The sequence below is a fragment of the Asterias rubens genome, chromosome 5, assembly GCF_902459465.1.
Source record: "Asterias rubens chromosome 5, eAstRub1.3, whole genome shotgun sequence".
Lineage (NCBI taxonomy): Eukaryota > Metazoa > Echinodermata > Asteroidea > Forcipulatida > Asteriidae > Asterias > Asterias rubens.
The window spans coordinates 5,977,401-6,117,220 of NC_047066.1; the positions used below are offsets into that span (position 1 = coordinate 5,977,401).

Genomic DNA, 139,820 nt, shown 5'->3' on the forward strand with positions numbered 1-139,820 from the left:
GGTTAGGGTTCAAACTGTACATCCTAAGGACCACCAATAACTTAAAGATGCTATGTCAGATTTTTGGCCCCAAACATTAAAAAATCAATTTTTTGGAGTGAATGGTATTTCAAAGAGTACCACCCGCTCTAACGAAAACAAGTTTAACTTTTAGTTTTAATGGTCAGGAACCATGACAAAAATTTAAAACGTTTCTTATAAAACACATAAGAATTGGTCCCGTGATTGTCGTGATCCCGACAAAAACTAATTTTGAGCACTTTATTTCACTGCTACTAATAATTGGCAGACTTTTTCGAGCAAGGGCTCAAATGAAAGCTTGTAACTTTCTCGACCCCAATCAAAATACCTATTGAATTTTAAATCAAAATGTTTGGGTCAAATCGGCCAAAAATCTGACATAGCATCTTTAATCTCAATTAGCATTATACTCTGACACACAACATATATGTATAAAGCTTTTCTCTCATTGGTTCTCTTGAATATCCTTCACTTCCATATAGGTTTCCACACACGCACAAAATCCATTGGGAAAAAAACATAGACTGGAAAACCAGTCTTCCCATGACTCACGATAGCCAACCCAGGAGTAATCTACAAGGGAGTAATGTGCGCAGTATGAAGCTTTTTATCCTGTACTTGATAAGATGAATTACTTTTGCATAATGTCTTAGAAGGCTTGACTTGTTTGGTTTTTCAACCCCCCGCTTCTTATTAAAGCTGTTTAAATCACCACCTGTTAAAGTTGAATTGGGGCCAAAACTTTAGTAATATTAAGTGTTTTTAAAAGGAAATGACCAAAACTTAATTAGGATCTTCATAAGTTCTATTTCTTGCTTAATAAATATTCTACACCCAACTCTCATGTAAATTATTTTATTGGTATTTTTCGAAAGAATTACATAAAAAGAGCCAAGGACTATATTTTTTTCCTTTTTTGCTAACGTTTTGTTTTTGTAATGTCACAAAAACTCAAATTTTAAGTTTAAAGACAGTAGAGGACACTTTTGGTAATTATCAAAGACTAGTCTTCACAGTGGGTGTATCTCAACATATGCATAAAATAACAAAGCTGTATAAATTTGAGCTCAATCGGTTGTCGAAGTTGCGAGATAATAATGAAAGAAAAAACACCCTTGTCACACGAAGTTGTGTGCTTTCTGATGCTTGATTTCGAGAACTCAAATTCTAAACTTGAGGTCTCAAAATCAAATTCGTGGAAAATTACTTCTTTCTCGAAAACTACGTCACTTCAGAGGGAGCTGTTTCTCACAATGTTTTATACCATCAACCTCTCCCCATTACTCGTAATCAAGAAAGGTTTTATGATGATAATTATTTTGAGTAATTACCAATAGTGTCCACTGCCACTGCCTTTAATTCATGCCAGCCTTAAAGTGACAGAGGCCTTCACATTATATCAGTTAAAAGTGAATGTTAAAGGGAAAGTTGTCTTGATAATAAAAACAGTTTACCTTATTATTGAATAGAAAGTTTGGTTGTAATAATTATTGGTTTACACTTTGTCTTCTTGTTTTAGTTTTAGCTAAGGATTGATGGTTTGGAAAATGGAGGTAAAACCAACCAGGTTTGTGGGGGAACTCAAATTTAAAAGGGAGCAAAAACAGCTTGAACAAAAATAATAAAGACAATACTAATTTTTAATTTAACTCTTTGCTCGTTTGCATATACCGACGAAGTGCTTGCACTGCAGAAAATTAAATGAAACAGAAAAAAAATCATGAATTAATCGTGGAGTTTAAATTGTGGGTAGAACCATTTGCATGGTTCCCACTGATTACTAATTTTGTTTTATGTATGCGGCATTCATTAACTTCGCTCTGAAGAGAGAGCGCGTTTGCAATTCACCTTTATAATTATGTGATGGCGCCCTCTCTTGTTAAGTTCAATTTTGCAAGCGGGAACGAACATTGTCCGGCTACCTTTGGCATTTATCAGCGGAATAAAGAGCGTTCTATCCATCAAATATCACATTCATCATGGCAGATACCAAGGTTTGTGGACATAAAGACTTTATAAACATTATAGTTTAACATCAGTGTGTTGTTATTTTAGATGATTACAGTCGAAATCTCTGTTAATTTTCATTTATTCTGAAGTTGCGAAACACTTGACATGACGACTCTCTGCTGATGAAGCTGTCATGTCATTATGTCATTGTTTCATGCATGTTGATCGGATATCGACGACGAATTTTTAAAAGGTTAATAATATATTTATTGGTTAACTCTACGCCTCTACGGAACTTAAGATATTGTGGACGGCTTCAATGCCGTAAAATAGATTGTCCCGTAGCCGTATCCTGCCACCACTTTTTCACTTATTTTTCACCGGCGGAACATCTCAATTCTCATTTTATTTTCAATTTGAGAAAATTTTTAAATACAATTTTTTTATTTATTTTTGTAACAAATGAAAAATGGTTGCAGGATAAAGAAACTTTTGAAAAATTTCCGTATGGCGCCACCACTTTTTCATTCTATATGAAATAATATAGTATCTAATTTACCTCAATGTAATGAGATATCCCGTTTTGTAAAAATGAGTGAAAAAGTGGTGGCGCCATACGGAAAGTTATCCGAAACTTTTCCGCTGGACTCGCTGCTTCTTGGCCCGAGGCCTTAGTTTTTCCAGTTGGTGAAATCATGTTTCAAAATAGAAAACCCATGTTTTTATTTCCCAAGTTGTCACTTATGACTTATCGTAGCTCATTTGTTGAAAGTGAAGCACATTACCTGAAAATGTAAATTTGATTTTATGAAAACTTTTGGAGCTGGCAATATCACATGAAAAACAGTCTCAGCGCCATTATATGTGCAAGCGCAACGAGCATGATGAGTAGTCTTTGGTGAAGGCAATATTCATTGCTCACAGTGCCACCACAGCTCAGCTGAACATGAAAAATACTAAAAAGTTAAATAAGTAACTGGCCGTTCCAGCGAATTGAATCGGCCCTTCTCATGGAATTAGGCATGGAGGCTATGGCCTCTGTAATCTGTTGCCCTGGCCTTGGCCTGCCCGGCCCCTTGGTGCCCCTCATGATGTTTCCCAAAGAATTTTTCAATGGAAATGCACTTTGCGAAAATGAAAATGGCCACGTTGCTCTCTCACTCAAAGTCAAAGATGAAATTACTCGCCTGCGTGCACATCGCCATCGATAAACATGATCATGGTGCCAATGATTGCAATTGCGCACTCAAATCTTTCATAAAATGACAACAAAAACGAGCATGCATGGTTTAGTGTGCTCTTCACAGATAAGCTTTGGTAAGTAACAACTTAGAGAAAAATATCAGCATGAAAAACCTGGTTTTTGCTTTCACTTCCTGAAGTAACAGTGGTATATGGCGTGGAGGGAGTCCAGCGTGTAGCACTATTTATGGGGCTAACGATCTTTGTGCTATGGTGCCAGTGTCTTAGCCAGGAATTTGGAAAGTGGGAGTGCAAACTGAAAAAGTGGGAGTGCAACCTAAAATCACTACAAAAAAATAGAAACGTGTGCGTAGCACACAACACGAGCGCGCAGCGCCAAGTCTGTCTCACCCCCCCCCCCCCCCCCCTCTTAAGGGCCCTGGAAGCTCTGGCTACTGTAGGTGCTCTCTGGTGGTTTCTGATGCATTTCTGGTACCTATTTCTGTTACAAGTAAACTATTTTGATTTTATTTTTGTTTTGTTTTCAACTCGAAAATGAGAGGCTTTAAAGCACAGATATTGTAAAGGTGATCGACGTCCACTATACATTATTAAACTCTATAAAATGTTTATGGGTCAATATTAGGCCAGTTCAAAGCAGTTACTTGGACCATGGAGCTGCGCTTGGACCCATTTAGCCTGAAATGATTCAAAAGCGATCAAATAATGCAGTACAAGTTTACTGTCAACAAAATATTTTTTGGGCATGTGTTACTCTTGATACAAAGTTTTGCTTAAAGACTTATAATTTACTAATGTAAATTTTCTATCCATTCTTGTCCATTTGATTTCAGAACTATAGGCCTAAGGTCAAGAAGCTGATATTTATAGTTGTTGTATTTATTTTAAACAAATCAATCAATCAATTAATTAATGTAAAATAATGATTCACACAAATATTTGCAACCAATCAAAATGCCAAGAGTGATTAACATGTACCATAATTGTTTGCTTAATTTAAACTGACTGATCATGGTAATTCATATTTTCCTTAGTATTTGTTAAGGTTTCATCACGTTTAAGTCTTATAGGTTGTTTAATTGTTGAAACTGGGTCAAAGGCAATTTGTAAACATTCTGCGGAGAATAAAAAACAAACAGTTACGAAAGACAGTGCCATTTAAGTAGTTCCACTGGGCAAAAAAAAGTACCATGCATTGAAAAATAAATTTGGGAGGTCTACAGCAAAACCGACTTGAGATTTGAAAAGAAACATGAACCAGTTTTTGAACCTTTCGAGAGGAAAATAAACATTGTTTTGTCAACTGCATTAACACCCAAGAGATGCAAACATTGAAATCCCAAAAAGTCTTGATGTTTCAAACAAACTCTACAACGAACAAACGATGTGCCCATGAATTTCTAGAAGGAAAAAAGATCGTCATGTTTGCTGCCGTCGAGTTGGGAAAAACTGCGGAACCAATCTACAAAGCAACTGCAGAATGTATGCTGTAAAAGGTGCACGCTGCGTGTCACTCAGTTACCGATACTGACGTCATAGTAGAAAAATCCGGAGCGCGATGGTTTGTAGGATCGTGGAGATGAGATTGGTACCTAAATCTGAACGAAAACGCGTGTGAATTCGCCTCTATCATACCACGCGTGCATGGAGTTCACGCTGCCTGCTGATGACGGTCGATGACGACGACTGACTGTTAAAACGAAGTCTGCGTGTCTCGCTTGCGTTGTGTAATTTGCACGTGCGTTGTGTATGTAATGTGTGGTTTGTGCGTTTTGTGTGGTCGCAATGTGGTCAACGTTTTCGAGGCAACTTCGAGTGATTGTTTTATGGTTGCGTCGTTGAAATTTTGATTCAAAAAGAAGAAGGAAATCTGGTAAAACCAAATCTAATTTTACTCACTGCTGTTTTTAAACTGTTCAACAACAACAAAATAATAAAAGAAGTTCAGTAATTTTCACTGAAATTGTTAGACAGCACGGCTTCACCAAAGCCGTGCATCAAATTTTTGCCCGTGTTTTCAGCACAACTGGCCGTGCTAACACGGCGTGCACGGCTCGCTAGCTAACACGTTGTATGGTGCGTTGTTTATTTGTTTACATAAATCTTAACTAGAGTCTGACGCACACTACTTAGCGTCAAGTTTGCAAGTGCGATAATCAAGTTGTTTGCAGAGTTCAAAATAAACAACCATGACAACGCACCATTTTAACATAATGGCACACAGTGCAGATTCAACATGGCACATTATCCTTTGAAAGGGTCTAAGTTCTAAATTTCAGTGTCAAAATCTCAAACATAAGCCATTTTGGGGCTGATTTGACACGGAATGACCCTTACAAATTTGTTTCTGCTTTCACATGTAATAAAATTACACACATGTATCATGTAATTAAGTTTCCAACTTTTTGTTTTCTACCTAATATACAGACAGAAGAGCCACCACACAGCCCAGACATCCACTTTGAGCCCATTGTCAGGTTGGAGCAAGTAGAGACAAAGACATTAGAAGAAGATGAAGAAGAAATATTCAGATTGTAAGAAAAAAATTATCTAAAATTCTGTCATTGCTCAGTTTTTTGCTAATGTAACCTGTTAATTTGCAGGTTTCATGATAAACTGGGCCGATAACATTGAAGAATAAAACTCAGATCAAGACTGTTCTTTGGGCTATTGTATACAGAATATTTTATTCAAACTATTACTGTATAGGCCTAACAAAGATAAGCAGTAGAGAAGGTAGAATAGAGAAGAACACTGGATTGGGCTCACAGTGCAAAACTTCGCACTGGGCTAACCAGGAGAGTCTTTCGAAGTGAGCAGACAGAGAAGAGAGTGACAATAGGAAAGTAAGGCCATATGATTATATAGGGGATTAGGTAAGCTCCGTCCCTGACCAGTTCATGGTGATGGTCAAGTGCGAGGTCCATTGGGGTTATTGGGTGTACATCCCACAGGGCTGACTTATGGACCTGAATGTACCAACAAGGATGTGGGATGGCAGCTTAATAATTAGGTATAATTGAGTTACCAGGGGTAAGGTTGGATGTAAGTTGGATGGAGGCTGTGTTTATGAGAACAATAAGTTAATACATAAATACTGGTAACAGCTGGATTCAGGGCTTACACTAACCCTCTTGAAGTATGTTTTTTCCTTCAGTATTCACTATCATGTATTCTACAGTGCATGTGTATCTACATGTAGTCCGCTGGCCAAATGCCAGTTAAAACACCAGGAGGACCAGTCAAACTTCACTCTGACTGGTCCGACTGACTACATGTACATGTATTTGCTCAGACTGGCTAGTTGAGTGCAGGCCTGATACTTCACGGAGGCAACAAAGACTATTGCCTCCATGCCCCCTGGTCCTTGCCTTGGTGCCCTTGAAATGCTCCAGTAAAAATTAACAATTTCCCTATAGACCAATCCGGGCGCGCAAGTGTTTAGCACCGCGCGCCTTTTGCTGCGGTGTCTTCAGTGCCTAGTTTATGCAAAAAAAGACACCGCAGTTGTTAATTTTTCAATTAAGGGCGCTATCAATTTCGTTTCGTCGGATTGGTCTAAGATTGGTCTCGGATTTGTCTGAGCAGACTAGAGAAGAGAGTGACAATAGGAAAGTAAGGCCATATGATTATATAGGGAATTGGGGAATGCCTTGGTGCCCTTGCCCTTTCAAAAACGAAGCATACAGGCCTGTGAGTGTTGATGATTTTAAAGACTTTTTGTCATTCTCATAATTTCAGGAGGAGTAAATTGTACAGATATGAAAGCAACAGTGAACCACCAGAGTGGAAAGAGAGAGGTGTAGGCGACGTCAAAATTCTTAAACATAAAAATAATCAAGGCAGAGCTAGAATCCTCATGCGGAGAGACAAGACTCTAAAAATATGTGCAAATCATTTCAGTAAGTTGTGGAGAAATTTGTAAGTTTTTTATAAATCTGATGAAATCTGATAGTGCTTTTGAAAAGATGATAAAAACACTGATCCCTTATTTCTTGGAAATGTTTTGAAGTGATTGTTCATCCAGGCATTGTATTCACACTACTGACTGTCTCTTTTCCACTTTTTGTGCCCATGGAAAAATCTGAATTTTTTCATTAAAAGGCCAGAAAAGTGTATTAGTTTGAGCCTTCACCATGGGTACATATAGGGGTGCATTTTGGCGTTCGTAACAAATAACTGTTTCAGTCGTTGGCAGTTGGATTAACCAATGGCCAATTCAACCGAAACAGTTATGTATGGGTAAGGACTGCCAAAACGCACCACAGGTCAATCTTTGTACTTGATAAAAGGTTCCTATATTTTTCAAGGAACAACTATCATGCTTGTCGTTGAAAAAAGTAGACTGATCTTTTAGTATGAAGGGGTATTAAATACGTTGGTGGTATATCATTTTAAAAGGACCACGTAAGAAAGTCGACCATTACTTTCCCACCATTTGTTAAGAAATCCTGTTCTATGATCTACTTGTCTAACGCTGAAGACCCTGTTCCTAATAGTTCTGCAAAGATGGAAACGCCATCATTTCATCATACCTCTACAATTTGGTTTCAGACTTTTTGTCAGCAATAACTCACCTTTGCCTTGTGTAAACACAGTTTGTGCATAATTTGTAGTGCATTGCTGTTGAAATCTAATAGATGTTAAAATCATTTTTCATCTGTAGTTACATCGTTCATGAAACTTCAACCCAACTGCGGCAGTGAGAAGGCGTGGGTGTGGTCAACTCCTGCTGATTTTGCTGATGAAGAACCCAAACCAGAAACATTAGCAATTCGATTTGCCAGTGCTGAAAGTAAGTCAATAATTCCTTTTAAGGGGTTTGGGTACTTTTTATAGATCAAGTTATCGGCCATGACATGAATCCTTAGTCGCTTTGGATGAAGATGTATGTGATATAATTTACCTGTTGACAACAATAATACCGCACAGTATAGATGTTTTAATGCTGTCGTGAAGTGGTTAATATTTGGGTGATGTGTCTTTTTATTTGTAACTGCTGTGTTTTGTTTCTTCAATAACAACCTCCTTTTAATTTCAGATGCTCAAAAGTTCAAGGACAAATTTGAAGAATGCCAGAAACTTTTGTCAGAGCAAGGTAGATACTTTTTCTTTTCTTTCTGTCCTTGTTCAAAGAAATATAATGCAAAAGAAATCTTCAAGTACATAAATTTCTGTTTTGATAAATTCTCACTAGGTAATGAATGGTGTAGTATCAATAATGGTTTGAGGTAAACAGTTAATATGAGCTCCCCCAATGTAACAGAAAGTCACAAACTAGATCCTCAGACATATCAAGTCGACTTTCTGTCAACTTTCAATTCTGAGGGGAGCTAATGTAGACAGGCCACCCGAAATAAACCACAGGTTTATGTTATCACATTGTTACATTCTCCCCATTCATGAAAAAACCCTGATATGATTGGAATTCAACCCCAACCCCAATTCCACGGAAGTTCAAGAACTAATCCGACAGAGATACTTTAAACTTAATTCCCTCCTTATTGAAGCGACCAAAAAATTCATAGATTTTATCTCTTCTCAATTTTTTCAGAGAAAAAAGACGCTGAGAAACCCGAGTCCTCGGACACACCAGCAGAAACTACAGACAAAGCGACAAACTCCTCTGAGAAATCAGCAAACGAAATCGCTGAGAAGCTTGGAGAGATGACGGTCAAGGAAGACGGAACTCCCAAGGAGGCCGGAGGAGACGGTGAAACCAAGGAAGAGGATAATAATACAGAAAAGACAACGACAAGCCAAGACACAAAAGAGGACAGTAAAGAGAAACCTACGACGGATGACACTAAGACGGAATGATGTTGATTCCTGCCACCCTGTAGAAACCACAAGATGTTGACCAAAACACCAATCAGCTGGTCTTCTTGGTTTGATACTAACTGATTATCAGTTTCACAACATTCAAGAAATCTAGCCCTGCCAAATGATATCTTCCCACCGGTCTTATATCTATCTATACAAAATGACAATTTGCGAAACTAATGGGTTACTGTTACAGGTTACATAGTCCATATAAACATTAGAATTTGGTTCACACTTCCTGCAAATGCTTCGTGCGAAGTGAATTTGGCGCCACAGCTCTGTTTTTGCTACAAATGTTTCAGAACAGATGTGCGCAGCTGAACTCTTTAAAATGGTTTGTTGCAAATTTTTGACGCAAAAATTCGCATCGCATTCATGTTTGCAGGAAGTATGAACCGGGCTTGAGTCACAAAAGACAGCCAGCAAGTATAAATTAACTCTTTAAGTAATGGACTCCTGTTCATGACTGTCTCGACAATGTCATGTAAGGGGCTCAGCAATATTCCTCTGTTAAGGAGCACTCTAACAGGAAAATTTAAATTTGTACTGGAACTTTGCAAAGGGCACCACAGCAAAAGCACAGGGCACCACGGTAATTGCTGTGGGTGGCGTGGGTCATTTTGAGGCCTGGTACAATTCCATCCCATTCAAATATTCAAACATTCAAATGAAATAAATTTTTCAGTTGATCAATCAAAATAACAGGAGAGATTTCCTATTTCTGATACTTAATAAATGTATCCAGTTTTCAAAAGAAACAACATGTTATCACTTAGTGCATGCTTTCTCCGTACCGTGCTGTATTTGAATGTTGATGACTAAGTGTTGCACAACAGTCGACTGTTTTTACCGGCTTTTCAAACATCGGATATTTGATTGGATTATAGCTGATTATTTATTCACCTAATTATTGAGGAACATGGTTTATGCCAAGCAGTCTCATACTCTAATAAGATAAGAAAGGCTACCACCAACCTTACTTGGGTGTAACTTAGAAAGTCAGTTTGTTAGGAAAAAAAAGCTTTGATTCCAGTATGTTCAATGAGTTGCATTTTATACGCACATCTGTATTTTAGAAAATACAGGGACAGTGTCGCATTTGCCCTATCCAAATGATTTGCGACTGAACAGTAAGCTTGTGAAGTTAAAAGTTGAAAACAAGTAAATCTATTTGTCCTAATAAAAGAGAAAGACAAGCTCAGTGCTTGCCTCTTTTGTTAAGTAACCCTGATTGTAAGGCCTCAATTCAGTCAAATGAGTCAGACTGTTTTTTTTTTTTGGGGGGGGGGGGGGTGTTGTTGCCCAGTCCAAAGTTCCCTGTAATAACGAATATGTTGGTATTTTTGAAACGGTATACTGTGGATCTCAAAGCAAAAAGAATGCCCAAACGTACTTTTCATAAGAAGTTTAAAGGGAAGGTGCACGTTTGTTAATTGTCAAAGACCAGTCTTCTCACTTTGTGTATCCCATCATAAATAACAAGCCTGTGAAAATTTGCGCTCAATTGGTCATCGAAGTTGCGAGAAAATGACGAAAGAAAAACTGTCCAGTGTCATACACCCTTGTTGGACGAAATTGTGTGCTTTCAGATAAGAATAAAAGACTTCTAGCTAGAAGTCTTTAATTATTTTAGTGAGAAATTACCTCTTTCTCAAAAACTCTGTTACTTCAGAGGGAGTCGTTGTGCACGATGTTTTATACTATCAACAGCTCTCCAATGCTTGTTACCAAGTCAGTTTTTAAAGTAATATTCGTTTTGAGTAATTACCAAACGTGTACTTTCCCTTTAAGGGGCATGATTTTCTTATATCTACCCTGTTGTCTTCATCCTAAGGAGATATGTGCTAATATTCCTTTTGAAATGAACTGCATTTTTTGAAATGTAGACAACAGCCCAGTAAGATTGCTTTTGCTCTAGTAAAAGATGTGTCTGGTAAATTTGGCTGTTGATGTTGCAGGAAGATTGGCATTTAAATCAGTGGCTGGTTTTTGAAGTGACAAGCTTTTTTTCTTTATCAGGGCAAGGAGTTACTATAAACAATAATTAGCTATGAGAACCAAACACCCACTTGAACAACATGCAGTCTTTAAAGAGATAATTGCTGCAGACATGAACATGCTTTTATCTATGTGCAGGTCTTAAACTTTGCTCTCAAAGGGGTACAGCTGTACTTCCATTAGAAAATATAAATTTGTATTGTAACTTTGCCAAAGGGCACCACTGCAAAAGCAAAGGGCACCACGGCAATTGCTGTGGGTCCCCGGGGTTATTTCAAGGCCTGGATCCCTCAAAGATTTTCATTCAAATCCATGATGTCTACCTTTGATGCTTCCGCTGTATTATTTGTTTTTTACAACTAGAAAGGCATGTGTATCCTACAACTAACCCCAACTTATTTATGATTTTCGTGTATACAAAGAATGCAATGACTCTGTATGGTAGTTTTTAATAACGATAAAAGGCTGATTATTGTATTTTTGATTCCATTCGCTTGATCCGCACTTCATATATGTATGCATGTCAAGATGTTGCAAAAACTCAATATGGCTTTAAAATGACCAGTAGGCTGTCTGAGAAGTGATTTAGCAACTTTAGTTTTTTGTTGCTTTTGACCATATCACGCCATATCTCTTGCTCCCCATGTGAATGATAAGCAATACTGAACACCGATTCTCATACAATGAAAAGGATCCAGACTATTTCCCCCTTCCAGCCTCGGTTTGGTTTACATTGATTTGAGTGGTAGGAAAAACTAGATGGCGGCTCCATGATAAAGGTGTACACTGAAGGAAGGGTCAGAAGAAATATAGCCGCTGTTTGGAATGCAGCCCTAATTGTTCCAAAAGTAAAAACTTTATCCTTCTGTGGTTTTAGGGCCCAATTTCACGGCTCTGCTTACCGTGAGCAAAGAATCGGCACTTCACAAGCTAATGGCAAGCGTATTTCAAGGGTTAGCAGGGAATTTCTGCTTGTGCACGTGCGTACTCCGCGTTACTAGGCATTTGCTTACACAACTAGCACAGAAGTTCTGCACTTGCCCTGTAAGCGGAGAATGGTGAGCGTAAGCGCAGAATTTGGCGGTAAGCAGAGCTATGAAATTTGGCCCAGTTGGTTTGGCAGTTTGTGTGAATAGAAAACAGGTGCTCGTTATTTGGGACGTTAATTGTAAATTAATTTTTTTTATAAATGAAAGGTTAAGCCACTGTGTGTGTACACAATTGTAAGTGTTGCTTCTGGAAAGCGAGTTATTTGTACAGCTAATTGATGGTGTTATTTTGGTCACCAGAGTAAATTCCAGGGTAGACCATGTTGGGCCAAAAAATAGCATTTTAACAGTAAGGTCAGATGTTCAAATTAAATATGTGTGTGTCAGGTCTTGCAAGCACAAGGTTGTGGGTTCCAATCCCCAAGTTAACTGCTAATTTCACAATGACTAGAATAAGCACTGTCGTCTAGTTACTGGATCACAATTTCTTGATTTGTGCAACTCATAATCATAGATTTTAAACCAATGTTTGTATGAGAGAGATTGGACATTGCCAGCTTGGTGTTTATATCCCCGTGTGGTAGTTTGCCGAGTTCCCTTGATGGGAAGATCATCTAAACAAACAGACTATCCTTATGATTTGAGGAACAGTTTAGTCTTTATCACACTTGGTGTATTTCCTTTGCACTTTTACTGGTGTCACTGAATAAAAGGGTTGCTATTGGGGTATTGCACAAGACTATGGTTAACATTGCCAAAGCAAAAAACACTGTTTTTTCCCCAAAGGAAAAGTTTACATCACATAATTAAGGTGACTAAGCGAACCAATTCCACTAGTGCAGCAATTTTAATCCGCATAAACAAAATATCATGTGATGTTTGTAGATGTACTTTTGTATACAGTCTGCTCTCGTTACTAAAAAAAAAATCACTGTTAAGAAGATATTCTGCTTATAAAGAGTATACTCTTTAAGTCCAGAATCTCATTTCTTCTTAGTGCTTCTTTGCATTGCTGTTCTCTTCAAACAATGTTCCTTTTATAATGAGGTAATTTGGCCAGACCCAGCAACGAGAGTCGACTATATATGCAAAGACTGTGTGTGAATGGTTTCGTACTGGTGCTTGCTTTATAGAGCATTGTTTTTAAAGCAAATATTGTTCTTCTTGGTAGTTCTATGATGTATCCCCTCTGGTCTACCAGTTGTTGTCACCCAGGTAAAACGTCATGGATTGGTGATGTTTATTGCTGTACAGAAAGTATGTCCGAGACAGTGCATGTATCATTCAATGAATAAAATTTTGACAACTATACTTTGCATGTATTATATTTGTAAATCAGTCACATTTCTTGTTGCATTAAAAAGTTTGTTGAATAGACCCATCCAAGGAAATATGTAAATTGCATATAGCGCTTGCGCACTAACATTTTGGTTGGCAAAATGAAGGAACATCGCGCTGTTTAGTATGTGGCTAATGGTAGCGTGAGTGCACATCTCTATGGCCTTTGCCAACCAATAGGGTCTGTGCGCTTGCATGAATGTAGTTAGCATATTTCATGGGAAGGGTCAATCAATTTATTTAAAGACTTCGGACACTATAGTATTGGTAATTGTCTAAGACCATCTTCTCACTTGGTGTATCTCAACATATGCATACAATAACAAACCTGTGAAAATTTGAGCTCGATTGGCCGTCGGGGTTGCAAGATAACTATGAAAGAAAAAACACCCTTGTCACACAAAGTTGTGTGCTTTCAGTTGGTTGATTTCGAGACCTCAAATTCTAAACTTGAGGCCTTGAAATCAAATTCGTGGAAAATGACTTCTTTCTCGAAAACTACATCACTTCAGAGGGAGCTGTTTCTCACAATGTTTTATACATCAACCTCTCCCCATTACTTGTTACCAAGTAAGGTTTTTATGCTGAGAATTATTTTGAGTAATTACCAATAGTGCACAGTGCCACTGCCTTTAATGTCCTTTTCTGTTCCTACAGTAAGGTTTCTCAGATTGTGTATTCAAATCGCAGATTATTCTTCTTAACCTCTCCAGATTTTTGGCAATAATACCAGAGTCTTGTAAGGTTAGGAATAGGACAATACAATAGGTGTGTCGGAACATAGGGGTGTGATCAATAGAACATAGGGCTGTCAAAACGTAGGTGTGTGACAGAGCAGCCACCATGTTAATCTCTCCTGTACCTTGCCCTATGGTCTTGCATCTGTTCAAACAAATTAGGGAACTTATTTCCAATTAGTTGCTATAACAATTGAGGGCAACAAAACAACATCCGTTTTTTTAGTTTGTTTTAATTGTTACCTGTAAAGAGCCATGCTCGACATGATTTTATTATGAAATTGTAGTTATTAAGCATTCACAGTAGACCATTACAGGCATAACAGCGCCCAGTTCATAAAGCAGAAAATACTGCTTTGCAAATTTCCCAGCTACAGCTACATTTTGTTTGTATGGTCGTGTGTAGAATGCTGTTCGAAGTCTTGAAGAGGGATTTCAACTAAATTGTTGACAAGTTTGTAGAACATGGTTAGTTTTCTTCCTAATTGTTCATGGCGTATTCTACTGCAGCTAGTGTAGCCTTATAAGCCTCCTCTCCAGATGCCATGATCTGATCTTCGGGAAGGAGGAAGCCATAGTTCCCCTTGTCCCTTAGCTCCACAACGTAGGAGTACTTGGCCCCGAGAACTGCATAACCCCAATCACAGCTTGCACCAGAAGCTTCATCTGGTAAAGAAAAAGAAGAAGATAAATCACAGTTTTAATCCTTATGAAAAATATGATGCTTTGCGTTAAGGGAAAAGTGAACTATGACCTTCCCTTGGGTCCTAGCAACTCATCTCAAGGCCCGGACATACATGGGCGTTGGACCATTTATTTTGTTTGCAACCACAGTGGCTTCATTTTAAGTTGCAAATTTAAAACCCCGTACAGAAAAGATGCATCTTCCAAACTACAAACGGATCCTAAGGCAATGCTGTGGTTCAGAAAAAAGCTTAAGATAGATCCCAGGTACTTAAAGACTTGATTTGAAAAAAGCCTGTGGTGAAAAGAACAGTAAATTCTGTCCCGAACCCACGTGGCCCACCTGGCCAGTGTTTATATACAGTTTCCTTGGCGCTAAACGACTGAGAATATTTCCCTTCCCGCTGGACAGGATGCCAGTCCATTGCAGAGATTTTCCAGCTCTTGCCATTACCCATTTGTACTCCTGGGCGGAGAGAAGTAGTTATGATAATGTGCCTTGCTCAAGGACACAAGTGTTGTGACTGATGACCAGGCCAGGATTCAAACCCACATTCTGTACATTACAGAATTTGAGTCCATGACCAAAGACCGCTTGGCCAGGACACTCAAGCCTGTGGTTAAACAAGTGAGAATTTCAATGTTTCCAATCTAATGTTTTACTCACACAACAGCTTGGCTGACATCCCTGACACAAATGTTGTTCCATGAACCTCCTCGAGTGCTTGAACTGCTGCCTGGCCAAGGTTGCTCTGCATGGACAGTAAAGAAAGAAAAAAACACCATTCTGAATCTCAAACATACAATTTCTAGGCCAACATTTTCCTGTATTGGATCTCATGTATTGGTTGGATTACAGGTAATGTGAGGCCGTGTTCGAAAACAGCAATTTCCCCTCCAGCTACGAATAGATCGAGCGTCTGCCTATTCATCAACACCGGCAGACCTAGCCGTAGCTGTGGCCGAAGTCACCGTTTCTGACAAGGTAATAATCTGAAAGGAATTATCTACTGAAAGGTGAACTGTGCTCATGACCCTAGTAGACTTGTGAACAAGTTTTAATGTTGTGAAGGAGTACTCAGTAGCTGGCTCTCCGCAGTTGATGAAAATGCTAGACTTATTTATTAACCCTTGTTCAATATTTAATCAAAATTTGATGAAAATGCTGGACTTACCCCTTGTTACGTATTTTATCAAAATTTGATGAAAATGCTGGACTTGCCCCTTGTACAATAATTTACAAAATTTGATAAAAATGCCGGCCCAAATTGGATGAAAATGCTGTACTTGCCCCTTGTTCAATATTTTATCAAAATTTAATGAAAATGCTGGACTTTCCACTTGTGCAATAATTTACAAAAATTTGATTATAATGCTGGACTTACCCCTTGTTCAATTTACCCAAATTTGATGAAAATGCTGGACTTACCCCTTGTGCTTTTATTTAACCCAAATTTGATGAAAATGCTGGATTTACCCCTTGTGCAATATTTTACCCAAATTTGATGAAAATGCTGGATTTACCCCTTGTGCAATATTTTACTCAAATTTGTTGAAAATGCTGGACTTACCCCTTTTTCAATATTTGACCCCAATTTGTTGAAAATGCTGGACTTACCCCTTGTTAAGTATTTTAGCAAAATTTGTTGAAAATGCTGAACTTACCCCTTGTTCAATGTTTTACTCAAATTTGTTGAAAATGCTGGACTTACCCCTTTTTCAATATTTGACCCAAATTTGTTGAAAATGCTGGACTTACCCCTTGTTAAGTATTTTAGCAAAATTTGTTGAAAATGCTGAACTTACCCCTTGTTCATTGTGTTACTTAAATTTGATGAAAATGACGGACTTACCCCTTGTTAAATATTTGACCCAGATTTGATAAAAATGCTGGACTTACCCCTTGTTCAATATTTTACCAAAATTTGATGAAAATGCTGGACTTTCCACTTGTGCAATAATTTACCAAAATTTGATGAAAATGCTGGACTTACCCCTTGTTACCTATTTTATCAAAATTTGATAAAAATGCTGGACTTGCCCCTTGTACAATAATTTACCAAAATTTGATAAAAATGCTGGCCCAAATTTGATGAAAATGCTGAACCTGCCCCTTGTTCACAATTTTATCAAAATTTAATGAAAATGCTGGACTTTCCACCTGTGCAATAATTTACAAAAATTTGATTAAAATGCTGGACTTACCCCTTGTTCAATTTACCCAAATTTGATGAAAATGCTGGACTTACCCCTTGTGCTTTTATTTAACCCAAATTTGATTAAAATGCTGGACTTACCCCTTGTTCAATTTACCCAAATTTGATGAAAATGCTGGACTTACCCCTTGTGCTTTTCTTTAACCCAAATTTGATGAAAATGCTGGATTTACCCCGTCAATATTTGACCCAGATTTGATGAAAATGCTGGATTTACCCCTTGTGCTTTTATTTAACCCAAATTTGATTAAAATGCTGGACTTACCCCTTGTTCAATTTACCCAAATTTGATGAAAATGCTGGACTTACCCCTTGTGCTTCTCTTTAACCCAAATTTGATGAAAATGCTGGATTTACCCCTTGTTCAATATTTGACCCAGATTTGATGAAAATGCTGGATTTACCCCTTGTGCAATATTTTACTCAAATTTGATGAAAATGCTGGACTTACCCCTTGTTAAATATTTGACCCAGATTTGATAAAAATGCTGGACTTACCCCTTGTTCAATATTTTACCCAAATTTGATGAAAATGCTGGACTTTCCACTCGTGCAATAATTTACCAAAATTTGATGAAAATGCTGGACTTACCCCTTGTTACGTATTTTATCAAAATTTGATAAAAATGCTGGACTTGCCCCTTGTACAATAATTTACCAAAATTTGATAAAAATGCTGGCCCAAATTTGATGAAAATGCTGAACCTGCCCCTTGTTCACAATTTTATCAAAATTTAATGAAAATGCTGGACTTTCCACCTGTGCAATAATTTACAAAAATTTGATTAAAATGCTGGACTTACCCCTTGTTCAATTTACCCAAATTTGATGAAAATGCTGGACTTACCCCTTGTGCTTTTATTTAACCCAAATTTGATTAAAATGCTGGACTTACCCCTTGTTCAATTTACCCAAATTTGATGAAAATGCTGGACTTACCCCTTGTGCTTCTCTTTAACCCAAATTTGATGAAAATGCTGGATTTACCCCTTGTTCAATATTTGACCCAGATTTGATGAAAATGCTGGATTTACCCCTTGTGCAATATTTTACTCAAATTTGATGAAAATGCTGGACTTACCCCTTGTTAAATATTTGACCCAGATTTGATAAAAATGCTGGACTTACCCCTTGTTCAATATTTTACCCAAATTTGATGAAAATGCTGGACTTTCCACTCGTGCAATAATTTACCAAAATTTGATGAAAATGCTGGACTTACCCCTTGTTACGTATTTTATCAAAATTTGATAAAAATGCTGGACTTGCCCCTTGTACAATAATTTACCAAAATTTGATAAAAATGCTGGCCCAAATTTGATGAAAATGCTGAACTTGCCCCTTGTTCACAATTTTATCAAAATTTAATGAAAATGCTGGACTTTCCACCTGTGCAATAATTTACAAAAATTTGATTAAAATGCTGGATTTACCCCTTGTACCATTTTTTACCCAAATTTGATGAAAATGCTGTTCAATATTTGACCCAGATTTGATGAAAATGCTGGATTTACCCCTTGTGCAATATTTTACCCAAATTTGATGAAAATGCTGGATTTACCCCTTGTGCAATATTTTACCCAAATTTGATGAAAGTGCTGGACTTGCCCCTTGTTCAATGTTTTACTCAAATTTGATGAAAATGACGGACTTACCCCTTGTGCTTTTATTTAACCCAAATTTGATGAAAATGCTGGACTTACCCCTTGTGCAATAGTTTATTCAAATTTGATGAAAATGCTGGACTTACCCCTTGTTCAGTATTGTAGCCAAATTTAATAAAAATGCTTGATTTACCCCTTGTCCAATATTTCACAAAAATCTGGCTGAAATGCTGGGCTTACCCCTTGTTCAGTATTTGTTTAATATTTTACCAAAATTTGATAAAAATGCTGTTCAGTGGAAAGTGCTATATAATTGGGGGGGGGGGGGGAATGAGGGAAGGACGTACCTGGTCTAACCAGTCAACAGGATTTTGCTCCGAAGAAGAGAAGGACCATGGTGCCATCCAGAGCTGTGAGTAACTGTGCCAGTCGATGAACATTCGGATCTCATTCCCAACGGACAGGTTGGTCAGAAAGTCCACCACTCCTTTGACCTCAACTTCACTGAGCGCCTTTCCACCGTGGTATGTTATGCTGCATGGCCATGGACTTGTACCGCTGCCTATAGTATCGGATAAAATAAATCTAAAATGGTTATGGATGGATTGAACGTGACGTCAATAGGGAGGTTTCGCATGCAAACGTATAGTTAGTGTGACTGATATGTCATCATTATGACGTCATATGCTACTCGCTATCCGCCATACGTGCAGATGACATTGATATCCTGCTTGCTAAGTAGGTTATGGAAAGCTAAACGTATCCGTTCACGTGCGAAACCTCCCTATTGATCACCATCTTTGATGACACACAATTTTCGTGCAGTAAGCACCGCTATGTAAGTAGTGCTATTAAATGGAAAATTCAAAGTAGCAAAAAAATTGGCCTTTAGGCAGCTCTTTGAAATTGGACCTAGGTCATTTTGGTAACCAGTTCGCAACACCTTTTTCATTCAAATACTTTACACATCAAATAAAATTCCAGATGGTATTCTGATACATTCACTTTCAAACAATAAAATGTAACCAATCAGCCTCTTGCCACACGGATGTTGGTAAACATTTTCTGTATGGGCTTGATTGTAAGTCCAGTCTGTGGGTGTGAAGCTGCCCTCCAAACAGCTGCCCACACCACCAGTGACTGCACTTATCACAGTTGCCATGGCGAGCAGTCCCTAAAGGAGGAGCTAGACAGCCTGGCCACACAATGGCTACTTGTCCCAAAAATGTTATCATAAAATCATAGTTTAAAGGCAGTGGACGCTATTGGAAATTACTCAGAATAATTATTAGCATAAAACCTTACTTGGTAACGAGTATTAAGGGGAGTTGTTGATAGTATAAAACATTGTGAGAAACGGCTCCCTCTAAAAAAACGTAGTTTGAGAAAGAAGTAATTTTCCACAAATTTGATTTCGAGACCTCAGAAATAGATTTTGAGGTCTCAAAATCGAGCATCTAAAAGCACAGAACTTTGTGTGACCATGTGTGACAAGGGTGTTTTTTTTCTTTCGTTATTATCTCGCAACTTCGACGACCAATTGAGCTCAAATTTTTACAGGTTTGTAATTTTTAATATGCATTTGTTGAGATACAACATGTGAGAAGACTGGTCTTTGAAAATTACCAATAGTGTCCAGTGTCTTTAATCTGAAACCTACTATGTATGTATATAGGCCTCTTTATAAACAAACAGTCACAACATGTAGTAACTCACCACCCCACATGTAGGGCCAGTTTCTATTGGGATCTGTGCCAATACAACCATAGCCAGGGTTAGGTCTGCGAGTCTTTCGCCACAAACGATCCTACAACGGGGGAGAAAAGAATCAGTTAAAGGGAAGGTACACAATTGGTAATTACTCAAAACAAATATTACCTTAAAAACTGACTTGGTAATGGGCATTGGAGAGCTGTTGATAAAATAAAGCATTGTGAGAAACGGCTCCCTCTGAAGTAGCAAAGATTTTGAGAAAGAGGTAATTTCTCACTAAAATAATAAAAGACTTCTAGCCAGAAGTCTTTTATTCCTATCTGAAAGCACACAAATTCGCCAACAAGGGTTTTTTTTTTTTTCAACTTCGATGACCAATTTTATGCTTATGTCGGGATACACGAGGTGAAAATACTGGTCTTTGACAATTACCAATAGTGTACCTTCCCTTTAATCAAGGATTGTTTCTCTTGAAAGGTAGAAGTACCGTAGTTCAGTTTGAAGATTATATGAAAGTGGTTGGTTTTTAGAAGTAAAATTTTGAGTGGTAAAATTAGGGACAACCCAAAAAGTTTGCTCAAACAGCAACAAAATGTTGTTTATTAACATGAATAATGACAATACAGTACTTACATCTGACCAGGTAAATGCATACCCATCCACATTGAGAGAAGGAACGATGTAGAAATCAAAATAGTTCACGAGCTTCACCACTTGAGGGTCACCGTTTTTCAAATCCTCCACAAGCTAAAAGAAATCAAGAAATCAAGTTGAAATATCCACTTTAAAGATGCTATGTCAGATTTTTTGGCCGACTTGACCCAAAAATGTTGATTTAAAATTCAATAGGTATTTTGATGGGGGTCGAGAAAGTTACAAGCTTTCATTTGAGCCATTGCTCGAAAAAGTCCGCCAATTATTAGTAGCAGTGAAATAAAGTGCTCAAAATTAGTTTTTGTCGGGATCCCAACAATATATCACGTGACCAATTCTTATGTGTTTTATAAAAAAAAAAATTAAATTTTTGTCATGGTTCCTGACCATTAAAAGTAAAAGTTGAACTTTGTTTCGTTAGAGCGGCTGATACTCTTTGAAATACCATTCACTCAAAAAAATCTATTTTTTGAATGCTTTGGGCAAAAAATCTGACATAGCATCTTTGCGTTTGTCATTCAAGGGCTCACCCTTAAAGGCAAAGAATAACTTTGTTTTTAGAACCTTTCGATTTTGTTGATCCTATATAAATGTAGCTATGCATATACAATAAAAAATAACATGTTAAATTTCTTTTGCAACTAGCAAATTTCGCCCAGCACTCTTGTGCAAAATACGCTGCGCTGCCCAGCACAAATTTCACCCCGGACGGCACTTCAACAATGATGGCCACTATATCTAAACATGAATAGTTTTGTTGAACTGCTCAACCTAACTTTGATTTAGAGCCCACACCACTACAATTGGTCAAGCTACATACAACACTGATGAGGTATATTTCCAACAATATTGTGGCAGTACTTACAAATTTCGAAATAAGCATGACCGTCGCTGGCGAGATCCATTCCCTCGCATGTATACCGCCCTCAAACCAAATGACGGGTTTATTGTTTCCACCAGATGAAATCTAAACCAGAAAAAGGAAAACAAAGCAGATTGTTGCAGTGTCTGAACAGAGTCTGGAACGGGGTAAATTTTTATAAAATTATTATGGGGACTTTAAAATTATTAATTTTCTTAATTATTCAAAAACATCTCTTATAGACTTTAAAATTGGTGCAAATAAAAGACAAGCTTAAAAAAAGTAGCCTTGCTCAAGGCAGTCGAATTATTCACTCAGAAAAAAAAACCTGCGCTGTCCAAAACCAACCTGCATACACTGTGCGTAGTGTGTGAAACCTTGGAGGTAGAAGCTCCATGGTGTAAACTACATTGCACAACACAACGCCCCCATACACATCCGCATGCGTCGGCCTCCCCATGCGGCTAGTGGTACAAGTGCGGATGACTTGTGCACAGTAGTCGTACGAGGAGTGTTCAGCAATGTGACAGTGTATAAGGGTGGGTCGTGCAGTGTGATTACAAACACTACGCACAGTGTATACAGGTGGGTTTATCATGGCGTCTTTTTCTGAGTAAATAATGCGACTGCCTTGAGCAAGGCTAACAAAAAAGTAAACATATTTACCGTACTTCCTCCCTAACAAGGGCCATAAGTAAACATATCTTGATTTGTGTAATTCACAATCATAAACCAATGTTTGTATGAGAGAAATTGGCTGTTGCCAGCTGGGTGTTTTTATTCCCTTGTAAGAGTTTGCCAAGATCCCTTGACGGGAAAATCATCTAAAAAAACAAACAAACAAACAAACAAACAAACAAACAAACAAACAAACAAACAAACAGACAAACAAACAAACCAACTAGATTTAAACACCATTGAAGTGAGACAGTTACCTTGATACCATCAATGAGGCGTTTTTCATAGGACTGAGTCACTGTAAATTTGGTGACGACATCGCTGTGTTCTGCTGCCATGTCACTCACCCACTGATTGATCTATAAAAAGTAAGAATAAAATGACAAAAACTTGTTACAAATTAAACTGAGTGTCATGAAGTCTACATGTCTACATGTACATTCAAGGTATACATGATTTAAGTTGCTAAGTTGAAACACTCACTAAAGATCCATGTCTACATCTGTCAGGAAAAAGACGGGCATGCAAGGTCTATATAAAGTTGCGAGATATTAATGAAAGAAAAAAACCCTTGACGCACCATGTTCACACAAAGTTGTGTGTTTTGATGCTTGATTTCGAGACCTCAAATTCCAAATCTGAGGTCTGGAAATCCAATCGTGGAAAATTACTTCTTTCTAGAAAACTATGTCACTTTGGAGGGAGCTATTTCTCACAATGTTTTATACTATAAACCTCTCCCCATTGCTCGTTACCAAGTAAGGTTTTATGCTAATAATTATTTTGAGTAATTACCAATAGTGTCCACTGCCTTTAAGCCCGGTTCATACTTCCTGCAAATGCGAATGTGAAGCGAATTTTGGTGGCGCAACAATCGGTAGGCACTTCATTTCCCTTTGTGACGCAAAGAAATTCGCTTCGCACGAAGCATTCGCAGGTAGTATGAACCGGACTTTAGTCATCAGATTGTGGGTTTGAATCTAGGTCATGACACTTGTGCAATAGACCGATCCAATAGGCTCCGCCCACGGCGCATGTTTGAGCAAGAACATGTGAGCTGTCCAAATGCCTTTCTGCACAACTCTGCCGCGCGCGTCAAGCATACGCGCACGCAAGTCGGACTTAATTTGTTGGACATTTGGTTCCGTAATGGGTTGTGATTGGTCAATACCTAATGGGGCTGGGCTTAATGGATGGGTCTATTGAGCAAGACACTTAACTGTACATGCTTCTCTCCACACAGAGGTAAGGGGCTACCTATGAGGGCAGAGAATGGTTCTTGTGATTGATTTAGCTTTAGTGCGTTACAAACGCTGTTATTCATAAACCTCAAAGTGATGGCATCAATGATCAGGCTGTGCACTCACAAGCTTTAAGATAATGAGCTGTGGTTAAAAACAAAACTAATCAGCCATCATCTGTTAAAATCCCAACTAAGCAAGATTATATTTCTTTATCAATTGTTATCACCTAAAAAAACAGTAGTTATAGTTTATATTGAAGCTAAAAAAACATATCTACATTCCTTAAAGGAACATTACAGAATTGGTTTTGCTAACAAAACATCGAAGCACGTTATGTAATCCACCATGTACATAAACTGACAAACCTGTAGAAGTTTTAGATCGATCGGCCATCTAAGTCTCAAGAGAATAGTGAAAAACCGATGACAAATTTTGCATTGCATCAATGCCAAAATAAAAATGAATAAAACACTCCCTGAGGGATAAACTCCAAACGAGAAGTTACATTATTTATTTCTCATCAAATATGACATTTCAGACAGATATTTCAAGGGATGTTTTCAACTATCATCATCATTAGACCGTGTAAGTTTTATGCAAGTCTGTGATCTTCACGATTTTGTTTTCATACCAATTCTGTTTTGTTCCTTTTAACATTGAAATGACTGAAGCAAACTGAAGGACGTGTAAAATTTTTGGTGAACAAACCTGGTCGTAGGTGTTGTATTGATCGTATTTAAAGTCCGCAAGGCCTTGGGTCGTTGTCCTGGACCTCATGGTGCTCCTCTGCCCATCAATCACGGCCTGAACATCACCAATCATCAAAGAGAAGTCCAGCTTCTTCGATCTGAGGAACAAGACGATTTCATCTTCTAGTGCTGGTGGTACCATGATGTCAACAGGACGACCGGGAACATTGCTCCAAAACTCCACCTTATTCGAAATGAAAAGACAACGAAGAATGACAAGTAATTTTAGCACCTGCAAATAAAATACAGCCTGATTGTGTCACAACTGTGGCTGGTTTTGTCACGATGGGTGCTACCCCAATCCTGTCCAGTTGGTCTTTGCACATTTCCAAGTCGTTTTTTTTTTTTTTGCAAATCGGCAGTGCACCCTTTTTCAACCAATCACTGGTGCAGTTAAATATGTAAAAGAATAGCGTTTGCATGCTGCATTCGAGCGGGAACCTCACTTAAAGAGACACACGTTGCCTTACGTCCATTGAGTTGGTCTTTGAAAAGCGTCTGTAACCATTTGTTACAAAATGCATATGGGTAGAAAGATGTTGTAAAAGTAGAATACAATGATCCATACAAACATGCCTCAAAATTGCATGGTTTTCCATTTACTTTGCGAACTAACACAGTCGGCCATTTATAAGAGTCTTGACTCCCATAAATGGCCGACCGTGTTAGTACACAAAGTAAAAGGAAACCCGTGCAATTTTGAGGCAAATTTGTGTTGATCATTGTATTCTACTTTTAAAACATCTTTCTAACCATATGCATTTCATAGCAAACCGTTACAAATGCTTTTTATAGACCAACTCGTCCAATCCAAGGCAACGTGTTCATTTAAGTTCAGCCGATATTGCAGGGATCAAGGCAGCGTTCTCCCTCCACAGTAGTCCGCTGGCCAAATGCTAGTGTTAAAACACACGGAGGACCAGTCAAAATTCACTCAAGTGGTTCACTGGTGGTTCAATATTAAAAAGCATCCAATCTTGTTTCAAATAATGACAAGGGAAAAGGTTGGTGGACTAGTGAAATACCTGGTCACAGTTGGTCAGACTTTTCAGGCTATATTCATTCAAAATAATTATGATTTTTCCACTGGCTCCAAAAAACAGACTAAAGTACGAAAAATATCATGCCTGCTCTTACAAAAAATAATGTGCACAGCCTTTCAAACCAATAACTATTTTCGTTTTTGCGAAATTTTTATTTTCAAAAGTAAGTATTACCTTTGATTCAATGTCACTCAGCCATGTTGAATCCAGAATCTCCAATGGTTCAATACGAAGAACCTTGAATCTACACAGAGGGAGAGAATAACAACCAAGTTTGGTTTCACAAATGGTTAATAGATGGATTGTTATTGGCTGCCATCGTTGATGAAGTGTGAGCATGCAAATGGATATCGTTGGCTGAGAGTCGTGAGTCTCGCATACACGTGTGCACTTTTCCCATTGTTTAATCATCAAATATGGCAGTCAATGTCACTATGTGCATAGGTGAATAGGGGATGAATCATTTGGCTAAAATACTATTGTGGAGAAATTGAGAAATAATGAACAGGCGAACAGGGGTGAAATAAAACAAAATAGAAAAACTGTCAATTTAAATGCTCAAATATATCTCCTGTTTTATATTGGCAAATTCCTTCCTGATAGAATATTATTTGAGCTGAAAATTAGCATTGAAAGAAAATGTGCCGATTTATGTTCAATATACAACTCAAGCTTGACAAATTTTTTTTGTCAGTTTCATTCTCTCATTTCTCTTGGTGTTTCTACATGTTTTTTTAAAACAGTATTCAAGCTCTGTTCACGTACATCAAAATAAGAAAAATATTGAATCTAACCCGTCATATCTTGTTTCTGCAGCCACAAAAACCGCTAAAGCCAGCACTAATATCCCTCTCATCTCTCAGCCGAACACCGCCAATGCCAACTACCAAGTACGGAAGCTCCTCAATCATCAAATCCCAAACTTACAATGTCCAAAATTACAGCGTTGTTGGGAGTTTAACTCCCTATCATTGCTGATTAACTGTTATAATTGAGAAATGCCTGGGAAGTTTAACAGGTGTCCAACCCCTTATCATTATTGTACATCGGTGGGGCATATTTGTAAATTCCCCTAAGAAGATTTTTGATAAATGATGACCAAAATGAAACCTGACCAAAAAATTATTTTTCTCCAGAACACATATTTATTTTATAAAAGGCATGCAGCATGTTCGTAATTTGGTGGTTGTTTATGAACATTACACAAATATTATTCAGTAAAAGTGATTCAACAGAAACAAATTAAACATGAGGAAATTAGGAAAACAGTTTCATTATCACGGACATCCTCTTGATATAACATCCTGGGTTATTGACTCTTACACTTGACTATTTTTCATGGTTTCCGTGATAAACTCACGACGTGCTTAACCTGCGTTTTTTTTCAAAACCAGGCCTGGAATTATATGCAGGTCACAGAAGTCATGGCCTCCGTTGCCCCCAGTCTTGGTCTTGGTGCCCATTGACATTAAGATTTTCCAATGGAAGTGCCATTTGCAAAATGAAAATGACCTTGCCAAAGATGAAATTCCAGGCCTGCAAATCACACTACAAACTTTGCAATCAAGGATTACTCAAATATAAATAGAATTTAGTAATTAACTCTGCATCTATAACAGCATCAACTTACATTCATTGACATAAGCCTTTTTGAGGTATGGCGGACGCGATACGCGCGCGTCACACGCCGCAACTGATGCCACGCTCACCATGTTTGTGGTCATTAGGTTTACGTTTAACTGCCGCGTCGCCTAAAATGCGCACTTCACTGAATAACATACATTCTATTTCTATGGTCAATACGTACACATTTAGCACAACTTTACAGTGTTGTAGCATTGTGTCCGCCATACCTCAAAAATGTATTGCTGCTCTAAGGCAAGCTTATAAAGAAAGATACAATAAAAGTCACATGTGAAAGTTTCAGCTGAATGTCTCCTTTCTGAGAAAACTGTCAGGGTGTTTTTTCACAAGAACCTTGAGTCCATCCACATTTAGTGAGGTGACAGTGGATACCAACCGTGTCTATGGCTTCCAACCATGCCAACCCTCTGATATCTGAGAAACAATTCATGCATGATTTGTTTCTCAACATTCAAATGATTTGGGGGTTAAAAAGCTATTCAAACTCATTACTAACTAACATCTGACTAAGAGAGGTTTGCGGTAACACCATGTGAATATCTCTTGTGAGTAGATTTGGTGGTTTTAAACCGGGTGGTTAACAAAGCGTATTTACTTTTAAGAGAATCCTTTCTCCTAGTTTCCACTATCAGTCAACAGCTGCAGTGCTTCTCATCATATTTAGAGTAGTTACCCATCTATGACCCTTCCAGATCAGTTAGGTTTCAGAGTTAAATTTATAACTATGCTGTGGCTATTACAGATAGGTAAAACAAGAAAGAGCCAATTTCAAAAAGCTGCTTAACGGTCATTTTTTTTTGTGCTTACTGTACGAGATTCCATCTCGAAGCGCTGCTAACCATCGGCCTAAGCACACAAAAAGGCATACTAACCAGTGCTTATTGGATGAAAATTAATGATGTTATAATGTTAATTCAAGCAGAACACACAAGCTGGTGGCCTAATTTTCTTGCAAACCTGTGAAATCTGCTTACTCTTTTAAAGCAAAATTTTCTGCTATAGTTAGCAAAAGAAATTGCTGATCGTTAAGCAGCGCTATGAAATTGGCTGACGAATTGTGATCGCACAAGAATGGTTAATCCTGAAAATTTGAAAATGTTTGCCGTTGAATGAGACTTATACTGACTTTCCAGAGTGTTACATTTATAGAATTTCCCACATCACAAAATAATATTGCAGGCTGGCATAGTTTATCTACTACTCATATCCACAGTGGACGATATTGAATGGTCAGACAGTAAGAGGGTTAACTGTGTACTGTCTAGATGCATTCAGCACAAAATATCATATTGCAGGTTGGCCTTGTTTATCAACCATTCACAGCCAAAGTGGATGATATCGAGTGGTCAGACCGGGAAGACTAACTCAAAAATTAAAATCCCATCACGTCAAGCAACCAAATTTCATATCCTATGAAACTATTATCCATAAACAATTGATGAGTACTTATCTGGGCCGGCAAACACGAGCAAGCCCAATATGTTTGAACCTTTCCATCATCAGTCCTCTCTCATATCCACCCAGCAGGATGACTCAATACAGCGTTCTAAGCTTTCACAACTCCTCCAAGGGTTTTGACTCAAGACTCTGATGTATATAAAGGGGGCGACCTCTGGACCAGTTTCCGATCTCAAGTCCAGTTAAGCTCCACCTTGCAGCTAGATTTGGAGAACCTCCTTGGTAATAGCTGCTCATGAAGTCCTTTCAACGGTTACCCTTGTTGAATTCAGAGGGTTGACTCAGGCAGCTAAATAAAAAAAATTTAAAAAGGCAATATTCTGTAAGTAAATTTCGTGTTGAAGAAAAAAAAATTATAAAATGAGATTTGAACCCACAACCTTTAGATTAACATACCACAGGCATGTGTCTTTCGTAATTAAAAGGACACAGGCACCAAGGAATTTTCTCCTTGGTAAAGGGCACCTGATGAGGAAATTGTAAATTTCTACTGGAGTATTTCAAGGGCACCAAGGCATTGAAGGTGCTTAAACGCACTGGACTCGTTTGGTAAATGTCAAAGACCAGTTCTCACTTGGTGAATCCCAACCCTATGCATACAATAAAGAATCTGTGCAAATTTTGACTCAACTTGTCATCGAATTTGCAAGAGATTAATGAAAGTTACCCTTGTTGCACAAATTTGTGTGCTTTCATCAGATGCCTAAAATATTTGTTGGAGAAATGACGTCTTTCTCAAAAACTGTGTTACTTCAGAGGGAGCCGTTTCTTACAATGTTTGATACTATCAGCCTCTCTACATTTCTCACAACTGGGTAATTTGTTTAAAGGCAGTGGACACTATTGGTAATTGTCAAAGACTAGCCTTTACAGTTAGTGTATCTCAACATATGCATAAGATAACTAACCTGTGAAAATTTGAGCTCAATTGGTCATCGAACTTGCGAGATAACAATAAAAGAAAAAACACCCTTGTCACACGAAGATGTGTGTCTCAAGTGAGGTCTCAAAATCAAATTCATGGAAAATTACTTCTTTCTCGAAAATTATGGCACTTCAGAGGGAGCATTTTCTCACAATGTTTTATACCATCAACCTCTCCCCATTACTTGTCACCAAGAAAGGTTTTACACTAATAATTATTTTGAGTAATTACCAATAGTGTCCACTACCTTTAATGCTAGCAGTTAATTTTGAGTAATTACCAATGGTGTCCAGTGCCTTTAATGCTAGCAGTTAATTTTGAGTAATTACCAATGGTGTCCAGTGCCTTTAATGCTAGCATAGGGCATATTTGGCTGATTCCCATCATCATTTTGTAGATAGATGGGAATATTTATTGTGACCCACACAAAGTCCACCACATGGTCACTCACACCCAAAACCTTTGGACTCCTTTGATTACAGTGGGTATGCCTAACCACATGGTAATGGTGATCAGATAAACATGGATCTTGATTAAACAGAAACACCTGGTCATTTTTTAGTGGGGGGGGTGATTAGGGTCAACCACTTCACATCAGTATTAACAAATATTTCCTGTTTTTGTTTTTGTTTTTTTACTGCTTCAGCAAAAGCCCCTGCTTAAAGTATTTGGTACTTTTTGTAACACAAAACACCGTGTGAAGATAATGATAGTAGTAAGTAAGCATTCCTTAAAATATAAGTTTTTACAGGCTAAAATAATTTTCGTCTCATGATCACTGAGACAAATATTATTTTCATGACATTGTTTAACTCAATCCTCAAAAACTACAGCACCTCAGCAAGTAATATTTTCAGGGAAGCTTTCTACTATCATTATCTTCAAACTGTGTAAGATTAATGTAAATCTGTGGACATTGTGTTTTTTGTCCTACAAAAAGTACCCAGACCCTTTTTAGAACAATTTTCTGCTTACCAGAGATGAGCAGGATACCAGTCAAAAATTGTAAATGTGACATGGTATCTTGGCTAGTATACCCCGTTCTGGCAAGCATAATTTTGCTGTGCTAAGGTACTTTTTATGTTTCAGCAGCTCCATGAAATTGGACCCTGCACATTTCTAGAGCATCCAATGCAAACACGTATTTATACATATTGATTAGGTTTGATTCACTAAAAAGTGCTTGAATGATAAATGAAAAAAAGAAAGAAACAAATTCTTAATTTTAGATTACCATTTTTCCACTTAGGCTTTACTGTTATGTTGTTCCGTCCTTCCTCGACTTTTCCGCACTGTCCGGGGCAACAACTGCAAGGCACTGATCGGCAAACTCAACAAATAATGGTTCATGCATGAGGCCCTCTATCATCCCAGCCTTGTCCTTTGCTTTGTCAACCTCAAGAAGTAATCGCTGTAGATGCTTGTTACATAACATCGCTTTCAGATCACTTGAATCGGCTGAATGCCCAAAGATAAAAGAGAAGCAAAATAGATGGTGAAACAGTTGTGGGGGTTTACCGCTCAGGGGTCGATTTCATTAAGATGGATCTTAACTGCAAATCAACTGAAGTTGCTAAGTAAAGTGTGATGTCATAATACAAATTACTATGGTGATACTGCAGACAATTTGTCTTTCAATGAACTTTTTTGCTTTGTGAAATCGGCACCACTGGAGTCCAGAGCCTACATGCATACTTGAAAAAACCTGATGATGGGTATAAGAGTTTTCTCTTGAGGGGTTTGGAATGTGAATTTCTTCCCATTCAGTAGTTTCAAATACTGATGAACCACCCAACCTACAAAAATAGAAGAATTTTAAAATAAAATCTTCAAGTGCTAGGTTATTTGATTGTCTTTGAAATTATTACAGACTGAAATGTTTTTTTTCTGAAAGATTAGTTCCGATACGAACTACATGAAGTGAAGAGTGTAGCCAGGTGGAAGAGACAACTTGGTATAAAACTCGTCTTTGTTGAGTGTGATTTGAACATTATGACCAACTAGTCCAACCCACACCTACGTGTACAGTGCCCTCTATGTAGACAAAGAAAGGGTATAAAAGGCAGTTGAGCATCGTACATTATTGTCAGCTTGATGAAGCTCCTAACTTTAGAGTAAAACGTAACTTAAAGGATTCGGGTACTTTTTCAAAAAGTCCACAGATTTACATTAAACTTACAGGATTTGAATATAATGATAGTGGAAAGCTTCCCTTCAAATATTACTAACTAAGGTTGTGTAGTTTTTGAAAAAATTAGTAAAACAAGTCACAAACTAATTTTGGTCTCATATGAGACCCAAATTATTTTAGCATGTAAAATCCCCTTTAACCAGTGATGATATTATACCAAAACCATAGCATAACTGGTTAATACGTTTTTACATGCTAAAACTGAGACAAAAATTATCAACTTTACTCATTTCTCAAAAATACAGCACCTCAGTGAGTAAAATTTCAAGGAAAGCTTTCTACTATCATAATCTTCAAACTGTGTAAGTTTAATGTAAATCTGTGGACATTGTGTTTTTTGTTGGGAAAAAATTACATACCCTTTAAATAACAGTGAAAACTTCAACTTTTATTTGGATTAAAAAAACCTCATAATTCATGATTTAATTATCAGTAGTTCAGATGAACTAGTTCAAGGTTAATTTTGTCTTTGTTTGTATAGATCATTTCCCAGGTAAAAGTCTGCAACAAATTTAGTATAGTGTGTAAACAAGCTACACTGTATTATAGCTTTAAGAAATTCTGAATCAGAAATCAGCATTTTTCTCACCAAGTTTCTCCAATTCTGCAGATGGAATTCTGTCCACCTCCATGTTCTCAATATTCCCAATCAACCGAGAGTTCATTTTGATGACGTTCTGAAACATAACAACATGTCGTATACAGAATTTGGTAAATTTTCAGTTTGAAAAAAGTTAGCAATCTGAACTTTTAGTATAATAAAACAAGGCAGTGACAAAGTGAGTACTATTATTGCCAGTGTCCTAAGAAATCTGTCCCCCGGAGCTTCCTGTCCCCCATTATTGAAAATTAACCTGCTCTGAAAGGAGGATGATCCAAAAGAGTGTGCTGTGTTTTCAAGTTTCAAAAATAGTTGGGACACAGTTGTAAGGGGGACAAAATCTCTGGGTTACAGTATACAATTGTTGCACGCTGTGACGGTCGCACTAAATACCGACAACTCACGACAACTCACGACCCCTCACGACAACTCATGACAACAATTTTTAAATGCACTTTAACAGAACATTTGAACATAAATCAACCGGACCGGAGTCATATGCACCCAAATCACTTTCAAACTGTTGAAAAATTATATTTTTAAGTGTACAAAAAGTGTTTTTAACCCCGAATTTAGTAACAAACGGAAATATCCGCCATGTTGTCTTTCGTTGTACTTGGACGATTCCATTACACCGCAGGGGTGATACAATATGCAAGATGGTTATTTACCATTTTATGTGCCTCGCATAGTCCCCAGAGAGTGTAAAAAAATATTATATTTAAATATTCCCTTTTATTAAATTCCAGAGTGTCGGCTTAGTTGCTAACAAGAAAGAAAACAAAAAACAGCATCTAAAACCAAAAAGAAAAAAATACAACTCAGCCCTCAGAAATTACCCATGCCCCCTGCGGTGTAATAGAATCGTCCAAGTAGGTTGAAAGACAACATGGCGAATATTTCCGTTTGCTAATAAATTTGGGGTAAAAACACCTTTTTTACAGTTAAATTAGAACAAAATTTTCAACAGTTTAAAAGTGAGTTAGATGTGTCTTTTAGATGCGACTCTTGTGCATATATTTAACGGTTGACTTATGTTCAAATGTTTTGTTAAAGTGCATTTAAAAATTGTTGTCGTGAGTTGTCGGTATTACCATGGAGGAAGCTATTTCAGCTTCCTCCATGGTTGGTATTGGCCCCACAACTTGTGGTCTTGTGTTGTGGATTTTTCCCCCAAAAATTGAGCCCTGCAACTGTCACTCACAAATATTATATTAACATAACGTATAGCTCATATTTGATAGATTGTACACCCTACAAACCTTATAATTCTAAAATTCTTGTCAGTTTGTTGTTTTCTTGCGAAGACGCACGTTTTTGCAGACGACCACGCATTGAACTCTACCTCCATGACTTAATGTAGTCTGGTACCACAAATGACAGTACGCAAATACGTATTGATTACACAAGGTGTACGTTCAGTGTACGTTATAACAACTGCGCCCTCTCGTGGGGCGTAAAAGTGGGTTGTGGAAATGATTCAGGTGTGTCAAAAAGTGCCGCTAAAATTCAATCAAACACTTTTGAGTTGACCATTTGTCAATAGGAGACTTTCCAACGCTAGGCGGCAGCAGACATACCGGGTAAATTTCCATTGTTTACGTAGTTCTGAACATGCGCATAATTCTGAGAACAATGGATTTACCCGGTAAGTCTGTTGCCCTCTATCGTCCCAGAAAGTCTCCCATTGTCCTCACTCTATGGTCTATTCAACAAAGATCGATTCACAATCGATAAATCATCAGGAACATAGAATTTCCATAATTGTCAGTTTAATGCACTTGCTCGTAAATGATTAAACAAATCAAATAGAAACATGCATCGGCCGGTGTCAGATACAATTGTGTCCGCCATGCAATACTGTCCGCTCCGGACACTTTTGCATATGCAATCGTGTCCGGGGCTACGCAAAAACCGTCCGGTGGACATGTACATGACCGTACATGTGCGCGCCACTGAACCTACGTATATGCAGCATGAATATTCACGTATTTTTATGATTGCAGCGAATGCCCAACGGCCGAACTTTTCCCATGTCATTCATGACATGCACTTTTTTAGCTTGCAAAAAAATGGCAAGCTTGTTCCGTCAACCAAGGGCGTTTAATTTACTGCAAGGACGGTTTTGCACGGGGGCGGACACAACTGCATATGCAAATGTATCCTGGCGGACACAATTGCACTATGCAACAGCGTCCGGGCGAACACGATTGCATATGCAAAACCGTCCGGCGGACATTATTGCATATGCAATACTGTCCTCCAGATAGTATTGCATAGAGCACATAATTACATGCGACACCGGTGTGCAGTAGGAGATTCTGTCCCCGGAGAAACTGTATGCAAACTTCTTCTGATTGCGCCCTCTTTTGACTCATCCTGCTCAGCCCATAAATTATGTTAATTTCCCATTGGGGACAGAATCTCCGGCAGACAGAATTCCCGGCTGGGACACCGCCTGGTTTTTGAACCCATTCTGCGTAAATATTGAAAAACAACCACACAATCATATTGGGACACAGAGAAAAGGTATCATTTTTGTTGTTTCAAGGTTTTTTAATTTATTTATTTGGGGTAGGAAAACGCAAACAAGAGTGCTGGTGCATGGTTGATTCCATGTTGGGGCCTCTTACAAGTCTTACTTACAGTGTTGAAGGTTGTACAAAATGCAGTCTTTTATTTTATTGTTCACACGCGTGCAATGTGCATATATGGAGTGGAATGATGTTTTATTAGTAAACAAAACAAGGTTCTTGCCGGCACTAGATAAATCCAGCCCGTCTGAAACATTCGAGGTGACAACCTGCAATGCAAGTCAATGGAGTGGTATATTAGAAAACTTTTTTAGATAAAGATAAACAAAACTGTGGTTGATTTTGTAGCAAAATTTCAGTCCGGCTTTAAACACACTCGAGATGTACATTCACTTCCAATGTGCCTCATTACGGAGTGAATTTAGAAACATTTTTTTCTTTTGAACTGAACGTAATGAACCTGGGCGTAAAAGGTAAACTTTTAAAATGCGCATTATTCATTCCAGAAACTACCGGTCAAGATGGGTGTATACGACAAAAAAGCCGCAAAAGAGTCACCAGAAAGCGATTGGAAAGTACTTCTAATTTTAAGTGTTCTTCCTAAACAGAGTCCTGGTTAAAAGCGACATCATGAAACGACAGTGCTTTTTTAATGGGGAAAACGCAACTTGACCACGACTGATTAGTTGCCCATCCAACATCACAAAAATAAAGACATATACATGGCGCGAAAACGCCAAAAGTTGTAGCTTCCTCTCGCTACTCGCAGGCAGACTGGAGTGCTCCATTTCCTTCCACACAATGAATTAAGACTTCTAGTATAACCGTTTCATCATGATAGGGGCCTACTCTCTGTTGGAGATGGATTGGTTCATAGCGTGTCATCAGTCTGATTTGGGTCACCTAGTTCTTGATGTTTTCTGCCAGACTGTGGAGGAATAAATATAACCAACGTTGAATATTAACAGGACTCTGAAATTGTTCTTGAATAAGGTAGGGCCGTAGGGCATTCATTAAAAAAAAATGAATGCTCTGAAACATTAGTGTTTACATTTATCTCCATCCAAAAGATGGAGTCCCCAAGAAATAGAAGATGAACAATGCATGAGTCCCCTATCTCACGTTAATAAAGCACTAGTTTCCTGAAAGGCACTGGACACCTTTGATAATATTATCAAAGACCAGTTTTTTCACTTAGTGTATCTCAACATAATACACAAAATAACAACTGTACAAATTTGAACTAAACGGTTGTCGAAATTGTGAGAGAATAATGGAAGAAGAGAAAACCCTTGTCGCACAAGTTGTGTGCTATTTTTTAGTGAGAAATTACTTCTGTCTCAAAAACTACGTTACTTTAGAAGGAGCCGTTTCTCACATTGTTTTATAGTGCCAACAGCTCTCCATTGCTCATCACTAAGTAAGTTTTTATGCTAACAATTATGTTAACTACCAATAGTGTCCATTGCCGACAGTGCTTTGATTCTCTATATTATGTAAACTGAACACAGTTTTTCAATTAGATTTGTGCATGCAAATACATGTACTAATGAGCAGTTAAAGCTATAATTATAGTGATATTTATTCTTCTAAATAATACTCACCGATAATTTCCTATTTACCATTTTGAGCTGCAGTATTTCCTGACGCAATAGCTGCAGTTCATCTTTCTGTGTATCAACCAAGTTTCTTATTTGACGGTCTTGGGTCAGTGTGTTTGTTGAGATCATCGTGTTGTTGCGATTATGAGCTGGTATAATGCTATTCCTCATTTTTATCTGCAGATGAATAACATTGAGTTAATAATTGTCACAAAGCAAGCGTTCAAACATTGTGACAGCTCCTCAGACAAAACAGAACAAAAGCTTACATCACTGATGTATTTATTCGCAGAGGAGCGTTCAAATCAGTGAATAAAATTACTGGCTCCGTTCTGTTATATGGTCTTAGTTTCGAATAACATTATCCTTTTAGAGCACAGCTTTGAATTGGGTGGCTCTACGTCCCCCACGGTGGATACAGAGCATGATGTAATAATATGCGCTCATGGCTTCGGACGAGAGAACGGAGCCCGAGGAAACCGAATCCAAAGCCGAAGCCGTGATTCGAAAAGGACGTGTGTGTATGCTCTGAGCACAGGGACGGGCCTTAAAGGGAAGGTACATGTTTGGTAATTACTCAAAACATATAATAACTTAACAACTGACTTGGTAACAAGCATTGGAGAGCTGTTGATAGTATTAAACACTGTGAAAAACGGCTCCCTCTGTGAAGTAGCATAGATTTTGAAACAGAGGTAATTTCCTACTAAAATAATAAAATACTTATAGCTAGAAGTCTTTTATTCCTATCTGGAGCACACAAATTCGTCCAACAAGGGTGTTTTTTCTATCATCATTTCTCCCAACTTCGAGCTCAAATTTTCACAGGTTTGTTATTTTATGCATAATGTTGAGATACACCAAGTGAGAACACTGGTCTTTGACAATTACCAATAGTGTACCTTCCCTTTAAGATAGCCTTACTTAATGACGTCATGCGTGTAATATCCTTTTTTTAGTCAAGGGAGCCTGGGGTCGTTAGGACTAGTTCTAGGAGATATAAAAACCGCATGGCTGTCCTAAGTTGGGACGAGTACTCGTCCTAACTCGAGATAAGACTAGTCCTTACTCTTTGTGAAATCCACCCACAGGTCACATGGAGACAACATCAAAATGATTTGCGACTGTAATTGGTTCGAAACACACCCTATGGTAATAATATGCCTGTGTTTTGTTCACATAGCTCGGGAAAACACTGAGTATACAGTGCTTATACACACATCGGTGTTAGGATAAAACCAAGTAACAAAATGTACCTTAGGAATAAATATCACACATAGTGTGAGAGTGGTTGCTAGCCAGATCAAACCAGCCACCAAGGCGTAGAGGGCGTTTCTATCCTCCAGGACGAATGATATCGGTGCCCCGATGACGGAGAATATCAATATATTGTAGATGCAAACACCTGTGGATTAAAGGCAGTGGACAATTAGTATAAAAATATGAACAGTCAAAAATGTGAATGCCTTTTCTTCTTGAAGATTGACTGGACTGGTTGCCTGTAAATTGCCTCTAGTGACATGACACATAATATATACAACCTTAACGCATAAATCAAACAATAATTTGTGCACGCAACGCACAACTTTCAGACAAATACAGACGAAGCTTCCTTTGACGAGAACCTATGACGTAATATACAATGCATCTATAGTTATACAAACTTGCGGAATAGAAATGCACCACAGAAAATGTTTTTGTTTAATAGATCAAGAGCATGGTGGCAAACCTCGAATCTCTGATGAAACCTATGGTTTGCTTTCAGCATACAACTAAATTTATGAAGAGAGTGTGCGGCCCGTGTGTCTGCAAAACCGGCAGACACAAAACTACTTACCAATAAACTTAGAGTCATTCAGAGCTTGGATTGATACAGTTCGAGTCTCCCAAGCCAAAAAGGCGCCAAAAACCAGCAACAGTCCGTCTATGACGTAGAAGGAACCGATCCAATATATCTGGTGCGCAGACTCGCACATAATACGTACTGGCGTGTAGATGATGTCATCGTTTTCGTCATCCACCTCATCAATATGGAAAGCATAAAGAAACTTTCATTATATAACCCTAAAAGATAATTATGTTGTTCATTGCGTTATAACGTAAACAATTAAAACTATTTTTTTTATATTACAATATCCTCCTTTTGGGATGGAAAATTTACGGTGGAACCTGGTGCTTTGCATCACGTGTGTAATGTAGCAGAATAAAAAAGTTCAGGTGTCATGCAGGAGAACCAAAAGATTCTGAATTATTTTGATTGAGAGCACTAATTATTCTCATAATTATGTAAATGAGTTTTCAGAGAGTGGGGTGAATTGGTCTTCTCTGGATCTCTTGCATTGACCGCCGTCTTTGATGAAACATGCACACGTGAAAGGCTATCGTTGGCTGGGAGGTAAAACCCAATTCATACTTCCTGCGAATGCGAATGCGATACGAATGTTGACGTCACAAATTTGCAACTAAATTCGCACTGAGTTGAACTGTGGGCAACTCACTTGCGAATATCGCTGCGAAAGGAGGGTTGTGACGTCACGTTTACGTCAAGATTCGCTTAGCATTCGCATTCGTAGGAAGTATGAACCGGGCTTTAGGCGCAGCACGTACACGCGTGCACTTTTCCATTGGTTTAAATCAAAGATGTAGGTCAATGACGTAATGAGCAACCCATCTGTATTTATACAGGGAAATTGTGGTATTCGTACCTTCATCTGAAAACTAATATTTTCTTACTTGTTCCAATCCATGTTTCTCCTTGGCCTGCAGAGGATCGAACGTCTCCCACAGAACAACGAGCAAAACATCAACAAGAATCAGACTGGCAACGAAACTAAATAACCTGAAGTCTTTCACAGCCTGAGAAAAATCAATCAGAAACATTAAAGGAAAAGGTGTACGTTTGGTAATCACTTTTAAAATTCAATGCAATAAAAACCTTTGCTTTTATAGAAGACAGCAGCTTTTATAATTTGGTTTTTGGTAAAACCATGCGTGTATCTACTTGCCGGGTAGAGTTTGTTATTAGAGAACTGTCTTGCTATAATTATATTCTACTACCGCAGAGTGGACTGTCAGATGTTTGGGAGACTTCTAAGTTCTTAACTGTTCTACCGCGGAGTCAGTTTTTGAATTGGTCTCAACGTTTCGACTAGCTCGCTCTTGTCATCGTCAGAGACTTTTGATAGTACACAGCATTTTGAGAAACATTTTAATAACTGTAAATTCTTACCGTTTTCCTTGCTGTTTTGTTGGTGAAGATTTTATGCACTCGCCATGTTTTACTGAACATGGACCCGAAGGCCATGGAAAACCCAACGGAAAGGCACCATGTCCTCGCCTTAAAGAAGACCAAAAAAATGAATGTAGGTTGAAACGAAAAGTTTGCACAAAGTGAACCAATCGCAAGATGCATTCCAAAATTAGACATTTGGAAATGCATTGATTTGTTTTAATTATTTTAGGGCGGTTTAGCTGCACGTTGCGTGAGCAAAAATGCTTGAAAGTGAACGTCAGAAAATTGTGTTGTTTTAACAAATCTCACGTTTTTAGCATACAGGTACGTACATGACGTCATACGCAACCCAAATCAACAGCCACAAGGGGCACGTTGCCACCTACTGCCGGGCCTGAAACAAGGATACCCCATTCACAGTCCGTAATGATGAGGGCATGAGTATCATCCACTAGGAGCCTGCATGTACTGCCTTCCTTACGGTTTACGAAGCAATTATGGTTAAGTGCCTCGCTTCAGGTCACATGTTATAGTGTCATGGCCGGGTACTCTGCTGCTGACAACCCCAGAGCTTGGGTCAGGTGAACTAGCGCTCGGGAAGGAAGGGTATGAACAACTATAATTATTAAAAAAAGAACACCAAGTTGTTCAGGTTTTCAACTCCCAAAAATGATTTCTTATTAATTTGGCGATGTTGGTTTTTGTAGTCACTGGTAGAGGGCGCAACATCGACTGTTTTGGAAGCTGACTCAGAAGGACTGGTGTAAGTCTATACATCTGGATCAAAACAGGTTTTTTTTCGTGATACGATGTCGACGACTATCGTTAACAATATGGACGCCGATCCATACTTTCACACGAGTAAAGGAGTGTTTTTTAGAATGATTGTCATACCTTGCACATCCATAGAAACGTTTCCGTCGACACCATTGCCGTATCGATCCCAAGAAAGATGATTGAAAGATACGCTAATATTCCACCTATGAGCATCAAGTTGTTGATGTTCGGGCTTGACATTTTGATCACTCTGGTCAAGAAACAAAGAAAGAAAGAAAGCAAGAAAAGCATGATACTTTATTTCTTATCTCACAAGTTCTTGCAAATAAGCTTGGCAGATAATGATGTCGACATTCGAATTCAGTTGTACATTTTTTAGAGGGACATGAAGTGTTTAAAGGAACACGTTGCCTTGGATCGGTCGAGTTGGTCTTTGAAAAGTGTTTTGTGACCGTTTGTTATAAAATGCATATGGTTAGAAAGATAATGTAAAAGTAGAATACAATGATCTACACAATTATGCCTCAAAATTGCGTGGTTTTCTTGTTACCTCGTCCAATAACACGGTCGGCCATTTATGGGAGTCAAAATTTTGACTCCCATAAATGGCCGACCGTGATAGTTCGCGACGTAAAAAGAAAACCGTGCAACTTTGAGTGATACTTGTGTGGATCATTATATTCTACTTTTAAAACATCTTTCTAACCATATACATTTCATAACAAACGGTTTCAAACGCTTTTTTTTTTATACCAACTCGTCCGATCCAAGGCAACGTGTTCCTTTAATTATTGTGCGTATTTTAAAGAAAACTTTCACAAAATCCCTTTTACGGAGGTTAAGCTTAAAAGAGGTTTGGTCAGTCTGTGCGCCGAGTGTTCACACATCTATACCTTTCCATTGTTTCATGACCGGTTATCTCTTTAAGATTACGGCTTGATGACGTCAATGCACAAGGTCTATTAGGGAGTCATTAACCAAATACGTCACCAAATTGACTAAGATACTAATTGAGTTTCACTTTGACGTAAACAAGCGACCCTTTCCAGTGCTCTTTTTACACTCCGAACTTGTTTCAAGTTCGTTCAGCTATGAATAGCGGATTTACTGAAGCGTCTGTGAGTTTTGTAGAAAACTTTCACAAAAATCCCAATTATTTTTCCTTCGTGGACATTATTCATTCCAAAATTTAAGAAGATAAACATTTTTTCACAGGTTTGTTATTTTATATATAAGTTGTGATACACGAAGTGTGGGACTTGGACAATACTGTTTACCGAAAGTGTGTAATGGCTTTAATGTCATCGACCAGAAACAAAAAATATTATGGGATGACAATTTGAATTCATTTGGGAGTTGACGCAAAGGACTCGTTTAGAACGACATAATGGGAAGTCAATAAATCATTTTTATGTAAAAAAAAATTTTTAGAGGTAAGAAAAATAAGTATACGTCGGGGGAATAATTAGGTACGTTGCATGCAGGTACACTTCCCAAGAGTGTAAAGAGAACAACGTTGAAATGATGTTAACAGTCTCGACTATAGGCAATATAAGACAGTAACCACCCACGGAAAGAATCGACATTTCGAGTGACTCTCTTTTTAAGGCGTAGCATTTAAAAAAATTAAATAAAAATGAATTGCTCAGCGGTGCTACATCAACAGACTTTTTGTTTTTACTCAAATAACAAAAGACTTCAGCTGAAGCCCTTCACTATGCGTATGAAAGCACACACGGTAACAAGGGTGTTTTCTTGCACAATTCTCTTGCAAATTTGATGACCAATTGAGCCCAAACTTTCACAGGTGTGTTACTTAATGCATATGTTGCGATACACCAAATGAGAATACTAGTTTTTTGACAAATCAAACGTGAGAAGGGTATCTTCAGGCAGCCAGCGTCACATTCTCCTGTATTAGATGTCGGGGGTGATGGACCACTCGCTTAAATAATAAAATACTTCAGCTGAAGCCTTTTAGTATGCATCTAGAGGCACACAAACAAGGGTATTTTTTCTTTCTATATTCTCTTGCAAATCATCGATGACCAATTGTGTACAATTTTGTACATGTTGGTTATTTTATGTATATGTTGAGATGTACACCAAGTAAGAATACAGGTCTTTGACAATTATCAAACGTGTGCAGTGTCTTTAATCTTACCGTAGCTTCCTGAAGCGAATGTTGAAGGCTAAGAGGGCACATGCCAGGGAGATACCGGCCACAGCAAACACTACTCCGGTGGTGAATAACGACGGCTGTACCGTCTGGCGGATTTCTCTTTCAATTCTAAAGTCAATAGGGGGCGACCCACCTGTAAAGATTGTGAGGTTATGGAAACACACACAGTAAATTTTTGACGTTATATTAAAACCCTGACATTTGACAACTGGCAATACTAATCTCAGACTAGTTTTTTTTTATGCAAGTCGCCTAACACACAAGTCATATACAGAGGGATAACATGATTAAATAAGAATCCCACATAGTCTTCCAGATGGTCTTACTGTGCTTCACAATTCCAGGGGTTGACCCATGAATATTTACACTGGTGGGTCTCAGGTGTGTCAATAAATACAGAACAGACTAAGGCTCGTTTGTGAACGAGTAGAGGAATTTCCTTGAGGCAGTACACGAAGTGGACAAGTCGTTAAATGTCTGTTGCGGTATTTAGCGTTCCGACTCTCCCCGCAATTCCCGCGGTATTTTCGCGAGACTGCTGGCCCCGCGAGACTACTGTTCTAACGACTACGATCCCATTTAATGGGGAGTAGAAGTCGGGGTGGGACCATTAACGACTTGTCCACAAGTCTATTGAAGCAGCGGACCAGTCAATGTTGTAACAATCCCAGCGGGTAAACGAGCTTGCAATGGCCGCTCAAATTTCTTAGAAGTTAGGGAAAACTGGATTTTATATAAATTCAAATGCAGAGTTATTTATTAAAAACAAAACTTATTTATAGCCGGTTGCTACCTGGCAGATAACGCAAAGAGGGTTTATGCAGGCGGGCGACCAGCTTATCACACAGTCAATGAGTCAAATTAACAACGAATTTCAGGACATCTGATTAAAGTATCCTTAATTGGTGCGTAAAATCAAGAAGGTACTTATCGATTGTCAGCAAAACAAGATTATACAAACATTCCTGCAATTTGTTTATTTATTTGAATGTTTGATTTATTTGCACAACAACTAACTTGTAACACCAGTTAACAGTTATAATATTATGGTTAATGAAAAAATATTAACTATAAGCCGAAAAGGAAGTCACATCAACAAGACGTATAACCACTGATCCCTACTAATCATTATAATAGTATAGATCGGTGGATATAAACCTCCTGTATGGTGGTAGACTGCGATTGGCTCATAACTTTTACTAATTGCATGTAATATACGAACCTTGCCACTGTACTGATTGGTATCCATCCCAGACTATGTCATATCCCGACCCGTTGGTTGGGTCCATCATTCCCGTAGACACGATCTCGCCATCTGTTCATTTTGTGGGAAAAGGGTATTTAAATTTCCAGTGCTGATTTTTTAGATGATGTGAAGTGAATTAGTTTGGAAAGATTTCCGTATCCTGCCACTCTCAGTTTTACAAGAGGTTACCAACAGGAATATATCATATTTGATTAAATTGGTTACTGTTTTCCCCCCATAACAAATGAACAAAAATGGTGGCAGGATACGGACTGTTATCTGAAGGGGGCCTACGTTTTTATTCTTTCCAAACTGGTATGAAGAGCTATCATGAAGAGCTGTAAAGAGAACGGTATAATGGGTGCGTTCGTTTAGCTTCCCTGGGTCGACCCCGGTGTGTGGCGGTTTTTACTTCCAGGACGAACGTGGGTAATTATCTGCACACGTTTGTCCTGGAAAAAAAACCTGCCACACACCGGGGTCGACCCAGGGAAGCTAAACGAACGCACCCAATATGTCCCACAGTGAGGCAAATTGCACAAATTGTCCAAACTTCGGTTGGGCAATAATTGTTAAGGCCTCAATCTTCGGCCGTGTCCGAATCTGGAATATGTAGCTACGGCTACGGTTGAATCGCTGCGTCGTCATAAGTATATATGACGTCATTCAGCAATACCCTCAGATACAATCGTAGCTGTAGCTGGTAGCATACGGTAACTAAACTTTCTCCAAATAAACAAGCATTTTTAACAGTACTAAATATTGTAAAGTATGAGAAAATCTAAAAGTTTTACGAAAAACCAAATTAGCTGAACTCGCCTTGTAGTTGTCGTAGTACGTACAAACCCAACCTGTCTCCAGATGATGTGAATTTCACCGGTCCCTGAGTGACCAAACAGAATAAGAAAATTTACACAAATTAATGTGAATGGATAAAACACAAAGGAATGGTCCATTGGGTCCATAGTATGCAATTTGAAACACTTTTCACTTCGATATATGTTATTATTATTATATCTACGGTTTTGGACAAAAATAAAATTTGTTATTCTAAATATCTCAAAAACGCTATCTGAAATTTCATTTTCACGGGTTATTTTTGGGGGTATAGAATTGAAACGCACAGTGGGTTCCAATTACCAAAGGTACACAATCCCTTTAAATGCATTTGACACGTTTGTTATTGTCAAAGACCAGGGTCCTCACTTGTTGGTGTACCCTAACGTATGCATAAAACAACAAATCTGTGGAAATTTTGGCTCAATTGGTCATCGAAGTTGCAAGAAAAAAAACCCAACGTTACTTATGAGGGAGCTGTGTCTCACAATGTTTTATTCTATATCAACAGCTCTCCGTTGTATACCAGGTAAGTTTTTATGCTGATACATTTGAGTTATTACCAATATTAGTGTCCAGTGCCTTTAAAGGGAAGGTACACGTTTGGTCATTACTCAAAACAAATTTTAACTTAAAAACTGACTTGGTAACGAGCATTGGAGAGCTGTTGATAGTATAAAACATTGTGGGAAACGACTCCCTGTGAAGTAACATAGTTTTTGAGAAAGAGGTAATTTCTCACAAATAATAAAAGACTTCTAGCTAGAAGTCTTTTATTCCTATCTGAAAGCACACAAATTCGTCCAACAAGGGTGTTTTTTCTTCCATCATTTTCTCACAACTTTGATAACCAATTGGGCCCAAAATTGCACAGGCTTGTTATTTTATGGTTATGCTGGAATACACCAAGTAAGAAGACTGGTCTTTGACAATTACCAAACGTGTACCCTCTCTTTAAGGCAGATTATGTTCAGACTTACCGAGACGCCTTCAAATGTCATCCTGCTTATGATGTTGAATAATATATCTGCAGTGACGTTGTCGTACATAAAATCCGATAAGGTCCTTGGAGGTTCTTCAATGAAAAAAAAATATATATATGTATAAAAACATATTTCATATCAACTATTTTGTTCAGTACTGGGGGTGTCACACTTTGTCACAGTTTATCAATTTACACCGCTTATAGTCGTAACGTTTTTATTGGCAAAAAGGCGGCCTTATTGCGTTTTGTTTTCCCGAATTATTTGGGCACTGGTGGTTGCCGGTGGCTAAATTGACTTTTCCTCGTCGATAAGAAAATCGAATCTTCTGAAACAATTCCCTCAAGCATAAAGGTTTGATGGAAATAGCGCCAAGGACATCCACAGCTATTATTGGTTTATAAAACGTAGTTTGCAGATGGCGTCTTTGAATAGAAAAACAACCCCATGCTCTCGCCCTTCCCTTGTAAGTTCATTCCTAGTTATTTATTAAAGGCAGTGGACACTATTGGTAATTACTCAAAATAATTATTGGCATAAAACCTTACTTGGTAACGAGTAATGGGGAGAGGTTGATAGTATAAAACATTGTGAGAAACGGCTCCCTCTGAAGTGATGTAGTTTTGGAGAAAGAAGTAATTTTCAACGAATTTGATTTCGAGACCTCAAGCTTAGAACTTGAGGTCTCGAAATCAAGCATCTGAAAGCACACAACTTCGTGTGACAAGTGTGTTTTTTTCTTTCATAGTTATCTCGCAACTCCGACGACCGATCGAGCTCAAACTTTCACAGGTTTGTTATTTTATGCATATGTTGAGATACACCAAGTGAGAAGACTGGTCTTTGACAATTGCCAATAGTGTACACTGTCTTTAATTAATTAATTGCTTTAACAATAAATTTATATTGTATACTTATAGCGTAATATTATAATAATAATAATAATAATAATAATAATTTGGGGGGCTAATCGTCCTTACTCGCAGCTAAGAGCTGAATTGCGAAGGACGCGGCTACAACGTGTTCAAGAAGCAGGCATGCAAGGGCGCATTCAGCTGCCAGCCACATCAACCCATTATGACCACGGAGCACAGCCAAGATCGAAAGTGTTTGATTTTTTCTTGAGGGAGGAAAACCGGATAGTCTGGAAAACCCTCGTGGCACAGCAGAGAACCAACGCACAACTCAACTCACATATGGCCCCGACCGGGAATCGAACCGGGGTCACCTTGGTGAGAGGCGAGCGCTTTACGCACAAGCCAACCGTGCCACCCTTAGATTATGATATCGTTACCTTAAATTTCTAAATGTACTGATAAATTCTCTTATTGAACTACTTCCCAAAAAGTATGGAATAAACGTCGTATTGAATTGAATTGAAGTTAATGTAGGTCAGGAAAGGAAGAGAGAAAAAAGAATTGGTCACATGAATTCGTACTGCTGGAATCACATCACCCATTTATGTTGTTAAAGCATAAACTAGTTTTGTATGATGACTACAATAATCTTCTTCACGACGGAATCAGTTTTATTTTGCAACCAAAGTTGTGGCCTATTTTTTGAAGAGCAAAATACTAGAGACACTCTCCATCGGTGTTCAGTCAATTTATTCACTGAAAGAAATTGTTTTATTTTCTAATTGGATTAGATATTCCAATGCCACGCAAGTACTACGAGTTCAGCCTTTTAACTTTACGATGAAGTTGAGCTGAACTGGATACTGATATATAGTATACAAATATCAAATGAAAATCGTCTTCTATACCACTATTCACTCGATACACTTCTGTAGAGTTATAATACAATTCATTCAGAATAAGAGCTAACTTTGGCACATCTTGATTAGCTCTTACTCTTAATTTATTTTATGTATATCTTTTATATGATATCAAATTTGTAGAGGTTTTATACTCGAATCCAGGTCAACCAAACACAGAAACGGGTCATGTCCCTGAGACAAGGAATCCGGGTTAATTCTGACACGGGAGAGTGTATGTGGCGAATAATTTCATTATACAATTTGTTTTCAATTCTGAAATAAAACGAAAACAACCCATAAACATTATTTAAATCTTAGCTATCTGTAGAGGGAAATGTAAACTAAATTCATAATTTTTAGCAAGAAATTGTCCGTTTCCGCTGTATGATTATTTTGTAATGAATCATAATACAATGAATTCATCAGGTCTTAAATGGGCCATCGTCTTGTGCGGACATTGTGGGAACGTGTACTTACCCAACTCAAGGAGTTGTTTCTGTGCTTCTTGAAGCGCAAGTGCCGCTGTCCAGACAGTGTCATAACTGAGGGATGTTTCAAGGTACCCGACCAAGGACTCCGGGTCGCTGGATTCATAAATGGCTCCAAAGTTCTTTAAGAACTCGCTGGTTGTCTAAAATCATAGAGTGGTGGAATCGAGGTATAGTGAACTTTTGGATTGATGTCCCCACGCGGTCATCTACAACTTAGTTGTGCAGGTAGCTTTGTGGCAACCAACTGCAGTGCATGATACAAGACATGCATGCACCAAGACAACTTTGGTAGGATTGAGTAATTCTTCAAGCGACCACCCATTATTGAGAATAATATTCAAATGTGTTCTCTTAAAGGAGATTGCCTGGAACTAGTTTCCTGTGAATTGTCTCCTGTGACATGAAGAAACGTTGGTAAACGTTCGTCTATGTACAAGGTAAGGGTCACAGGATGAACGTCTTTTTTTGATGAAAAATCAAAGTTGTCAGGTAGAGTTAGTTCTTTAGAGAACTGTCTTGCTATATTCTTCTATACCGCGGAGGAGATTTTCCAGATTGTTTGTGAGACTTCTTTGTTCTGAAAGAACTGCGCTGCCTTTTTAACTGCTACCTGGGCGGAAGGTAGAATGCTGCTGTGACTACTACTTCAGATTACAGGATTGTTATTAACTGTACAACCGCGGAGTCAGTTCTTAAATTTGGTCTCAACGTTTCGACTAGCTTGCTCTAGTCATCGTCAGGAGACTGTATAATAGCAAGACAGTTCTCTAAAGAACAAATCCCGCCTGGCAAGTAGATACACACATGGTGTTCGAAGCCCAACCGAGTAATATGCATGTGATATTTTTGAACAGGACTTGGGAAACTGGGTAAACAGTGCTAACACACATCGGTGTACTGGGTAAAAACCTAAAACATATTACACTGATGCAAATCCCACATCAGAATCCAAAAAGGCTCACTCGATCGATCTGGATTATAATAAATGTAAAGCTTTGAACGTAGTTTGTTTCCTCACCAGGCCAGCTAGTGACGGTCTCCGATTGTTGTCAGTAGGCAACGTATCAATATCTATACCGAAGTAGTTGGCAGTTGCCTCGTCCATCTGCTCCACCGTGCAGTCTATTGAGTCGTCTGGTTCCCGCCACCAGTTCTTCTCCAACCAACCTGAATGGTTTAAGAATTGGTTATAGTTATTGAACAAATTATATTTACATGTGAAGCTCAACACTCTAAATTCTAAAGTTCGTATTACCAGCGCACCCCCCCCCCCACAAAAAAACCCTATATTTTCACTGATGATCTGTCAACATGTCCAGATCAAAATTGGCTGTGGGTTGGCCAAAACAAAATCGAAAAAACACATTGTAAACCTTGATTTTTCTCAACGGCTCCCAAGGTTTGGTTTGGATCATGGCCCAAGTTTCAAAGAGTTTCTGAATGATTTCACTTTCCATTAAACGTTTAATATATAGCCTGTATACCCTGCTCAGTCGTGATAACATGTCCCCCACTTTGTTCAAGAATGACGTGTTAATTTAAGCTCTCATAATTTACAAACCATTTCAGTTTTCTAGAAACGATTTCAGAAACCATTAGTCTAATGGGTCTATAATTCTATCTTACATTGCCTTTCTAGTAGGCGTATTGTGTTCAGAAATTGAATTAAAGTCCTAGAAAATCTTGAACAGGGTTATAGATTGTGCACCGAACATAAATTTGTTCAAAAAGCACTTATAAAAATATGAAAGAAACGCTTTACGGGTATATAGCTGGATTATTGTGTCGACGAAGAGGAATTAAATAATGGGGCAAAATGGCGTGACTTTCTTTGAGATAAAATCCTCCTTTGAAGGCCGTTTTTGAATAAGTGGCTACAGCTACGGCTACGGCTACATCTAGTTTTCCAAGTCAACTACCATTAAGGTGTGTAGTCCATGGCAACACCCTTAGCTACAGTCGAAGCCGCAGCTGTAGCCACCAATTCGGACACGGCCTTAAAGGCTTGTCACTCATTTAATTTTGCTGCACGGAAGAAAAACAATCCGTATTCCTGCAGCAAAATTACCGGGAAGTTGTTTCATTCCATAAAATATAAAGTCCTTTAAAGCCATTGGACACTTTCGGTAAACAGTGTTGTCCAAGTCCCACACTTCGTGTATCACAATATATAAAATAACAAACCTGTGAAAATTTAGGCTCAATCGGTCATCGGAGTCGGGAGAAAATAACGGGAAAACCCAACCTTGTTTCCCCACGTTTCGCCGTGTCATGACATGTGTTTGTAATTAATCCGTAATTCTCGCTATCGAGAATTGATATTGTTTTAATGTTTTCTCAAAAGTAAAGCATTTCATGGAATAATATTTCAAGATAAGTCTTTCACCATTACCTTCTGGAACCCTGTAAATTATTTGTAAATCTGTGAACTTTGTTTTTTTCTGTACCGAAAGTGTACAATGGCTTTAATGTGGGTTTGTACGCGTATACACGGTTGTGGCTGAAACAAGAATGTGTACTTATGTGTAGGTATTTTGGCAAATGTGGTTGATTGTCATTACGCTAATTAGCATAATTAATATTTGGATTTACGGAAAGTCCGTGAAATAACGGCGAAATTTCATTTTACGGAGTCCGTAAGAAAAAAAACACTCTTTGAAGAGCCACATTAGGGACAACTATTTTTCGAGTGGTTTCCACTCTTTTAGATAAAGGAATACAAAAGTACTATCAGTGTTCCAAAAACCCATTGGGTTACTCAGCAAGACTCCAAATGCACCAAAGTGCCCTCGCTAAATGTAAAAGAGTGAAAAAGCACTCTTAGAAAAGCCATATGAGGGACAACTCTTTTTCGAGTGGTCTTCCACTCTTTTAGATTGAAGTTTGCATACTTTTTTGAGTGATTTATCACTTTGTTCTGGAGTGAAACCCCTCTATACGAGTGAACTAACCACCACTCTTTTTAAAGAGCCATATGAGGGGCAACTCGAAATTTATATAAAGAGTGCTGTTTTTCCTTCTTTACATTTAGAGAGTAAACTTACGGACATTTTTAAACAGTGTTCATGCGTTTGAAACAGACCTGGTAAGATCCAGACGTACTTTGGACCGTACAGTTGATGATGATAGGCAGCACAGAAAACTCTCCTCGCCATGTTGCTGTAGAAACCGCCTATTATTACACGGGCTCCTAATTGCTGGAAAATGTAACCAGAAAACAAACAAGTTTGTATAAAATTCCGTCAAAATGGCGATTACTTTTAAATGCACATTGTCCATTTTGAAGGAAATTTCAATCACAGAAAATCATCATCTTAAAGACACTGGACACTATTGGTAATTGCCAAAGACCATGCTTCTCACTTGCTGTATCTCAACATATGCATAAACTAACAAACCTGTGAAAATTACGAGATAACTATGGAAGAACAAAACACCCTTGTCACACGAAGTTGTGTGCTTTCAGATGCTTGATTTCGAGACCTCAAATTCTAAACTTGAGGTCTCGAAATCAAATTCGTGAAAAATTACTTCTCTCTCGAAAACTGCTCCACTTCAGAGGGAGCCGTTTCTCACAATGTTTTATACTACCAACCTCTCCCCATTACTCGTTACCAAGTAAGGTTTTATGCTAATAATTATTTTGACTTTTTACCAATAGTCTTTAGCCTTTAAAGGAACACGTTGCCTTGGATCGGACTAACACGGTCGGCAATTTTATGGAGTCAAAATGTTGACTCCACAAAAATGGCAGACCGTATTTCTTCGCGACGTAAAAGGAAAACCGTGCAATTTCGAGTGAATACTTATATTCTACTTTTAAATTATCTATCTAACCATTTGCATTTTATAACGAACGGTTTCAAACGCTTTTCAACGACCGACTCGACCGATCCAAGGCAACGTGTTCCTTTAATATATTTAAGCTGTTTGTGCCTGTGATTTTGTTTCCGAATTCGGGAAAGTAATGAGTTAACAGTGCTAACATAAACATCGGTGTAATAGGGTAAAACCAACCTTAATATTATGTATACCATGTAACTTTATGTCTATTAAACCGTTGCGGGACATATAAGATAATCTCAGTTGAGTGTTATATTCATTATTTCAACTTGAAAATTTCCGTCTTTCCAAACTGAAAGATAGCATGAAGTGCAACAAAACATTGGCTAGCTGAATGATAATGTTATCTTTCAATTTACAAAAACATTTTCCAGTTTAAAAAAATTGTGTTTCGACACAATTTATTGTTAGCTGGATGAGCAATCTGACGTTGTACCCGATAATGTTGCAAGCACTAAATAATGCCGTTATATTTTGTAAAATAATTATAAAATGCGACCAACCGTCGTTTATTAACTTATACGAAACTGGATAGACTAACTAGTGTTAATTGTTACAATTGAGGAACCCAATTCATTGAAAATGGGGGAAATAGTTTAACAATGTATAACCAGGAATTTCTCAAGCTTTGCGAAAAAAAATAACCATAGACCCCCGAGATTGCCCGGGAGCTAGAGGCAGTTCGAATTCTATATTTTTGTAGCGGGTACCGCAACAATTTAATAGATAGAAAGTTACATGGTATAAATAATATTAATGTTCCGATGTTTGTGTTAGCACTGTAAACTCAGTTACGTTCCCGAACACTAGAAACAAAATCACAGGCACGAACAGCTTAAATCAATGTTAAAAAACACGTTGCCTGGGATCGGTCGAGTTGGTCGTTAAAAAGCGTTTTAAACCGTTCGTTTATATGAAATGCAAATGGTTAGATGGATAATTTAAAGTCATCTGGAAGTGGTAATTTGTAATAAAAAAATATATATAAAAAAAAGCTTAGAGTGACGTCACTGAAATAGTTTCGAATCTACACTTTCTCGTCCATTCACCGTGGGGCCGAGGCATGGATTTTTGAGGTGTTTGAACCTCGGACAAACGAAGCCGCCTTGTTGTACGAGGTTGAAACCTCGAAAAACTATGCTTCGACACCACGGTATCAAGTACTGTTGTGTTCCGTGCAGTAATTCATAAATTCAGAGCGGGTCTGTGCTTGTGTAAAGAGCCTTGGAGCAAGGCTACCAGTTAATCATGTTTGTTTGTGCTGCTGAGTTATATAACGATATTGAATTTGCTAGAAATTTAATACATCGGTATGGTAACTCATGAGCTGAACTGATTGACTCTGACCATGAAGCGTACAATCAGTTTCAAAAAAGAAGAAGGATATTTGGCAATTCAATCAAGGAAGATATAGGTAAGAAATTGTTTCTTCAATAATTTATTCCTACAAGGAAACTGAAGCACGATTTTTACCTTGATATTTCCGACTTGGGTAATGGGGTTGTCCACAAAGCTCTCTGCTCCCAGGATCTCAATCCCTTCTTTTGAAGCATCCATGTGAAAATCGGCCATTGACTGAGAGAAAAGGAAAACATTAAAGTCACCTGGAAATAGATTTTGTTTTCTTTCAAACATAAGAGTATATGCTTACGAACAATAAAACAATTTTTTTAGTAATTTTTTGTCACGATTTATATGTTTAAAAAATATATATAAAGTTGTTTGGGGGGCTGACTCCGCCTACCCCTTTTGTGACGTCAATCGAGGCAGACTTTGCCTGCAATGCGTATAGTAAACACACGTGCAAAGTACATGTACGAAAGTTGGGTAGGCCTACATGAGTGACTTCATTGTAATAAACACATATGTAACAGATGCATGTAATAAAGCCTAATGTTTTTTATTTAACACGCGAAATTAAACCCCCCTGTACAAAATGGTATATACACAATGCCATTTACCCCTCTGCGAAACATCGAGTCACTCTGGAATGTTAATGGGAGTCTGAGGTTGCCACCAAAGATTATAGAGCGCCGCAAGGCGCAAGATGCGGAACTGAAATCTTTATCTATTGTTGGAACGTGAAATACGCATGGGCGCCATTTCAGCAAGTGAATGTTTTGTTTCCCATTGATAGGAATGGTCATTGTCTGCACTGATCTATACTGATCTACTGTTGTATCAAAAGAGTTACTTGCCGAAATGGCGTCCAGTGGGATTTCACATTTCAGCCCGAGTTCCGCATCTTGCGCCTTGCGGCGCTCTATAATCTTTGGTTGCCATCCACTTCAAACCTAAAGAGGTGACTCTGTGTGCAGCCTACAGCTTCCCCCTTAGACCAACAGGTGGCCCATATCAAAACCAGAAAACCACAGAGGTGACTCTGTGTGCAGCCTACTGCTTCCCCCTTCGACCAACAGGTGGCCCATATCAAAACCAGACAACCACACATGTAAGGAGATATCGCTCGTGACGTGCTCTTCATTTTACAATGATTGCGCCTTAACTATTACAGATATCTGAAACATTGTGAATATGTACCGGTTTTACTTTGTCTGTTTGTCTGAAGGGCTTTACGAACACTAACAAAGTTGTTTGATGCACCCATGTCCTGGGAAAATATCAATCAGAACTGTCTTCGTGGCTACACTGTCTTCCCTATTCACACAATTTCTCTGCAGGCTACATGTATGATTTCACTCTTCTTTTCCAAACAAACTGACTTTGGACAAAACATTACGGCGAAACACTACCCCAGTCTTTAGATCCTCCCCCACGGAGACCTTGTTTTTCTCCTTTTCTGTTTTGTTCCCAGTCTCCAGAACTTAGTGAACATCGAATCACATGCATGGAGCGTTCGGCCTCACGTGTGATTTAATAAGCAGCACGAGTCGATAAGATAGTTCGGTTAGTGGTTAATTTAGGTTCTCGAACCGGGGTCCAGAATGACAGGTAATTTATATGTACTCAGTTACGACGCATTCCTGGTAGAAAGTTGGCGAATCCAAGGCAACTGCACAAAGAGCAGCCCGAAGCATATGTCATTGTTAGAAAAGCACCGCAACAAGATAACAAAAAAGGGAATTTAGACCTAAATCACACTGCCACCAATCTCGTCATGTTCAATGTCCATGACCACGCTCCATTTCCGGATGTTCCCCATTGGTGTAAATAATTAATTGTTTGTATAACAGTTTCATATGTTTTAGGGGCTTGAAATTTAAAAAACGCAAACAGAATTTTACTCTGATTTCACCTGCTATTGGGTATTTACCAGAGACATATAATTTAAAAATTGGGCTCATTCCGATCAAACGTAAATAAGAATCATGAAACATTCTTGCATATAGCGCATATATCACAATCACAGAGAAGTCTATATGTGCTTTCAGATAAAAACATGGAGAATTGAAGTAAACTTTAATAGAGTCTTAAATAAGTTCACTGTTTGCGCTGGTTTTATGTTTTACTTTTAATATTCCTTTCCAGAGAACAACGTAATCTGCTGTTTTATTAGGTTTTTACGTCACCTTCTTCACATGTATACCACAGACTTGCGCAATGACTATCTACTCTACCCGAATGCACATGACTAATTAGTTTTTAAAAACTCATTGAAGTTTTCATCAACAATTTCCTTTTTATTAAAGTCTATCCTCATGTCAACGCTAAAAAGGAAGGAATGAAGGATATATATGAAGGCTTCCTCCTAATGCATTCGATTACAAATGTATGGAGGAAAATATTATTATAGATAAAATATTAGGCCTAATAGCTTACCCGATAGCACACCACAAATTAGTTTAAAGGCAGTGGACACTATTGGTAATTACTCAACATAATTATTAGCATTAAACCTTACTTGGTGATGAGTAATGGGGAGAGGTTGATAGTATAAAACATTGTGAGAAACGGCTCCCTCTGAAGTGACATGGTTTTCGAGAAAACCGTAATTTTCCCCGAATTTGATTTCGAGACCTCAGATTTAGAATTTGAGGTCTCGAAATCAACCATCTAACAGCACACAACTTAGGGTGACAAGGTTTTTTTTTTTTGCATTACTATCTCGCAACTTCGACGACCAATCGAGCTCAAACTTTCACAGGTTTGTTATTTCATGCATATGTTGAGATACACAGACTGAGAAGACTGGTCTTTGGCAATTACCAATAGTGTCCACCGTCTTTAAATACACTTATTAAAGTTTTCATCAAATATTTTATTTTTTTAAGTCATAGCCTATCCTCATGTCAAAGCCAAAAAAAAATGAATGGAGGATAAATAAAGGATTCTTTCCAATGCCTTAGATTACAAATGATTGCATGTAGTTGAATACTAAAATAATATTAAAAGCAGCCTTCCAAAGATGGAATGAAACAAGATTTTACAAATAAAAACAAGTAATAACACGAAAAAAACCAAGGAAAAACACAACGATTGATATCTACACTGTAGACCTAAAGAGAAAACATCTCAAAGAAGGTCAAAAACATGTTTTGTTTGACTTCATGTTGTAAACAGTGCCTTGTCCTTGCTGTCAGCTTCATACTTTGATGCATGATGGTGAAATTTGATTGTAATATTGTACGGTATACTCGCATGGGTTCGTAGATCCAAATAAAGCCATTGTATCAGACACAAAACAAATTGCAATAAATCCTCGACTTGGGAATCTAATTTATTTTGTTTTACAATGAGGCGGAGAAACCACCGTATGACTAGCTCGAGATAATTAAACAGTAATCCCCAGCCTTGCATCATTTCCGTCCCGATTGCATTAACCAGTGTATTCTTCGTAATTCGCTCAAATTCGAAATAGAGAAAGTTACCCTTGGGAAATCTAGTCAAGCTAAAAGGCACTGGACACTATTGGTAGTTGTCAAAACCAGTATTCTCACTTGGTGTATCCCAACATAATATGCATAACAAAACAACCACGCACAAAATTTCGCTTAATTGGTCGTCGAAGTTGCAAGAGAACAATGAAAGAAAAAGTTTTATAATATCAACAGCTCTCCATTGTTCGTTACTAAGTAAGTTTTTATGCTAACAATTGTTTTGTGTTTTATCTAATAGTGTCCAGTGCCTTTAAAGGCACTGTACACGTTTAGTAATCAAAATATAGCATACAAACTTACTTGGTATAGCGAGCAACGGAGATAAGGGCCCAATTTCATGGCTCTGCTTACCGTAAGCACAGAATCGGCGCTTACGGAAGCAGGGAATTCTGTGCTTACGGCAAGCGTATTTCACGGGAAGCGGCGAATTTTGGCTTCTGCGCGTGCGTACTTCAAGTTACTAGGCATTCTACGCTTACAAGGCTAGCGCAGAAATTCAGCGCTTGCATGTAAGCGGGGATTCGCGATCGTAAGCGCAGAATTCGGCGGTAAGCAGAGCCATGAAATTGGGCCCTGTTGATAGTATAAAACATTGTGAGAAAACGACTCCCTCTGAAGTAACGTAGGCTAGTTTTTGAGAAAGAGGTAATTTTCACTAATATAATAAAATAAAGCCTTTTATTCCTGTCTGAAAGCACACTATTTTGTACTACAAGGGTGTTTTTTTCTTTCATCATTTTCTTGCAACTTCAATGACCAATTGAGCAAACATTTCCACTCCACAGGTCTATTATGAGAAGACTGGTCTTTGACAATTACCAATAGTGTCTAGTGTCTTCTTCGTTGCAGTGTTGTGACCGTTGATTGATACAGGCAATGTACAGTCACGTATAACTCGCCTCAACATGACCGATATGTAAATAGAAGGCGTGGGGGTTTATTTCATTGAAGGTACTAGACACAATTGTTAATTACTCAAAATATTTTGAGCATAAAATATTACTAGGTAACGAGTAATGGAGAGATATTGATATTATAAAACATTGTGAGAAATGGCTCCCTCTGAGGTAACGTAGTTTTTGAGAAAGAAGTAATTTCTGACTAAAATATTTTAATTGAATTCGAGACATCAGCTGAGGTTTTATGCTAATAACTATTTTGAGTAATTACCAAAAGTGTCCACTGACTTTAAGACAGGATTCAATCATGAATCGTTTCCAAGATTTCTGAGAGTTCAATGACAAAATCAAGATTTTCGTGGCGTCCTTTCGTGAATACTCCGATTGAAAACTGTTTTATGAGTTCAACTTTTTTTCCAGTGTCATTTAGATTTAAATATGATTTGTCTATAAGGGAAATTTACCTGCCCTCCTTTTCTGTCTGTCTCATTTATTGAATCAACAAGAATCTTGTCGTTTCAAGCAACCCTTTTCAAATAATTTATAAATTACATATGCCGCGGTCGGGGTAAAAGGGAAAATAAATGAAAAATTTCAGAACTTGGCGCAATTAGTTTCTTTTGCTCTCAAGCGGTCTCAAAATTTACGGGGATGCAAAAAACGATTAATTTAACAGCATTATAGCATGGTTAATGGCACTGGACACGTTTGGTACATGTAAAAGACCAGTGTTTCACCTGGTGTATCCCAACACATGCATAACACAACAATGTACGCTGTGAAAATTTTGGCTCATTGGTCATCGAAGTTGTCAGCGAATGAATGGGAAAACAAAATAATTATGTTTCACAACTTTGTGTGCTTGCAGATGCATAATAAAAGGCTTCAGTTGAAGTCTTTAACTGTTTGAGTGATTATCTCTATCTTAAAACCTGTTACTTCAGAGGGAGCCGTGCCTATCAATGTTTTGTACTATCAATTCTCCATTGTTCGTTACCACCAAGTAAGGTTGTATGCTTTAACAGTTTTATTGTGAGTAATTACCAACAGTGTCCTGAACATTTAAGACTTAAAAGTGCTCTATTACAAAGGGGGGTTCAGTTTTTAATTCAAACTCAAATCGCAAACGCAATTAGAATCGCAATAATCAAACTTGAATGCTTCAATTTCGGTTCTTCCTTAGACATTTCGACTGAAGGATGTTAGCGATCGCACTAACTGAGACAGCTACGAAAAGATTGCTCCCGGTGCACATAATTTATACGCACAATGCTTGAAAATTAGTCACAATTTTATGCGCTTAACCTGTATTTATAATCGTGGAATTACTGGAAAAGCGCATAATACGTAAATGCTATAATGCAATGTCGTGATTTTGTGAGCCTGCAGCCGATTTCACGATTGGATTAATCCTACCTCGAGTTAGGAAGAGTAACCCGTCCGAAATAGGATGGGTTCATTTCGTCCTAACGTCTTTAATTTTGGAACTGAACTCGTCCTAAGATTAATCCCAAGTTAGGAAGAGTTTGGTGAAATCGACGGTTGGTCGCCTTCGAATAAATGTGGTTAATGATCTCGGGAGTTTTATGCTTCCAGTTAATAAGATTCAATACTTCGAGGTTACAAATGAAGGGGGTATGACTACTTTAAAGGCAGTGGACACTATTGGTAATTACTCCAAATATTTTTTAGCATAAAATCTTACTTGGTAACGAGTAATGGGGAGAGGTTGATAGTATTAAATATTCTGAGAAACATCCTCCCTCTGAAGTAACGTAGTTTTCGAGAAAGAAGTATTTTTCTACGAAGTAATTTTCCATTTCGAGACCTCAGATTTAGAATTTGAAATGTCTCGAAATCAAGCATCTGAAAGCACACAATTTCCGGTGACAAGGGTGTTGTTTCTTTCATTATTATCTCGCAACTTTGACGACCAATGAGCTCAAATTTTCACAGGTTTGATATTTGATGCATATGTTGAGATACATTGGTCTTTGACAATTCCCAATAGTGTCCAGTGTCTTTAAGTTCTCCCCAGGTAACCAACTGTAATCACACCATGCCAGAGGATGCAAACAAATTATAATATTCGCATACTTAAGGGACAGGTACAAGATAAAAATTGAAAAAGGTAAAAATAAAAAAGGTAAAAATAATATTTCGTTCGAAGGAAATAATTTCAGTACTTTTTTATACATTTTTGTTACCACATCGCATATCCGATGTTTCCTCAGGGCAACTATCAAGTTATATCTTACATTTTAAAAGCAATGGACACTAATGGTTTGATCAAAAGAGCATAAGGACTTACTTGGTAACGAGCAATGGGGAGCTATTGATTACAACATTGTGAGAAACGGCTTATCTGAAATAACGTAGTTTTTGAGAAAGAGGTAATTTCTCACTTAAATATTTAAAGACTTCAGGCTCGAAGCCTTTTATTAGGCTTTTGAAAGCGTACACATTAATTTGTGCGAGAAGTGTGTTTGTTTGTCTTTCATTATTATCTTGCAACTTTGATGACCAACTGATGACCGCAGATTTGTTTTTTGTTTTTTTTTAATAGATATATACACCAAGTGAGAATACTGTTATTTGACAATTACAAAAGGTGTCAAGTGCCTTTAATTATCTTAGATTTTAATTTACAAAGGCCTTAGATTTTACTTACACATGCATTGAGTGCTGGTTGATGAGTACTGGTACACATTGCATATTTTAAATATAAATAATGCTTATATATATTTTTATCTTTTTGTATACATGGCCTGACGTGCAGTGTATGGATTTTGTATTCTTTAATCTTTGTGTGTTGCTTCTTGTGATTTAGATTTAAGATTTTAGATATTGCCTTAGATTTTAACTTACGCAGGCCTTAAATTTTAACTAACACAGGCCTTAATTTTTAAGTAACACAGGCCTTAAATTTTAAGTGACACAGGCCTCAAATTTTAACTTACGCAGGCCTTAGCTTTTAACTAAAGCAGGCCTTAGATTTTAACTAACACAGGCCTTAGATTTTAACTAACACAGGCCTTAAATTTTAACTTACGGAGGCCTTAAATTTTAATTAACACATGCCTTAGAATTTAACTTACGCAGGCCTCAGATTTTCACTTACGCAGGCTTTACAGATTTTATTAACACATGCCTTAGATTTTTAATAACAGAGGCCTTGGATTCTAACTAACACAGGCCTTAAATCATTGTGAACTTACCAGAGTGAACAAGCTGACGGACTCGTGCAGCGTGGCCACTTTCCGCCAGTTGAACTCTCGGAAGAGGGCAATCTTGAAGATGTTGTGCATCGACAGTGTCGAGATGAGACGGAAGAATCGGGGATAAGTTTCACGCTGTGAGAGTTTGGGAGACGTTGACGTGAAAGAGATCTTGTTTGTTGTGGAGAAAGTACAAAAAGCAGAGAGATTTTGTTAAGACACTTGGGGTGGGTTTCGCAAAGAGTTAAGACTCGCGGTTTTATCTCGAGTTAGGACGAGTTTGGACAAGCCTTAAGTTTTTAAGTAACTTATAGGACAAGTCCGAAGTAAGAACAAACTCTGTGAAATTTACCCCTGTGCAAAATTTCAAAAAGCTGTTGAGGAGAAAATACTTATCGGCAAGGTTTCTTTGCTAAGCAAAAAAGTAGTGGGGTACCAGTCACAACAGTGACTTAATTAATGTTGGCTGGTAACCTGTTTTTGATAAAAGTAATACTTTTCTGTGCTTAGCAAGTTTGTGTGCTTACAGGTTTTATGACGTGTGGTCCAGAGAGAATTTGACATTTTACGGTGAAATTGGTGAAAAATTATTGTGTCGGTGTTGACAGAATTTGTGTTAATGTTACTGCAATGATTTCTCACTGTATCCCGCCGATACACATACAAATGCAAGCCACTATTGAAACACAGATAACTATAGGCGAAATATAATCACTTCTTAGCAATTTGATCCAATGAACTCATTGGGCCCGTAAGACCAGTGCCTGGGTATTTAGGGGACCAGTCTATTTCTCGACAAACCTGTATGAGATTCCAATGATGTGAAGCTTGTGCTGTGGGTTCAGTCGCCGTGGAACAGCCACCGCCTAAGATCATCATCTTTGTAGTTGATCTGTTGTACAACTCTCTGTACATTGCGTCCGTTGCTTTCCCGCCATCGCACTGTAATTTAAATGTATTTGCAAGATTAGAAGGTTGAAAAACATCATGATGGAAGCCGCGTTTGACTTACCGAGTGTAGGTATTTTGCTGGAAATATTTTGTAGCAATTTTTGGCAAAAATCAGTTTTCTCACTTGGTGTGTATCACAACATAATTATGCATGAAACACAAAATCTGTGAAAATTTTGACTCAGTTGGTCATTGAAGTTGCGAAGGGAATATTGAATGAAAATATACACCCTTGTTGCACAATTCGTGTGCTTTTAGAATGCTTAAAAAGGGTTAAGGTCTGAACACCAAAATGGCAACATGAGGCCTAGCCTCATTGTTTACACGCTTTTACAAAACTGGTTGTTGAAAGCTATAGTGTGTAGCCGACAGTGTCCGTATTTTTATGGTGTCAAGTCAAGTTATTGACAATATTAATGTGGGATAATTAGAAAACTATTTGAGTCAAAATGGTCTATGTCTAAAGGCCGGTTTATAGTCGGTCGCGCGATGGTCGCGCGACGGAAATCTTGCGCGCAATCCTAAAGGCCGAGTTATAGTCGGTCGCGCGATGGTCGGGCGTCGGAAATCTTGATGCGCGATCATAAAAAGACACGGGTTTTAGGCCTCAGTCTTAGGATTGCGCGCAAAGATTCCGTCGCGCGACCATCGCGCGACCGACTATAAACCGGCCTTAAGACTGAGGCCTAAAAACCGTGTCTTTTTATGATCGCGCGTCAAGATTTCCGACGCCCGACCATCGCGCGACCGACTTTAAACCGGCCTTGTGCTTTTGGCGATTAAAAAAAGACTGCATTCTCCACCAAAATGTATTACACGCTAAACTGACACACAAGACACCCGATACTCCACATTTAAAGGTGTGGATTTTATTTTTATGACGTCACGCAGGTTCGTTTTAGTCTGAAAGCTTACTGCTTATATTCTTGTTAGATATAGGTTTTCTCGATCAAATTCGGCAAATGAGCAGTCAATTTCATTTTCATGCGTTCGGATTAAAACTGTTTTGATATCCAGTTGTTACTGCGTTTCAAATTCAGAATTCGGCCATTCAATTTCGTGAGTCGAGGCAAACTCCTTTATCACTCTGTTCAATTTAGCGTATCGTCATTCGTTTTCGTGACACACACGCCCCAAGAAGCGTCCGCGAATATGTATGCTGCCTTGTTGAATGGTTAAATTTAATAATAATATTATTTGTTAAATCGAATGACGCAACATTACATTTGACTAATCATAAAATTGAGTCAAGTGGTCTTTTTCAGAAGCATTCGATTTCACGCAAATTAAAATAGCTTGGTGGGTCAATTGGCTGCTCATTTGCAGAAATTGATCGAGAAAACCTATACTATATCTGGAATGATCATAAACTAATAACGTTCTTTTTAGTTTGTTTGCTTTGTCTGTCTATAGAACAAAAGCAACATTGCGGTTTGCTTCACGATTTCCTTCATATAAATTATGACTCCACATGTAAATCAAATAGTGTGATATGTATTGAAATAAATGTTTACTGTCTGTGACGGAAAGATATCACAAAAAGATGTAATACATTTCAAAAAAATATAACCCAACCTACGCTTGTACATCGCTGTACGCAGGCATTGCTCATTCAGCTCTTTCACTGTTTTCTATCACACAACTTTCCAATTAACCTTGTTTTTTAGAATGTAATGTGGTTAAATGGTTTTTGCATGCCCCCCCCCCCCCACATCCAACCATCAACCTCAAAAATAACCGAGATCGCTCGAGAGTAAAATGAGCTAACTGCGTCAAGTTCTAAAATCTCTTGTATCTTTTCCTTTTTTCCCACCAACGTGGCATACCTAATTTAAATAGGTTAATCAAAATGGGGAGTGCTTGAAAGGGCAAGATTCTTGTTGGTTTGGAAGACGGAAAAGAAGGGCAGAGGAGATTTCCCTAAACAAATTATTTGAAAGAGTTTTTTAACTAATGGAATCCGTTGCCTTGGATCGGTCGAGTTGGTCTTTAAAAATAGTCACCTGGAAGTGGTATTTTTTCAAAATAAAGCTTTTGTCACTGTTTTGATGAGTGGAATGGAATAAACAGTTAACTAAGGTTTTAAAAAATCAGTTCTTATGTTATTTACAAATTTAAGAGTAGACTCTGACCCGAGAGGGCGCTGTTCGTGACGTCAATCGAGGCAAACTTTTTTTTCCGGCAATGCCGACCAGGTGTATTGCTGCTGAATGCAGAAAAACACTTTTTGAAATGTACCGACTTGTACCAATGTACCAACTCACGACTTGGACGTACATGTACTTTGCACGCGTGTTTACTATACGCATTGCAGGCAAAGTCTGCCTCGATTGACGTCACAAAAGGGGTAGGCGGAGTCAGCCCCCCAAACAACTTTATATATTTTTTAAACATATAAATCGTGCAAACAATTACTAAAACAATTGTTTTATTGTTCGTAAGCATATACTCTTATGTTTGAAAGAAAAAAATTCTATTTCCAGGTGACTTTAAAAGTCCCTATATATAGGGCGTTATAACGCCGTATAGGGCGTACGCCCTAATTAGGGCGTTATAAGGCCGTGTCCGAAACGGCGACTTCGGCTACAGCTACGTCTAGATCAGCGCGTCTACCAGTGTTGAAGAATAGGCAGACGCGCGCGATCTAGCCGTAGCTGTAGCCGAAGTCGCCGTTTCGGACACGGCCTTACGCCGTAATTTAGGGCGTTATCCCCCTAAATTACGGCGTTATAACGCCCTAATTTTGGGCGTTATAACGCCGTATAGGGCGTTATAACGCCCTACTGAAAAGGCGTTTATTTGTTGGCGGAGATCAGCCACCGTACAAATGTGCTTTGAAATTGCGTTTTTCCTGTTACTTCACACACTAACACGGTCGGCCATTTTATGGTAGTCAAAAATTTGACTCCCATAAATGGCCGACCGTGTTAGTCGACGAGGTAAAAAGAAAACCACGCAATTCGAGTGATACTTGTGTGGATCATTGTATTCTACTTTTCAAATATCTTTCTAACCATATGCATTTTATAACAAACGGTTACAAACGCTTTATTAAAGACCAATTCATCCGATCCAAGGCAACGTGTTCCTTTAACTTGAAAGATCGAATTAATACGACAATGATTTGGACTTGTATTAAAATTTAATAATAAATACAGACATGTGCAAGGCGCCTAAAGCAGAAGCCTCATAAGCGCATACAGATAACAAAAGAAATATACAATGAGTGAAAGTAGATAGCAATTTAACTTCACCTTATTATCCCCGATGGGAAATTCATTTTGGCCTCTACATCAAACTTACAAAATTTGCACACAATTAAGTTTTACCATTATAACAAAAAACTACAAGCCACAGTACTCTATATAAACATATAAAGGCTGTAAGCAGATTACAAATAAGCAGCTTTGAACAAATGAGCTTATATATATAACAGGGACTGAAAGACACTGGACACTATTGGTAATGGTCAAAGACCAGTCTTTTCACTTGCTGTACCTCAACATATGCATAGAATAACAAACCTGTGAAAATTTGAGCTCAATCGGTCGTCGAAGTTTCGAGATAATAATGAAAGAAAAAAACACCCTTGTCACACGAAGTTGTGTGCTTTCAGATGCTTGATTTCGAGACCTCAAATTCTAAATCTGAGGTCTCGAAATCAAACTCATGGTCTATTACTTCTTTCTCGAAATCTACGTTCCTTCAGAGTGAGGCCGTTTCTCACAATGTTTTATACTATCAACCTCTCCCCATTCTCGTCACCAAGTAGGGTTTTATGCGAATAATAATTTTGAGTAAAATTACGAATAGTGTCCACTGCCTTTAAGGAGATTGGACGAGAAAGTGAAGATTCGTGGATAGAATGTACGGGCCGAAGGCGAGTACCCTGTAGTCACGAATCTACACTTTAGAGTCTATTTTCCGACTTAAACTATTTCCCACAATCTTTGTACTTTGTCAAACGACGTTTGGTCAAATATTTTGCCAAATTTATGAATTATTATATAGTGCTTGCAACAGTAACATTTTTGTTGAAATAATTGTGTTTACTAAAGTAAATTGTTTAACTGGAATTTTGTTTGGATATTTCAATATAACATGTTTTCAGCTGAGTTTTTCACATCATGTTATTTTTGGGAAAAACAGTCATTTTGAAGTTGAACTATCACTTTAGTTTGTACACTCCATTGTAGATTCGTTACGAGTCTACAGTTGAGTGTTTAATTGTTACGAATCAAAAGTAAAGTGTAGATTCGTAAAAATGATCTACACTTTCATCAATAGAGGTACGTCTCATACAGCAATATCCATAAATACCTTAAACAGTTTCGCTATTCCTATTTGTGGAGAGCGCGTCACGTAGGGGTGTTTAAACCTTTGATAATGGCCAGTAAAAATTGTTGAAACATGGGCGTGACACGCGGGCTTGCACCTGTGCTTATAAGACAGTTTCTTCATTCCTATTGGTCGAGATACGCGCGACGCACATTATTATAAGGAGTTGTTTACCCGGTTACCATTTCATAGCTGGAGGGGTGTTGTGTTGAAAGAAACCAATGAAGAATTTTAACTTTTGCATTTATTCTACTTTTTGACCAAAAAGTGTTCATGTTTTTTGACCGAAAAGGTATTTATGAATGGGAATCAAAGTGTGTTGAATCGGTTTCCAGCTAGTGGTTTAAACCCGCCGAGGCCTGGTTCTTGATAATATACCTCAACTTCGTCTCGGTAAAATTATCAAGAATCAGGCACCGTTGGAATTAAACCACTAGTTGAAAACCTCTTCACCACACATTGATTCCCTTAGTTAAAACTGGTCTATTGTACAGAGAAGCCTTACTCTCACATGTTGTCTTGTTTGTGTTTTTAGAAGGTTCAAGGACAGGATTAAGTTCGCAAGACTAGTCAAGCAAGCAAGGAAATTAGTTGGCCTTCAGCAAGAGTATCCAGACGCACTATATAAATCTCCAAAGTACTATAAAAAAAATCTAAAGAACCTCATTTCTACAGAAAAACAAAACATACTTCATGCAAACGGCTCTGGACATAGGGCCTTGTGCTATTTTGGAAAAAAGATAATCTGGTTTTCATGTTTTGATCTGTAGTTCGAAATTCGTTTTCGGAACAAAATATCTCCAATGTACAAATGAAATTTAAAGAACTTCATTTCTAAACACAGACGCCTTTACTTTGATGTACACTAGAAATAGGGCCTTGTGCTACTTGGAAAAACATCCTCTTTTTTTCATGTTTTTATTTAAATTGGAACATAATCCCTTCTGTTGATGCACACATGTAAAAACCCACCATTTTTACATCGTGCCCTTCTAGCCTAGTGGTCATCAGTCGCGACTACACATCTGAGAATTGCGAGTTCGAATCTCCGTCCGAAATCAATATTTTTTTATCCCCCAAAACTAAAAATATATTTCTTTTTGTAATATTTAAGTTTGATTATTATCTTTATATCGATAGTGTTGCCTTTTCTTTTTCTCAAATGTTAGCCCAACATAACCTGTGTGCATGCATGACACGATGATGTTTAAAAACACAGTAAGCGAAAAATGGTGATCATAAGCGCAGAGTTTGGTGGTTAAGAGTTCTGTGAAATCAACTTGTACTCGATCAAACATCAAACCACCGACCCAAATTTTTTTTTTAAATCGTTATTTATTAACCACGTGACCCATATTTGCATATTTAATTGTACAAGGGGACAAAGTTGTTGGAACTTCCTGTTGATGCTGACATCATGAGAACATCAGCATAAGTATTGGAATTGCACTACCTATTGAACCACTTGGAGTGTTCAAGGAGTCCAACACGTCAGTCTAGAGTCCAACTCTGATCGTAAAAATCAATTCAGGCATCATCTTCAATTTAATTTTATGCAACAAGCAAACTTATAAATTTTTTGATTTTATTTCAAAGGGTAACATAAATGGCTGTTAGCGAACGGTTTCCAACAAAAACTACATGGTGTACGTGCACAATACTCTTACTGGCCTCAAGCATTTACCTCTAGATAATAAATCAAGCATTCAGTTCAAAATGATAAAAGTTTGTTATTGTCACATTATTCAGCGAACCATTAATCATACACAGCTACTATTCACAAGAAAATCTATGTGTGGAGGGTAACAGACAGCACACAATGGAACCGGAGTTTAACAATGACAATACCAAAAGTGCAACCGTCAGCCGTTGAAGTTTATTATACATGGGGCTGATGGTGATCAAAAGGATAAAAGTTTGTTATCGCCACATTTCCAGCGAACCATGAATCATACACAGCTACTATTCACATGAAAATCTATGCGTGGAGGGTAACATACAGCACACAATGGAACCGGAGTTTAACATTGACAATACCAAAAGTGCAATCTTCAGCCGTTGAAGTTTATTATACATGGGGCTGATGGTGATCAAAAGGATAAAAGTTTGTTATCGCCACATTATTCAGCGAACCATGAATCATACACAGCTACTATTCACAAGTAAATCTATGTATGGAGGGTAACAGACAGCACATCACACAATGGAACCGGAGTTTAACAATGACAATACCAAAAGTGCAATCGTCAGCCCTTGAAGTTTATTATACATGGGGCTGATGGTGATCAAAAAGATAAAAGTCTGTTGTCGATACAACCGCCCACTTAAATTCAACGGACCATGAATCACGGACCATATGCACAAAATATATATTCAAAAGAATATCCATATAATAGATTTGTCTGGTGTATAAACTGATGTCCCAGCCATTGGATTTTCGTGTGTTTTTGCTAGATTCCTCGCTCCCCAACCAAAGTGACTACAAAACGTCTCTAATGGATAACAATGGTATATTTCGACATGGTTTTTTCCCCAGCAAGAGTTGTGGGGCCCAATTTATCTAGTATTTATTTTTGGTATTTTGTTTATCTGTTTCATTTAAATATATGGTTAAGTTTTATTTTACGCTAACTGTTTTTGTGTTTGTTCTTCCTGTAAATTTGAATTGTTTTGCCGCTACATAAGATTACACCCACTAAATAGAATTGCTTTTAATACATTGCTTTCTTCGTTAGAAAAAAGGGGGGGGGGGTCCGTACTCGTTAAGGTTTGCTTTTTATGGGCCCCTCCATCCCCTACATGTGTTTTGCATTGATTTTTAGTTTTTGTTTTCTATTATTGTACGATTGCATTTGCTTGTAATAAATGATTTATTACCTTCTGTGTAGACTAAGCAAGTCTCGCGCGTATTTGAACTTGCGGGACCATTATGTTCCAAACCTTATGGAGTTTTACGTGAGACATTTTGTTTCGTCCATTATTTTAGTTTAACGTAGTTTATGACCATGAATATTATAAATATTGTTGGAAATGTAATACTAGTTAACAAAACGTATACAAGTAAAATCCTTTCGACAAAAGAAATCCTACTTTCGGGATGTCAACTTCCCGAGATAAATTATCACAGGAAGACGACATAGGATGTCGACTTCCCGAGATAAATTATCACAGCAAGACGACATCCTACTTTTGGGATATCGACATTCCGAGATAAATTATCACAGGAAAACGACATTCTTCTTTTAGAATGTCGACTTCCCGAGATAAATTATCACAGGAAGATGACAACTGACGTTTAGGATGTCGACATACCGAGATAAATTATCACAGCAAGACGACATCCTACTTTTAGGATGTCGACATCCCGAGATAAATTATCACAGGAAGACGACATCCTACTTTTAGGATGTCGACATTCCGAGATAAATTATCACAGGAAGACGACATTCTTCTTTAAGAATGTCGACTGTTTGTAGTTATAAGACTCCTTGGGGATAGGAGAAAAATTTGGAAAAACCGTGACCTCAATTTGATCTCTACTTCCGGGTCAACCGGAAGTGGGACCATATCTCAAGAACTACTCAACCGATTTTCAATTTGTTTTCACTTACAGACTCCTTGACATTAATATTGACTGTGAAAACTCGTGACCCCATGTTGGCCTCTACGTCCGGGTGAACCGGAAGTGGGACCATACGCCAAGTGCTATACAACCGATTTTCAATCCTGTTTGTTCAGTTTTATCCTCCTAAGGCATTAAAAATAAACTTTGAAAATCCATGACCCCAAGTTGACCTCTACTTCCGGGTCAACCAGAAGTGGCACCATATCTCAAGAACTACACAACCGATTTTCTAACTTTTTTTCAGTTACAGACTCCTTGGGCGTTAGAGATTAGCCTTAGGTTACCGTGACCCCATGAAGTGGCACCGTAACTCAAGACACTGTACAGTATTTTTCAAACATTCAGTTATAGACTCCTTGGTATTGTTAACACATAATCAAAGCAAAAGAACACGGAACAGCTTTGTGTTTGTTCACAAACACCTAATGTCTAGTTTCATTTTATTTTATTAAAAAAGAAAGAAAAAAGGGACAAAAAAGAGCTTGGGAGTTCACAGAGCTCGTGATGTGCCAACACACATCGGTGTATATGGGCAAAACCTAAATTAATATACTTTATCCCCGATGCAAATTCCCATCTATTAAGAATATCTATCCATTAATGAAAAGTGTGAGACATGTTGGTCTTTTTATAGGGAGTTATCAGAAGTTTTCAGAGTAGAGTCAGTCACTGCTCTGATTGGTTATACGGAGTAGCCTACTGTGGTTGGAGGGCTCAGACCTCGTCATTGACGTCACGCACATTTTATAGATACCAAGTAAAAAGTAGCAATCAGGGGGAAATCAGCGCAAAGTTGAACGCCGTTCAGAAATCAAACTTTCCTACACAAATGACAGGGTATTTGCAACTAATTTGAAATTAATATGTACAGTGCTTTTTACAGCTTTTCGTCCTAAATCAATAAGCAAAATGAAAAGAAAGGTTTATGTTAGTTCGTGACCCTCGAAAACTAACGCAAACAAAAACATTTTACGTTTTCAAGAACTGACCCGCCTTTCAGCGATCGAAGCGCCTCAATGAACATTGTGAAATCATGTAAAAAAAAACTCCAACTTGAAAAAAAAGTGTTTTTGTACAGTATATTTTTGTTCACGTGGCAATGGTGGCAAGTTATTGTGTGGGCTGCTCATTGTGTGAGGGCCCTTGTGTAGTCGGGCGTGTCAGCAGACTGTTGGATATAAACCGAGACTACGCTACAATGCCCGGCATTCGATGAATATATATGATATTTCTATCAAGAGGTCACTTGCAAAAAAAAAATTAAAAATAGACGACCGTAACTTTATTCGGTGACGCCGGTGCACCAAAAGGTGAGTTTTTTTCTCTATTACGTTTGACTATAGACGATCTGGTCAAAAATTACGACAGTGTAGACAGAAATTATATTTCATGGGCACTCATTTCATTACCATTATTACAGTCAATGTGCGAGTATTTTGAACTGTTAAATTAATTACGAAAAGTCTACCGAGTGGGGCAGTTTTTGGTAACGTGTAGGTTGTACACGGAATACTGACAACTAAGTATTACGATACGCTACACTTATAGGCCTATACTAGAATTTAAAACTGTAATACATTGTTTTTTCATCGAACACTCTTGTATGACTTTGTATTCAAGCCCAAACCTGATGTCATCGTCGTCAAGTGTCGCCATGTTTTGCAAGATCTTTGTAATCAGAAAGAAAGTGCATGGTCAAACTAAAACTGTTCATTGAATATTGGAACTCACCAGACAATATTTATCAAGATGACACAAATTTGATTGCGTCATGATGACTTCACGTATCAACAAAAAAAACTACAAAGACATGCTATCAAACTTTCACTTTACTTTTTACAAGCTGTGCTAATTACACCGAATGCCTATAGGTTTTTTTTATTGTAGAAAAAAACTAAGTCTCTTTTCTCTGCTTTTATAGACAATGGAAGATTTACCTGTCGCACCCAAGACGAAATGTCCCATCATATTTACGTGAAAGAGTAGACTACATGCAATCATGTCACCGAAGAAAAAAGCAAAATGGTCAGTTGCAACTGCAAGTAACCAGTGCATGAAATATACCACTGTTTTATTAGGGATAATCAGTATCTGCTTCGTGTTTGTACTGTATCATCAAGGTATGGCTTAATTTATTATATCATTATTTGTAGCAGTGGCTTGTAGGTGTTGGGGTTGGTGGGTTGGTAGGCTTGATTGAAGACCCGTTCTCGCGTGAGATATCCCTGCCCTATAATCATATCACGCCAACGAAAGCAAAACAGGCCAGTGCGCCATGTTTAACGTTTACACAGTCAACATGTTTAAAAATGTTTTCGAGAATGGCGCGGCACAGGTTGTGGGATGCCCTGCGGGCTAAGTTTTTGACATTAGGCGATTGGACAGAAATAAAAGGACTTTCATGTAATTGGGTCTTGAGCCAACCCAAGTCTATTGGGTTGGTAGTCTTTGATTGGTACTATACTATGCTGAACTGCAATTACAGCTTGCTTTTTAAGATCAAAATCTTTTATTTATGGGGATTATCCAGCTCCATGTTTGAAGGCACAGTGGACTGTACAAATAGTTAAGACTGGTTAGGACTAGCCTTAAAGGCACCGGAACCCTTTGGTAGTTGTCAAAGACCAGTCTTCTCACTTGGTGTATATCTCACTAGTGGTTTGAACCCGCCGAGGCCTGGTTCCTGACAATTTACTTCGACTTCGTCTCGGTAAAAATTATCAAGAACCAGGCCTCGTTGGGATTAAACCACTAGTTGAAAACCTCGTCACCACACTTGATTCCCTTATTATAGAGTAGTCCTAATGACTAGTAACTCTTTGTGAAATCGACCCGTGGGACACGTTTGCCAATTGTCATAGACCAGACTTCTTAACCTGGTGTATCCCAATAATATGCATAAAAAAACAAACCTGTGAAAATTTGGGCTCAATCTTGGATATCGAAGTTGCAAAAGGATAGAAAAAACACTGTTGTTGCATTACTTTGTGTGCTTCAGCTGAAGCCTTTTATTATTTGAGTGAGAAATCAACCTCTTTCTGGAAAAAATATACATTACTTCAGAGGGAGCCGTTTCTCACAATGTTTTATACTATCAACAGCTCTTTAACAAGTAAGTTTTTATGCTAACAATTTGTTGAGTATAACATCCTCTATGAGTATAATAACCAATAGAGTCCGTGGCCTCTAACTAACACCATGTGTGGTAAAGGCCCTCGGCCACGACCCGACCGGTTTTAAACGGCCGTTTAAGACCTCGTCGCTACCCTTTTATTCACTTGTTAAATTCTGTAATACTCCTTTAAACTTCAGGTACCACCCACAAGAAACACTCCACCATCATGGTCGCCGTCATGAGGGGTCAAAGTTCAAAAACTAGGGCTACCCAGGATATCCGACCAGCTCCATCGGACAATCTTACAACTGCTCAAACCGTTGCGAACAACTCAACTGCTCGAATTGTTGCAAACAGTGCAACTGCTCGAATTGTTGCAAACAGGGCAACTGCTCGAATTGTAGCAAAGAACAACTCCATTTCCTTGGTGACGACAAGGAAGTATCCACAGATTGATTTGGAAAAGGAAATTCCACCACTTGATGAGATTTTCAAGAGGACAGTAATTGTGACGGCCATCTCTTCAAACCATTACAAGGAGGGAAAGGTGATGATCAGCACCGCACAGAACGTCATGCCAAACACGAGGATTGTTGTCTGCGATTTGGGGCTGATTCCCAGCGAAATTCGAGAAGTAAGCAGCGCTATATACATATACATATAAGCCATGTTTGAGATATGGTGGACACAGCATTATGACACTATTAGGGTTGGGTTTAATTTGTCTGTAGACACTCAAACCAAACAGTGCAAAAGTCACCCATACCTCAAAGAGACTAATAATGAACATGTGTTTTTCCCCCAATTTTAAATGTAAAGCCCGGTTCATACTACCCTTTTTCAACGCCTTCGTGGCTTGAAGAGCCGCGACCACAAGGGACTGGAAACGCGTACGCGGTCTAGTCTCCCATTCCATTCGCTTTGGATTGCGGCTCTCCAAGCCACAAAGGCCTTGACAAAAGGCTAGGCTCATACTTCCTGTGAATGCAAACTTTGACGTCACATTATGGCTGCCCTTGCAGCGAATGTTTCGCAGGAGTGAACACGGTTCAAAACTGTTGCGAATTGTTCATCGCGAATTTGTGACGTCAAAATTCGTTTCGCATGAGCCCCCCCCCCCCCTGTGTAAGTTTTTGATTTTAACAGTGGTTGCCGAGGACACTATTGGTATTCACTCAAAATAATTATTACTTACTTGGTAACGAGTAATGGGGAGCTGTTGATATTATAAAACATTGTGAGAAACGGCTCCCTCTGAAGTGACGTAGTTTTCGAGAAAGAAGTAATTTTTCACAAATTTGATTTCGAGGTCTCGAAATCAAACATCCTGAAGGCACACAACTTCGTGTGACAAGGGTGTTTTTTTCGTTCATTATTATCTCGCAAGTTCGATGACCGATTGAGCTCAAACTTTCACAGGTTTGTTATTTTATGCATATGTTGAGATTCACCAACTGTGAAGGCTAGTCTTTGACAGTTACCAATAGTGTCCACTGCCTTTAAAGAATCATCCAATAATAAAATGATAACTTATATCCATTTGTTCCCCTTTTGTTTTAGCTGTCGACTTTCTGCAATGTAGAAGTGCGAAGTTTTAAATTCTCCAAGTATCCTCCTCACGTAAAAGATCTTCTTAACTACGCTTGGAAACCAGCCCTCATAAAGGTATCCGATCCACATCGCTTACAAATTACATGTTAGTCTACAACACCCCTTACATATATTCCCCCGGGGATCACCCCAGGGAGTCGTAGTTTTAACCATAGCACTCGAAGCAGTCAACATTTGCATATTAGTCTTTATTGATTGGCGACGGTATTTTTGTTAACGTAGTTGCCGATAATGTGAATATACGATACGAACACGATAATACGAATAGACCCTTCTATCGCAACGTCACATCCCGAGATTTTGCCAACCGAGGTTAAACAACTATGGAGAGCCATATAGTATATCAAAAACAGTGGCGAAACGTAACAAAAAAATATTAAAAAATAAGAAGAATTTGTTGGAAACTTCACAATTCTGTTTATTCATGGTTGACTTTTTTGCTAACATTCGGCCGGCCATGCTGACCGGCGCACAATGGCTTTGCCGTCTCATAAAGACAGGAATTGGCAGTGTAACAGTACGAAACCCCTCGCTGCGGTGCAACAAAATAATGCTACCGGGACCAACGGCTTTACGTCCCATCCGAAGGACATATAGCTTTGTATATACCTGCTTAGCATTAAACTGTGGATTTCATTCTCTATCATTGTTGTCTCTTTTGGTAGGAACTACTGTACGAATTCGGCGCCGTCTTTTGGGCGGACTCTTCGGTGCGTTTCAGGAGGAGCATCTTGCTCCTAACGGACCATCTTAAGACATTCCACGGCTTCATACCACAAGTGGCAAATTACGACAGCAGCGGGACATTTTCAGTGGTTGATTTGACCCACCCGGCCATGTTTGACTATTTAAAGGTTGACATAGATACATTCAGGAAGGATACTGGGTTCACTCCAAAACCCCGCGGCGGCATTCTGTACTTTGTTAACAGCTCCTACATCAATGAGAAACTACTGCAACCGTGGGTAGACTGTTCGATGGTGATAGAGTGCATAGCACCACATGGGAGTCAGAACCCACACAAAAAGAAAATGAAGGGATATTACGTGCATCGCTACGACCAATCAGCTCTCGCAATTTTGATGTACAAAAATTTGAGAGGTTTATACCATATTGGCCATGATGCGACCAAAACCTTCAAGTCTGTTATGAGAGTTGAAAACAGTGGGCATTCTTATATAACAAATAAAGTCAAGATTTGTAAAAAAAAGATTTTAACTTAAAAACCCCCAATTCTTAACATAAATAATTATGTTACTTTTATAGATTATTGTTGAAAGAACCTCTGGTATTATTCTTCCTGATCTTTTTCAAACTCTTTTCTGTAAGTGTTTTAAGTTGTATGTTCTGTGCTGACGTTCACCCAGGCCCACAGTGTTTTATAGGGTGCGTTCGTTTAGCTTCCCTGGGTCGACCCCGGTCTGTGGCGTTTTTTTTTTCAGAACGAACGTGAGCGGATAATTACCCACGTTCGTCCTGGAAATAAAAAAGCGCCACACACCGGGGTCGACCATGGGAAGCTAAATGAACGCACCCAAAGCTTGACCCTCACTGGTCATGGTGACTGTGTGAACCTGGCTGTTGCATGGTGTCTCCATGCTGGAAGTTATGTAATAACTTAGTATTTAAGGCACATTCAACGTTGACCCGTGATCTGTCCCATTCAGGTGCGCCACGAGTCCAAGTTGCATTGTTGTTTATGCGTCAATATTCTCATTTGAGTTGTGTTCAATTAAAGACATTGGACACTATTGGTAATTGTCAAAATCCAGTCTTCTCACTTGGTGTATCTCAACATGTGCATAAAATAACAAACCTGTGAAAATTTGAGCTCAATCGGTCGTCGAAGTTGCGAGATAATAATGAAAGAAAAAAACACCCTTGCCACACGAAGTTGTGTGCTTTCAGATGCTTGATTTCGAGACCTCAAATTCTAAATCTGAGGTCTCATTCGAGGAAAACTACTTCTTTCTCGAAAACTACGTTACGTCAGAGGGAGCCGTTTCTCACAATGTGTTATACTATCTACAGCTTTAATCTCGCCCAAGTTCGAATCCCACCCGAGATCGGAAAGAGTGCGTACACACATCGTTACCAACTATAAGGTTTTATACTAATAATTTTGTTGAGTAATTAGCAATAGTGTCCACTGTCTTTAAAACACCCTGTGGTGTGTATATTCTCATACTCTTCAGTCTCCTGACGACGACCAGAGCAGGCTAGAAACATTGAGACAAATTGGGGTGTTAATTGTTGGAATGGAAATAACTGTCTTGCAAATGTTTTAATGTTGTAGAGTTGGATCGGCGTGAGTAAATCTAAATTTGTAATGGGTATAAGCTTCTTATTATAGCGCGCATATCCGCCACTCAGTGACGCCATAGATATAATTAAATATAGTTTATGGAACCAATAAAATGGCATAAATGTATTTGACTTTTACAAATGGTTGACTTGAAGGGAGGATAGGTGTTTAAAATAAATCAGTTATTCTCGATATCGAGAATTGATAATTGTTGTTTTAATGTGTTCTCTAAAAGTAAAGCATTTCATGGAATAATATTTCAAGGGAAGTCTGTCACCATTACCTTCTGTAAACCCTCGAAGTTATTTGTAAATCTGTGAACTTTTAATTTTGTTCTGTTCAGAAAGTGTCCAATGGCTTTAAAGCCATTATACACTTTCGGTAAACAGTATTGTCCAAGTCCCACACTTAGTGTATCACAACTTCTATATAAAATAACAAACCTGTGAAAATTTAGGCTCAATCGGTCATCGGAGTCGGGAGAAAATAACGGGAAACCCACTCTTGTTTCTGCGCGTTTCGCCGTGTCATGAGTCATGACATGTGTTTAAAATAAGGCCGTAATTCTCGCTGACGAGAATTAATATTGTTTTTATGTTTTCCCAAAAAGTAAAGCATTTCATGGAATTATATTTCAAGGGAAGTCTTTCATCGTTACCTTCTGTAAACCCTCTAAGTAATTTGTAAATCTGTGAACTTCATTTTTGTTCTGTTCAGAATGTGTCCAAAGGCTTTTAAACTAGTTGTTTCATGAAGTGATTTTGTGTTTCAATCCAAATGGGTTTAAAAAAAATCCCTGCATGATATAGTATACAAATATTGACTGCTTCGAGTGCTATGGTTAAAACTATGACTCCCGAGGTGATCTTCGGAGCGTTCTATTTACCCAAGGCGAAGCCGAGGGAAAATAGAACGCTACGGGGATCACCGAGGGAGTCATATTTTTTAACCATTGCACGAGTAAAAGCAGTCAATATTTGTTTTATAACACCCCAAACATTTCTAAATACTGTACTATTATTATTAAGTTACAGACCTGAATGCTACAATCCACGGACGACGCGAATACAGATTGCAAACACTTTTACTTACTGTGCTGCATGTAGTGTCGTGCAATCCGAAATGGTTACAGACTATTAATTTATCATCCTCGTACACGCAACGGACGTCTGGGTACTGCACGCCGTGTGCTAGTCTTCGGACTAGCGCATGGCAAACCGACGCACTATCACACGGCCGTCGTCTAGCAAAACTAAGACATGTCATGTGACGCGCTCTAAACCAATGAGCAGGCAGAATACTTGCAAGGGGTGTTATAATATCGGATAATACACACGCCGGTTACAAAAACGCACTTTTGTAAAAGTATGTTTTATCAGGGTCCAATTTCAAAAAGCCTGTAAGCATAACAAAATCTTGCTTTACAGAAACTGGTTACCAGCCAAAATTCCATGTGAGTTTACATTGTTGCAACTGGTGCCCACTCATTTTTCGCTTAGCAAAGAAATTTTACTACGCAGTATTTTCTGCTTAACAGCTTTATGAAAAAGGGCTCAATTTCATGGAGCTGCTAACGACCGAAGCTGTGGTTATTGCGCGAGTTCCATTTCATAGCCATGCATATAACCACAAGCACACGAAAGGGCGTGCTAACCATCCGGTCCTTACTGCACGAAAATAAATGATGTCACAATACATAGTGAACGCTCATGCTGGCCACTTGGACCCATTTTCATAGAGCTGCTTAAAATGTAGCTAAGCACAAACAATTATACTTACCAGATTAGGGTCACCAGCCAAAATACCATGTGACACGTTCAATTTGTGACTGGTATTTTACTTATTACTGTTAAGCAAGGAAATGCATAGCAATATTTTTCTGCTTAAGCAGCTCTATGAAAATGGGCAACGATTTCCCTGCTAAGCTGTGGAATAACCTGCTAAGCAGCAGTATTAAATTAGGCACAGGTGGTTTTTATAATAGCGTAAGATATTTTGAGGTGAACCTAATCCCTTTCATATGCGATAAAGCTATCTCAACCAAGGAAAGAAATTACTGACAAAACGTAATGACGACACATTCAAAGGGTTGGCCATTGGGGTTTGGTTTGTTGGACAAAATATTTTTAAAAAAAAAGAGTAAAGGCTCTGGACACCTTTGGCAATTGTTAAGACCAGTATTCTCACCTGGTTTATCAATGCATAAAATAACAATTATGTGAATTTGTTTTCTCAATTTTGCCTCAATTGGTCATCGTTACAAGAGAATAATGAAAGAAAATGCCTTAAAAAGGGTTAAGGCCTGAAGTCTTTTCATATTTGAGTGATAAATTACCTCTATCGCAAAAAAAATTAATTTACTTCAGAGAGAGCCGTTTCCCACAAATTTTCATACCAATAGCTCTCCATTGCTCGTTACCAAGTAAGGTAATGCTAAACAGTATTTCGACAAAAATTACCAATAGGGTCCCGGGGTCGATTTCACGCAAAATAAAATCAACTAGTCCTATAGGAGTTATTAAAAACTTCAGGCTTGTCCTAACTCGAGTAACACATTCTATCTCGGAAAAGTTTCCGTATGGCGCCACCACTTTTTCATTCGATATAAAATAATATAGGAACTTATTTACCTGATTCATATATCCCTTTTTGTAAAAATGAGTGAAAAAGTGGTGGCGCCATACGGAAAGTTATCCGAATTGACTTATCTCCTAAAACATTTCTAGAATTTGTAACAGTATTTGAGTATACAGTGCTATTTAACACACATAGGTGTATATGTAATGGGTAAAACCAGAATGACTATTCTTTATACCCGATGCAAAATTCCACATCTATTTCCCGCTGCTAAAACATATATGATTTAAACTGGTCTAGTTGCTATGACACTGCTCTAGAGTTGCAAAGGTCGTGGGTTCGAATCCGACACGGGTAATATGCCCGTGGGTCCCCCCCCCCCTTTACACATAATTCGGGAAAGTACCGAGTATACAGTGCTAACACGCATCGGTGTATTTATGGGTAGAAACCAAAAGGGAAAACAGTGGGTTTGGTCTTACCGCTGTGTCTTTGGGTAGCAAGACGAGCTCGAATCCCGGTAGCACATGACGATTGGCATTTATATCTCTCACGGCCAGCTGACTAGCAAGCAAGAGGGCCTCACCTCCAGCCCAAGCCCCGGTCATTGGAAACAGACCAAGAAGGTACAGCTTGGTGTTGTTGTTTGATGATGCACTTTCACACAACGAGCAGACGACACCCACCATCACCACACACGCAACCAGTTTAAACATTGGGGCTTTTGAGCGCCCACGCTGCCAACGTTTCTCTTTTGGTGAATCAATGAATGCCGAACGAAGAATGTGGTTTTACAAGAGCAGGAACAATACGTAAGAAGAATTTATAAATAAATAGTAAACTTGTGGGTATAGTACAACCAAGTGTAAATCTATTTTGTGGTAGTGTTGCCTCTGAACTGAAAAGAGCCGAGTGTGTGGTCTCGACGTTTCGAACGCGAAACTCTGCTCGTTTATTCTGTTCGTCTTCAGGCATACAATACTTGTGGAACAATACGATTGCTTATAGACTGCGCAACGCTCTTCTCACCTCCAAGGCTCCCATTCAATGGGATTGTTAGTCTAGGTTCCTAGACCATTGGTGTTGCGTGGTCACACACACAACCAACGTTCCGATTATGCACGGCAAAAACTGTACACGCTTGTAATGAACGAACGCTAGCGGGCGCTCTGTCCGCTAGCGTTCGTTCATAGACCTTTTCGCAAATACTGGGGCGCGCGCGTAAAGCTTGGAATTAGGTGCATTGTGGTCTAGCTGGTTTCCAAATTTGATCCATATCTATCCCACAATGCACCTCATTCAACAGTCTGCGCTTGCGCATTGGTATTTGCGATAAGGTATATTACAAGCGTGTACAGTTTTTGCCGTGCATAATAATCGGCACGTTGGTTGTGTGTGACCACGCAACACCAATGGTCTAGGAACCTAGACTATATGACACCTAGACTTGGGCCCTGCCATTCTCAAGGAGAAGGATAAAGAATACTCAGATCCAGTGATTCTATTTAATAAGAAAGCGCATTGAGTACCTTGTTTGGTAGATACGTGCGCTATATAAGACTTTGATATAATACGATGATATCATTGGATAAACGACACAGTGACACTTATGAGCTTACCATAGATGCGCAACATTTACACTCCTCAAGTCCGCGATGGAATGTGACTGCGTAAGTCTACTGGGTGCGTTCGTTTAGCTTCCCTGGGTCGACCCCTGTGTGTGGTGGGTTTTTTTCCAGGACGAACGTGTGCAGATAATTACCCACGTTCGTCCTGGAAAAAGAAACCGCCACACAACGGGGTCGACCCAGGGAAGCTAAACGAACGCACCCTCTATGTGAACTGAAAGTATAGGTCAAAGGTGGATGTACACGCCGGCTGCAGGCCGGTCTCTCTCTAAGTGTTATTTGCATTTTTTTTTTAAGTTCTCGTTTGTACATCGTGACATCATTAATTTTTAATAAAGTTAATAATGACTGTGTTTCAACCGCCGAAAACACACAAAATTTATTTTCGTGACAAGAAAATCGTTTGCTTCTGTCCGCCATCGTAAAACCACTGTCCATCACCTTCCTAGGTTCGCAAAGTACGCCTCTTATTACGTTATTTAATATTAATGAAGTGTGACGCCCAGTGGGCGTGCGTACCACGAGGTTGAGGCCAAAGGCTTGTTTTTATGTAACCGTCATTTCGCCCTGAGATAAAGCCATATTGTTCATGCCTGCGTTTCTAGTGTGACATTGCGAACGCTACTTAAACGTTACCATGCCAACAAACGCTGTTATCGATCCGTCGGTAAAGAAAAGAAACACAGTTTCTTGCAATCCGACGACTCTTTTGTGTGTAGGGGCCTAATGGATTCCACTACGCGTCATCAACTGCCATGTTTGATGTATTTTACACACGTGTACCCGCTGCGCGCATCCTCGCTACCATGGACAGCGCGCCGTATCGATACCTCTCGTCACGAGCGAGCAAGGAATGCTGGGAAAAAATGGCGCGGTGAGATCGATCACCCCTAGGAACGAGGTTGCGCTGCGAGTGACTCTTGTGCACCTTTCACGTGTAAAATACATCAAACATGACCGCCACAATGACGCGGAGTGCAATCCATCTATAGCAGGTTTAAATGGATTGCATATAGCATCAACGACCACCCTGTTCGATGATAAACATTGGAAAGGTGCATGCTGCTTACTATATGGGTGCGTTCGATTGGCCTCCCTGGGTCGACCCCAGGAGTGCGTTTTGGCGACCCCAACCAAACGTCATAACCAATACGGTAACCGAGCTCACAACTCGGTTATCGTTCAGTCTGAACAGCAGAACCAACGACCAACAACCGAAACAGTTTTTGGTTGGGGTCGCCAAAACGCACTCCAGGGGCTTTTCTCAAACCTCGGCTTAGGCTCCGGCTCAGGCTCCGCGTGCCGGTACAATCAGCAATACGCACTGAAAATGCAGGTTAGAGGCCGAGCTGCGTACACACAGCACGCGGAGCCTAAGCCTGAGCCGGAGCCCAAGCCGTGGTTTGAGAAAGGCCCCAGTCACTCGCGTGAGCCCCTGACAACAATCGAACGATCACACTCGCCCTCTCGTGGTTAGGTCATGCACCTGGGACCAGCCCCAAGTGACCCGTTCCACAGAGCAGGGGACTTGGGGCTGACCCGGGTGAGCCCCTATTTGAACGTAGCAGGGGCAGACCGGGGTTGACCCGGAAAGCTAATAGAACGCACCCATTACTTGAACATCAGTGGTTATTTTATATTAATAATAATTATGAACCAGTTGAACATCGGTTTAATGTCCCTATAGCTCCGTTTGTATGGCACCAACACCATTGTTTCATAACCTCACATTTAACAGCCGTCGGATAGTCTGATTTGCATTACTTCTCCTTCTTCTTATGTTTTTTTCTTCTTCTCATTTTCTCCCCTTGCAATCATGAGTTTTCGATAATGGTTGAGTAGTCAAAGAGAGTGATCTCGCAACGATACACGTGCATCTACGTCGGGTTGAGGAACGCTTGCCGTACACATTCGCCTATCAGCCCCGGGGCAAATAATGTGTTGATTCCAAAACGCCTCACGAAACAAAACCATCTTCAGTAAATCCGGAACACATTTGGTGGTGTTTTTAAATAACACCAACGTTGCTGAAATGCATTAATGTATCTCCTTTTTAAGCAGAGGAGTTTTGTTGGTGTGCGTCCTGCATGTTTGACTTTACACATCGCTTTCTAATGCCCTGGGTGTGGTTGTTGGTCGTTAGTCTTCAACCATTGGTCATAACGGGGACATTGGTCTACATTAGTGCGGAAGGAATGTTTAACACGACTCGCTATAAAAACCAACACGAACCAGAATCGATTGTGAGAACTGATACAAACCTGGAACAAATAACTCGCTGAATCTCGCAAAGCCTCGTCTTGATATCACTTATGTGAGATTTACAAGTCCTGTGGATGAATATTTGCAAAATGAATGTTTCTTTGGATGTATTCTTTTGAGATCATTTAGATCTGTATTCAACCAACATAATGCGGAGCACGGCAATTTGACATTGACAAACCAACCCAAAGCCTTATCATTTCTCAAATCTATTACTTAGATGGATGGTCACATCTCTCTCTAGCTCTCCCTGTTGTGGGAAATGACTGCATCATATAAAACTGCTTTATTTGGTCGGAAACGGAAACCCAAGATCTCATGCCATAATACCGTCAAGTAGCATCGCTGATTATTTTCAAGTTTTGATTTGAAGACTTATTTATAGTCGTCATCGTCGATCAGCGGGTTTGTAAGACATAACAATTTTCATTCCTTTCTACCAAAATGATCATTACGCATTCATGTAGAAACATGCTGTGCAGATTCATCGATCGGAGGAACTAATATTGAGGCCGTCGTTTAATTTCAAAATGACGACTGATGTGACTTCAACGGATTCTCGATCGTCAAACCAAACCAATTTTGAGATTCCGCCTGACTTTATAATCGGCGTGATCTGTTTTTATTCTCCACTCATCATCGCGACCCTCCTCAGTAATTCTTTAGTCTTGCTGGCAGTTTACAGAGAAAAAAAACCTCCGGAAAAGAAGTAATGTTTTCATCGTGAGTTTATCTGTTGCGGATTTCTTGACGGGTCTCGTGGGTGTCCCAACAGCGATCGTCGGTAGGCTGATTCAGAACCACGTTACTTGCTTTACGGCAACCCGTATGGTGTTCTTCACAGCTGCATTTACATTCTCTGCAGTGTCTCTCTTTCAACTCCTCGCAATAACTGTAGAGAGATACCTTGCTATAGTTATTCCTTTAGTTTATCACAAGAATATGACCACACAACGCTATTTCTACATTATAACAACCGTTTGGATTTTAGGCATCGTGTTTGGAATTATTCCGAATATTGGATCGGGGAATCCGAATGAGTCAGTCTGCGTCATGGATTATAAAACATCCCATGCCGTCCGGATCTTCATGCTGATATTCGCAATCTTCATTCCTGTGGTTCTATCTGCAATGGGGTTGATGTACTTTCACATATTCCGGACTGCTAGATCTCAGGCGAACCGGATTGCTGCTCTAAGACGAGCTCTGTTCCGGAAGGATGACAACCAAACTGATGAGCAATCGGCCCAGATGAAAGCTACCACCACAACAGCAATCATCCTTGGCGGCTTTGCTGCATGTTGGATGCCAATGTCTCTGAAGTTCTTCATTGAGGCGTCTTTGGAGTTATACCCTTATGCTATCCTCCTCCTGCAGACGATCTTAGAATTTCCCGCGTACGCCAATTCAGTCATGAACCCTCTGATTTATTCATACCGTAGTGCCGAGTTCAGGACAGCATGTTGTAGAATGTTTGCCCCTCTGAAACTCTGTAAGAGAAATAAAGTGGAGCAAACACCTGTTCTTCCATTTAGTGCTTGTAGCGTGACTTTACAAGACAATTGTGTATCTGATGATGTAATAGTCAGTTAAACAATGATTAGTCAGAGTATTAAGAAAGTAAACGGGCGAGTTGACTTATAATGTATTGTTTATAACTGATGTACGATAGTTATTACAGTGAGGGGTTTAAAACCAACGTGACGCCCTACTAAAAAAAAAGGGAGGCGGTTCACAGAACAAAGGGTGAAATTCTACTGAAGTGAAGTACTCACAATTGGAAATGTCAGCTTTGACAAAAAAAGCCGAAATGCAACTTACCCATAAAGTTAGGCGTTTATCATGAACTTTATTTACAACGCTGAATATACATCAATGTATAGGACATCATTGTTATAATCAAGACTAACGTTTTATTAACCCATCACAGGCTTATCGCCACCATGATGAAATTCCCCCCTTTTTGTGGTTGCCCGCAATTTGCTTTATTTAACCAAAATCATAACAGTGCAAACTTTGAATGCCTCGTCTTATTCCCGTCCAATAGTGATGACGTGGTATAAATAAGAACAGACGCTTTCGAATCAGTATTCTGCAACATTTAATTCATCCTTACTATGCTCTACCTAAAATCAAGGCATGCGTTTGGTAATCACTCTTAAAATCAATGGCAATAAAGACTTTTGGTTAGACGCTAAGCAGCTTTCGATAGTATAAAGCATTTTGAGAATCATTTCACTTTTATCCCCCCAAAAAAATTTAATCCAAGAAAATGTTGCTGCCAGAGACTTTTCTCGGATTGTGTACTCCCATTACAAATTAGTCTTCCTGTATCGACTAACCGAACGGGATGGTCGGCCATATCCCCAAAACTTGCCAAATTTTTAAATGAAACTTTCACAAATTATAGTTTTATTGTTTTCCCATTTATGTAAAACGGTTCGATAAAGACAAAAGGTATATTTTGCCTTTTGTTGATTTATAGTTGCCTGGGAATCTCCGTTACATAGTTTTATATCAAATTAAGATCAACCTCAACGATATTAACTAAATTGATATAATATCAGCTATACTGGAGGAATACATTTAGATCAATACACATCCTTTTACTTTTTTCCCCTTAAAATTAATTAACCACTAATTTAAAATAAAAAAAATGTTTGTCCCATGTGGACATTGGGAATCAAACTAAGAATCGTGTGGAATTTACTGCAACTGTTTAATTAGCAGAACGATGTAATGTTTAAACAATCTGCTGTTTGTCTTTTGATTGTGTTTATTTTGAAATTATTTTGTGGTTCAAAATTCCATCGATTTTTAGAATCAATGTTGTCCAAGTATCATCGTTTGTAAAATGAAGGCTCTCAAACGTACACTCGTTTTAAAATTAGTTATGCTTATTAATAAAAATAATGTCAAAAGTGTGACAACGAACTTATCAACTTTCTCTTTAAAATCAACGAAAACAAAAAAGTTGTTGCAAACTGCTAGCCAACTAAAAGGGCCAAAAAGTATAAATGAAACAAAAAATATATTGTTTTAGCAAATTTCTCTTTGTAACCACTGCATCACCCAGCCGCCCAAAGTGATCGTGACGTGCGGTTTAGAACGAAAGCTCATTAATTTCTGCATTGCGACAAACAAATCCACATAAAACATTGTCTATCAAAGCCAAAGGCAATCGTTATAATTGGTTAATTTTCTCCATTCCAATAGACTTGTAACAGTCTTTGCGCTAATGATGATGATATGAATAGCTTTCACCATACAGCACCACACTCACCGGAATGTTCTTTCATCGTGATAATACTATCAGAAACATAATGAATGCGCAATTAATCAGTATGAGCAATATAATGCCAGCTACAAGCCTTGTCAGTACTATCGTGTTCATTCAACCTAATGAATGCGCAATTAATCAATAGGGTGCGTTCGTTTAGCTTCCCTGGGTCGACCCGGTCTGCCCTGGTACGTTCGAATAGCTTTGACGGGCTCACCTGGGTCAGCCCCCAGTGCCCTGCTTGTGGAGTGGGTCACCACGAGAGGGCGAGTGTGATTGTTCGATTAGCTCTTGTCAGGGGCTCACCCATCAGGGAAGCTTAACGAACGCACCCATAATTTATGTGATCCATCTAGGGCATGAAAACAACAAAGGAAAACCTAGACTGGTCTCCTGTCTTTATCCGCAAGGATAAAGACGGGTTTTTGTTTTACCGAACCAGGAGTGATTCATTGGATACAATGATTTCATTGGATAAACGTGCAGAGACGTAATCATTCAGTATTTGTGTATTCGGTCCGAAGCGACATTTGGCTACGGCACTTGCGCTTGTCCGAGTATAAATGTAGGTGAAATGTGAAGATGGACGGGGCTATAGACCTTGGCTATAGAGGCCACTCTCTGGCGCTATTCACAAGCCTCGAAGTGTGTGACGTCAGATGTTCAGGATACTTGTCCATCTGCCTGATCGTCAGTACACTATGTAGCGACCTCGCACTCTTGCCATGTCGATAGAGCTTTACCTACAACTAAATACATTTCAAAACACATTACATAATACGAGAGTGAAAAATCAATTTGCATGTTCATGTTTAATTGCAAAACTTAATGTTTGTTAATTTTAAAGTATACAGCTGAAAAATATCACTAGGCCTACAGTTAGAATGATCTAACAAATCAGGATTTTAAACAACAAATATTATTTCGTTTCTCCCTTTTTTTACCGGTTTCTCCCTTATTGCTCAAGATTTTACAGATTGGTCTTATTTTGTAAAGCTAACCGGGTTTAAACCACGCACTTTCGAGGCATTTTTGTGTGGATCATTATATTCTTTACTTTAAAAAAATCTTTATAACCATATCGTTACATTAAAAACGGTTTCAACTGATTTTCATGGATCAAAAGCGTTCCTTTAAAGAATGTTGCTAAAACTATAAAACGCTCACCAGCATTATTAATGAGAAGGTCGAGTCTGTCCTCAGTTTCAATGATCTGTTGGGCGAACTCTCTGACCGACTGCAAGCTGGACAGATCGAGATGACGGACCACAACTTGCGAGTTACCCATACTACTCTTGATGTCCTTCGCTACGTCTTCGGCCTTCTGTAGATTGCGACAGGCGAGGATGACCCGAGCTCCTCGCTGGGCCAAGTCCAATGCCGTCTCCCGACCGATACCAGAGTTACCTCCTACAAAGAACACTTGGAAGTTTAGTTGAAAATCCGAAATTTGATGTTTTGTGGTAACCTATATCGGATATGAATTAGACCCTACTGTATTGAACAGTTTTATTTTGCATCCAGAATTTCTATGGATTTTGTTATACACAAGTAACCCTTGCACTATCACTGACGTCGCACTACCCTGATTGTGGTCTGTGTGATTAGGTTCGTTGTTTTATGTATATGCCCTGTTATGTTGAGATCTACCAAGTGAGAATACTGGTTGAAAGTTACCAAACGTGTCCAGTGCCTTAAAAACGTTTCACAACTTGCTTTTAACAGTGATTGCAGATTATGTTTTTTTTTTTAGGGGTAAAGTTGAGGTTTCGAGGTTTGGGGAGGAGCATTCACTTCATGTTATGTACTTACCCGTAATAATGGCCGTCCTGCCGTCGAGCACAGCATTGCTGGTACAGTAACATCTGCTAGCGATATACTGCCAGTAACTTACCCCGCACATGGCAACCAAAATGGACACAATCCATTTCAGAATCATATTTAAGGTAGCCATCACTGCATATATAACAGGGACTACTGCTATCACGACTTCAATGGGGAGTAGAAGTCGGGCAACCAGTAGTTCCCACGAGAGCAGTGATTTCGCGAGAGCACCGCCAAAACAACTCGACTATCTCACCGCCTGTGACCATTAACGACTTGTCCACAAGTCTACATCCTCACTGATGAGGCTACAATCAACGTCCACTGGACAGTGAACTTCAAACCAAACTCCAAAAAGGGCTCACGATAAGGACGGAGTGTCTTTTGTCGTTTTTCAAATCATGCTATAGTTGAAATTCCCTGATTACGTGTTTTAGGTCATGTGTGTTTATTTACTCAGGTTCTAGTGAAGTGATTATTATTGTTTAATTGGAGTCTGTTCATTTTGTCTTCGATGTTGATTAACAAACCGATTTTTGTTTTTATTATTTCGGCGGCTCTTGCCAACCAGCATTGTTAATCAACATTGTAAACGTCTATTACGCCAGAGATGAGCTTTGAGCTTTTACGTCAAACTCCGTCTATGGTCACCTCTGACCTCACATTAATTTCCCTTGGAGATTAGTCCAGTCACATCCTAGTTTGGTCTACATAGTTATAACATATCAAATAAATGCACGCTGCTGCATGCAGATGACAAAACATTGCAGCTGGCAAACATTCAAACCACACGGAAAGATTACGTCACTGCATGTATATCCAATGAAATCATTGTATCTAATGAAGTCATTTGTTATGTAAAACCAGTGTCTGCTGTTGAAAGGGGCCAAAAGTTATATAATACTCATGGTTACAATATCAAGAAAAAGACCACATCAGGGGCCGATTTCACAAAGCAATAAAATTCATCGCAAGACAAATTTTCAGTATCACCATAGAGATTTGTATTGTGACATCACACTTTACTTAGCAACTGCGATTGATTTGAAGTTACGATCAATTTGAGACCTTTGTGAAATCGGCCCCTGATCCACCATTGGTTAACGCGACTCCCAAAATGACCAATGAGAAATTGTCATCTTTGATCTGCTGGCTCGACTAACAAAAACCATCTTAAAAGTGGTGGTGCGCCGCCTGTTGAAAACGAATTGATTCATATCAACCGTATTGAACCAAGACTAGACATACAGGATGCGGACCAGGAGATGACACGTTGTCAATGTGCCATATCTCTATTCTAGGCTCTACTACACGTCGTACATTGTTATCAGAGTCCTCTTATGAACTAATAAATTCATAAATACATTAATTAATTAACCAAAACAATCTGATGTAGAAAGGACTACCCGTCGATTTTACCAAACTCCTTCCAACTTAGGATTAATCCTAGGACGAGTTAAGTTCCGTATCCATACACGTTTAGGACGCATTGAACCCATCTTAAGTTAGGACGAGTTAACTACGAGTTTTACTCGTCCTAACTCGAGATATGATTAAGCGGTTCGTGAAATCGCCTGTAGGCACCAATCAGCCTCCTTTTGGTTACGCTGGTTTCTAAAAGGGGAAACAAGATGGCCGCAACTACTTTGGTTGGGACACTCTTTTTTCTCCCTCACGGAGGCGCTTGCAGTGTACTTGTTAACCGTTTTACCCAAGTCTAAAATCAAACAAGTTTGATTTAACTCAGTTGTATAAGATTCGGTTTTATTATTGCAGACTCATTTCAAGTTATAATTTAGCAGTACAAAAGTATCTCTTAATAAGATAAGACAGGTAGTATTAAGAACTGCATGTACTTGTTAACCTTTTTTATTTTGAATGTTTCCCTCGTCCACAATATGCAAACTTTCATAAAAAATAGGCCTACTATTCATAATAGACAAATCTCTCCCCTCCTCTTTAAGCATGCATTGTCAAACGGTGTTCACATTTCCCTTTGATATACTAGCTGATGCAATATATTTTAGAATACCAAATAACGGAAAATGGTTTCGCTTAAAAAGTTATTTTAAGCGACTGTTCAAAATAATATTCTTAAAGGCACACCGCTTTGTTTTTGCAAAAAATATTCTGAGGAGATAAACATGATTTGAAAACGATTTAATCAACATTTGAGACCAGTGGCTTCACAACTAACTGTCCATAACTCCTTAGCGAGCTCGTCGTCTTGAGCGAATGGCGACGGTTCTTTCTCCGCGCAGTTATCAAAGTACTTCCCGGAGAGTTCAGCCACCGATTCATCCAGAGCACAATGGAGCGTAGTCTGCGCTCCAGCCGTCTCGTCGATTAATAGCAACCTGAAATGAAGAGTTGCAGTTTCAGTTTAGCAATGTATCGTTTTTTATTAGTCAACATATCAATTTCCTAGAAGGACTATATATATTGCAGATGTGTAGAGACACGGACAGGAGACCACAGACCTCTTATTTAAAGGACGAGAATTCGCCAAAAAGAAATCAATCAAAAAGTCAAAATAATGACGTCTTAAATAAACTACACTCGTGCACTGGTTTTAATAATCCTAATTACTAAGCACACAAAAACAAAAATAGTTGTATAGCAGCAGGAGCTGAACATAAGTGCAGGTCGTTTGTCAAAATCCTCCTCTAGTCCATTTGTATTTGTTCGACCCAAAATAAAATAAAAAATATTTAAAAATAGGAAGGTGGTATAATATTGTAAACAAACAATGCAATGCAATGCAATGCACAACGACACAATAACACATTAACTTGTTATGTACAGGGGCTAACGTTGAGGGTGACAAAAATATCAGCACAACATGCACGAGGCCGGTGTCAGGTGCGATTGTGTCCGCCATGCAATACTGTCCGCTCCGGACACTTTTGCATATGCAATCGTGTCCGGGGCTATGCAAAAACCGTCCGGTGGACATTTACACTGGACATAGTGCGTGCGTAAGCGAGCGTGCATGCACTGAAGCTGTGTATATGCAATATTCACGTATTTTATGATTGCAGCGAATACCCAACGGCCGAACATTTCCATTGTCATTCATGACATGCTCTTTATAGCTTGTACAAAAATGGCGAACGCGTTCCGTCGACCAGGGGCGTTTAATTTACTGCAAGGACGGTTTTGCACGGGCGCAGACACATCTGCATATGCAAATGTGTCCGAGCGGACACAATTGCATTATGCAGCAGCGTCCGAAACGAGACGATTGCATATGCAAAACCGTCCGGCGGACATTATTGCATGCAATACTGCCCTCCGGATAGTATTGCATATAGGACATAATTGCGTGCGACACCTGCTTTACCACGCACACACGAAGCTTGCAATAAACAAGTTTACAGTGATTCGATCGGCCCTAAGAATACAGATATTTCTCTCATAAAACACAACAATACCCAATAAGAGGTCCTATGTGATATCCCTCACAGATAAATACATTTTGGAGCATGGCCTGAGCCACGACCCTACTTTATACATGCATAGAGTAATACAGAACGAAGTTTTAATACGGTGCTCTCTCGTGCAGGTAAGGCTACAAAAGAAAAAAAGAGAGTGCATCTACTGGTCGCGACACCAACGTTAACTTTGCACAATGTACACTGGGGCGCACTTGATTTCCATATACACAGTCCTGTACACAGTTTTGTCAACCAACTCACCTGACAAACGGAAGAGACAAGTAATAATATAGCGTCCAGATCCAATTTACGTTAGGCATAGTCGCCCAGATTGGAGTGTAGATGACGCCAGGGTGCAAAGACACCGATGTTACGCTGGTCGATTTCAGGCGCCTCGCAAGCTCTCGACTGAAGAGGACATTCGCCAGTTTGCTTTTAAAATAGCCATTCAAGTATGGGTAAAGTATCTGGCTTTCTCCGTCTGCTGCCTCCCGAGTGAAATTAAGAGGTGAGAAGACGGCCTCGTGACCGCCTGAGGACACATTGATGACCCGACTGGGGGCGCTCTTCTTCAATAGATCTAGGAGGAGGTTGGTGAGGAGGAAGTGACCGAAGTGGTTGGTGCCAAAACACATGTCGAAGTTTTCCTTTGTGACTGCGCCCTCTTCGACGAAGGCTACCCCTGAAAAATGTCAGAATAGTCAGTGGATGTAAAAACTAACTTGTATCGAATCAATCAACTCATCTGTATTATGCTTAGAATTAAACTTTAAATTAAGTGAGTCGTGAGAATGGAATCTTCAGTGTTTTACGAACATCACTAAGATTTTAAACTTTGCATATACAACTACAATCTAGGGTTTGCAGTATTACAAACATACACGAGTAGGAATTGAGAGTTTGCTAGTTGGAGACACAAGCTAGTCAGCTTTGTGAAACCAACATTGTTGTAAGCCGGTTTGTGAAACCACCAGTGTTGTATTAAAGGCAGTGGACACTATTGGTAATTGTCAAAGACTAGCCTTCACAGTTGGTGTATCTCAACATAAGCACAAAATAACAAAACTGTGAAAATCCGAGGTCAATCGGTCATCGAACTTGCGAGATAATAATGAAAGAAAAAAACACCCTTGTCACACGAAGTTATGTGCGTTTAGATGGTTGATTTCGTGACCTCAAGTTCTAAACTTGAGGTCTCGAAATCAAAATCGTGGAAAAATACTTCTTTCTCGAAAACTATGGCACTTCAGAGGGAGCCGTTTCTCACAATGTTTTATACCATCAACCTCTCCCCATTACTCGTCACCAAGAAAGGTTGTGTGCCAATAATTATTTTGAGTAATTACCAATAGTGTCCACTGCCTTTAAGCAGGATTGGTAACACTAAATATAACATTTTAAAGTGTGTTTAATTATACGGCTCAAAGACACACCTAAAATGTCAGAAACAATCAAATATAAATCACCTGCATTATTAATGAGAAGGTCAAGTCTGTCCTCAGTATCAATGAACTGTTGGGCGAACTCTCTGACCGACTGCAAGCTGGACAGATCGAGATGACGGACCACAACCTCCGAGTTACCCGTACTACTCTTGATGTCCTTCGCTACGTCTTCGGCCTTCTGTAGATTGCGACAGGCGAGGATGACCCGAGCTCCTCGCTGGGCCAAGTCGAAAGCCGTCTCCCGACCGATGCCGGAGTTACCTCCTATTAAATACAACATGAATGAAGAACGTATATAAAATTAGAAGTCAACAATTGAAAATCCGAACATAGATGTTTGGTGTTGAAATCTGTTCGGAGATGGGTTAAAAAAAATTATTTTGATGTGGAGTTATACTACTTCGTTTATTCAACAACAATTATCAGCAACAACATACATCAATACAACAAGCTCCGATACATACTGCTATTATATAACAGATTAAATGAGCTACGGGTTGTAATACATAGAAATTAAATTGATAACATACAAACAAGAACAAGAGACATAAATATTTATATATACATTTTAGCGTGACCTAATCACGGGGATCGAGACAAACAATGGGTAGAAATTGTTTTAGACAATCAAGGTTAATAAAACAAATATAAATAAACAAAAAGGTCATAAAAAGGAACACGGTGACGGCCTTTGGTGAGAAAAGCAATTCGTAATCGAAATTGACATCTTCATTAATAGTGAAACACAACGCATTATTTCTAGAGTAAATAGTTTCAAAAGATTCTGGGCTCAATCTGGTATTTTCCATACGGAGAAAGTATTTCAAGGATTGTCAATTTCTGCTGGTCTGGAATAACTGTTGAAAACCTTTTTGCATCTGATATTCCAGATCAGTCTGAGCAGTTTAGCTACGACAATAGCCTGAACTGGTTCTAAATTATAACCAAGAATTCTATTTGAGTTATTCAAGTAATAGTGTTTGTTACCAGTATATTTTCTGAGCAGTCTTTCCACAACGATCCAAGCCTCCCAAGTGTGGGTACAATAAATAAAGATATGTTCGTGAGTTTCATTGTTAACGTTACAAAGCGGGCATGTTAGTTCTTTAACGACACCTATTTTCAGCAAAACGTCTTTAGTTGGTAGAATTCTATGTCTAAGTTTGTCTATAAACTGTTTGTCATCCGGATCCATTAACCCATTTCTTCAATTACTCATCCAAACTGAAGCCCAAAGTAAGTCTTGTCCTAGTTGAAAAATTTGTTTCCATTTAACTTGCACCTTGGGAGAAACAAATTTACACATTATGCAGTTCATATAATTAGACTTCACATTAGTTTCACAGATAGGAACAGTTTTGCTTTGATGATCACAAATGGCAAGCCAGTTACTTGTGTGCACTGCCGGTCCTTCTCTTTTCTCATTGATTAACGTGTAATCTATGTGTTTTTCAATTCTCTTCAAAATACTACCAGCATTAATATGTTTAATTTGACATGCTCTGGCAATATCATGAAAGGAAAATAGTTCTCCGTGTCTGACAACATCACCCACATTATAACAACCCACAGATTTTAGAAGAGGGCTCTTTCAAAGTGATTCATCCCTAGTAACCTTGACATTATTCCACAGTGGAACTTCCATGGCTTCCCAAATGCTGGTAAAATTGCATAAAAGCTTCCCTCCTGCGTACTTAAAAGCAACGATAAGTTCATGGTAAAACGGGGTGATTTGAAGATTCTTACGAATGTTAGCAAATACGTACTACTCTAAATGATCGTCTGCTCCGGCACATTTCAACCAGTAATCAAAATACAGTTTCCATTTACCATCAGAGGATGGGTACCGAACTAACCATTGAAGCTTCAGACTCATTAATTTACTCTCAATATTCAAAAGGCCCATTCCCCCCAATTTTGGGGGACCTATGATGGTATTTCTCTTGATTTTCTCCATTTTCCCACTCCAAAAAAATTTCCAAATAAGATCATTCATCTTTTTGATCCAGTAGTTGGGACATTCAAGCACGCTTCCCAAATAGTTAATCCCTGCTCCTATCAAATTATTCACAATAACTACTTTACCATTTAAATTGAGGTGACGTTTGGACCATTTGTCTAGAGTAGAGCTAATTTTGTTAATTCTGGGACCCCAATTGTCTTCGGGCGTAATGTCAGTCCCAAATATGATACCGAGAATTTTAAGTTTCTTCACAAATTTGAAACTACCAGGGCTATCTTTTCTACTTCTCCAGTTCCCTAACCAAAGACCTTTAGATTTATCAACATTAATGTATTTATTTAGTTATGTATTTCAACAAAACCTCCAAAAACGGAGAAGGTAGATAATATTTACAAAACAATTGTACAACAAGACGTGTTTTAGGAAACAGGATAACCCTCCCCCTCATGGACGACACCCAGACCATCTTGACAAAGTAGTTTACAAAGGGATTGTCAGAACGATCTGAGCAGCTGACCAAAAGTATCAAGATCATCACTTTCAAGAAACTAGTCATGGAACAAAACTATTTTGATTGACACTGTCTATACAGTGTTCGCATGGATTTTGTTACACACAAGTAACGGGCAGCTGCACGTGACCTGCCATATTGAAGATTTAAACTAATTGTAAAGATTCAAAGCATAGATAAAATGGTATCTTAAAAAAACTGTCCTCGCAGCACAAAGGCTAAATTAAAACAATGTACATTTAATTACAATCTAAAACTAAATAAAACGTTAAATTAGAACACTATTAACCACAATTTCACAATGTTGCACATTGAAATTTAAAATTAAATAAATAAAAATTAGGGAGTTGCATTAAACCACTAATCATACAGCCGGGGTAGATTTCACAAATAGTTAAGACTATAGTCTTATCTCGAGTTAGGAAGAATTACCCATACTAGTCCTAAGTGAGGACTAATCCTGATGAAATCGAGCCCGTATCGCAAACACTCAGTACGTGTAACATGGGCGTGAGGTACATGCTGGTCTTCGCTAGAGATCCAGCTAGAGGTGCCTCAATACATTTCACCAGATTTTTACTGTCGAAAAGCACCTATGCCTACTACCAGCAAAAAAAAAAACACAATTGAAAAAAAAAACCGCATAATATAGCTCCAGGCTTTTAAAGGCAGTGGACACTATTGGTAATTACTCAAAATAATGATTAGCATAAAACCTTTCTTGGTGACGAGTAATGGGGAGAGGTTGGTAGTATAAAACATTGTGAGAAACAGCTCCCTCTTGAGTAATTACAGATAGTGTCCAGTGCCTTTAAATAAAATATTCACAGCTTAACTTACGGTGCACATGTACATCTAGGCCTACACGAGACATACGATACGTTCCAGAATACAAGCTATGCTTTGCCTTCAAAGGGAAGGTACACGTTTGGTAATTACTCAAAACCAATTTTAGCATAAAAAGTGACTTGGTAACGAGCATTGGAGAGCTTTTGATAGTATAAAACATTGTGGGAAACGACTCCCTCTGAAGTAACGTAGTTTTTGAGAAAGAGGTAATTTCTCACTAAAATATTAAAAGACTTCTAGCTAGAAGTATTTTATTCCTATCAGAAAGCACCAAAATTTGTCTAACAATTAGGATGTTTTTTTCTTTCATCATTTTCTCGCAGCTTTGTTGACCAATTTAGCTCAAATTTTCACAGGCTTGTAATGTTATGCTTATGTTGGCATACACCAAGTGAGAGCACTGGTCTTTGACAGTTACCAATAGTGTACCTTCCCTTTACCACCTTCCCCGGTTTGTTTTTATTTCAGCGACAAAAATGGTCTGACAATTTACAATTTATGAGCGCGTTGTTATCATGCATGATGACGCAGTAAAAGCTTTCATCACAGCCAAAGAAAGAAAAGATAACCACTGTGCTCCGTGACTAGCGGCGATACAACGTGAATTACGATTAAAGGCAGTGGACACTATTGGTAATTGCCAAAGACTACCTTTCACAGTTGGCGTGTCTCAACATACGCTTAAAATAACGTGAAAATTTGAGCTCAATCGGTCATCGAACTTGCGAGATAATAATGAAAGAAAAAACACCCTTGTCACACGAAGTTGTGTGCGTTTAGATGGTTGATTTCGAGACCTCAAGTTCTTAACCTGGAGGTCTCGAAATCAAATTCATGGAAAATTACTTCTTTCTCGAAAACTATGGCACTTCAGAGGGTGCCGTTTCTCACAATGTTTTATATCATCAACCTCTCCCCATTACTCGTCACCAAGAAAGGTTTTATGCTAACAATTATTTTGAGTAATTACCAATAGTGTCCACTGCCTTTAAAGGCCAATATTGGTAACTACTCAACACAATAATGTTAGCATAAAAACTACTTCTTGGTAAACGAGCTATGGAGAGCTTTTGATAGTATTAAACAGTGTGAGGAACGGCTCCCTCTGAAGTAGCGTAGTTCTCGAGAAAGAAGTAATTTTCAACTGAAATATTTGATTTTTTGCTTGTTGTAATGTGTGGTGCTGTTGTTGTATGTCTGTAGTCTTTACTAAGGAATTAAAAATCACTACATTTATTTTATAGATTAGGAATTTTTTTGCGGGTACAACAATTCCACACGTTTACTTGGTGCGTTCGTATAGCTTCCCTGGGTCATCCCGGTCGTCTGCCCCCGTGCGTTCGAATAGCTTTTTATGTCATTCCAGGGGCTCACCGTGGAGTGTGTCACTTGGGGGCTGGCCCCAGGTAAACGACGTCACTACGAGAGCGCATTACTCCAAGTGCATATACATGTGGAGTTGTTCAGGCGTTCCACTAATGCTGTGTTACATACCCGTAATAATTGCCGTCCTGCCGTTGAGTAACGCATCGCTGGTACAGTAACGTCTGCTTGCGATGATCTGCCAGTACCATACCCCGTACAAGGCAACCAAAATGGGCATGATCCATTTAAGAATAGAAGAAAGGGCAGCCATCATTAAAAAGAGTTACTGAGTTGTGTCTAGACTCTCGCGCATAGGACAGATTAACCCTCCCCTTAGTGTGTTTGTTGTCTCATTATACTGTATACAGTACACAGTACACAGTCCACAGTCCACAGTACACAGTACTGTGGTGCAATGCTTGCAACATTACATAGTCGAGTTACAATCCGATGCCTCATTGCATGCATTCAGTAAATATTGCTCCATGATATAACCGAACAATTCAGCAGCTACAGGGCTATGGAACGCCACACAGGCACAAAATCTGATCAACACATCGACCGGGTTGTTTCACTGGACACTTTTGGTAATTGTCAAAGACCAGTCTTCTCACTTGGTGTATCTAAACATTAATACATAAAATATCAAACCTGGGAAAGTTTGAAGTCAATTGGTGGCCGAAGTTGCGCGACAATAATGAAAGAAAAACCACCATTGCCACACTAAGTTGTGTGCTTTCATAATGCTTGATTTCGATACCTCAAATTCTAAATGCTTGATTTCGAGACCTCAAATTCTAAATTTCAGGTCTCGAAATCAAATTCGTGGACACTTACTCCTTTCTCGAAAACCACTTCACTTCAGAGGAAGCCGTTTCTCACGATTTTTTATACTATCAACCTCTCCCTATTACTCATTACCAAATGAGGTGTTATGCTAATAAATATTTTGAGTAATTACCAATAGTGTCCACTGCCTTTAATAATAATAATAATCTCAAACGAAACTAGAGGTTAAAGTTTGATTCAGATTCAGGTGAGCCCCAGACAATACCTGAACAACGACCAACTCGCCCTCTCGTGGTGTTTTCATGCACATCGGGTCACCCCACGGGAAACTAAACGAACGCACCCGTAGAGCTATATACACTGAAAAAATAATGGGTAAATACTTTTAGGGTAAATAAACGCCCACAGACCCATGTTAGTAGTCGATTCACAAGTGATCAAACTTGGGTTTATTGTCTTTTTGGAAGGTCATAGTTATCAAAATTAAGGTATGCAGCAGTTGGAGTTCATTAGAGAAGTTGTTCAGTAAGAATACAGTAAGATTGACAACTCAGAAAGCTGGCTTCATGGCCAGTTGCCGTTTGAGCGGCTATACTACACGTCACAGGAAGACCAACGCTGATCCCATATTGGCACACAATTATATACAGTCAGTGAAATACATGTTGGTTCCTTTCTCTATGATTTTGAGTGTCTAAAAATACCAGAATATACATAAAAACCACATGTACACAATACCTTACAAAACACACAAATACCACATTTCAAAAGTATCAAGACAGTAACAAAATGGCAGATCACAGTCACGTGTACCGTCACATATTAGTTTTAAAATGCCATCGTTAAACAAACGACCAGCATATACGATTTCAAACAGATTTCATTGATCAATATTTGGTCGATATTGATCGATATTTGTCTATTCTCTATTTTTTGTTAAGCGCCTTGATCTAGTGTCTAGGATAATGTGCGCTTTAAAAGAACTTTGTATTATTATGATATATTGGATGTTTGAATGCAATGGGTGAAAGAAGTCATGTGCAGGATGACACTTGTCATTAATTAATCAATCAATCAACCAATCACTCAATCAATCACCCACTCAGTCACGCACTCCCCCACTCACTCCCTCACTCACTCACTCAATCAATCAATCAATCAACCAATCAGTCAATCAGTCAATTAATCAATCAATCAATCAATCTATCGACATTTATTTCCATACATACATGTATATCAAAATAAACGATTTGATTTTACAGAGACTGACACTGTATGGACCAATTAAAAGCAATAGCTTGTAGCCTGGGATGCCTAGTAAAAAGCAAAACAATGTCATCTGAATTAGGGTGAGCCATTTTTTCTAACTCGGTCATCGAACTTGCGAGATAATAATGAAAGAAAACATACCCTTACCACGCGAAGTTGTGTGCGTTTAGATAGTTGATTTCGAGACCTCAAGTTCTAAACTTGAGGTCTCGAAATCAAATTCGTGGAAAATTACTTCTTTCTCGAAAACTATGGCACTTCAGAGGGAGCCGTTTCTCACAATGTTTAATACCATCAACCTCTCCCCATTACTCGTCACCAAGAAAGGTTTTACGATAATAATTATTTTGAGTAATTACCAATAGTGTCCACTGCCTTTAAGATACAAATCATCAAGGGGTGGGAATTGGCATCAAATAAGCTTACTTGCAGTGCAGATGTATTGCATTGTATCGTATTGTATTGTAATCTGTGACATTGTTTTGTACAGCACTGCACTGTATTGTTTGTACATTATTGAATTGTAGGTTGTTGTATGGTGTTATATTTTATTGTACTGTATTTCATTGTATTGTACTACATAGTAAACGCATTGTATTGGTACAGAGGAGTTCAAACAACATCTTTAACTTGTATAAAACATTTGACAGATTGCACAAATTTATTGTTAATCAAGTTCATAAGTTATCAAGTCATTTTTTGCTAATCAACATTTAAGACCAGTGGCTTCACAACTGACTGCCCATAACTCCTTGGCGAGCTCGTCGTCTTGAGCGAATGGTGACGGTTCATACTCTGCAGAGTTATCAAAGTACTTCCCGGAGAGTTCAGCCACCGATTCATCCAGAGCGCAATGGAGCGTAGTCTGCGCTCCAGCCGTCTCGTCGATGAAGAACAACCTGAATAAAAAATAAGATGTTTAGTGGTTAGCTGCTCAATTACATGATGAAATCAACAACTAAATGTCTCATGTGAACTACACAAACTTATTTCAAGAAATTAACACTACCACTTACCAGAAAAATGGAGAAAACACATAGTACATTGCACCCCTTATAGGCGATCTGTTCATGCTGGTTTTCCAAATCGGTGTATAAATTGCCCCTGGGTGGTTTGAGGTGGAAATTAGCCCACTAGCCTTCTCTCGTTTCGCCAACTCTCGGGCAAAGAGGACATTCGCGAGTTTGCTACTCGGGTACTTCTCAAGATGTGGATACAGGAAGTTCGCTACATTTGGGTCTTCTCGGGTCATGTTCGGCTCTGGGGCATATGCGTGAGCCAAAGATGATACAGTAACGACCCGTTTGAGGGCGCTTTTCTTCACTAAGTCCAGGAGGAGATTTGTGAGGAGAAAGTGACCGAAGTGGTTGGTGCCGAAGACAAAATCAAAATTTTCTTTGGTAACAGAGCCTTCTTTCACGGCAGGAACACCTACAAAAGAAGAACAAAATAAAGCTTCAGCTGATGGAGGCATATGCCTAATGGGTATTTTTTTACAATAAAACGACGAGGGAAATAAACAAATGTTTTGACCAACTCAAGGTGTAGGTGGAAGGCCTTCATCTATTTATTGCTTTGTTTCAAACACTTTTTTTGCCACAAAAATTGTATCTGTATATTCATTTTGGTTTTACCCATATACACAGACGTGTGTTAGCACTGTACACTCAGTACTTTACCGAGTTCTGTGGAACAAATCACAGCCTAAATTATTACTGGGTGGGATGAACCCACGACCGTTCCAATTCCAGAGCAATGTCTCACAAACTAGACCACTGCCAAGGTTGTATTTGTGTTGTATTTGCACACATTTATTTCATTGCTGCCCTACATTTAAAGTTACACATTTTACAAAGCTTTATAATTATATTCAAATTATGAGAAGTTTACAGTATTACTTACTATCTTAGGATATGAAAGTTTACGATGATTTAGATAGTTATACATTAGGAAGCTTTTAAAGTAGGACAACAATTAGGTTAGGGTGAAGCAGAGGCTTTTGTGCCTTATCTATGGACAGACAAACAACAGCCTGGTTATAGAGGCAGTTTGAATCATATGCTTTAAGGCCGAGTTATAGTTGGTCGCGCGATGGTCGGGCGATGGAAAATTTGACGCGCGATCATAAAAAGACACGGTTTTAAGGCCTCAGTCTTAGGATTGTGCGCATGATTTCCATCGCGCGGCCGACTACAAACCGGCCTTTAGCAGCGGGTATACTGCAACGATTGAATCCACTCTCCACTCTGCTTACCTGCATTATTAATTAGTATATCTAGTCTGTCTTCAGTTTCAATAATCTGTTGGGCGAACTTTCTGACCGACTGCAAGCTGGACAGATCGAGATGACGGACCACAACCTCCGAGTTACCCGTACTACTCTTGATTTCCTTCGCTACGTCTTCGGCCTTCTGTAGATTGCGACAGGCGAGGATGACCCGAGCTCCACGCTTGGCCAAGTCCAAAGCTGTCGCCTTGCCGATGCCGGAGTTACCTCCTGTTAAAAGAAGCCAGACAAACACTCAGCAGGGGTCAGAGAAAAACCATGAGGTTCAAATTACAATAAATTGCCAATTATTATTCACTTTGCAAATTGCTTACGTTTCGAAACATAAACAAATTTGGTTGTGGTTTATTGAAAATTCATTTGCAAAGTTTAAATTTTACCAGCCTGATAGTCTGCTTTTTCCTAGTTCACTTATAAGCAGAACCTGGGGGCCAGAGACCCGACGATTGACTGGTCACTTATTGGACAGAGATTATGTTGAGGTTCCTACGTGTACATATAATATAGGGCCTGTCAAGCCCATACATAATAGACTTGTGGACAAGTCGTTTATGGTCCCATCCCCCATGCGGCGAGATAGGCTAGTTGCAGCGGTGCTCTCCGCGTGAACTGCTGGTTGCGCGACTACTGCGCGCTGCCCGACTCTTGAGTAGAGGTCGGCAACCAGCAGTTCGCGCAAGAGCAGTGACAACTCGACCATCTCACCGCGTGGGACCATTAACGACTTGTCCACAAGTCTAATACATAATGGCTGTCAACTCAAATGTAAACAAGTTTTTAACCACACCAAGGAGACAACTTAAATACAAAGTAAGGCGGTCAGAATGTGTACTGGATTGACGGTCAACTGAAATAGGAAAATCAAGACAGCCGGTCATCAGGGCCAATTAATTTCATAGAACATGAGCACAAAAATTTGCTTAGCATAAAATGTCTTCCTTAATTAAAGACACTAGACTACAATGTTACGGTAATTGTCTAAGAACAGACCTCTCACTTACTGTGTCTCAACATATGCATCAAACAAGAAACCTGTGAAAATTTGAGCTCAACTAGTCATCGAAGATGCTGGATTTCGAGACCTCAAAATCTAATTCTGAGGTCTCGAAATCAACTCTCCCCATTGCTTGTTACCAAGTTAGGTTAGATTCTATTTTTAGTAATAATTTGCGTAATTATCAATAGTGTCCACTGGCTTTAATTAATAAAAACAGGATTACCAACCAAATTTTTAACATGATTTGCAGGTTATAATACAAATCACAACTAGACATCAAGTGTTTGTGAACAAACACTGAGCTGTTCCGTTTTTAATTTTCAATGTTCAAGGGGTCTATACTTGAAAAGAAACTGAAGATCGGTTGCATGGTTCTTGAGATATAGTCCCACTTCCGGTTGACCCGGAAGTAAAGGCCAATTTGGGGTCAAGGTAATCCAAGTTCAATCTTTAGAGCTCAAAGGGTCTATAACTGAAAAGAACTTTAACATTGGTTGTGCAGTTCTTGAGATAAGGTCTCACTTCCGGTTGACCCGGAAATAAAGGTCAACATGGGGTCATACCTACCAGATGCGATTGTCCAATGCCAAAGGAGCCCATAACTGATGTCTGAAAATCGGTTGGGTTGTTTTTGAGATAAGGTCCAACTTCCGGTTGACCCGGAAACAAAGGTTAACATGGGGGTCTTAGTTTTCAAAGTTAATATTTAATGCCTAAGTAGTCTATAACTGAAAAAAAGTTTGAAAATCGGTTGTGTAGTTCTTGAGAAATGGTCCCACTTCCGGTTGACCCAAAAGAAGAGGTCAAAATGGGGTCACGGATTCTCCCCAACAAAATTCAATGCCTTAGGAATCTTTAACTAAAGAAAAAAATTAAATCGGTTGTGTAACTCTTCAGATATGGTACCACTTCCGGTTGACCCGGAAGTAGAGGTCAAATCGGGGTCACGGTTACCCGAGGCATTTCCCCTATGCCTAATGAGTCTAATACTGAAAAAAACTTTAAAATCGGCTGTACACTTCTTGAGATATAGTGCTGCAAAGAAAAACTCATTAAAGCTTCTAATTAGCATAAATTAACATGTGATGACGTCACAGTCTTAAAATTGTATTTTTCGTACTAATAAATTTCATAAGGTACACGATGGTATGCAACTTACCCCAATCCAATGCCTTGTGCAAAATCTCAATTTTGTATTGCATTAACCGTGGTAAGCTATTGCAATGCGTTGAATGTGACTGCATCCAGTTTATGAGGTACTACGTTGTACCCATGATGCCAAGATTTTTAATTGATCGTTAGTTATAGACGTACTTTGATTGATTTTAATGGACTGAAACATCTCTTATTAGAATCAGTTACTCCAATCCCCAAGGAGTCTATATCTACAAACAGTCTGTTAAACGGCCGTGTAATTCTTGAGATATGTTGCTACAAAGATGTCCCAATTAAATATGCAAATATGGGTCACGTGGTTAATTAATTACGAATTAAAAAAAAAATTTGGTCGGTGGTTTGATGTTTGATCTAGTACAAGTTGATTTCACAGAACTCTTAACCACCAAACTCTGCGCCTATGATCACCATTTTTCGCTTACTGTGTTTTTAAACATCATATCATGTCATGTATGCACACATGTTATGTTGGGCTTACAATTGAGAAAAAGAAAAGGCAACACTATCGATATAGAGATAAGAATCAAACTTAAATATTACAAAAAGAAATAATTTTTTTGTTTTGGGGGATAAAACAAAAATTTGATATCGGACGGAGATTCGAACTCGCAATTCTCTGATGTGTACTCGCGACTAATAACCACTAGGCTAGAAAGGCACGATGCAAAAATGGTGGGTTTTTACATGTGTGCATCAACAGAGGGGATTATGATTCGGCGAAATAATTATCGTTTCATGATTTTGCGACAATTGTCACTAAATATAAACTGTTAAGTATTAATATAACTATTAAGTAGGGTTGAAATGTAGTATTAGATGCCTTTAGGTTTTTTGACGACGACGTCGATGTCGTCAAAAACCCCTATCTAATTACGCACGTTCGTTTTAACGAAAACCCATGCACAGAGTAATTGGTCCAGAACGCGGTTAGAAAAACAAGGACAAATTTAACGCACGTTCTAACGAAAATCCCAAACCTCCGTACGTTGTGCGTGTACAGAGTAATGTGTCCAGAACACGGGTAGGAAACAAAATAGTATAGACTCCTCTCAAGAAGTCAACAACTCATAGAGGTACATACTGTGTTGTATTACCAAAGAGAATATTTCACAATAACATGAAAGTGACTACATCAAGTTTACAAATTAAAAATTCAAATGAAGACCACGTAGTTAATTAATGAAGAATTTTTACACTTTTTAATGAAAGTAAAGCTTAGATTGTAAGCTTCAATTTGATATATGATTTAACTATTGTATCCTAATATTTTAGGAGTAGGGGCCTAAAACAAAACGCTGTACAAACGCTATGGGTTTTTAGGCGGAAACAAAGAATAATAATAATAATAATAAAAATAATAAAAATCTCGACGAAAACAATACCTGTTCCGACGGTAGGTCGGAACAGCTAATTATGCGAGTAGAAATTTGGTTGGGTTTGAAGTTTTTGTAGCAGCTCTATGTTGTTTAGTGAGCCCATGTCTATTTTGAGTTCTGTGTAAGGGAAAACACCCCCTTATAAAATTACAGTGATAACCATGTGTATACTTCAGCCCTTAGACGAACTACTAGACAGTACGCCACTAGATATAGGGCTAGACATAGCTCTATGGGCTTAGATCATAAACACACCCACACACTCCACACTGACCATAGAGCAAGATTTGTAAATGTTTTTTGTATGTTCACGGTTTGTAAACCATAAACTTATACACAACAAATACTTTACTGGTATGTAAACCATAACAGGATTTGGCAACAGTTTCTATGGTTTACATCTAATTGCTGTAAACCATGGTAAAAACATGCCTTAAAAGTGTCAAACAATTAATGGACAAACGGCGCCCCATAGAGCAAGGAACTGATATCCTTACCTGTTACGATCACCGTTTTCCCGTCAAGTACCACATCGCTGTTGAAGTACCGTCTACTACCAATAAACTGCCAATAATAAACCCCGTACAACGCTACCAAAATCGGCAGCACCCACTTGATGATAGCGGATAGGCAGGCCATCGTATACACCAGCTATTCGAGTGGGTTTTGCTTCTCGACCTATTGAGTGATGTTGTTCACACGGAGTATACACTTTCATTCGAGTACTGAAACTAACTGGCCACAATGTACTGGTGGTCCGGTTATCGCTGCTCTCCTCAGCCGCATGTGTCAAAAACATGCCGCTACACTTTGTAATTGTATGGGGGCGTTCTAGGTTTGTGTTATGGAACGCCAAAAAGGCAAATACTCCGATCAACACAACGATCGATCTTTTGAGTCATCGATCGGTCGGTGTTTTAAGTTGATAGATCGATGGCAAAATACCGATGAGCTTACATCAACGTGTATCTCGTGATTATGGTGTTTTATTTGCCACCATTGCACACGAAGCAGCACGGATCTAGTCGTGTCCAAGGGTTAGTTTCAAAGTGGTCATACCTTTCTGCAACTGCTAAAAAGAACCATTGACTAAGTTGAGCGGTCAGTTTGAACTTCAGTCTCTTTTGTGTATTAATATTAACCTTCACAAATTGATTTAATTTTATCAAACGTATTGGACCAAGACTAGACACACAGGAGACGTTGGCAATGTATGTCGCTATGCTAGTCTCTACTACAAGTCGTACATAGTTATATCTACTAATAAACAAATAAGTTGATCGAAAGGCCGTATTTAATCCAAACAATCTTTATTGATGACCAGACTATCAGCCATTAACCTCGCGTTGGTTACCAGTGATTTTTCAAATGGGGGAAACAAAATGGCCGCAACTATGGCGACACTTTGTAGGTTTACGATGGGTACAGTTAAAACTTGTCCGAGTCTAACAACACCAACAACAGTTGTAGTCACAATCATACAATGTTATGTTATTTTATTTCAGACTCATTGTGAGTTGTAACTGATTTTCAAAATGTCAATCACCTTTTTGAAAAAATGTTACAGTTGTTACAGTTGTTTCCAAAGTATTTAGGGCGCAACTTGTTATGACGTGTTAATAATAATAATGACAATTAATTAAAACCTTAATCTATTGTATTGTATTGCATTGTATTGCTTTGGTTTATATTTAATTAATTATATTTTTATTAACTGATATTGAAAAATTAACAGATCTATAACAATATCATAGTCGTTCCAGTAAAAGAGTTTGTTTTCAATCAACATTTTAGACCAGTAGCCTCACAACTGACTGTCCATAACTCCTTGGCGAGCTCGTCGTCTTGAGCGAATGTCGATGGTTCATACTCCGCGCAGTTATCAAAGTACTTCCCGGAGAATTCAGCCACCGATTCGTCCAGAGCGCAATGGAGCGTAGTCTGCGCTCCAGCCGTCTCGTCGATAAATAGCATCCTGGATACAAAATGGAAATGTGTATGTATTTGGTGATTACATTTCACTGAGCTATCTCGCAGTCAGCGACTGAACCATGTTAAAGTCACCTGGAAGTGGTATTTTGTCAAAATAAAGCTTTTGTCACTATGTGTTTTGATGAGGGCATTATGAATAAACAATTAACCAAGGTAAATAAAAAAATTAGTTTCCATGTTATTTACAAATTTGAAAATAAGCCCGAACCGAGACGGCGCTCTTCGTGACGTCAGTGAAGCTTGGCGCAAGCTAAAAACATGCCCTCAATGTTGAAACAATACCTGAAAAACGAAGTATACAGGCCTGGATAAAGCAAACATTTACACCATTTAATTTCAGAAACTACTATTAATATTTTAAACAATAACACTTACCACATTAATGGAGAAAACATATAGTACATTACGCCCCGTATAGGCGATCTGTGGTCCACAATTGTTTTCCAAATCGGGGTAAAAATTGCCCCTGGATGGAGAGAGGTGGAAATCAGCCCGCTAGCCTTCTCTCGTCTCGCCAACTCTCTGGCAAAGAGGACATTCGCGAGTTTGCTAAGTGGGTAATTCTCAAGATGTGGATACAGGAAGTTCGCTACACTCGGGTCTTCTCGGGTCATGTTCGGCTGTGGGGCGCGTTCATGAGCTAGGGATGATACAGTAACGACCCGCTTGAGGGCGCTTTTCTTCAGTAAGTCCAGGAGGAGATTTGTGAGGAGAAAGTGACCGAAGTGGTTGGTGCCGAAGACAAAATCAAAATTGTCCTTGGTAACAGCGCCTGCTTTCATGGCAGCAGCAGCAACACCTGAAAAGAAAACAAAAAAAAACACAGGCATTTAAAAAAATAAAATAACAAATTATTTTAACAAGTAAAATAATACATGGGATCCATACCAAAATGTTATAAGCAACTCAAAGTGTACGCCCATTTATAATAAGGGAATTTAATGTGCTTAGCCGGTTTTAAACACTCTGTTTATACCGGTTGCAGTCTGGATGCGATAATTACCCGAGCCGGAAATGGTAAGGCCCTCTGGTTAAAACTCCTTATAAGGAGATTTGGCGTGCGCGTATAGTGTATTGCGTGATGAGGCGCGGGACGTGTTCCAGTCGTTGCTCTCGACCAGTAGGAATGAGTAAATTGACTTACAAGCACAGGTGCAAGCTCGCGTGTCACGCTCATGTTTAATAAACACTTCTGGCTGTGGTTATCATCCGTTTAAACATCCACACGTGATGTTCTCTCAACCAATCAAAATGGAGAAACTGTTCCAAGTATTTATAAAGGTTGAATAGATACTTTGCGCCACGCAAACTTTGTCGACAATATTTAAAAGTTGTCGATACTGTTTAAAGTACCGCTGTGCTTACCTGCATTATTAATTAGTATATCTAGCCTGTCTTCTGTTTCAATGATCTGTTGGGCGAACTCTCTGACCGACTGCAAGCTGGACAAATCGAGATGACGGACCACAACCTCCGAGTTACCCGTACTACTCTTGATATCCTTCGCTACGTCTTCAGCCTTCTGTAGATTGCGACAGGCGAGGATGACCCGAGCTCCTCGCTTGGCCAAGTCCAATGCCGTCACCCGACCGATACCAGAGTTGGCTCCTTTTGAGAGAAGCAGGAAAAACAGCCAGAGAAAAGTACAATTTACCAAAGTCGATCTATGGTCGATCAATTGTTGTTAAAATCGATCAATAATAATTGTAAAACATGTAAACAGTAAACTTACTTTAAGCAACGCAATGGCACCTTACTCGACAGTGTGTAGTGGGCGATGTTGAGATTCTGTTCCCCGGACATGTTTTACAAAATGAGTGGCTTTAGCTACGGCTTGACTGCACATGAATAAGCGTTGAAGTATTGCATACCAGTGGAAGCCACAGCCGGAGCCGGAGCCGCCACTCATCATAGTCCCAAGCGTGAATATTTTAAGGATCTTCAACAATTTTTTTTTCGTAATTCATTGGTAAGGGTGATTTTTTGTTATGGATTGTGAATTATAAGAACGGCCGCATTTGCTAGAATTGTTCAACTTGGGTATTTACCGATAGATGGCGAAACATCGACTTAAGGCTGGCTCGGAGGGGCTGGGCAAGCCATGTGTATGTGTTTCGAAACAGCGTTTTTAAATTTTGATCCAGATGTTTGTGTGATCATGGAGTGTGAAAAAGATATCCCTCCTCAACTTATTTCCAGTAATTCTGGACACTATTGGTAAATTGCCAAAGACTCACTTTATCTTGGTGTATCTCAAGCATAAATAACAAACCCGTGAAAATTTGAGCTCAATTGGTCGTCGAAGTTGCTAGATCATGGAGGAAAAAACAACCCCGTCACACGACGTGATATGCTTTCAGATGCTTGATGCCGGGACCTCAAAAATTAATTCTGACTTCTCAAAATCAAGTTCAAATATTTGTGGGGAAATAATCTACGTTTCTTCAGATGGAGCCGGTGTCTTTAAGGTTTACTGTGACCAGATTCAAGTACATGTATCCCGTAGTGATACGAATTATGACAGCCGGTCATGAAAGAAATATAAGCACCACGTACACTGATTACCATAGGCCTACCTGTTACGATCACCGTCTTCCCGTCGAGTACCACATCGCTGGTGAAATACCGTCTACTAGCAATAAACTGCCAATAATAAACCCCGTACAACGCTACCAAAATCGGCAGCACCCACTTGATGATAGCGGACAGGCAGGCCATCGTAAACACCAGCTATTCAGGAGACGTGTGCTTCTTTATAAAGTTGAGCTCAGTATAGCTAGTTCACCGTGAATCCGGAGTCCAGCTTTTAGCACTCAATGAGTCAACTTTAGATGTCCTAGTGGCATACTCGTGCACAGTGTATAATCATGTGATGGTCATTATCAGTATTGGCCATGATTATTATGCAACCCAATCCATGTTTACATTACCCAAACATTATTTATTGTGCCGAGACAATCTTATGCCCCGTATGCTGGATGGAACCATGGGGGCTGCGAACAGTGGCCAGACGACCTCCTTACATAAACTTACAAAGGTCGTGGGTTCCAAATTCACCGGAGTAATATGCTTGTGATTTTTGTTCACAAAGAGCTCAGGAAAGACCCAAACAATTGAGTTTGCCGAGTTATATAATAGCAGCGCGGACCCGTTGCCATTTGTAACATTCGACCCCCAAATAGCAAGGTCGATGGTACATTCTAAGCAAATCTTATAATCTTGCAATCTTTGATATGCCAGCTCTATGTTGGAACCATGGGGGGCTGCGAACAGTGGCGGCCAGATGACCTCTATATAAAAACTTGCAAAAGTCGTGGGTTCGAATCACAACGGAGTATGCTTGTGATTTTTGTTCACAAAGCTCATGAAAGACGTACTGAGTACACAGGGTGTATAAAAAAAATCTATACTATTTTGAAATATCTGCCGAATAGAAAATAATTAATTTTTTGGTGAGCACTGCTCATTTTTGTAAAGGGTATGGTTGCGCAGGATATAGCCTTCCAATTTGTGAAAGGTAAGTTATCTTACCTAAGCCTGCTACTGTTGGTGTTTTAAACAATACCATGTCATACTCGCTCCTTGCAAAAACACCCCACCAAAACAAGATTGCTGCGATACGTCTACCACTATACATGTAGATAGAGGCCTACGTTGTAAAATCCTTCATGCATACAAAACAAAAAACAGACAGCAAAAACAAGCAAAGACGATGACATTGCAAACCGGTTTTCGTATTAATCATTTACATGCTAGAAATCAATGTCTTTAAACTATTTCTGTGACGTCACTCTATTGTTGAAAGTGTAGATTATTTTTTACGGATCTACAGTTGGGTGTAGGCTCATTTTAAGTAAATAGGTCGACTTGAAAATAACTGTCTTTCCAAACTGAAAGATAGCATGTAGTGCAGCAAAATACAGCTGAAAATATGTTATGTTTCAATTTACAATAACATTTTCCAGCTTAGAAAAATCACTTTTAGTATCACAATTTATTGTTAGCTGAGCAAACTGACGTTGTACTCGATAATGTTGCAAGCACTAGTATGCTTATGAATTTTGTAAAATAATTATAAAACTTATGTGACCAACCGTCGTTCGACAACGTATACGTAGTAAGATTGAGAAATCCAATTCATTGAAACTGTTACACATAACCAGTGGGGGAAATAGTTTAAGTCAGAGAAGAGACTCTAAAGTGTAGATTCGTGACTTCAATGTAATATGGATCCCCTTTTACAAGAACGTAATTATTAAGACAAACGGGTAATATCAACAATTGAGACCAGTGGCTTCACAACTGACTGTCCATAACTCCTTCGCGAGCTCGTCGTCTTGAGCGAATGGCGACGGTTCATACTCCGCGGAGTTATCAAAGTACTTTCCGGAGAGTTCAGCCACCGATTCATCCAGAGCACAATGGAGCGTAGTCTGCGCTCCAGCCGTCTCGTCGATAAATACCATCCTGTATACATTGTACAAGTAAAAATATGTGTAGTGATAAGTTGAACAGTCCGCTAAATTCAACAAAGAAATACGATGTAGCAAGCAACTTTTTTTTTTGTATGTAAATAAATTTCAAGAAACTACTTTTAAAGTCTTAAAGGCAGTTGACACTATTGGTAATTACTCAAAATAATTATCATCATAAAACCTTTCTTGAGTACAAGTAATGGGGAGAGGTTGATAGTATAAAACATTGTGAGAAACAGCTCCCTCTGAAGTGACATAGTTTTCGAGAAAGAAGTAATTTTCCACGAATTTGATTTCGAGACATCAAGTTTAGAATTTGAGGTCTCGAAATCAAGCATCAGAAAGCACACAACTTCGTGTGACAAGGCTGTTTTTTCTTTCATTATTATCTCGCAACTTCGTCGACGAACGATTGAGCTCAAATTTTCACAGGTTTGTTATTTTATGCATTTGTTGAGATACACCAACTGTGAAGACTAATCTTTGACAATTACCAACAGTGTCCACTGTCTTTAACAATAACACTTACCACATTAATGGAGAAAACACATAGTACAATGCACCCCGTAGAGACGATACGTTGCTCATATTTGTTTTCCAAATCGGTGTATAAATTGCCCCTGGGTGGTTTGAGGTGGAAATTAGCCCACTAGCCTTCTCTCGTTTCGCCAACTCTCGGGCAAAGAGGACATTCGCGAGTTTGCTACTCGGGTACTTCTCAAGATGTGGATACAGGAAGTTCGCTACATTCGGGTCTTCTCGGGTCATGTTCGGCTCTGGGGCATATGCGTGAGCCAAAGATGATACAGTAACGACCCGTTTGAGGGCGCTTTTCTTCAGTAGGTCCAGGAGGAGATTTGTGAGGAGAAAGTGACCGAAGTGGTTGGTGCCGAAGACAAAATCAAAGTTGTCCTTGGTAACAGCGCCTGCTTTCATGGCAGCAACACCTGGAATAGAAAACCAAAAAAACAGGCGTTTAAAATCAAAGGGGGTATTATTTTAACAATTAAAATCATACAGGGGATATGTACCAAACTGTTTTGAGCATGCAACTCGTACACCCATCTATAATGATGCCTAGAACAACTTTGTGCCACACAAACTTTGTCGATAATGTTTAAAAGTTGTCGACACTGTTTAAAGTACCGTTGTGCTTACCTGCATTGTTAATTAGTATATCTAGTCTGTCTTCTGTTTCAATGATCTGTTGGGCGAACTCTCTGACCGACTGCAAGCTGGACAGATCAAGATGACGGACCACAACTTCCGAGTTACCCGTACTACTCTTGATATCTTTCGCTACGTCTTCGGCCTTCTGTAGATTGCGACAGGCGAGGATGACCCGAGCTCCTCGCTGGGCCAAGTCCAATGCCGTCACCCGACCGATACCAGAGTTGGCTCCTTTTGAAAGAAGCGGGAAAAACGGCGAGGGAGAGAAATCAACAAAACATATAAAAGAGCCTATAAATAGGTTAATACCAAAGTATATAATAGTCGATTAATTTCCCACAGTCTATCAATTGTAATACATGGTAAACAGTATAGCTAACTTTAAGCAACGCATTACCAGACTCGATACATAGTGTGTATGGTATGGAGATTCTGTTCCCCGGACAAGTTTTCCGAATGAGTAGCTTTAGCTATACGGCATTACGATGACCAGAATGATGTTTACAAGATTTCTGGTCAATAATTAAAATGACAAAAATCAAGACAGCCGGTCAACTGAAAGAAGTAAGCACCACGTGCACTGATTACCATTGGCTTACCTGTTACGATCACTGTCTTCCCATTGAGCACCACATCGCTGACGAAATACCGTCTGCTAGCAATAAACTGCCAATAGTAAACCCCGTACAACGCTACCAAAATCGGCAGCACCCACTTGATGATAGCGGACAGGCAAGCCATCGCAAATACCAGTTATTCTGGAGGCTGTTTGCTTCTTATGTTAATTGAGGATAGTTCACCAAGAAATCCGCCGTGCAGCTTTTGGCACTGGAATACGTAGTGTATCCTAGTGGTATATTCGTGCACAGTCTATAATAATGTGATGGTCATTATCAGTTCTGGTCATTATTATGCAACCCAAACTATGTTTACATTACCCAAACAATATTGAGTTTGCCGAGTTATATAATAGCGGCGCGGACTCGTTAAGACATGGACACTATTGGTAATTGTCAAAGACCAGTCTTCTCACTTGATGTATCTCAACATATGCACAAAATAACAAACCTGTAAAAATATGAGCTCAATTGGTCGTCGAAGTTGCGAGATATTAATGAAAGAAAAAACACCCTTGTCACACGACGTTGTGTGCTTTCATGCTTGATTTCGAGGTCTGAGGTCTCGAAATCAAATTCGTGGAAAATAATTTCTTTCTCGAAAACTACGTTACTTCAGATGGAGAAATTTCTCACGATGTTGTATACTATCAACCTTTCCCCATTACTCGTTACCAAGTAAGATTTTATGCTGACGATTATTTTGAGTATTACCAATAGTGTCCGCTGCCTTTAACCAGTTGTTACAACTCCCAATAATAGCAAGGTCGATGGTATTAAGCAAAGATTTAAATCTATAATCTTTGATTGCCAAAGAGGCTGCGAACAGTAGCCATATGACCCCTTTAAATTAACTTGCATACTAAGGTCGTGGGTTCGAATCACACCGGAGTAATATGCTTGTGATTTTTGTTCGCTGCAGAGCTCGAGAAAGGACAGGCCTATACAGGATGTCCTAAAATGTATGATCCTGTGGGATACGGTGTATAATAATAAATAGCTTATAGACTCACATTTCATATGACACCAAAAAGTCCGACAAATCATGCTTTTTGTAAAGGGTATGAAAATTAGGTTGCATAGAAATTAGTCGTCCCAATTTTAAGAGGTAAGTCCTCTTACTTAAAGGGATGCTGCAGTGAATTGAAATAAACGATTAATTTTGCTGTCATTTATTTATTTCTGATATATGTATTGAACATCAATACAATGTGTTTTGTTTATTCCCGACATCTCTGACTTGCGCAATTAGCGAATAAGTCATGCCCCCCCCCCCTTTTGTGGATTGTTACCGCCCCCTACCATCAACGTCACGTCGGGAATTCAAACATATCGTCGGCAAAAAGAGTCTGGTCCCTAACTACACGCGCCTAGGTACCAGGCCATACAGTGCACACGTCTCTATATGCACACAGCCAGGGGGCCCGACGGCTCGGGTTACCGACATGACGTCACGTTTATGCAAATGAAGGCTCCCTTTTAGGGGCGGGGTGGGTTCCCCTAATCTCTTGAAAACCATTTTTAAAATACTTGCGCATTTAATAAAAAATAGAAAAAAATATTTCAGAGTTAAAAAGTCATGTTTAATCGTTTAAATGAATAAAAAAAACACTGCAGCACCCTTTCAGCGTTCCACTGTTGGTGTTTTTACAAAACCATGTCATGGTTCATAGCTCCATGGTCATACTATGTTGACAACTTGACATTCTTTGCAAAAACACCAAAACAAAAAACAAGACGGCTGCGATGCTTCCACCACTCAATAAGCCTATGTTGTGAAATGCTTCATGCATAAAAAAAAAAACCACAGACAACAAAGACAAACAAAGACGATGACTTTGCAAACCGGCTTTTACTGAATAATACAAATCGCATACATTACAAGCAATAAATCAATGTCTACACACAATGGACTCCGCTGTGAGTGCAGATTGTCTTGTCAAAGTTCACAAAGGTGCATAAACTATCTTGTACTGATCGACAGGTAACCCGTAACTACATTAACCATTATTACATAATAACTATGATTATCCATTCCAGTTTATCTAGTTTTGTAATTTCTTAAGTAATTATGTTCCTGTTAATTTTCCTTTTAGTTATCAACTCTCAATATGTATTTAAGGGTGCATAGCAAACAAATTGTGTAAAACAGTTTAATTACCAATAAACATTGTTTTGTGTTATTTTTTGCTGTATGCATTATACCTTTCACTGTACTTTTATTTCATCAGTCAACATTGTTATTGTTATAAACTAAAACCAATTAATTTATATTATAAAGGGTCGTCCAGGCTCTATACAAGCCTAGGCTTTTCCTTTGGTGCCCTTCTCTGATCACCCTTTGTTCTTTTGTCTTGTATGTTTTATGATTATTTATTGTGATATTTGGAAATAAAAAACAAACAAACAAACAAACATATGATATGTGTAGTTGTTTAGAGGACACTATTGGTAATTATCAAAGACTAGTCCTCTCGGTGTATCTCAACATAATAATATGCATAACATAACAAACTTGTGTAAATTGGAGCTCAATTGGTCGTCGAAGTTGCGATATAATAATGAAAGGAAAAAAAACACCCTTGTCACAAGCTTTCAGATGCTTAATTTCGTGACCGCAAAATCTAATTCCGAGGTCTCGAAATCAAATTCACGGAAAATTCCTATTTTTCGAAAACTTCTTCACTTCAGAAGGAGCCGTTTCTCACAATGTTTTATATTATCAACCTCTCCCCAATACTCGTTACCAAGTAAGGTTTTATGGTAATAATTATTTTGAGTAACTACCAATAGTGTCCACTACTTTAGGATCAATGAAAGGCCTTATATGAAGCCATCTCATTTAAACCACAACCACTGATAAGATAAAACGAATTCCTCCACTGTTTCCTCTCTATCGATAGGGTTTCACGTGGCCATGTGAAATATACAAAATACGTAGTAAGATGGATGCATTTTTATAAAACTTAATACTTTTAAAGGAACACGTTGCCTTAGATCGGTCGACTTGGTCTTTGAAAGAGTTTGTAACCGTTTGTTATAAAATGCATTTGTGGGTAGAAAGATGTTGTTTTGGCCGTGTGAAGATCCACACAAGGATGCCTCGAAATAATGCGCGGTTTTCCTTTTACCTCGTCGTCGGTCGGCCAAATGGCCGACCGTGTTAGTTCGCACAGTTAAAGGAAAACCACGCAATTTCGAGGCAAACTTGTGCGGATCATTGTATTCTACTTTTAAAACATCTTTCTAACCATATGCATTTTATAACAAACGGTTACAAACGCTTTTTATAGACCAACTCGTCGATCCAAGGCAACGTGTTCCTTTAAAGACAAATGAGTATCAACATTTGAGACCAGTGGCTTCACAACTGACTGTCCATAACTCTTTGGCGATCTCGTCATCTTGAGCAAATGGCGACGGTTCATACTCCGCGCAGTTATCAAAGTACTTCCCGGAGAGTTCAGCCACCGATTCATCCAGAGCGCAATGGAGCGTAGTCTGCGCTCCAGCTGTCTCGTCGATAAATACCATCCTGTATACATTGTAAAAGTAAAAAATGTGTAGTGATAAGTTTATGGTTCAAGAAAGAATTGAAGAATCCGTTAAATTCTACAAAGAAATACGATGTAGCCAGCAACTTTCTGTTTCATGTAAGAAACTACCTTTAAATTCTTAACAATAACACTTACCACATTAATGGAGAAAACACATAGTACAATGCACCCTGTATAGGCGATAAGTTGCCCATGGTAGTTTTCCAAATCGGTGTATAAATTGCCCCTGGGTGGTTGGAGGTGGAAATCAGCCCACTAGCCTTCTCTCGTCTCGCCAACTCTCGGGCGAAGAGGACATTTGCGAGTTTGCTAATATCGTAGTCCTTAAGGTGTGGATACAGGAAGCTCGCTACATTCGGGTCTTCTCGGGTCATGTTCGGCTCTGGGGCAAAGCCTTGAGCCATGGAAGATACAGTAACGACCCGCTTGAGGGCGCTTTTCTTCAGCAAGTCCAGGAGGAGATTTGTGAGAAGAAAGTGACCGAAGTGGTTGGTGCCGAAGACAAAATCAAAATTTTCCTTGGTAACAGCGCCTGCTTTCATGGCAGCAACACCTGGAACCAGAAAACAAAAAAGCAGATGCATATTATTTAAAAGGGTATTAATTTAACAATACAAAAGAAGGGGATTATGAGCAACTGGAGATGTACACCCACTAGTGTGGTCTAGAACAATTTTAAATTAAACAAACTTTGTCGACAGTAATATTTAGAAGTTGCCGACATTGTTTCAAGTACCACTGTGCCTACCTGCATTATTAATTAGTATATCTAGTCTGTCTTCTGTTTCAATGATCTGTTGGGCGAACTCTCGGACCGACTGCAAGCTGGACAGATCGAGATGACGGACCACAACCTCCGAGTTACCCGTACTACTCTTGATGTCCTTCGCTACGTCTTCGGCCTTCTGTAGATTGCGGCAGGCGAGGATGACCCGAGCTCCTCGCCGAGCCAAGTCCAAAGCTGTCGTCTTACCGATGCCAGAGTTACCTCCTTTTGAAAGAAGCGGGGAAACAGGGAGAGAGAAACAAACAAACAATCAAAACATATTAAAGTAAAATTTTCAAGTCGATCATATTGATCAATTTTGGCTTAAGTCGATCAATAATTAACAAAACATTTAAACAATGTAACTTACCAACGCAATGGCACCTCACTCGATACATATGGATGGTATGGAGATTCTGTTCCCCAGACAAGTTTTACGAATGAGTGGCTTGAGCTATGGCTTGACTGCACATGAACGAGCGTTGAAGTGCTGCACGCTCAGTGGAAGCCGCAGCCACAGCCGGAGCCGCCACGGCCTCATAGCCAAGTCTTCCCAATGGTCTTCCAAAACACAATTTACACGTCTGCCCGCTATCTCCATGCTCAGACCAGTCTACCAGTCCTGATCAGTCATATAGTCCAAGTGTCCAGCTTAGTGGATATTTTAAAGATCTTGAACAACGTTGGTCCTTTGAAAACATGTTCATTGTGAATTAATATAAAAACAGCATGTGCTAGAGTTGCTCAACTTTGGGTATTTACCGGTCAATGGCGAAACATCGACTTGGTATGTTGGTCCGGAGAGACTGGGCAAGTCAATGAATGTTTTTCATGTTCCGGAAAGTAATTCGGGCTACGATATCGGCGACTACAAACAGAATCGTGTGGGGCATCGGAAGTAAAGGGTTGGCCATATATACCGCCAACTTGTTCATTGCATGCCCCGATTACATTCTAACACGTAACTCACAGCCCGTGTTCACTGCGTGTGCCACACGGAGCACTGTGCTATTGCGCTGATTACGTAGGGAGGCCTACCTGTTACGATCACCGTTTTCCCGTCGAGTACCACATCACTGGTGAAATACCGTCTGCTAGCAATTATCTGCCAATAATAAACCCCGTACAACGCTACCAAAATCGGCAGCACCCACTTGATGGTTGCGGACAGGCAAGCCATCGTAAACACCAGCTATTCGAGAGGCTTTTACTTTTTTTATATAATGTTGAGTTACCAGAAATCCGGCGTGCAGCTTTTAGCACTCGAATAGCAACATGCAGTGTTCCATAGTGGTATACTCGTGCACAGTCTATATAACGTATTATTACGCAACCTAATGTTTGCATCTCGCGAACAGTCGAGTTTGCCGAGTTATAAATAGCGGTGCGGATTCGTTTGCCTGTACAGTCGATAGTTATCAAGGTCGCTGTGACCATTGAGGAACACCATGGCCGGGCAGCTAATATTATTCTCCCCCAAACGACATTGCAATGATTTGGTAAAAGAGCAGGCCAATTTCATTATGATGTAATTTTGACGGAATGAGTCGGTGTCGCATGCAATTATGTCCTCTATGCAATACTATCCGGAGGACATAATGGCATATGCAATAATGTTCGCCGGACAGTTTTGCATTATGCAGTTGTGTCCGCCCCGTGCAAAACCGTCATTGAGGTAAATTAAACGCCCTTGGTCGACAGAACACATTCGCGATTCTCTTTTTACAAGCTTAGTGCATATCATGAATGACATGGGAAATGTTCGGTCGTTGGGTATTCGCTGCAATCATAAAATACATGAATATTCATGCTGCATCTGACACCGGTTTTGACGGAAAGGGGAAACACGTGTTGCAATGTCGTCTGGGAAAAAAACAATTCGCGGCCGGGCCGGCCGGGCACCTCCATGGGAAGAAATCTATAGGAGTTCGAACGACCTATGTGGTCATAGATGCCTTGCTCTTTGCTGGGACTTAGAACTATCATCTCCAGGCGTAGACTGCTCGCTGATGACCTCTTTATAAAAGGAACGTTGTTAGAGAGGACAGTAAAACAACGGAACATAAAGTGGAAATGCGATTTGGGACTTAAGAATGTTTTATTATAAAGTATAACTTTCCTCTAAATGGTAATGCTACAGGTTCGCTACACATTTCAAGGACGTTTAAATTAAAACATCGTTGGGTCATTTATATTTTATAAGCCAATGAGGGTTGCTTTCCTCTCAATTTTGAGAAAAAAACTTTGAGATAGTCCGCTTGGTATGTGTTGTTTCTTGCACGTTCAAACCATAGATGTTTTTATTCCACCGTGGATTGTAGGGAATATCATAAATGTGCTCGTCGAAATCATTGATGGAAAGTAAACCGTTGATTCGGTGTTGTTCTCACTGTGTTTCAGCCTAAAGCTCGTGGTTGGCTCGTTTAATTTTTATATGTTGAAACCTTATAATGGATTGGAAAATAATTGGTCTAGTTGGCAAATTATAGTGTTCAAAAAAACTTGTCAAGCCGTTGCTTTTATGTAAATTTTTCATCAGTTTGTTCAGTGTGCGTTTTGTTCATGCGAAACCTTTAGTTGAATTTGAATATTATTGTCTTACTGTAGATTGTCACTGATGTTTCTATAAGTCTCAGTAGACTACTTGACATTCCTTGCAGAAACAAGATGGCTGCGATAATACAACCACATTTAGGCCAATGGTTATATAGTAAATGCTCCATACACAAAACAAACAGCAAACACGATGACATTGCAAACTGACTTTTACTGAATACAATTCGCATGTAATAATTTACATGCAAAAACAATCAATGTCTTCACACAATGATCTCCGTAGATCTGTACAATATGAACTATTCTTGTACTGGTCGACATGATATTTGTAGTTGTTAAAGCCGTTAAACTATGACTTTGGGACCGCAGATAATGCATTAAACCATCACATTTCAACCCCAACCACTGATAGCAATAATACAAACTCCCTCCACTGTTTCCACGAGGAGAATAGTCTCGAATCGGGACGCTGGTTTTTGTATAGTCGCCGGTAGAGGGCGCAACATGAGCTGGCTCGAGGGACTTGGCAAGACTACGAATCTGGATCAAAACAAAATGTCGACGTATACACAAGCGTGTTTTTTAATTTGTTCATAAGTACCCAAGACAATTTATCCAATCTGATTGGTCGAGAGGGGTTCACGTGGCCATATACAAAATACGTAGTGGTGGATGCCAACTTATTACAAAACTTAAGAGTCAGTTCAGGTAAATAATTGACATACTTGCTCACGGTAAAAAAATGATTTTTTTAAATACTTTGTGGGTGGAAGGGCCTTTGGATGCAAGTAAACAAAATTGCATTTTCAATTCCATTACGGCTCATTTTGCTTTTTGGCCATTTTAGGCCGATTTTGGGGTCTGAAAAACTGGTTTTTAGCTCATATTTACAACTCCACCCCACCAAAATGCAAATTTTTTTCAAAAAACCTTGTATATCACTACAAAGTATCATCCTTGGCCTTCCTTGAGAAAAAAAATTATTGCTTTGAATATCACCCTTGTGCCATTTTTGCATCGTTTATTACAGTATGTTTTTAGAACTTGCAAAATCGCCATTTTAACCCTATTTTTGGACCCCAAAATGTCAACTTGCCAGGGGTTTCAGAAAATTTTCCTTTCGGCTGTGGTTAGGGCCAACATTGGTATTCTCATATCTGGTGAGACAAACTTGGGCAATTGTATCCTGCAATTGTAAACTAGACTTTTTTCCCCGTAACGTGAAAAAATGCCTTTTTAAGGGTTATTTCACATAATATTGACATATGTGTCCATATTTAAAAAGAAATGAATATTTTTTTAATCCTTTGTGGATGGTAGGGACTTGGGTCCAAATAAAACAAAAAACGAAATGAGCCGTAACCATGGCAACGGGCTATATATGGAATTGAAAATGCAATTTTGTTTACTTGCACCCCAAGGCCCTTCCACCTACAAAGTATCAACAAAATTCATTTTTTGACCGTGAGCAAGTATGTCAATTATTTACCTGAACTGACTCTTAAGTATTAAGACAAACGAATATCAATATTTGAGACCAGTAGCTTCACAACTGACTGTCCATAACTCCTTAGCGAGCTCGTCGTCTTGAGCGAATGGCGACGGTTCATACTCCGCGCAGTTATCAAAGTACTTCCCAGAGAGTTTGGCCACCGATTCATCCAGAGCGCAATGGAGCGTAGTCTGCGCTCCAGCCGTCTCGTCGATGAGCAGAGCCCTGTGGGAAAAGTTGTTCAAGTTATTCAAGTCTTATCAATATGGTTTTTCTATCACTATACATGCACCTTTATGGTTTGTAAGATCATCACTAATAAAACAATGGCTAAAAACATAAAAAATTCGATTGATTGATCAAACACAATCCACACTAACACATCTAATCGTTAAAAAAAAGTATTATTTACCGCATGAACGGAAACAGGGCATAGTACACCATTCTTGATATTGACCCACTTGAAAAGCTGCTTTTCCATAGCGGTGATAAAATAACCCCGGGGTGAAGGGAGACAGAAACAAACCCGCTAGATGCCTCTCGCCTTGCCAACTCCCGGGCGAAGAGTGTGTTCGCAAGCTTACTTATCGCGTATTCCCGCAAGTGCGGATACAGGAAATTTCCAACGGCCGAGTCTTCCCGAGTCATATTCGGCTTTGGCGATACTGTGTGGAAACAGGACGACACCACGATGACTCGTTTGAGGGCGCTCTTTTTAAGTAGATCAAGGAGAAGGTTTGTGAGGAGGAAGTGACCGAAGTGGTTGGTGCCGAAGACGTAGTCAAAGTTATCCCGTGTGACGGTCCCGGGAGGGACATAGGCAACACCTAGATGTACGAATCACAAATGTTACCTTATGAATTAAAGGCTCTTTACGCTATTGTTTATAACCCCAAATTAACAATTAATATTAATATTTTAAACTTTGTAATTAGTAAAACTGCAGTTTTTTGTGCACAAGCCTATGTAGAATGTGTTTTCTAAAAACGTAATTGGGTATGAGTCCATGAGTCAACTACCTAAAGGGTCAGACCATGTTGATCGGGCCGGCTGAAGACAGAACGTAAAGGGTTTCACTTGTTTTTGCAAAAAAAAAATCGAGTTACTAACGAATATGTTTTCGGTCTAATGGCTGCAGACAACAAAAGGGGACTTTTGGGACACTTGGTGGCAGCAGACTTACCATATAAAACCCATTGTTCTTGGTAATGTGTGCATGCTTAGAACTACGTTAACAGTGGACATATACCTGCATTATTTATTAGTATATCTAGCCTGTCTTCAGTTTCAATGATCTGTTGGGCGAACTCTCTGACCGACTGCAAGCTGGACAGATCGAGATGACGGACCACAACATCCGAGTTACCCGTACTACTCTTGATGTCCTTCGCTACGTCTTCGGCCTTCTGTAGATTGAGACAGGCGAGGATGACCCGAGCTCCTCGCTGGGCCAAATCCAATGCCGTCACCCGACCGATACCGGAGTCGGACCCTTCAAGATTTCAAAACAAAACCAAGCAACCATGTCTTTACCTCATTTCAAAAGGGTTGGGGTACATTTTGTAGGACACAACACAAAATATCCACTGATTTACCCTAACCTAAAACAGTTTGAAGACAATGATGTTAGAAAGCTTCCCTTAAATATTTCTTGCTGATGTGCCGTAGCTTTTGAGAAACGAGTCTCAGGAGACGAAATTTATTGTTAGAATGTACAACGTACATTATTTTTATAGTACCGAAGTTTACGCAACTCTCGTGAAAACATCACTCTGTGATTTTCACTTTTGTTTTCTTTCTAAAACACTTGACGACTAATGAAGCTAAAACTTCTACATATTACACACATCTTCATTCACAATGAGTAAGGATTCATGTTTATGGCCAACGAAAAGTGTATAAAAAAAAACCTTGTAGTTCGGAACATTAAAATTCCGTTAAAAAAAAATAGTTTCGTGCTTTTGAACTAGAACCAGAACACTCCAATGGAGCTGCTCAAACAAAAACAACAAAATTAACAATAATACATTCTCTGCTAAGCAATAATAAACAGGGTATGGGTCTACCCTCAGTCACAGATGAGACAAGGTTTTGGGTTGGTCCAGTAAGCACTATTGCTTTACCTGCTTACTAGTTTGTGTGCCAAGGCAGATCTGTGAATTTGGGCACTGGACCAAATTTCATAAAATATGTAAGCAGCCGTTTTGTGCTCTTGGAGCATAAAGCATAATGTCTATATTTCATAAAGCTGTTTATACCGTAAGAAAGGGTAAAATCTTTGCTAACCCGCGATTGGCACATCAGTGACGTATCAAAGCAAGGTGAAGATGCAATTTTCTGTTAGCCTGAGATTTCCACGGTGAAATACGCTTTAAAATAAGCACATAATTGCTACTGGGCACAGTAAGCACAAAACTGTGCTATGCGGTAAATAGCTTTATGAAATTGGGCCCCGATGAATAAAACAACACCAGCACGCCTTGCTCTTTCCTTCTGTTTAAACCATTAACAATTATCAACAACTGTAAGTTTAATCCATTAAGAAAATTAGCAACTCATAAAAATGTAACCGTATATATTTCACGGCTGTCTTCAAAACGTACCTGTGATTAATACTGTCTTCCCTTTAAGAACCGGATCGCTTGTGCAATACCTACGATTGGCGAGGTGTCTCTTGTACCAATGTCCATACAGTACGCCAACCACAATGCATGCGATGGCAACTATGCCTTTCAATATCATACCAGCTAGAAAATCCATAATGGCTCGCAAAAACTTAACTGTAGGAAGGAAGGCTTAGTATGAAGTAAGTAACAAGAGTCACGCATGGAGACAAGACGTGTACAGTCGAAGTGTTGATGGCATAACCAACTATCGTTTAGATTAATTCTGTAGTCATTACCGAAAAGAGGTTGCATGGTTCATTATACGCTTTTTCATAAGGTCAAATAATTGATTACCCCCAGCAGCTTATCAAAGAGTCGACCTCGTCGCACTTGTCATGTTTCCTGGACCTGCGATATCACATCGTTATCGTAACTGGATTATCGGACCCATCAAGACCTATCAAGCATGCTACTCGAGTCTGTGCATTCAAATTATTATTATTATATTAAAGGTAGTTGAGATGCACCAAGTGAGAAGACTGGTCTTTGATTATTACCAATAGTGTCCAGTGTCTTTAAAGCCATTTAAAAGCTGGCTTTTGACCTCATTAACAGTACACACTTGAGGGACATAGTTCATTGTCGTGTTCTTTGTACTTTAAGGGCACTTGCCAACTTTAGTAATTATTGTCAAAGACAAGTTTTCTCACTTGGTGTATCTCAACTATGCATAAAATAACAAACCTGTGAAAATTTGAGCTCAATTGGTCGTCGAAGTTGCGAGAGATTAGTGGAAGAAAAAAACAACCTCGTCGCACAAGTTGTGTGCTTTCATGCTTGAATTCAAGACCTCAGCTGAGGTCTCAAATTCAATTCAAATATCATAGTCAGAAATTACTTCTTTCTTTAAAACTACGTCACTTCATAATCAGAGGGAGCCCTTTCCTCACAATGTTATATACTATCAACAGCTCTCCATTGCTCGTGACCAAGTATGAGTTTTTGTGTTAACAATTATTGTGGGTATTACATTATAGCAAGCCTGTGCAGTGTTTTAAAGCTATGTTTTAATGCTTTGACCTCATTAGTCCAAATTTATTTTATTATCAAAAGCACTCTGTATGGGCTGTTTTGGATCTGACAGTTCACAATTACTATCAGCATACACTTGAGAGATATATTTCACCTTTGTACTTAATCACACCATAAGGGTTTCACAATTGTGTTTATAACACCCTTTACAAACATTCTGCCTTTTCATTGGTTTATTAGAGCGCGTCACATGATATGTCTTGGTTTTACTAGAAACGGCGGCCGTGTGAAAGTGCATCGTTACGTCTGGGTACTGTCGAACGGCGTGCACTACCCAGACGTCTTTCTAACCACGTCGAACCCAATCAGTTGTGCTCTGTGTATCTGAAACGCGCGAACGAGCGTGACGTGTACAAGGATGATAAATAGTCTGTTGGGGGTGTTATAAAACAAATAGTGACTGCTTCCGAGTGCTATGGTTAAAACAACGACTCCCTCGGTGATCCCCGGACCGTTCCATTTTCCCGAAGCGCATGCTCCGGGGAAATCCTCGGGAGTCGTATTTTTAAGTCAATATTTGTTTAATAGAAAGTGATAGTTCAACTTGAAAATCACTGTCTTTCCAAAAATAACATGATGTGAAACACAGCTGAAACAGTTTAAATTAAATTTCTGAAGTAATTTCTTTAGTAAAAACAAAATGTTAAACTGTACAATACATTGTACTCGATAATGTAAGTAAAGCACTTTATAACATGCTTATAAATCTTGCAAAATAGTTATTAATGTGACCAACCGTCGTTTAACAAAGTACAAAGATTAGGGGAAATATATAGTTTAAGTCAGAGAATAGACTCTAAAGATTAAATTCGTGACGACAATGTACTCGCCTGCGGCTGGTGCATTCTATTAACGAATCTACACTTTCTCGTCCATTCTACTTAACCCTTCGGCTCGTGCATTCTATTCGCGAATCTATACTTTCTCGTCCATTCTCCTAACCAATCGGCTCGTTTGTTCTATTCACGAATCTACACTTTCTCGTCCATTCTCATTAACCCTTCGGCTCGTGCATTTCACGAATCTACACTTTCTAGTCCATTCTACTTAACCATTCGGCTTGTGCATTTCACGAATCTACACTTTCTCGTCCATTCTACTTAACCATTCGGCTCGTTTATTCTATTCACGAATCTACACTTTCTCGTCCATTCTCCTAACCAATCGGCTCGTTTATTCTATTCACGAATCTACACTTTCTCGTCCATTCTACTTAACCATTCGGCTTGTGCATTCTATTCGCGAATCTATACTTTCTCGTCCATTCTCCTAACCAATCGGCTCGTTTGTTCTATTCACGAATCTACACTTTCTCGTCCATTCTCATTAACCCTTCGGCTCGTGCATTTCACGAATCTACACTTTCTAGTCCATTCTACTTAACCATTCGGCTTGTGCATTTCACGAATCTACACTTTCTCGTCCATTCTACTTAACCATTCGGCTCGTTTATTCTATTCACGAATCTACACTTTCTCGTCCATTCTCCTAACCAATCGGCTCGTTTATTCTATTCACGAATCTACACTTTCTCGTCCATTCTCCTAACCAATCGGCTCGTTTATTCTATTCACGAATCTACACTTTCTCGTCCATTCTACTTAACCATTCGGCTCGTTTATTCTATCCACGAATCTACACTTTCTCGTCCATTCTCCTAACCAATCGGCTCGTTTATTCTATTCACGAATCTACACTTTCTCGTCCATTCTTCGGCTTGTGCATTTCACGAATCTACACTTTCTCGTCCATTCTTCGGCTTGTGCATTTCACGAATCTACACTTTCTCGTCCATTCTCATTAACCCTTCGGCTCGTGCATTTCACGAATCTACACTTTCTCGTCCATTCTACTTAACCCTTCGGCTTGTGCATTTCACGAATCTACACTTTCTCGTCCATTCTACTTAACCCTTCGGCTTGTGCATTTCACGAATCTACACTTTCTCGTCCATTCTACTTAACCCTTCGGCTTGCGCATTTCACGAATCTACACTTTCTCGTCCATTCTACTTAACCATTCGGCTTGTGCATTTCACGAATCTACACTTTCTCGTCCATTCTACTTAACCATTCGGCTTGTGCATTTCACGAATCTACACTTTCTCGTCCATTCTCCTTTACATAATTATTGAATGAACAATAACACCCTAAGAGCTTCATATCGGAATATTTCCATTGCAACTAATTCCTGCTCAGCTCATTGTCACATGGAGACAAAAATAAACAATGGTGCCAGACTTCATGAGGCAGAAGTGAAACTCTTTCTTCGTCCTGTTTTCATACGAGTAAACGATTTTATGAAGAGAGGTTGATTTCACAAAGTTAATTTTAGGACTATAGTCCTTGGACTCTTAAGGAGTTATCAAACAACTTAAGGATGGTCCTATGTTACTCGTCCTAACTCGAGATAAAAGACGAGTATTAACTCTTTGCGAAATCCACCACAGGACTCTCACAATGTCATGGTGCAGTTATAAAGTCAAGATAAATTTCAAACAGTTGATTACAAAAACTGTATACGTTGACAAGTTGAGTTTTTGCATTTTTGTGCATTACAATTTATATACATAACTTATACAGATCGTTGATACATATGAAAACCAAACCACTGTTACACCTATACATTCATATAATGACACAGCCTAAAAGATCTACCCGGTTACAATGGGAAAACAATGGTCAAAGACAAAGACTAAAGCACCCCCTAGATCAGTCAATATTGTTGATAAACAAACCGCCCTGGTTGGCATGGCCGGCCGAATGAATCGAATCGCTTTAACAGATACTGTTACAGATCCAAACACGTCTGCAAACTTCAAAAAAAAAATTAAAAGCTGTACATCTATGATTTGTTGCTTTGTTTCCAACAAATTCATCACTAATGCTTATTGTGTAACATTTTTACAAACTGTAATGGCTACCTGTTTTTGCGTTGCATTTATGGCTTTTCATAGTTTAAACCTCGGTTGGCAAAACTAGGGCTGTGACGTTGCAGTTAGAAAAGTTTCCTTCTTATCGACCTTCAGAATATGTGCCATTCTTGCAACGGGTTCCTCAAACCATGGAGGAAGAACTCAAACAAGGTGCCTGCCACTGCGTGACGTCATTGGCGTCGCATGAAAGGCCCCTAAGCAGCTAAGCACAATCAAAAGTAAGCTAATACCAGAATAAGGTTACCAACCAAACTACTACGTCAAATGAACCATGGACCATCTTTGACAGGTACACCGCTCATAGGAATTCTGAACAAACAAATGACTAAATGACTAAATGAATAAATGAATGAATGAATGAATGAATGAAAGACTTACATTAAAACTTTGTTCATAAAAAAAACTTGCCTCGGGTCAGCATCAACTGCTATGTAGAGGCACTCGTGAGAAACCGGCACCCTTCGTAACGAGCGCAGGACTTTCGTTCTACAATTCAGACTCTCCATTTATGATTTTATATTTCAGAAAGAACATAGTGTTTAGACAGTTTTAAGCCTCGCACGAACCTGTTGATGATTTGTATAGTCCTGACTTAGGTTTAGTCATTTAGGAGGTATTACAAACTTAAGGCTAGTCCCAAGTTAGGACGAGTGACTCGACCTAACACGAGATCAGACTAGTCTGAACTCTTTGTGAAATCCTTCCCTCAGACCCTTACGACACCGATCGAAACATTTCGGAGGTAAACAATTCTAACAAAAAAGAAAATCGGCCATTTATATGTTGTTATAAGAAAGCACATTGTAATTTAATGCTTAGACAGTTCTACGCCTCGCACGAATTCGAACACTAAGTGACCCTTGCGATACTTATCGTAACATTCCGGAGGTAAAAAAAAAATCCTAACAGAGAAGAAAATCGGCCATTTACATTTAGTTAAACTTTAGGAAAACAAAACACATTTTAATTTATAGTTCTAAGCCTTGCACGAACCCGAACCCTTATTGTGAACCTTGCGATAGTCGAAACATTTCGTAGGCTATAAAAACATTCTCACAGAGAAGAAAATAGGTCATATACCTTTTCATTATACTTTCGTTGTGTGAGAATAACAAAAAATGTAATGGCTATATTAGTTCAATTAGACCCCTAGCGTTGTCCGCCAACACAAGCCGAGGTCAAACATAGGAACCTTGCGCTCGTCTAAACATCACACACAACTCTCAGCCAGTGCTAGGTTATCCTGAACATCTGACGTCATACTTCGAGGCTCGTGTGTGAGCTACGCCAGAAAGCTGCCGTCGATCCCATCGTCCATAATCACCTCTGACCTCGCATCATTTCACATGGCTTTCCAGCATGTTTCTGAAATTTGCAGTTAAATCTGACATAATGTATACCACTGATCTCTATAATAGAGATCAGTGGTATAGAGATCAGTGGTATACATCAATCAGTACCTGTCCTTATTACAGGGGACCAGTCTAGCGCTAAAGGTCTTCACTGATATCAGTGAGGGACTGTTTTGAACTACTGACGTAATTCAATGGGTCTATTGAAAGAAGCCTATTATTAATTTAATTGCGTTTTGTAATAACCACGTCAGCAATTCAATTTGGTGGCCTCACAGCTCGCATCCCAGAGTGCTTTAGCAAGCTCAGGGTCCTGCGCTCTAAGCGACGGCTCTACCACCTCTGAGTTATCGAAGTAGCTACCGGAAAGGTTCACGACCGACTCGTCTAAGGCACAGTGCAGGGTTGTCTGGGCTGCTGCTTTGTCGTCCAAGAAGATCAACCTGGGGAGGGGGAACGTGAAAGAGGGGTGGAAGTTATTGCATCGATGAAGTAATAATATGATGTAGGACCTACGGGAGGCATGTGATTTTTTTTGCTCACTTGGTGTATCCAAACTTTAGGCCTAGGCATAAAATAACAAACATGTCAAAATTTGGGCTCAATGGTCATCGAAGTTGCAAGAGAATAATGAAAGAAAGAAAAAACACCCTTGTTGCACATTACTCTATGTGCTTGCAGATGCATAATAAAAGGCTTCAGCTGAAGTCTTCTACATTTACTTCGGATGGAGCCAGTTCTCACAATGTGTTAAATAATGAACAGCTCTCCGTTGCTCATGCCAAGTACGTTTTCATGCCAAACATGTTTTTGAGAAATTACCAATGGGGTGGATTTCACAAAGGTAGTCCTAACTTAGTACTAGTCCTAGGCAATGCTAAGAGATAGGACTGGTCCTAAGTTAGGACCAGTAACTCATCCTAACTTAGGGCTGGTCCTATCTCTTAGCATTGCCAAGGACTAGTCCTAAGTTAGGACTACCTTTGTGAAATCCACCGCGGTGCCTTTATAAAACGACAAGAAACAAACGAGTGCCTACCTCTGTGGGAGATACAGCAGCCCGGGCGAGTAAACAACTCCCGGGTGCAGCGAGACCGCAACGACCCCGGTGGACTCCAGCCGCCTCGCCAGCTCGCTACTGAAGAGAATGTTAGCCAGTTTGCTCTTAGAATACCCCTTAAGGTACGGGTATAGTATGGTATCTTTACCACCATCAGGGTCACTTCGAGTCATGTTGATCCCATGAGCAACTCTGTGGATGTATGAGGAAACGGTGACCACCCGACTGGGGGCGCTCTTCTTCAGTAGATCTAGGAGGAGGTTGGTGAGAAGGAAGTGACCGAAGTGGTTGGTGCCGAAAGCGAGATCGAAGTTGTCTACAGTTGCCGAGCCTTCCGTTGGTGGTACGAGAGCTATATTATAGGTTGATACGAAATGGAGATGATATCATTACTGATCTATCAATCCCAAGTTTGTTTTGAGTAAAGCTTGATTGCACATGACGTCATTGATGGATTGCACATGACGTCATTGACCAGCATCTTTGATGTAAAACAATGGAAAGTGCACGCGTGTTACGCACTGAGCACAACTCTCAGCCAATGAGAGTCTTACACGTGTGATTGTTTCATCGAAGATGGCGGCCAACATTGTGACAGATATATCTACCTTCATTGTTTATAAGTATGTCTAGCCTTTTCTCCTGCTCGTTTATCTCCTGGGCGAACTCTCTGACCGACTGCAAGCTGGACAGATCGAGATGACGGACCACAACCTCCGAGTTACCCGCACTACTCGTGATGTCCTTCGCTACGTCTTCGGCCTTCTGTAGATTGCGACAGGCGAGGATGACTCGAGCTCCTCGCTGGGCCAAGTCCAAAGTTGTCTCCCGACCGATACCCGTGTCTCCACCTTTTGAACGAAAAATTCAAATATCACTTGGTAAAAAAAGGTTGCCGAAGACTGGTCGAAAATTCGTGTTTTTTAATTAGTGTGTAATATATTTATTTCCAGGCAGGAGCACACAAACAATACATTCAACAAACTAAACATCTGAGAACAAGCCTGTTGATAACCACTGCGAAAACAATTAACATCTTAAGGCGATTCAGACAATAACAAAAGTACAAACGTCATACAAAATTTGAAATAACTTTTTTTTATTATAACTCTTCATCATTTATTAAAGACACTGGACACTATTGGTAATTGTCAAAGACTAGTCTTCACAGTTGGTGTATCTGAACATATTATGCATAAAATAACAAACCTGTGAAAATCTGAGCTCAATCGGTCGTCGAAGTTGCGGGATAGTAATGAAAGGAAAAAAAACCTTGTCACACGAAGTTGTGTGCTTTCTGATGCTTGATTTTGAGACCTCAAATTCTAAACTTGAGGTCTCGAATAGTTTCCACTGCCTTTAAATTACAATTCTCGGGAAATACTTCGTACATCAACCGAAAGCACATACATAAATTGTTGTCTCACATGTCTAACAGAATAAAACATCAAATTATTTTGTCATCTTCGTTGAAAGAGTTACTCAATACATAAATAGAGCAGATTAAACAAAGCCATCACACGTTACGTTTGAAGCTTGTGCATGGTGTATAATATGGAAAAAAAAATAAGAACTGTTACTATAGGATAACAACCATGGCCCAGTTTCATAGAGCTGCTAAGCACAAAAATGTGCTTAACAAACAGGAAATTTCTTCCTTGATAAAAACAGGGTTACCAACCAAATTTCTATGTGTTGCATTTTGCTTGTTACTGGTATTCAACTGTTGTTTTATCCTGAAAATCACATGGAAATTTGTTTGGTAATCCTGGTTCATCAAGGAAGAAATTTCATGCTTAGAAAATTGTTGTGCTTAGCAGCTCTATGAAATTGGGCCCAGGTGTAAATCTCTTTTGGGAGGAGTGTTTGCTCTGTGACGCTGTTCCAAACGTGAATACCACATAGGCTCTTTTCAGATCCATACAACCCTACCAGAAGAGAGTGGCATAATTACAGCATATTCAAAGACTGGCTTGTTTGTACAACCACAGAGCAAGCACTCAGAGACAAACCTGGATTTCTTCACGAACGAAAAATTGTCTGAACTTCGAACCTAGAAACCACTTTCCAAACGGCTCACCGTGCCACATGCAGGAATGATACTTCACGGAGGCAACGAAGGCGAGTGCCTCCTTGCCCGTTGCTCATTGTCTTGGTGCTCTTGAAATGCTCAAAAGTAGGAATATTACAATTTCCTCATAGGGTGCCCCATTTACCAAGGAGAAAAATGCCTTGGTGCCCTAATCTTCCCCTTGCCCAGTTCAAAAACGAAAAAAATGTAACGGCGCCAATATACCAGAGGGCGCCAACGACAGCCACACAATGACTGGTCCGTTGGCGCCAAAAATAAGGCGAAAAAACTACACGTCCTTGGACCTCATACTTTTGTCAAAAGGGGTGAAATGACTTCTCGGTCAATTCACCGTGCCGCTGGAATTCGTATAATCCATACACAGTGTGACGAAGCAGCCCTAGTAGAAAAAATACTATGCCATGGCCAGAGAAAAGAGCACAAAACAACAAACGTCTTACGACGTCACGGTCATCTTAGAATTTACCTGTGATGAGTACCGTCTTCCCATGAAGGTCCTCGTCGCTCGTGTACCAGCGAGAATTCCATACCAGGCTCCAACACCGAAAACCATACAGTATCAAGAGGCATACGGTTATATTTACACCAACACTTTCCATAATTTTAGTTTAAATGTTGGTGTAGTAGAATCATCGAGCTATGATTAACAGTAGACTAACATAAACAAACTCCCACCGTCCCCCAGTTCTCCTGTTGCTGTATCATCAGTCCGTAGAACAAGATTAGCCCAAGCATCAGTTGTTCGTCGATTGATTTCTCAACGTACATACCCCTATCACATCCCCTATACCCCACCAGTACACGTCATTCAATAACATCGTCGATTGTGCAACCTTCTTGAATTGATGCAGTGATGATAACCGTTGCTCTGCTGTGACGTAATTGTGTTTTTTGCTATGCTAATTAGACTGCTTGTTTATTCTGTCGTGGATATCCGGCCACCACTTCAAACCATAGACTGAGCTATGCGTTCAAACAGTGTCTTGTTCCTTTGAAGAGCAATGACAGTTGACCACCACCCTGTTACGGTTACACACCTATTTCCGACACCCCTATATTCTGACATCCCTATGTTCCACTTGCGAATCCTAACCCTAAATCCTAACCTTATAACCATCGTGTAAGAGGGCTTTTTCGAAACATATAGGGGTGTCTACCTCCATGCTGATGTACAGAGCAGTTGCCCTCCTTGGACCATGCTTGAACCATTGAACTAGGCCCTAAGGAAGAAACATACCCCCATGCTTAGATCCTTCATCCAAAACCATAACCTATTACATTTTAGGATTTTACAAACAGATAAAGGACGTTGTGAAAACACACTTTGTTTTAATTCCTCAATAAAATCATAAAATCAAACCCATCAGTTCAGGGAAAACCCCCAATGACGTAGCAACAAGCCGGACTTCTCGATCTAAACCACTCTTTGAGGACTTCTCGATCTGACCACCTCATGGTCTGACCCTCCAAATAGGCTCCATGATTATCTGGATTTTAGGATTTTACAAACAGATAAAGGCACCAACGTTCTCTTAAAGGCAGTGGACACTATTGGTAATTGTCAAAGACTAGCCTTCACAGTTGGTGTATCTCAACATATGCATAAAATAACAAACCGGTGAAAATTTGAGCTCAATCGGTCATCAAAGTTGCGAGATAATAATGAAAGAAGAAAACACCCTTGTCACACGAAGTTGTGTGCGTTTAGATGGTTGATTTCGAGACCTCAAGTTCTAAACTTGAGGTCTCGAAATCGAATACGTGGAAAATTACTTCTTTCTCCAAAACTGTGGCACTTCGCAGAGGGAGCTGTTTCTTACAATGTTTTATACCACCAACCTCTCCCCATTACTTGTCACCAAGAAAGGTTTTATGCTAATAATTATTTTGAGTAATTACCAATAGTGTCCACTGCCATAATGCAAATGGCACGTCATCTTATCCAGTGTTTATGTATTGCAATTTGAAATACACTATCAATTATTATCAGAGGACAATGTTATTGCTTATCATTTTGCGTTTTAGTTTTATGTAAAGAATAGAAAAAGGCGTTGGGCTAAGCTCCTTTTCAAAAGTATAAAAAAAATTCTACGGAGCGAGTTATAAAAAGACCCACGAATTGCTGCAATGACCTAGTGCTTGCTGAATTGCTGTACAAACAGGGAGGGTATACACAAACACGTGTCCTCTTTAGTCAACCGTTAAAAAATAAACTTTCAGTAAAAAGGCAGCCAATATAGATCAATCGAGTTAGTAAACAAAGCCCCCCCCCCGGTCCAGGGTTCAACAGACTTTTACAGGCCTCAAAGAAAATGTTTACAATGATGAATGGCCTTGTGTGGGCTTGCCACTACCGGTAGTGGGTAATTATTTATACGGTGCCCCAGTGCCATTACACTGCGGATGGAATGATCTGGAACTTCCCCTGTTGAATAATATTCATGTCAGTAAATGTTCGTTTGAAATGAAGGACTCAATGTTTCAGTTTCGGGTCGTGCCCCTAATGTGGTGTAAGATTAGTGTCTGATGGCCCATATAATATACAGGTATCCCTCCATGCATGGTCAAACCATAGAGAAAGGACATTCTATGGTAAACCCATTGAGGTGTAATTTCAGATATCCCTCCTCGTGGCTTTGCTCAGCAAAGGCATTGTCAGGCAATTTGCTAGTTTGTAATACCATTTTAATATAATAATCATGGGCACAGTAAAGGAGTGAGAACCAAATGTGGCATAATTGGCATAGGACATACGGTATTTTAAAATGAACAGACACACAGAACAGTCGCTTGGTAAATAGTTATCATCATTCGTTCGACCATCAATCAGACACCATAAAATGACTGTAAAATACTTTTAAAATATGATAATTGCAGCCATAAAAAGGTACAAATAATAAGCAAAAACGGGTATTACCAGGGTGCAAACAAGTGCAGCTTAGCAAATGTCGATTTTCGAGGTATCATGCCGGTAATACCTCACTACAGTTATCACGTTGTGCATTGGTTCTATAATGGTTACACCATAGGTTAATCATGGAGCTAGAACATTAATATAGCTCCATTGGTCTGTACACCTTTCACTTCGGTAAGGACAACCTTACTCTATGACTACGCACACACCGTTTACGAAAATAATGGGTCAATCCTCCAAGTCCAAACCATTTAATTGTGCAGCAATAAAACGTTTCATGTAATTACCTGTCACAATAATAGTCTTGCCTTGCAGGTCTACACTGCTGGTATAGTAGCGACGATCCCCCGTCAAACTCAGCGTGTATATACAGAAGATGCTAAACACCAACATGATGGCGTTTGCCATTATCGGTATACTAGCGTCCATGTTTGTGTATAGGACCTAGTACTCTAACGTGTAGTAAGGCTAAGTTTTTATTGACCATAGAGCAAGATTTGACCCAAACACACACGGCAACCGGAACTCGTCTTCCCTATAGTATATCACGTTTGTACTTCTGGTACGTTTCTATGAATTTGCATTTTTAACCATCCGTGCATAGCGGAGCCGTAGCTATTCATCATGGAGCTGTTCCCAGTGCTGCATTGTCTTGTTTACAACCAGTTGTGTTTGAGTTCATTTCCGACTCCCAATAAATTCATGCATTGACATCATACAGCCACCATCTTAGAGGTACACACGAAAACGCACAGATTTGCACAGAGGGCGCCCACACGTTTCGCAACAATAAAGAATCTCCTTTTGCTAAGCGAGGGCGCCCTGTACTGAAGACATCATGCGCATAAGTTTGTTCAATAAAACGATTCCAATATGACGTAAAATTAACATAATTTGTAGTTGTTTCTTTGTAGACACAGAGTGGCTTGATCATGATACTCCACACACATAGGCCTACATCCTGGTCATTGATTGGTCGAGCACGCGTCGCGCGTTATATCCCTTGTATTATTGCCGCGACGCTCCAAAATTTAATATAGGTGTCCTATATGGATATTCATGACGATTCGGATGCTTCACATTGCGTAGTTTCCTATCGCTCCCAACCCGATCAGACAAAGTAATTTCGTGTCACGGTGATGGACAAGTTTGGTGTTTCTACATGAACAGGAGTCGTCCAGGTCATGCATCAAAATACAACATCACTGCGCTTCAACTTTTGAGGAGATTTGTATAAATTGAGGCTATAAAATTCCCTGGTACTATTTGGCTTCGGAATGGAAGGAATGCCTCATGGAAACTATAGCACATTATAGGGGGTGTGTTTTAGGGTAACTTGCGAGCATTCCAAACGGCTGACCTGCAAACATTGAAAAGAAATCTGAAGTATAATTTGTCTAAAAGTATATATTGGTTTTCAAGAGGCTGAGAGACTTTAAAACATTTTTGAGTATTTAGCATTTAGCGCTGGTTAGTTTCATGGTGGTTCATTTAGTGTGGGGGGCACCCACAAACTATACTTCTGATAGCGCCCTCTTTTGAAATATCCTCCTTCAGTCCTTGTTAACCGGTGTCAGATGCAATTGTGTCCGCCTTGCAATACTGTCCGTTCCGGGCACTTGTCTACATGCAATCGTGTCCGGGGCTATGCAAAAACCGTCCAGTGTTTTAAGTGCATGTCATTCATGACATGCACTTAGCTTATGAAAAAAATGGCGAACGTTTTCCGTCGACCAAGGGCGTTTAATTTACTGCATGGAAGGTTTTGCACGGGGCGGACACAACTGCATATTCAACTGTGTCCAGGCGGACACAGTTGCATTATGCAGCAGCGTCCAGGCGGAAACGATTGCATATGGCGGCTGCTGTAACCAATAACTGTTTTGGTCACTGATTAGTGCTTAACCAATGGCCAAGTCAACCGAGACAGTTATTGGTAACGATCGTCCTTAAAGGAACACGTTGCCTTGGATCGGTCGAGTTAGTCTTTGAAAAGCGTTTGTAACCGTTTGTTATAAAATGCATTTGGGAGAAAGATGTTGTAAAAGTAGAATACAATGATCCAAACAAACATGCCTCGAAATTGCACGGTTTTCCTTGTACCTCGCGCCGACTAATACGGTCGGCCATTTATGGGAGTCAAATTTTTGACAAATGACCGACCGTTCTAGTTATTAAAGTAAATGGAAACCACGCAATGTTGAGGCAAATTTGTGTGAATCATTGTATTCTACTTTTAAAACATCTTTCCAACCATGTGCATTTCATAACAAACGTTTTGTGCTTTTCCGATCCTAGGCAACGTGCTCCTTTAAACTAATAACTGCAGTGACAGCATATTTAAATTGCAGAGAAAAGTGTTATATTTTTTGTTATAAGCCTTTTTAATGATAGCTTCAATTTTTTTAAAACTACAAATTAACAGTCTCCTGGCGATGACTAGAGCAAGCTGGTCGAAACGTTGAGAACTGGTCACGATCCTATAAGCTAAGTGGTAGTCCCGGCCTATTTTCTATACCATTCGCCCGGGTAATAGTTTTAGAAAGCAGGACAGTTCTTTTCAGAACTGAGAAGTCTCCCGAACCCCCAATCTACTCCGCGGTAGTAGAATAAAGAAAGACAGTTCTCCAAGAACAAACTCTACCTGGCAAGGTAGATACACACATGGTGTTACCGCAAATCAAATCTACTCCACGGTAGTAGAATACAGAAAGACAGTTCTGTAAGAACAAACTCTACCATGGCAAGATACACACAATCACATGGTGTTACCGCAAACCAAATATTATACATACAAATGTACACTGAGACAATTTGTTTTGCTTGTATAGAGTGGCAACCTTGGGTGGCGAAAAAATCGACAAACCAAACAGTGCACTCAATCCTAGAGTGTCCACATCTCAAAAAGACTTGTACCCCGTGTTATAGTTCACACCACCAGAACTATAATAGACCACAGGCCGTGTCAATTGACCCAAAACCTAGTATAGTGGCATAAAAATTATAGTAAACACATACCAATAAAGGCATGCAATTATAGGTCTATCGGCTAAGCAAACAAACATAGGAAAACTGAATAGACAATTTCACAAAAACTATGATGTATAGTATTTTCGAAACCTTGAATAACTGTACTGACGATTTTCACAAAAACTTCGATGTATAGTATTTTCGAAACCTTGAACTGTATGGACGATTTCACAAGATCTACGATGTATAGTATTTTCGAAACCTTGAACTGTATTGACGATTTCACAAGAACTTCGATGTATAGTATTTTCGAAACCTTGAACTGTATTGACGATTTCACAAGAACAACGATGTATAGTATTTTCGAAACCTTGAACTGCTTGACGATTTCACAAGAACTACGATGTATAGTATTTTCGAAACCTTGAA

The 139,820-nt window shown here is 39.1% G+C and overlaps 13 protein-coding genes across 17 annotated transcripts; 3 read left to right on the forward strand and 10 right to left on the reverse strand.

Annotated features, from left to right (window-relative positions):
- The first annotated feature begins 1,889 nt into the window (after positions 1–1,889).
- LOC117290949 (ran-specific GTPase-activating protein-like) lies at positions 1,890–10,182 on the forward strand. The gene is made up of 6 exons (XM_033772528.1): positions 1,890–2,015; positions 5,602–5,708; positions 6,916–7,076; positions 7,841–7,969; positions 8,216–8,272; positions 8,729–10,182. The coding sequence occupies exons 1-6, from the start codon at positions 2,001–2,003 to the stop codon at positions 8,992–8,994; spliced, it is 735 nt and encodes a 244-aa protein (XP_033628419.1). The 5' UTR covers positions 1,890–2,000; the 3' UTR covers positions 8,995–10,182.
- A 3,740-nt stretch (positions 10,183–13,922) lies between these two features.
- Positions 13,923–26,956, reverse strand: LOC117290900 (carboxypeptidase B-like). 2 transcript variants are annotated; one of them, XM_033772471.1, is made up of 10 exons: positions 26,301–26,956; positions 25,681–25,750; positions 24,423–24,647; positions 22,728–22,829; positions 21,796–21,897; positions 20,910–21,023; positions 20,280–20,370; positions 18,911–19,125; positions 15,411–15,495; positions 13,923–14,725 (listed from the first exon to the last, which is right to left on the reverse strand). In XM_033772471.1, the coding sequence occupies exons 1-10, from the start codon at positions 26,360–26,362 to the stop codon at positions 14,541–14,543; spliced, it is 1,251 nt and encodes a 416-aa protein (XP_033628362.1). In that variant the 5' UTR covers positions 26,363–26,956; the 3' UTR covers positions 13,923–14,540. The 2 variants fall into 2 exon arrangements, with proteins under 2 accessions (XP_033628362.1, XP_033628361.1); XM_033772470.1 differs by having other exon boundaries at positions 25,681–26,956.
- Positions 26,957–35,701: 8,745 nt separating this feature from the next.
- LOC117290412 (gamma-aminobutyric acid type B receptor subunit 1-like) lies at positions 35,702–80,241 on the reverse strand. 3 transcript variants are annotated; one of them, XM_033771801.1, is made up of 18 exons: positions 79,770–80,241; positions 61,567–61,707; positions 60,766–60,936; positions 53,284–53,385; positions 51,050–51,164; positions 48,986–49,134; positions 47,954–48,107; positions 45,715–45,809; positions 44,717–44,780; positions 43,874–43,966; positions 42,634–42,784; positions 40,587–40,719; positions 39,690–39,797; positions 39,194–39,316; positions 38,298–38,481; positions 37,717–37,865; positions 36,464–36,637; positions 35,702–35,787 (listed from the first exon to the last, which is right to left on the reverse strand). In XM_033771801.1, exons 1-18 carry the CDS (start codon positions 80,001–80,003, stop codon positions 35,731–35,733), a joined length of 2,397 nt encoding a protein of 798 aa, XP_033627692.1. In that variant the 5' UTR covers positions 80,004–80,241; the 3' UTR covers positions 35,702–35,730. The 3 variants fall into 3 exon arrangements, with proteins under 3 accessions (XP_033627692.1, XP_033627693.1, XP_033627694.1); XM_033771802.1 differs by lacking the exon at positions 39,690–39,797; XM_033771803.1 differs by lacking the exon at positions 36,464–36,637 and having other exon boundaries at positions 35,717–35,787.
- LOC117290413 lies at positions 70,913–75,852 on the forward strand. Of its 2 annotated transcripts, none has more exons than XM_033771804.1 (5): positions 70,913–70,989; positions 71,601–71,799; positions 72,992–73,428; positions 74,355–74,459; positions 75,071–75,852. In XM_033771804.1, exons 2-5 carry the CDS (start codon positions 71,679–71,681, stop codon positions 75,626–75,628), a joined length of 1,221 nt encoding a protein of 406 aa, XP_033627695.1. In that variant the 5' UTR covers positions 70,913–70,989; positions 71,601–71,678; the 3' UTR covers positions 75,629–75,852. The 2 variants fall into 2 exon arrangements, with proteins under 2 accessions (XP_033627695.1, XP_033627697.1); XM_033771806.1 differs by having other exon boundaries at positions 70,913–70,988; positions 71,599–71,704.
- Positions 80,242–83,707: 3,466 nt separating the features above from the next.
- On the forward strand, positions 83,708–84,770 carry LOC117290098 (melanocortin receptor 4-like). The gene is given in 2 exon segments (XM_033771351.1): positions 83,708–83,866; positions 83,868–84,770. Coding segments are annotated over 2 exon segments (1,062 nt in total).
- Positions 84,771–87,156: 2,386 nt separating this feature from the next.
- LOC117290099 (retinol dehydrogenase 13-like) lies at positions 87,157–88,396 on the reverse strand. The gene is made up of 3 exons (XM_033771353.1): positions 88,270–88,396; positions 87,625–87,867; positions 87,157–87,206 (listed from the first exon to the last, which is right to left on the reverse strand). The coding sequence occupies exons 1-3, from the start codon at positions 88,394–88,396 to the stop codon at positions 87,157–87,159; spliced, it is 420 nt and encodes a 139-aa protein (XP_033627244.1).
- A 1,628-nt stretch (positions 88,397–90,024) lies between these two features.
- LOC117290702 (retinol dehydrogenase 12-like) lies at positions 90,025–98,293 on the reverse strand. Its single transcript, XM_033772233.1, has 4 exons — positions 97,981–98,293; positions 93,185–93,427; positions 91,980–92,400; positions 90,025–90,638 (listed from the first exon to the last, which is right to left on the reverse strand). Exons 1-4 carry the CDS (start codon positions 98,123–98,125, stop codon positions 90,446–90,448), a joined length of 1,002 nt encoding a protein of 333 aa, XP_033628124.1. The 5' UTR covers positions 98,126–98,293; the 3' UTR covers positions 90,025–90,445.
- Positions 98,294–100,539: 2,246 nt separating this feature from the next.
- On the reverse strand, positions 100,540–106,519 carry LOC117290704 (retinol dehydrogenase 13-like). Its single transcript, XM_033772236.1, has 4 exons — positions 106,243–106,519; positions 102,164–102,406; positions 100,926–101,340; positions 100,540–100,808 (listed from the first exon to the last, which is right to left on the reverse strand). Exons 1-4 carry the CDS (start codon positions 106,382–106,384, stop codon positions 100,616–100,618), a joined length of 993 nt encoding a protein of 330 aa, XP_033628127.1. The 5' UTR covers positions 106,385–106,519; the 3' UTR covers positions 100,540–100,615.
- A 1,008-nt stretch (positions 106,520–107,527) lies between these two features.
- Positions 107,528–110,684, reverse strand: LOC117290703 (retinol dehydrogenase 13-like). Its single transcript, XM_033772234.1, has 4 exons — positions 110,314–110,684; positions 109,103–109,345; positions 108,113–108,536; positions 107,528–107,720 (listed from the first exon to the last, which is right to left on the reverse strand). Exons 1-4 carry the CDS (start codon positions 110,453–110,455, stop codon positions 107,528–107,530), a joined length of 1,002 nt encoding a protein of 333 aa, XP_033628125.1. The 5' UTR covers positions 110,456–110,684.
- Positions 110,685–112,011: 1,327 nt separating this feature from the next.
- Positions 112,012–114,123, reverse strand: LOC117290705 (retinol dehydrogenase 13-like). The gene is made up of 4 exons (XM_033772237.1): positions 113,982–114,123; positions 113,371–113,613; positions 112,742–113,159; positions 112,012–112,204 (listed from the first exon to the last, which is right to left on the reverse strand). Exons 1-4 carry the CDS (start codon positions 114,121–114,123, stop codon positions 112,012–112,014), a joined length of 996 nt encoding a protein of 331 aa, XP_033628128.1.
- Positions 114,124–117,341: 3,218 nt separating this feature from the next.
- On the reverse strand, positions 117,342–119,572 carry LOC117290706 (retinol dehydrogenase 13-like). Its single transcript, XM_033772238.1, has 4 exons — positions 119,361–119,572; positions 118,305–118,547; positions 117,692–118,109; positions 117,342–117,534 (listed from the first exon to the last, which is right to left on the reverse strand). Exons 1-4 carry the CDS (start codon positions 119,500–119,502, stop codon positions 117,342–117,344), a joined length of 996 nt encoding a protein of 331 aa, XP_033628129.1. The 5' UTR covers positions 119,503–119,572.
- A 2,830-nt stretch (positions 119,573–122,402) lies between these two features.
- On the reverse strand, positions 122,403–125,726 carry LOC117290100 (retinol dehydrogenase 12-like). The gene is made up of 4 exons (XM_033771354.1): positions 124,974–125,726; positions 123,620–123,862; positions 122,783–123,197; positions 122,403–122,595 (listed from the first exon to the last, which is right to left on the reverse strand). The coding sequence occupies exons 1-4, from the start codon at positions 125,128–125,130 to the stop codon at positions 122,403–122,405; spliced, it is 1,008 nt and encodes a 335-aa protein (XP_033627245.1). The 5' UTR covers positions 125,131–125,726.
- Positions 125,727–130,438: 4,712 nt separating this feature from the next.
- On the reverse strand, positions 130,439–137,163 carry LOC117290707 (retinol dehydrogenase 12-like). Its single transcript, XM_033772239.1, has 4 exons — positions 136,709–137,163; positions 132,024–132,266; positions 131,395–131,767; positions 130,439–130,798 (listed from the first exon to the last, which is right to left on the reverse strand). Exons 1-4 carry the CDS (start codon positions 136,848–136,850, stop codon positions 130,606–130,608), a joined length of 951 nt encoding a protein of 316 aa, XP_033628130.1. The 5' UTR covers positions 136,851–137,163; the 3' UTR covers positions 130,439–130,605.
- Between the last annotated feature and the right edge of the window lie 2,657 nt (positions 137,164–139,820).

What these genes read in the sequence shown, in the direction of transcription:
- LOC117290949 (XM_033772528.1), top strand. An exon ending in TCGATTTGCCAGTGCTGAAA is followed by an intron (nt 7,970 to 8,215) that starts GTAAGTCAATAA and finishes TTTTAATTTCAG; the next exon opens with ATGCTCAAAAGTTCAAGGAC. An exon ending in GAAACTTTTGTCAGAGCAAG is followed by an intron (nt 8,273 to 8,728) that starts GTAGATACTTTT and finishes CAATTTTTTCAG; the next exon opens with AGAAAAAAGACGCTGAGAAA.
- LOC117290900 (XM_033772470.1), bottom strand. Translation starts at nt 25,917, where the DNA reads ATGATTAAACAATGGGAAAAGTGCACACGTGTATGCGAGACTCACGAC. An exon ending in TGAGTGACATTGAATCAAAG is followed by an intron (nt 24,648 to 25,680) that starts GTAATACTTACT and finishes ATTTCGAATAAG; the next exon opens with GTGGAGTTTTGGAGCAATGT. An exon ending in CTGTTGACTGGTTAGACCAG is followed by an intron (nt 15,496 to 18,910) that starts GTACGTCCTTCC and finishes CTGTCCATGCAG; the next exon opens with AGCAACCTTGGCCAGGCAGC.
- LOC117290413 (XM_033771804.1), top strand. Translation starts at nt 71,679, where the DNA reads ATGTCACCGAAGAAAAAAGCAAAATGGTCAGTTGCAACTGCAAGTAAC. An exon ending in TTCCCAGCGAAATTCGAGAA is followed by an intron (nt 73,429 to 74,354) that starts GTAAGCAGCGCT and finishes CTTTTGTTTTAG; the next exon opens with CTGTCGACTTTCTGCAATGT. An exon ending in GGAAACCAGCCCTCATAAAG is followed by an intron (nt 74,460 to 75,070) that starts GTATCCGATCCA and finishes CTCTTTTGGTAG; the next exon opens with GAACTACTGTACGAATTCGG.
- LOC117290412 (XM_033771801.1), bottom strand. Translation starts at nt 80,003, where the DNA reads ATGTTTAAACTGGTTGCGTGTGTGGTGATGGTGGGTGTCGTCTGCTCG. An exon ending in CCAATCAGTACAGTGGCAAG is followed by an intron (nt 42,785 to 43,873) that starts GTTCGTATATTA and finishes CAATCTTTACAG; the next exon opens with GTGGGTCGCCCCCTATTGAC. An exon ending in ACAAAACAGCAAGGAAAACG is followed by an intron (nt 39,317 to 39,689) that starts GTAAGAATTTAC and finishes GATTTTTCTCAG; the next exon opens with GCTGTGAAAGACTTCAGGTT.
- LOC117290099 (XM_033771353.1), bottom strand. Translation starts at nt 88,396, where the DNA reads ATGATTCTGAAATGGATTGTGTCCATTTTGGTTGCCATGTGCGGGGTA. An exon ending in CAGGACGGCCATTATTACGG is followed by an intron (nt 87,868 to 88,269) that starts GTAAGTACATAA and finishes TGTTCTTTGTAG; the next exon opens with GAGGTAACTCTGGTATCGGT. An exon ending in CCTTCTCATTAATAATGCTG is followed by an intron (nt 87,207 to 87,624) that starts GTGAGCGTTTTA and finishes AAATGTATTTAG; the next exon opens with TTGTAGGTAAAGCTCTATCG.
- LOC117290702 (XM_033772233.1), bottom strand. Translation starts at nt 98,125, where the DNA reads ATGATGGCTGCCCTTTCTTCTATTCTTAAATGGATCATGCCCATTTTG. An exon ending in CAGGACGGCAATTATTACGG is followed by an intron (nt 93,428 to 97,980) that starts GTATGTAACACA and finishes TGTATTTAATAG; the next exon opens with GAGGTAACTCCGGCATCGGT. An exon ending in CCTTCTCATTAATAATGCAG is followed by an intron (nt 92,401 to 93,184) that starts GTGATTTATATT and finishes GACATTTTTCAG; the next exon opens with GGGTAGCCTTCGTCGAAGAG.
- LOC117290704 (XM_033772236.1), bottom strand. Translation starts at nt 106,384, where the DNA reads ATGGCCTGCCTATCCGCTATCATCAAGTGGGTGCTGCCGATTTTGGTA. An exon ending in GAAAACGGTGATCGTAACAG is followed by an intron (nt 102,407 to 106,242) that starts GTAAGGATATCA and finishes TTCTTTTAACAG; the next exon opens with GAGGTAACTCCGGCATCGGC. An exon ending in GTGTTTTCTCCATTTTTCTG is followed by an intron (nt 100,809 to 100,925) that starts GTAAGTGGTAGT and finishes TTTTTTATTCAG; the next exon opens with GTTGTTCTTCATCGACGAGA.
- LOC117290703 (XM_033772234.1), bottom strand. Translation starts at nt 110,455, where the DNA reads ATGGCCTGCCTGTCCGCTATCATCAAGTGGGTGCTGCCGATTTTGGTA. An exon ending in GAAGACGGTGATCGTAACAG is followed by an intron (nt 109,346 to 110,313) that starts GTAGGCCTATGG and finishes TTCTCTCAAAAG; the next exon opens with GAGCCAACTCTGGTATCGGT. An exon ending in TATACTAATTAATAATGCAG is followed by an intron (nt 108,537 to 109,102) that starts GTAAGCACAGCG and finishes TTTTCTTTTCAG; the next exon opens with GTGTTGCTGCTGCTGCCATG.
- LOC117290705 (XM_033772237.1), bottom strand. Translation starts at nt 114,123, where the DNA reads ATGGCTTGCCTGTCCGCTATCATCAAGTGGGTGCTGCCGATTTTGGTA. An exon ending in GAAGACAGTGATCGTAACAG is followed by an intron (nt 113,614 to 113,981) that starts GTAAGCCAATGG and finishes TTCTTTCAAAAG; the next exon opens with GAGCCAACTCTGGTATCGGT. An exon ending in GTGTTTTCTCCATTAATGTG is followed by an intron (nt 112,205 to 112,741) that starts GTAAGTGTTATT and finishes CAATGTATACAG; the next exon opens with GATGGTATTTATCGACGAGA.
- LOC117290706 (XM_033772238.1), bottom strand. Translation starts at nt 119,502, where the DNA reads ATGGCTTGCCTGTCCGCAACCATCAAGTGGGTGCTGCCGATTTTGGTA. An exon ending in GAAAACGGTGATCGTAACAG is followed by an intron (nt 118,548 to 119,360) that starts GTAGGCCTCCCT and finishes TTCTTTCAAAAG; the next exon opens with GAGGTAACTCTGGCATCGGT. An exon ending in TATACTAATTAATAATGCAG is followed by an intron (nt 118,110 to 118,304) that starts GTAGGCACAGTG and finishes TTCTGGTTCCAG; the next exon opens with GTGTTGCTGCCATGAAAGCA.
- LOC117290100 (XM_033771354.1), bottom strand. Translation starts at nt 125,130, where the DNA reads ATGGATTTTCTAGCTGGTATGATATTGAAAGGCATAGTTGCCATCGCA. An exon ending in TATACTAATAAATAATGCAG is followed by an intron (nt 123,198 to 123,619) that starts GTATATGTCCAC and finishes TCGTACATCTAG; the next exon opens with GTGTTGCCTATGTCCCTCCC. An exon ending in GCCCTGTTTCCGTTCATGCG is followed by an intron (nt 122,596 to 122,782) that starts GTAAATAATACT and finishes CTTTTCCCACAG; the next exon opens with GGCTCTGCTCATCGACGAGA.
- LOC117290707 (XM_033772239.1), bottom strand. Translation starts at nt 136,850, where the DNA reads ATGGACGCTAGTATACCGATAATGGCAAACGCCATCATGTTGGTGTTT. An exon ending in CAAGACTATTATTGTGACAG is followed by an intron (nt 132,267 to 136,708) that starts GTAATTACATGA and finishes TTCGTTCAAAAG; the next exon opens with GTGGAGACACGGGTATCGGT. An exon ending in CTGCTGTATCTCCCACAGAG is followed by an intron (nt 130,799 to 131,394) that starts GTAGGCACTCGT and finishes CCCCCTCCCCAG; the next exon opens with GTTGATCTTCTTGGACGACA.